Source organism: Ambystoma mexicanum, chromosome 2q, assembly GCF_040938575.1.
Source record: "Ambystoma mexicanum isolate Mex_15411 chromosome 2q, UKY_AmexF1_1, whole genome shotgun sequence".
NCBI lineage: Eukaryota > Metazoa > Chordata > Amphibia > Caudata > Ambystomatidae > Ambystoma > Ambystoma mexicanum.
The window spans coordinates 1,478,265,791-1,478,409,969 of record NC_090924.1 but is presented as its reverse complement, the minus strand read 5'-3'; the positions used below and the strand labels follow the sequence as shown (position 1 = coordinate 1,478,409,969).

General features: G+C 48.4%; 1 protein-coding gene across 3 annotated transcripts; it reads right to left on the bottom strand.

Moving 5' to 3' along the window:
* Positions 1-52,383: 52,383 nt before the first annotated feature.
* On the bottom strand, positions 52,384-136,827 carry LOC138570293 (zinc finger protein 850-like). 3 transcript variants are annotated; one of them, XM_069649063.1, is made up of 4 exons: positions 136,576-136,827; positions 130,364-130,460; positions 80,437-80,544; positions 52,384-56,757 (listed from the first exon to the last, which is right to left on the bottom strand). In XM_069649063.1, exon 4 carries the CDS (start codon positions 56,267-56,269, stop codon positions 54,041-54,043), a length of 2,229 nt encoding a protein of 742 aa, XP_069505164.1. In that variant the 5' UTR covers positions 56,270-56,757; positions 80,437-80,544; positions 130,364-130,460; positions 136,576-136,827; the 3' UTR covers positions 52,384-54,040. The 3 variants fall into 3 exon arrangements, with proteins under 3 accessions (XP_069505164.1, XP_069505165.1, XP_069505166.1); XM_069649064.1 differs by having other exon boundaries at positions 80,437-80,541; XM_069649065.1 differs by lacking the exon at positions 80,437-80,544.
* Between the last annotated feature and the right edge of the window lie 7,352 nt (positions 136,828-144,179).

Genomic DNA, 144,179 nt, shown 5'->3' with positions numbered 1-144,179 from the left:
CATCCCAGAGTGGGCTTGCACACTGACCTCATGCATGTGCTCATCCCAGAGTGGGCATGCACACTGACCCTCATGCATGTGCTCATCCCAGAGTGGGAATGCCCACTGACCCTCATGCATGTGCCCATCCCATAGTGTGCATGCACACTGACCCTCATGCATGTGCTCATCCCAGAGTGCGCATGCACACTGACCCTCATGCAGGTGCTCATCCCAGAGTGGGCATGCACACTGACCCTCATGCACGCATACCTGCTCATCCCAGAGTGGGCGTGCACACTGACCTCATGCATGTGCTAATCCCAGAGTGGGCATGCACACTGACCCTCATGCATGTGCTCATCCCAGAGTGCGCATGCACACTGACCCTCATGCAGGTGCTCATCCCAGAGTGGGCATGCACACTGACCCTCATGCATGCATAACTGCTCATCCCAGAGTGGGCGTGCACACTGACCTCATGCATGTGCTAATCCCAGAGTGGGCATGCACACTGACCCTCATGCACCTGCTCATCCCAGAGTGGGTATGCACACTGACCTCATGCACCTGCTCATCCCAGAGTGGGCATGCTCACTGTCCCACATGCATGCGTACCTGCTCATCCCAGAGTGGGCTTGCACACTGACCTCATGCATGTGCTAATCCCCGAGTGGGCATGCACACTGACCCTCATGCATGTGCTCATCCCAGAGTGCGCATGCACACTGACCCTCATGCACCTGCTCATCCCAGAGTGGGCATGCACACTGACCCTCATGCACCTGCTCATCCCAGAGTGGGCGTGCACACTGACCTCATGCACGCGCACCTGCTCATCCCAGAGTGGGCATGCACAATGACCCTCATGCACGCACACGTGCTCATTCCCAGAGTGGGCCTGCACACTGACCCTCATGCACGTGCACCTGCTCATCCCAGAGTGGGCGTGCACACTGACCCTCATGCATGTACACCTGCTCATCCTAGAGTGGGTGTGCTCACTGATCCTCATGCACGCACACCTGCTCCTCCCAAATTGGCATGCACACTGACCCTCATGAACATGCACCTGCTCATCCCAGAGTGGGCGTGCACACTGACACTCATGCATGTGCACCTGCTCATCCCAGAGTGGGTGTGCACACTGACCCTCATGCACATGCACCTGCTCATCCCAGAGTGGGCGTGCACACTGACCCTCATGCACCTGCTCATCCCAGAGTGGGTGTGTACATTGATCCTCATGCACGTGCACCTGCTCATCCCAGAGTGGGCCTGCACACTGACCCTCATGCGCACCTGCTCATCCCAGAGTGGGCATGCACAATGACCCTCATGCACGCGCACATGCTCATCCCAGAATGGGCCTGCACACTGACCCTCATGCACGTGCACCTGCTCATCACAGAGTGGGCGTGCACACTGACCCTCATTCATGTGCTCATCCCAGAATGGGCATGCACACTGACCCTCATGCACCTGCTCATCCCAGAGTGGGCGTGCACACTGACCTCATGCATGTGCTAATCCCAGAGTGGGCATGCACACTGACCCTCATGCATGTGCTCATCCCAGAGTGCGCATGCACACTGACCCTCTTGCACCTACTCATCCCAGAGTGGGTATGCACACTGACCCTCATGCACCTGCTCATCCCAGAGTGGGCGTGCACACTGATCCTCATGCACGCACACCTGCTCATCCCCGAGTGGGCGTGCACAATGACCCTCATGCACGCGCACATGCTCATCCCAGAGTGGGCCTGCACACTGACCCTCATGCACGCGCACCTGCTCATCCCAGAGTGGGCATGCACACTGACCCTCATTTACACACACGTGCTCATTCCCAGAGTGGGCGTGCACACTGACCCTCATGAACATGCACCTGCTCATCCCAGAGTGGGCGTGCACACTGACACTCATGCATGTGCACCTGCTCATCCCAGAGTGGGTGTGCACACTAACACTCATGCATCTGCTCATCCCAGAGTGGGTGTGCACAATGACCCTCGCACCTGCTCATCCCAGAGTGGGCATTCACACTGACCCTCATGCACGTGCTCATCCTAGAGTGGGTGTGCACACTGACCCTCAGGCATGCTCACTTGCTCATCTCAGAGTGGGTGTGCACACTGATCATCATGCACGCGCACCTGCTCATCCCAGAGTGGGCCTGCACACTGACCCTCATGCGCACCTGCTCATCCCAGAGTGGGCATGCACAATGACCCTCATGCACGCGCACATGCTCATCCCAGATTGGGCCTGCACACTGACCCTCATGCACGTGCACCTGCTCATCCCAGAGTGAGGGTGCACACTGACCCTCATTCATGTGCTCATCCCAGAATGGGCATGCACACTGACCCTCATGCACCTGCTCATCCCAGAGTGGGCGTGCACACTGACCTCATGCATGTGCTAATCCCAGAGTGGGCATGCACACTGACCCTCATGCATGTGCTCATCCCAGAGTGCGCATGCACACTGACCCTCATGCACCTACTCATCCCAGAGTGGGTATGCACACTGACCCACATGCACCTGCTCATCCCAGAGTGGGCGTGCACACTGATCCTCATGCACGCGCACCTGCTCATCCCCGAGTGGGCGTGCACAATGACCCTCATGCACGCGCACGTGCTCATCCCAGAGTGGGCCTGCACACTGACCCTCATGCACGCACACCTGCTCATCCCAGAGTGGGGATGCACACTGACCCTCATGAACATGCACCTGCTCATCCCAGAGTGGGCGTGCACACTGACACTCATGCATGTGCACCTGCTCATCCCAGAGAGGGTGTGCACACTAACACTCGTGCACATGCATCTGTTCATCCCAGAGTGGGTGTGCACAATGACCCTCATGAACATGCACCTGCTCATCCCAGAGTGGGCGTGCACACTGACACTCATGCATGTGCACCTGCTCATCCCAGAGTGGGTGTGCACACTAACACTCATGCACATGCATCTGCTCATCCCAGAGTGGGTGTGCACAATGACCCTCGCACCTGCTCATCCTAGAGTGGGTATGAACACTGACCCTCAGGCACGCTCACTTGCTCATCTCAGAGTGGGTGTGCACACTGATCCTCATGCACGCGCACCTGCTCATCCCAGAGTGGGAATGCACACTGACCCTCATGCATGTGCACCTGCTCATCCCAGAGTGGGCGTGCACACTGACCCTCATGCACATGCACCTGCTCATCCCAGAGTGGGCGTGCACACTGACCCTCATGCACCTGCTCATCCTAGAGTGGGTGTGCACACTGACCCTCATGCATGTGCTCATCCTAGAGTGGGTGTGTACACTGACCCTCAGGCACGCTCACCTGCTCATCCCAGAGTGGGTGTGTACATTGATCCTCATGCACGCGCACCTGCTCATCCCAGAGTGGGCATGCACAATGACCCTCATGCACGCGCACATGCTCATCCCAGAGTGGGCCTGCACACTGACCCTCATGCACGTGCACCTGCTCATCCCAGAGTGGGCGTGCACACTGACCCTCATGCATGTGCTCATCCCAGGATCGGCATGCACACTGACCCTCATGCACCTGCTCATCCCAGAGTGGGCGTGCACACTGACCTCATGCATGTGCTAATCCCAGAGTGGGCATGCACACTGACCCTCATGCATGTGCTCATCCCAGAGTGCGCATGCACACTGACCCTCATGCACCTACTCATCCCAGAGTGGGTATGCACACTGACCCTTATGCACCTGCTCATACCAGAGTGGGCGTGCACACTGATCCTCATGCACGCGCACCTGCTCATCCCCGAGTGGGCATGCACAATGACCCTCATGCACGTGCACATGCTCATCCCAGAGTGGGCCTGCACACTGACCCTCATGCACGTGCACCTGCTCATCCCAGAGTGGGCATGCACACTGATCCTCATGCATGTGCACTGCTCATCCTAGAGTAGGTGTGCACACTGATCCTCATGCACGCACATCTGCTCCTCCCAAATTGGCGTGCACACTGACCCTCATGAACGTGCACCTGCTCATCCCAGAGTGGGCGTGCACACTGACCCTCATGCATGTGCACCTGCTCATCCTAGAGTGGGTGTGCACACTGACACTCATGCATGTGCACCTGCTCTTCCTAGAGTGGGTGTGCACACTGACCCTCATGCATGTGCACCTGCTCATCCTACAGTGGGTGTGCACACTGACACTCATGCATGTGCGCCTGCTCATCCCAGAGTGGGCGTGCACACTGACCCTCATGCACGTGCACCTGCTCATCACAGAGTGGCCGTGCACGCTAACCCTCATGCACGCACACCTGCTCCTCCCAAATTGGCGTGCACACTGACCCTCATGCATGTGCACCTGCTCATCCTAGAGTGGGCGTGCACACTGACCCTCATGCACGTGCACCTGCTCATCCCAGAGTGGGTGTGCACACTGACCCTCATGCACGCACACCTGCTCCTCCCAAATTGGCGTGCACACTGATCCTCATGCATGTGCACCTGCTCATCCCAGAGTGGGTGTGTACAATGACCCTCATGCATGTGCTCATCCCAGAGTGGGTGTGCACACTGATCCTCATGCACGCGCACCTGCTCATCCCAGAGTGGGCCTGCACAATGACCTCCGTGAACGTGCACATGCTCATCCTGGAGTGGGCGTGCACACTGACCCTCATGCATGTGCACCTGCTCATCCCAGAGTGGGTGTGCACACTGACCCTCAGGCACGCTCACTTGCTCATCTCAGAGTGGGTGTGCACACTGACCCTCAGAGGCACGCTCACTTGCTCATCTCAGAGTGGGTGTGCACACTGATCCTCATGCACGCGCACCTGCTCATCCCAGAGTGGGCATACACACTGACCCTCATGCATGTGCACCTGCTCATCCCAGAGTGGGCGTGCACACTGACCCTCATGCACATGCACCTGCTCATCCCAGATTGGGTGTGCACACTGACCCTCATGAACCTGCACCTGCTCATCCTAGAGTGGGTGTGCACACTGTCCCTCATGCACGTGCTCATCCTAGAGTGGGTGTGCACACTGACCATCAGGCACGCTCACCTGCTCATCCCAGAGTGGGTGTGTACATTGATCCTCATGCACGCGCACCTGCTCATCCCAGAGTGGGCATGCACAATGACCCTCATGCACGCGCACATGCTCATCCCAGAGTTGGCCTGCACACTGACCCTCATGCACGTGCACCTGCTCATCCCAGAGTGGGCATGCACACTGACCCTCATGCATGTGCTCATCCCAGAATGGGCATGCACACTGACCCTCATGCACCTGCTCATCCCAGAGTGGGTGTGTACACTGACCCTCATGCACGTGCACCTGCTCATCACAGAGTGGGCGTGCACACTGACCCTCATTCATGTGCTCATCCCAGAATGGGCATGCACACTGACCCTCATGCACCTGCTCATCCCAGAGTGGGCGTGCACACTGACCTCATGCATGTGCTAATCCCAGAGTGGGCATGCACACTGACCCTCATGCATGTGCTCATCCCAGAGTGCGCATGCACACTGACCCTCTTGCACCTACTCATCCCAGAGTGGGTATGCACACTGACCCTCATGCACCTGCTCATCCCAGAGTGGGCGTGCACACTGATCCTCATGCACGCACACCTGCTCATCCCCGAGTGGGCGTGCACAATGACCCTCATGCACGCGCACATGCTCATCCCAGAGTGGGCCTGCACACTGACCCTCATGCACGCGCACCTGCTCTCATCCCAGAGTGGGCGTGCACACTGACACTCATGCATGTGCACCTGCTCATCCCAGAGTGGGTGTGCACACTAACACTCATGCACATGCATCTGCTCATCCCAGAGTGGGTGTGCACAATGACCCTCGCACCTGCTCATCCTAGAGTGGGTATGAACACTGACCCTCAGGCACGCTCACTTGCTCATCTCAGAGTGGGTGTGCACACTGATCCTCATGCACGCGCACCTGCTCATCCCAGAGTGGGAATGCACACTGACCCTCATGCATGTGCACCTGCTCATCCCAGAGTGGGCGTGCACACTGACCCTCATGCACATGCACCTGCTCATCCCAGAGTGGGCGTGCACACTGACCCTCATGCACCTGCTCATCCTAGAGTGGGTGTGCACACTGACCCTCATGCATGTGCTCATCCTAGAGTGGGTGTGTACACTGACCCTCAGGCACGCTCACCTGCTCATCCCAGAGTGGGTGTGTACATTGATCCTCATGCACGCGCACCTGCTCATCCCAGAGTGGGCATGCACAATGACCCTCATGCACGCGCACATGCTCATCCCAGAGTGGGCCTGCACACTGACCCTCATGCACGTGCACCTGCTCATCCCAGAGTGGGCGTGCACACTGACCCTCATGCATGTGCTCATCCCAGGATCGGCATGCACACTGACCCTCATGCACCTGCTCATCCCAGAGTGGGCGTGCACACTGACCTCATGCATGTGCTAATCCCAGAGTGGGCATGCACACTGACCCTCATGCATGTGCTCATCCCAGAGTGCGCATGCACACTGACCCTCATGCACCTACTCATCCCAGAGTGGGTATGCACACTGACCCTTATGCACCTGCTCATACCAGAGTGGGCGTGCACACTGATCCTCATGCACGCGCACCTGCTCATCCCCGAGTGGGCATGCACAATGACCCTCATGCACGTGCACATGCTCATCCCAGAGTGGGCCTGCACACTGACCCTCATGCACGTGCACCTGCTCATCCCAGAGTGGGCATGCACACTGATCCTCATGCATGTGCACTGCTCATCCTAGAGTAGGTGTGCACACTGATCCTCATGCACGCACATCTGCTCCTCCCAAATTGGCGTGCACACTGACCCTCATGAACGTGCACCTGCTCATCCCAGAGTGGGCGTGCACACTGACCCTCATGCATGTGCACCTGCTCATCCTAGAGTGGGTGTGCACACTGACACTCATGCATGTGCACCTGCTCTTCCTAGAGTGGGTGTGCACACTGACCCTCATGCATGTGCACCTGCTCATCCTACAGTGGGTGTGCACACTGACACTCATGCATGTGCGCCTGCTCATCCCAGAGTGGGCGTGCACACTGACCCTCATGCACGTGCACCTGCTCATCACAGAGTGGCCGTGCACGCTAACCCTCATGCACGCACACCTGCTCCTCCCAAATTGGCGTGCACACTGACCCTCATGCATGTGCACCTGCTCATCCTAGAGTGGGCGTGCACACTGACCCTCATGCACGTGCACCTGCTCATCCCAGAGTGGGTGTGCACACTGACCCTCATGCACGCACACCTGCTCCTCCCAAATTGGCGTGCACACTGATCCTCATGCATGTGCACCTGCTCATCCCAGAGTGGGTGTGTACAATGACCCTCATGCATGTGCTCATCCCAGAGTGGGTGTGCACACTGATCCTCATGCACGCGCACCTGCTCATCCCAGAGTGGGCCTGCACAATGACCTCCGTGAACGTGCACATGCTCATCCTGGAGTGGGCGTGCACACTGACCCTCATGCATGTGCACCTGCTCATCCCAGAGTGGGTGTGCACACTGACCCTCAGGCACGCTCACTTGCTCATCTCAGAGTGGGTGTGCACACTGACCCTCAGAGGCACGCTCACTTGCTCATCTCAGAGTGGGTGTGCACACTGATCCTCATGCACGCGCACCTGCTCATCCCAGAGTGGGCATACACACTGACCCTCATGCATGTGCACCTGCTCATCCCAGAGTGGGCGTGCACACTGACCCTCATGCACATGCACCTGCTCATCCCAGATTGGGTGTGCACACTGACCCTCATGAACCTGCACCTGCTCATCCTAGAGTGGGTGTGCACACTGTCCCTCATGCACGTGCTCATCCTAGAGTGGGTGTGCACACTGACCATCAGGCACGCTCACCTGCTCATCCCAGAGTGGGTGTGTACATTGATCCTCATGCACGCGCACCTGCTCATCCCAGAGTGGGCATGCACAATGACCCTCATGCACGCGCACATGCTCATCCCAGAGTTGGCCTGCACACTGACCCTCATGCACGTGCACCTGCTCATCCCAGAGTGGGCATGCACACTGACCCTCATGCATGTGCTCATCCCAGAATGGGCATGCACACTGACCCTCATGCACCTGCTCATCCCAGAATGGGCGTGCACACTGACCTCATGCATGTGCTAATCCCAGAGTGGGCATGCACACTGACCCTCCTGCATGTGCTCATCCCAGAGTGCGCATGCACACTGACCCTCATGCACCTACTCATCCCAGAGTGGGTATGCACACTGACCCTCATGCACCTGCTCATACCAGAGTGGGCGTGCACACTGATCCTCATGCACGCGCACCTGCTCATCCCCGAGTGGGCGTGCACAATGACCCTCATGCACGCGCACGTGCTCATCCCAGAGTGGGCCTGCACACTGACCCTCATGCACGCGCACCTGCTCATCCCAGAGTGGGCATGCACACTGACCCTCATGAACATGCACCTGCTCATCCCAGAGTGGGCGTGCACACTGACACTCATGCATGTGCACCTGCTCATCCCAGAGTGGGCTTGCACACTAACACTCATGCACATGCATCTGCTCATCCCAGAGTGGGTGTGCACAATGACCCTCATGAACATGCACCTGCTCATCCCAGAGTGGGCGTGCACACTGACACTCATGCATGTGCACCTGCTCATCCCAGAGTGGGTGTGCACACTAACACTCATGCACATGCATCTGCTCATCCCAGAGTGGGTGTGCACAATGACCCTCGCACCTGCTCATCCCAGAGTGGGTGTGCACACTGACCCTCATGCACCTGCACATCCCAGAGTGGGCGTGCACACTGACCTCATGCATGTGCTAATCCCAGAGTGGGCATGCACACTGACCCTCATGCATGTGCTCATCCCAGAGTGCGCATGCACACTGACCCTCATGCACCTACTCATCCCAGAGTGGGTATGCACACTGACCCTCATGCACCTGCTCATCCCAGAGTGGGCGTGCACACTGATCCTCATGCACGCGCACCTGCTCATCCCCGAGTGGGCGTGCACAATGACCCTCATGCACGCGCATGTGCTCATCCCAGAGTGGGCCTGCACACTGACCTGTAACACTCACCTGATTCCCGCAGAGGCGCCGGTCTTGACTGGGTGAATGCCGTATCTTCAAAGGTGATGTGTAACACACGGTTGGCTCTTTGGGCTGCACCTCTGTGCACTGTATGTCTGACTCGAAGAGTAAGATGTCTGCAGATAGAAAATATGGGATTAATGAACTGGGGTTATTGGGTGCCTCTCTCCTCTTCCCTTTCTCTTCTCCTGTAGAACCCCAAAGGTTAACACCCTCACCTTAGGTAAGTGAACGCCAAGCTCTCCATCTGCCTCGGGGCAGGGTGCCGTAACCAGTTTCTTCACTGGATAAGGGTGCAGGCCTCTTGACCTCAGAGGACTGCTGTCCGTCGTTAACTGCACGAACGGTAAGTTCTGGGCACTTCAAATGTCTTAAAAGTCTTTTGTAATGATATCTCTTGTTTTGCAGGGTTCCGGCGATGGCGGATGGCGGGCTGATGAGAGTTGAGGATCGAACCCGCTTGAGGAATAGAAGCGCCTGGAAGCACGTAAGTAAGCGCTTGTAGCCTGCTTCACGATGCGCACTAACTGTCCCTTTTATCTTGCAGGTACAAGTTCGGAGCATTAGAGAAGCTGAAGGGTGCTGGAATACCCATTGCATTCGGCGTGGGAAGGAGTAATGGCACGTGAGTAATAAAGTTGCCCAATGTCTTTAAATGCACCTTCTTTTGTCTTTCAGATGCGGGATGCAGCGCCAAAGGCCTCCGGAGCGTGCGAAGAGCTGGTAAGCTTTTGTCTTTCAGATGCCGGAATGCAGTGCGAAGACCTCCGGAGCATGCGAAGAGTAGGTAAGCCTTTGTCTTTCAGATGCCGGAATGCAGCGCAAGGCGTTGGTGACAGCCGATGGACCAGGTAAGAGATGCGCTGCCACTGAAGACCGTAGTGCTAACCTGTTCTTTCTTTGTCTTTACAGGTGCTGCTGAAGACTGGATTCCAGGATGGTAAGCCTTTGTTCCCTTAGGCCCAGGATCAGAAGCAGAAGACACGATGAGCGTTCTGCTGCAGAGAATGCAGAATAACGCAAAGCAAGATTCATCCATCGGGTGTGGTTTAAATAGCCTCCTGTAGTGCTTAGGTGTCTCCTTCCACAGCCACGCCTAGGTAAGAAAAGAGTTCCTGCTTTCCAGAAGAGTTCCAGTGTTCTGAACCTAGGGAGTGGCTCCTGCCCCAGCCAACAGGAAAAGTAGTCCCAAACAGAAGAGGATCAGGGGTTCAACTGGCAGGTAAGTAAGCAGCATGGTCTGCTGAAGGTAAGTCCACCCAAGCATTATGAGCCCGGCGCTTCCAGCGCTGGGACTGGGCATTTTTATGAGCCTGGTGCCATTGGCGCCAGGACAGGGTCCAAAAGGTCCCAATTGGGACTGGCTGGCACTCGGAACCGGGGTTATGGGTCTGCTTCCAAGGGAGTCGGGCAAGTCCTGATCTTTTGGAAGCAGAGATCATGACAGCACCCCCCCTCAAGGCCCCTCCCAAACCGGGCTTCTCCGGGGGTTTGGGCTTGTTAGGAAATGTTCGATGAAATCTTTTGATTAGACGAGGCGCGTGGACATATTCTGCAGGTTCCCAGGATCTTTCTTGGGGACCGTAGCCTTTCCAGTCAATCAGGTAAAATAGTTTAGATTTGGAGATCTTGGAATCCAGGATGCTTTTGACTTCAAACTCGAGTTCTCCATCAACTAGAATAGGTTTTGGAGATGTAGTTAGTCGGGTTTGAGGTTGCGCGGGTTTTAATAGAGAGATGTGGAAGACCGGATGTATCTTCATGTGAGGGGACAAGTCCAACTTGACCGCTACTGGATTTACTATGGTAGTGATGGAATAGGGACCAAGGTATCTTGGGTTGAATGTGCGTGGTCCTTTTATCCTTTTAGAGGTAGATATTTGGTGGATAACCAGACTTGATCTCCTACTTGATATTGGGGGGCTTCCTTCCGATGTTGGTCTGCTCCTTTCTTGTATTGTTCTTTAGCCCTTTGAAGGTGAGAAACGGCTTCCTTAAAGGCTTGGGTGATTGTAGAATGCAGATGGTCTACTGCTGGTGTTCCAAGATCTTGGAGTGGGTCCAACTCCGAGGTTCGAGGGTGACTACCGTATAAAAGAAAAAACGGGGTCTTCCCAGTTCCTGAGTGGACAGAGTTATTGTAGGCATATTCGGCTATCCAAAGGATATCTTTCCAAGTTTTTTCAGTTTGTTGTAGCATGCAGCGCAAATACTGTTCCAGAGTTTGATTGGTCCTCTCGGTTTGTCCGTCGGTTTGAGGGTGGTGGCTGGTCGAAAGTCTCACATCAATTTGAGCCGACCGACAGCAACTTCGCCAAAAATGAGAAATAAGTTGACTACCTCGATCCGAAATTAGAACTGAAGGAAAACCGTGCAGTCGGACGATGTTTTCGAGAAATTCTCGGGCCAGAGTTGCTGCTGTTGGTAAGCCTTTGAGTGGAATGAAATGCGCCATCTTGGAGAATAGGTCCACGATTACTAGGATCGTATTGTATCCAGAGCATGGAGGTAGATCGGTGATGAAGTCCATAGAAAGCGTATGCCAAGGGCGAGGCGGGATGTCAATAGGGCGTAAGAGGCCGGCTGGTTTTTCCTTTTGACTCTTGTTTTGGACGCATACTCCACAGGACATTATAAACTCTCTGATATCTTTTTTCCAAGACGGCCACCAGAAGTAGCGCTTGATCTTTTCCGAGGTCTTGGTCATACCGGGATGTCCTTCCATTAAAGAATCGTGATAACAAGAGATTACCTTTTTCTGTAAATCTGTGCTGGGCAGGTATAACCATTCTTGGAAATATAATAGGTTGTCCTTCACCGTAAAGTCCTTTCCCTGCAGATGCCAATTCTGTATGTCTGCTGGAGTTACCAGTAGCCTGGCTTTATCCTTAACTTCCTCTATGGATTGTGTGGCGATTACACCTAGAATTCTTTGTTCGGGAATGATAGGTACAGGTTTAGGATTGATCAAATGTTCTTCCACTCCCATCCGAGAAAGGGCATCAGCTTTACCGTTTTTTGTACCAGGTCGATAGGTAATTATGAAGTCAAACTCGGCAAAGAATAGTGCCCAGCGGAGTTGCCTAGAGGATTGAGCTTTTGCGGTTTTCAAATATTGCAGGTTTCGGTGATCTGTAATCACAGTAACGGTGTGTCGGGCCCCCAGAAGATAATGCCGCCAATCCTCAAAGGCGGACTTGATAGCTAGAAGTTCCTTATCAGTAATAGTGTAATTGATTTCAGGAGGCGAGAATCCACCGTAGTAATGACGTCCTTTACAGCCTTTGGACAAAGAGTCAGATTCATCCTCAAAACCATTTCATGATCCACATAATTGCCGATGGCACCGCTGTCGACGTAAGCTTCAATCGCATGTAATCGATCCGGATGTTCAGGGCTAATGAGGACCATAGGTATCACGAAATGCGAGGTGACGGAACTGGTTTTAACGCTTGGCAAGAGGACCTCTATTCTTGTCGGGCAAGGTCGTTTCCCTGCTCAGAGTTTGTGACCCTGGTAACTGCAGCTCCTACTGCCTTCTTGGCTGGTTTCACCGGACAGTCTCGAAGAAAGTGCCCCGAGTTTCCGCAATAGAGGCATAATTGCAGCTGTTTTCTCCTTTCCCGCTCCTTTTGTGTTTGTGGTCCTTTCAGGCCCCCTATTTGCATGGGTTCCCCGGAGTCTACTCCTTTGGTAGGAGTTGGTGGTTTGGAAAATACTCGAGCATCAAACTTGGAACGATCGGCCTTTCTGTTCTGCAGTCTGTGGTCAATTTGAACGACTAAGTCAATATAGTCCGAACAGTCTTGCGGGGGATTCACTATTTGGGCTAACACATCTTTGAGCTCTCCACGTAGACCTCTATAAAACAGCGTAATCCTTTTGTCCTCAGGCCATCGAGTTTCCACTATCAGTCTGTTGAAAGACGCAATATAAGCCAAAAGGTCTTGATTACCCTGTCGCAATGAAAGGAGCTCATTGCCCAAGGCCTGCCCCTGTGAATGTCTTGCAAACAGTTTTTCCATACTGAGCTGAAAAACTTGAAAATCATGGAGAACCGGATCATCTTGATTAACTAGAGGCATCAACCAGTCTGCCGCATTGCCACTAAGGTACGAAAGCACGAAAGCTACCTTAGCTTGATCAGTTGGAAAGGCTGCTGGCCGGCATAAGAAGTGCAACCGGCACTGATTAATAAATACTGCAAACCTCTTTGGGTCACCAGAAAATCGTTCGGGCGGAGCCAGAGGTACATTCCCAGGTAGGTTGATCTGCACTGGGTTCGTAGAGGATGTTGAAGGAAGATTTGCCCCTGATGCGGGTAACGGAGTTTGTCCGGCGTGTGACTGTAGCAATTGTCTCGCGAGATCGTCTGTTCGCTCCTTGGAAATAATCAGTTCCCTTCTTAGAGCATTCGTTTCCTGACGGGCTGCATACACTTCTGCTCTTAGTTCCCCAAGTAACTGGGCTATCTGGTCGGTATCCGAGGTTTCCATAGCGCCTGGGTGGGAGTTTTGCGATAGGCTTTGCGTTCTGTAATGCTCACCTGATTCCCGCAGAGGCGCCGGTCTTGACTGGGTGAATGCCGTATCTTCAAAGGTGATGTGTAACACACGGTTTGCTCTTTGGGCTGGACCTCTGTGCACTGTATGTCTGACTCGAAGAGTAAGATGTCTGCAGATAGAAAATATGGGATTAATGAACTGGGGTTATTGGGTGCCTCTCTCCTCTTCCCTTTCTCTTCTCCTGTAGAACCCCAAAGGTTAACACCCTCACCTTAGGTAAGTGAACGCCGAGCTCTCCATCTGCCTCGGGGCAGGGTGCCGTAACCAGTTTCTTCACTGGATAAGGGTGCAGGCCTCTTGACCTCAGAGGACTGCTGTCCGTCGTTAACTGCACGAACGGTAAGTTCTGGGCACTTCAAATGTCTTAAAAGTCTTTTGTAATGATATCTCTTGTTTTGCAGGGTTCCGGCGATGGCGGATGGCGGGCTGATGAGAGTTGAGGATCAAACCCGCGTGAGGAATAGAAGCGCCTGGAAGCACGTAAGTAAGCGCTTGTAGCCTACTTCACGATGCGCACTAACTGTCCCTTTTATCTTGCAGGTACAAGTTCGGAGCTTTAGAGAAGCTGAAGGGTGCTGGAATACCCACTGGATTCGGCGTGGGAAGGAGTAATGGCACGTGAGTAATAAAGTTGCCCAATGTCTTTAAACGCACCTTCTTTTGTCTTTCAGATGCGGGATGCAGCGCCGAAGGCCTCTGGAGCGTGCGAAGAGCTGGTAAGCTTTTGTCTTTCAGATGCCGGAATGCAGTGCGAAGACCTCCGGAGCATGCGAAGAGTAGGTAAGCCTTTGTCTTTCAGATGCCGGAATGCAGCGCGAGGCGTTGGTGACAGCCGATGGACCAGGTAAGAGATGCGCTGCCACTGAAGACCGTAGTGCTAACCTGTTCTTTCTTTGTCTTTACAGGTGCTGCTGAAGACTGGATTCCAGGATGGTAAGCCTTTTTTTCCCTTAGGCCCAGGATCAGAAGCAGAAGACACGATGAGCGTTCTGCTGCAGAGAATGCAGAATAACGCAAAGCAAGATTCATCCATCGGGTGTGGTTTAAATAGCCTCCTGTAGTGCTTAGGTGTCTCCTTCCACAGCCACGCCTAGGTAAGAAAAGAGTTCCTGCTTTCCAGAAGAGTTCCAGTGTTCTGAACCTAGGGAGTGGCTCCTGCCCCACCCAACAGGAAAAGTAGTCCCAAACAGAAGAGGATCAGGGGTTCAACTGGCAGGTAAGTAAGCAGCATGGTCTGCTGCAGGTAAGTCCACCCAAGCATTATGAGCCCGGCGCTTCCAGCGCTGGGACTGGGCATCTTTATGAGCCTGGTTCCACTGGCGCCAGGACAGGGTCCAAAAGGTCCCAATTGGGACTGGCTGGCACTCGGAACCGGGGTTATGGGTCTGCTTCCAAGGGAGTCGGGCAAGTCCTGATCTTTTGGAAGCAGAGATCATGACAGCCCCTCATGCACGTGCACCTGCTCATCCCAGAGTGGGCATGCACACCGACCCTCATGCATGTGCACCTGCTCATCCTAGAGTGGGTGTGCACACTGATCCTCATGCACACACATCTGCTCCTCCCAAATTGGCGTGCACACTGACCCTCATGAACGTGCACCTGCTCATCCCAGAGTGGGCGTGCACACTGACCCTCATGCATGTGCACCTGCTCATCCTAGAGTGGGTGTGCATACTGACACTCATGCATGTGCACCTGCTCTTCCTAGAGTGGGTGTGCACACTGACCCTCATGCATGTGCACCTGCTCATCCTAGAGTGGGTGTGCACACTGACACTCATGCATGTGCACCTGCTCATCCTAGAGTGGGTGTGCACAATGACCCTCATGCATATGCACCTGCTCATCCCAGAGTGGGCGTGCACACTGACCCTCATGCACGTGCACCTGCTCATCACAGAGTGGGCGTGCACGCTAACCCTCATGCACGCACACCTGCTCCTCCCAAATTGGCGTGCACACTGACCCTCATGAATGTGCACCTGCTCATCCTAGAGTGGGCGTGCACACTGACCCTCATGCACGTGCACCTGCTCATCCCAGAGTGGGTGTGCACACTGACCCTCATGCACGCACACCTGCTCCTCCCAAATTGGCGTGCACACTGATCCTCATGCATGTGCACCTGCTCATCCCAGAGTGGGTGTGTACAATGACCCTCATGCATGTGCTCATCCCAGAGTGGGTGTGCACACTGATCCTCATGCACGCGCACCTGCTTATCCCAGAGTGGGCGTGCACAATGACCCTCGTGCACGTGCACATGCTCATCCTGGAGTGGGCGTGCACACTGACCCTCATGCACGTGCACCTGCTCATCCCAGAGTGGGCGTGCACACTGACACTCATGCACGTGCACCTGCTCATCCCAGAGTGGGCGTGCACAATGACCCTCATGCACGCGCACGTGCTCATCCCAGAGTGGGCGTGCACACTGACCCTCATGCACATGCACCTGCTCATCCCAGAGTGGGCGTGCACACTGACCCTCATGCACATGCACCTGCTCATCCCAGAGTGGGCGTGCACACTGACCCTCATGCATGTGCACCTGCTCATCCCAGAGTGGGCGTGCACACTGACCCTCATGCACGGCCACCTGCTCATCCCAGAGTGGGCGTGCACACTGACCCTCATGCACGTGCACCTGCTCATCCCAGAGTGGGCGTGCACACTGATCCTCATGCATGTGCACCTGCTCATCCCAGAGTGGGTGTGTACACTGGCCCTCATGCACCTGTTCATCCCAGAGTGGGCGTGCACACCGACCCTCATGCACGTGCACCTGCTCATCCCAGAGTGGGCGTGCACCCTGACCCTCATGCACGTGCACCTGCTCATCCCAGAGTGGGTGTGCACACTGACCCTCATGCACGCACACCTGCTCCTCCCAAATTGGCGTGCACACTGACCCTCATGCATGTGCACCTGCTCATCCTAGAATGGGCTTGCACACTGACCCTCATGCATGTGCACCTGCTCATCCTAGAGTGGGTGTGCACACTGACACTCATGCACGTGCACCTGCTCATCCCAGAGTGGGTGTGCACACTAACACTCATGCACGTGCACCTGCTCATAGCAGAGTGGGCGTGCACACTGACCCTCATGCACGCACACCTGCTCCTCCCAAATTGGCGTGCACACTGACCCTCATGCATGTGCACCTGCTCATCCTAGAGTGGGCGTGCACACTGACCCTCATGCATGTGCACCTGCTCATCCTAGAGTGGGTGTGCACACTGACACTCATGCACGTGCACCTGCTCATCCCAGAGTGGGTGTGTACAATGACCCTAATGCATGTGCACCTGCTCATCCTAGAGTGGGTGTGCACACTGACACTCATGCACGTGCACCTGCTCATCCCAGAGTGGGTGTGTACAATGACCCTCATGCATGTGCTCATCCCAGAGTGGGTGTGCACACTGATCCTCATGCACGCGCACCTGCTCATCCCAGAGTGGGTGTGCACAATGACCCTCATGCACGCACACCTGCTCCTCCCAAATTGGCATGCACTCTGACCCTCATGCCTGTGCACCTGCTCATCCCAGAGTGGGTGTGTACAATGACCCTCATGCATGTGCTCATCCCAGAGTGGGTGTGCACACTTATCCTTATGCACGCCCACCTGCTCATCCCAGAGTGGGCGTGCACACTGACCCTCATGCACGTGCACCTGCTCATCCCAGAGTTGGCGTGCACACTGACCCTCATGCACGTGCACCTGCTCATCTCAGAGTGGGCGTGCACACTGACCCTCATGCACCTGCACCTGCTCATCCCAGAGTGGGCGTACACAATGACCCTCATGTACGCGCACGTGCTTATCCCAGAGTGGGCGTGCACAATGATCCTCATGCACGCGCACATGCTCATCCCAGAGTGGGCGTGCACACTGACCCTCATGCACCTGCTCATCCCAGAGTGGGCGTGCACACTGACCCTCATGCATGTGCACCTGCTCATCCCAGAGTGGGCGTGCACACGGACCCTCATGCATGTGCACCTGCTCATCCCAGAGTGGGCGTGCACACTGACCCTCATGCACGTGCACCTGCTCATCCCAGAGTGGGCGTGCACACTGACCCTCATGCACGCACACCTGCTCCTCCAAAATTGGCGTGCACACTGATCCTCATGCATGTGCACCTGCTCATCCCAGAGTGCGTGTGTACACTGGCCCTCATGCACCTGCTCATCCCAGAGTGGGCGTGTACACTGACCCTCATGCACGTGCACCTGCTCATCCCAGAGTGGGCGTGCACACTGACCCTCAATCACGCACATACAAAAACCATATAGAGACGTAGAGCCAAATTAACGACGTGATGACCAGGCTCCTCACACAGCAATGAAGGACAATCATACAACAAGAGATCACCTCACGTCATTGGTTACCCCTTCGGGTGTCCCCTTGGCCAAAATAACCTCGTACTTGTAACTAAAAGGGACTAAATCAACACATCATTTATATATCACAATTTTATTAAATCAACATCACATATCTTTATAACACTTTATAAAACATCTTTTCTAAAAATACAATAATTCCTAAAAAAACCTACTACAAACATATCTCATAAAAGCCATACCCATACGTAAAACAACCTGTGTTGTGCTTACTTCTGTGACATCCTACCTATACAAAGCTAAGTGCTGTATAATACTTTGAAGGAGAACACTCTACCTCTAGACACACAATGGTCGGTAGCTATCCGGTTCCTTATTATTAAAGGAGACCACTCATAACATCTACCATTGATTCTATACAGTTCTACCCCAACCAATGCTACCCGGGGGTGAAAACTCACTCAATTTATACTTTTTATATTGTATCATCACAAAATCACAATACCATAATTGCCCAACATGTTTCGTTCAACACTACTGTTCACCACAATGTTAAAGAACTTCTTCAGGGGGACCATCTGTACCCTTCAACCTTCTCACTTCTTTACTATAGCTTACTCTACAGTATCTGATTCTTGACCGTGTTGTGCTTCCACTGAGTCACTCGACACCGGTATAATTAAGGGGAGAGTCCAAACAATTATGCCAGACTACTCAATTTCTGATATCTATGCGGAACCGTTCTCCTTTGTAACTGTTTCTTATGGCCACGAGACCGGCTTCGTCATTTCCGCAGTCGGGATCACACTTCCTGGTTCAAACTTCGGCATAGACACAATAACGCTCCGTTTTTGTCATACTGCGTTGCATTCCTCAGTAGCTTGTAGCAATCCTCTCGTTGTCCTGCTACAACGTAGCTTCAATCACGCACACCTGCTCCTCCAAAATTGGCATGCACACTGACCCTCATGCATGTGCACCTGCTCATCCTAGAGTGGGCATGCACACTGACCCTCATGCATGTGCACCTGCTCATCCTAGAGCGGGTGTGCACACTGACACTCATGCACGTGCACCTGCTCATCCCAGAGTGGGTGTGTACAATGACCCTCATGCATGTGCTCATCCCAGAGTGGGTGTGTAAATGACCCTCATGCATGTGCACCTGCTCATCCTAGAGTGGGTGTGCACACTGACCCTCATGCATGTGCACCTGCTCATCCTAGAGTGGGCATGAACACTGACCCTCATCCATGTGCACCTGCTCATCCTAGAGTGGGCATAAACACTGACCCTCATGCACGTGCACCTGCTCATCCTAGAGTGGGCGTGCACACTGACCCTCATGCACGTGCACCTGCTCATCCCAGAGTGGCCGTGCACACTGACCCTCATGCATGTGCACCTGCTCATCCTAGAGTGGGCATGCACACTGACCCTCATGCATGTGCTCATCCCAGAGTGGGTGTGCACACTGACCCTCATGCACGTGCTCATCCTAGAGTGGGCATTCACACTGACCATCATGCATGTGCTCATACCAGAGTGGGCATGCACACTTACCCTCATACATGTGCTCATCCCAGAGTGTGCATGCACACTGACCCTCATGCACCTGCTCATCCCAGAATGGGCATGCACACTGACCCTCATGCACGTGCACCTGCTCTCCCAGAGTTGGCATGCACATTGACTCTCATGCATGTGCTCATCCCAGAGTGGGCATGCACACTGACCCTCATGCATGTGCTCATCCCAGAGTGGGCATGCACACTGACCCTCATGCATGTGCTCATCCCAGAGTGCGCATGCACACTGACCCTCATGCACCTGCTCATCCCAGAGTGGGCATGCACACTGACCCTCATGCATGCGTACCTGCTCATCCCAGAGTGGGCATGCACACTGACCTCATGCATGTGCTAATCCCAGAGTGGGCATGCACACTGACCCTCATGCATGTGCTCATCCCAGAGTGCGCATGCACTCTGACCCTCATGCACCTGCTCATCCCAGAGTGGGTATGCACACTGACCTCATGCACCTGCTCATCCCAGAGTGGGCGTGCACACTGACATCATGCATGTGCTAATCCCAGAGTGGGCATGCACACTGACCCTCATGCATGTGCTCATCCCAGAGTGCGCATGCACACTGACCCTCATGCACCTGCTCATCCCAGAGTGGGTGTGCACACTGACCTCATGCACGCGCACCTGCTCATCCCAGAGTGGGCATGCACAATGACCCTCATGCACGCACACATGCCCATCCCAGAGTTGGCCTGCACACTGACCCTCATGCACGTGCACCTGCTCATCCCAGAGTGGGCGTGCACACTGACCTCATCCACGTGCACCTGCTCATCCCAGAGTGGGCATGCACAATGACCCTCATGCACGCACACATGCTCATCCCAGAGTGGGCCTGCACACTGACCCTCATGTACGTGCACCTGCTCATCCCAGAGTGGGCGTGCACACTGACCCTCATGCATGTGCACCTGCTCATCCTAGAGTGGGTGTGCACACTGATCCTCATGCATGCACACCTGCTCCTCCCAAATTGGCATGCACACTGACCCTCATGAACGTGCACCTGCTCATCCCAGAGTGGGCGTGCACACTGACACTCATGCATGTGCACCTGCTCATCCCAGAGTGGGTGTGCACACTGACCCTCATGCACATGCACCTGCTCATCCCAGAGTGGGCATGCACACTGACCCTCATGCACGTGCACCTGCTCATCCCAGAGTGGGCGTGCACAATGACCCTCATGCACGCGCACATGCTCATCAAAGAGTGGGCCTGCACACTGACCCTCATGCACGTGCACCTGCTCTTCCCAGAGTGGGCGTGCACACTGACCCTCATGCATGTGCTCATCCCAGAATGGGCATGCACACTGACCCTCATGCACCTGCTCATCCCAGAGTGGGCGTGCACACTGACCTCATGCATGTGCTAATCCCAGAGTGGGCATGCACACTGACCCTCATGCATGTGCTCATCCCAGAGTGCACATGCACACTGACCCTCATGCACCTACTCATCCCAGAGTGGGTATGCACACTGACCCTCATGCACCTGCTCATCCCAGAGTGGGCGTGCACACTGACCCTCATGCATGTGCACCTGCTCTTCCTAGAGTGGGTGTGCACACTGACCCTCATGCACGCACATCTGCTCCTCCCGAATTGGCGTGCACACTGACCCTCATGAACGTGCACCTGCTCATCCCAGAGTGGGCGTGCACACTGACCCTCATGCATGTGCACCTGCTCATCCTAGAGTGGGTGTGCACACTGACCCTCATGCAGGTGCACGTGCTCATCCCAGAGTGGGCCTGCACACTGACCCTCATGCATGTGCACCTGCTCTTCCTAGAGTGGGTGTGCACACTGACCCTCATGCACGCACATCTGCTCCTCCCGAATTGGCGTGCACACTGACCCTCATGAACGTGCACCTGCTCATCCCAGAGTGGGCGTGCACACTGACCCTCATGCATGTGCACCTGCTCATCCTAGAGTGGGTGTGCACACTGACCCTCATGCAGGTGCACCTGCTCATCCTAGAGTGGGTGTGCACACTGACACTCATGCATGTGCACCTGCTCTTCCTAGAGTGGGTGTGCACACTGACACTCATGCATGTGCACCTGCTCTTCCTAGAGTGGGTGTGCACACTGCCACTCATGCATGTGCACCTGCTCATCCCAGAGTGGGCGTGCACACTGACCCTCATTCATGTGCTCATCCCAGAATGGGCATGCACACTGACCCTCATGCACCTGCTCATCCCAGAGTGGGCATGCACACTGACCTCATGCATGTGCTCATTCCAGAGTGCGCATGCACACTGACCCTCATGCAGGTGCTCATCCCAGAGTGGGCATGCACACTGACCCTCATGCACCTGCTCATCCCAGAGTGGGCATGCACACTGACCTCATGCATGTGCTCATCCCAGAGTGCGCATGCACACTGACCTCATGCATGTGCTAATCCCAGAGTGGGCATGCACACTGACCCTCATGCACCTGCTCATCCCAGAGTGGGTGTGTACATTGATCCTCATGCACGCGCACCTGCTCATCCCAGAGTGGGCATGCAAAATGACCCTCATGCACACGCACATGCTCATCCCAGAGTGGGCCTGCACACTGACCCTCATGCACGTGCACCTGCTCATCCCAGGGTGGGCGTGCACACTGACCCTCATTCATGTGCTCATCCCAGAATGGACATGCACACTGACCCTCATGCACCTGCTCATCCCAGAATGGGCGTGCACACTGACCTCATGCATGTGCTAATCCCAGAGTGGGCGTGCACACTGACCCTCATGCACGTGCACCTGCTCATCCTAGAGTGGGTGTGCACACTGATCCTCATGCATGCACACCTGCTCCTCCCAAATTGGCATGCACACTGACCCTCATGAACGTGCACCTGCTCATCCCAGAGTGGGCGTGCACACTGACACTCATGCATGTGCACCTGCTCATCCCAGAGTAGGTGTGCACACTGACCCTCATGCACATGCACCTGCTCATCCCAGAGTGGGCATGCACACTGACCCTCATGCACGTGCACCTGCTCATCCCAGAGTGGGCGTGCACAATGACCCTCATGCACGCGCACATGCTCATCCCAGAGTGGGCCTGCACACTGACCCTCATGCACGTGCACCTGCTCATCCCAGAGTGGGCGTGCACACTGACCCTCATGCATGTGCTCATCCCAGAATGGGCATGCACACTGACCCTCATGCGCCTGCTCATCCCAGAGTGGGCGTGCACACTGACCTCATTCATGTGCTAATCCCAGAGTGGGCATGCACACTGACCCTCATGCATGTGCTCATCCCAGAGTGCACATGCACACTGACCCTCATGCACCTACTCATCCCAGAGTGGGTATGCACACTGACCCTCATGCACCTGCTCATCCCAGAGTGGGCATGCACACTGATCCTCATGCATGCGCACCTGCTCATCCCAGAGTGGGCGTGCGCAATGACCCTCATGCACGCGCACGTGCTCATCCCAGAGTGGGCCTGCACACTGACCCTCATGCATGTGCACCTGCTCTTCCTAGAGTGGGTGTGCACACTGACCCTCATGCACGCACATCTGCTCCTCCCAAATTGGTGTGCACACTGACCCTCATGAACGTGCACCTGCTCATCCCAGAGTGGGCGTGCACACTGACCCTCATGCATGTGCACCTGCTCATCCTAGAGTGGGTGTGCACACTGACCCTCATGCAGGTGCACCTGCTCATCCTAGAGTGGGTGTGCACACTGACACTCATGCATGTGCACCTGCTCTTCCTAGAGTGGGTGTGCACACTGACCCTCATGCATCTGCACCTGCTCATCCTAGAGTGGGTGTGCACACTGACACTCATGCATGTGCACCTGCTCATCCTAGAGTGGGCGTGCACACTGCCCCTCATGCACCTGCTCATCCCAGAGTGGGTGTGTACATTGACCCTCATGCACGCGCACATGCTCATCCCAGAGTGGGCCTGCACACTGACCCTCATGCACGTGCACCTGCTCATCCCAGAGTGGGCGTGCACACTGACCCTCATTCATGTGCTCATCCCAGAATGGGCATGCACACTGACCCTCATGCACCTGCTCATCCCAGAGTGGGCATGCACACTGACCTCATGCATGTGCTCATTCCAGAGTGCGCCTGCACACTGACCTCATGCATGTGCTAATCCCAGAGTGGTCATGCACACTGACCCTCATGCACCTGCTCATCCTAGAGTGGGTGTGTACAATGATCCTCATGCACGCGCACCTGCTCATTCCAGAGTGGGCATGCACAATGACCCTCATGCACGCGTACATGCTCATCCCAGAGTGGGCCTGCACACTGACCCTCATGCACGTGCACCTGCTCATCCCAGAGTGGGCGTGCACACCGACCCTCATTCATGTGCTCATCCCAGAATGGGCATGCACACTGACCCTCATGCACCTGCTCATCCCAGAATGGGCGTGCACACTGACCTCATGCATGTGCTAATCCCAGAGTGGGCGTGCACACTGACCCTCATGCACGTGCACCTGCTCTCCCAGAGTTGGAATGCACACTGACCATGCATGTGCTCATCCCAGAGTGGGCATGCACACTGACCCTCATGCACCTGCTCATCCCAGAATGGGCGTGCACACTGACCTCATGCATGTGCTAATCCCAGAGTGGGCGTGCACACTGACCCTCATGCACGTGCACCTGCTCTCCCAGAGTTGGAATGCACACTGACCATGCATGTGCTCATCCCAGAGTGGGCATGCACACTGACCCTCATGCATGTGCTCATCCCAGAGTGGGCATGCCCACTGACCCTCATGCATGTGCTCATCCCAGAGTGTGCATGCACACTGACCCTCATGCATGTGCTCATCCCAGAGTGTGCATGCATACTGACCCTCATGCAGGTGCTCATCCCAGAGTGGGTATGCACACTGACCCTCATGCACCTGCTCATCCCAGAGTGGGCATGCACACTGACCTCATGCATGTGCTCATCCCAGAGTGCGCATGCACACTGACCTCATGCATGTGCTAATCCCAGAGTGGGCATGCACACTGACCCTCATGCACCTGCTCATCCCAGAGTGGGTGTGTACATTGATCCTCATGCACGCGCACCTGCTCATCCCAGAGTGGGCATGCACAATGACCCTCATGCACGCGCACATGCTCATCCCAGAGTGGGCCTGCACACTGACCCTCATGCATGTGCACCTGCTCATCCCAGAGTGGGCGTGCACATTGACCCTCATTCATGTGCTCATCCCAGAATGGACATGCACACTGACCCTCATGCACCTGCTCATCCCAGAATGGGCGTGCACACTGACCTCATGCATGTGCTAATCCCAGAGTGGGCGTGCACACTGACCCTCATGCATGTGCTCATCCCAGAGTGGGCATGCCCAATGACCCTCATGCATTTGCTCATCCCAGAGTGTGCATGCACACTGACCCTCATGCATGTGCTCATCCCAGAGTGGGCGTGCACACTGACCTCATGCATGTGCTAATCCCAGAGTGGGCATGCACACTGACCCTCATGCATGTGCTCATCCCAGAGTGCGCATGCACTCTGACCCTCATGCACCTGCTCATCCCAGAGTGGGTATGCACACTGACCTCATGCACCTGCTCATCCCAGAGTGGGCATGCACACTGACCCTCATGCATGCGTACCTGCTCATCCCAGAGTGGGCTTGCACACTGACCTCATGCATGTGCTCATCCCAGAGTGCGCATGAACACTGACCCTCATGCACGTGCACCTGCTCTCCCAGAGTTGGCATGCACACTGACCATGCATGTGCTCATCCCAGAGTGGGCATGCACACTGACCCTCATGCATGTGCTCATCCCAGAGTGGGCATGCCCACTGACCCTCATGCATGTGCCCATCCCATAGTGTGCATGCACACCGACCCTCATGCATGTGCTCATCCCAGAGTGCGCATGCACACTGACCCTCATGCAGGTGCTCATCCCAGAGTGGGCATGCACACTGACCCTCATGCACGCATACCTGCTCATCCCAGAGTGGGCGTGCACACTGACCTCATGCATGTGCTAATCCCAGAGTGGGCATGCAGACTGACCCTCATGCATGTGCTCATCCCAGAGTGCGCATGCACTCTGACCCTCATGCACCTGCTCATCCCAGAGTGGGTATGCACACTGACCTCATGCACCTGCTCATCCCAGAGTGGGCATGCTCACTGACCCTCATGCATGCGTACCTGCTCATCCCAGAGTGGGCTTGCACACTGACCTCATGCATGTGCTAATCCCCGAGTGGGCATGCACACTGACCCTCATGCATGTGCTCATCCCAGAGTGCGCATGCACACTGACCCTCATGCACCTGCTCATCCCAGAGTGGGCATGCACACTGACCCTCATGCACCTGCTCATCCCAGAGTGGGCGTGCACACTGACCTCATGCACGCGCACCTGCTCATCCCAGAGTGGGCATGCACAATGACCCTCATGCACGCACACGTGCTCATTCCCAGAGTGGGCCTGCACACTGACCCTCATGCACGTGCACCTGCTCATCCCAGAGTGGGCGTGCACACTGACCCTCATGCATGTACACCTGCTCATCCTAGAGTGGGTGTGCTCACTGATCCTCATGCACGCACACCTGCTCCTCCCAAATTGGCATGCACACTGACCCTCATGAACATGCACCTGCTCATCCCAGAGTGGGCGTGCACACTGACACTCATGCATGTGCACCTGCTCATCCCAGAGTGGGTGTGCACACTGACCCTCATGCACATGCACCTGCTCATCCCAGAGTGGGCGGGCACACTGACCCTCATGCACCTGCTCATCCCAGAGTGGGTGTGTACATTGATCCTCATGCACGTGCACCTGCTCATCCCAGAGTGGGCCTGCACACTGACCCTCATGCGCACCTGCTCATCCCAGAGTGGGCGTGCACACTGACCCTCATTCATGTGCTCATCCCAGAATGGGCATGCACACTGATCCTCATGCACCTGCTCATCCCAGAGTGGGCGTGCACACTGACCTCATGCATGTGCTAATCCCAGAGTGGGCATGCACACTGACCCTCATGCATGTGCTCATCCCAGAGTGCGCATGCACACTGACCCTCATGCACCTACTCATCCCAGAGTGGGTATGCACACTGACCCTCATGCACCTGCTCATCCCAGAGTGGGCGTGCACACTGATCCTCATGCACGCGCACCTGCTCATCCCCGAGTGGGCGTGCACAATGACCCTCATGCACGCGTACATGCTCATCCCAGAGTGGGCCTGCACACTGACCCTCATGCACGCGCACCTGCTCATCCCAGAGTGGGCATGCACACTGACCCTCATTTACACACACGTGCTCATTCCCATAGTGGGCGTGCACACTGACCCTCATGAACATGCACCTGCTCATCCCAGAGTGGGCGTGCACACTGACACTCATGCATGTGCACCTGCTCATCCCAGAGTGGGTGTGCACACTAACACTCATGCACATGCATCTGCTCATCCCAGAGTGGGTGTGCACAATGACCCTCGCACCTGCTCATCCCAGAGTGGGCGTGCACACTGACCCTCATGCACGTGCTCATCCTAGAGTGGGTGTGCACACTGACCCTCAGGCATGCTCACTTGCTCATCTCAGAGTGGGTGTGCACACTGATCATCATGCACGCGCACCTGCTCATCCCAGAGTGGGAATGCACACTGACCCTCATGCATGTGCACCTGCTCATCCCAGAGTGGGCGTGCACACTGACCCTCATGCACATGCACCTGCTCATCCCAGAGTGGGCGTGCACACTGACACTCATGCATGTGCACCTGCTCATCCCAGAGTGGGTGTGCACACTAACACTCATGCACATGCATCTGCTCATCCCAGAGTGGGTGTGCACAATGACCCTCATGAACATGCACCTGCTCATCCCAGAGTGGGCGTGCACACTGACACTCATGCATGTGCACCTGCTCATCCCAGAGTGGGTGTGCACACTAACACTCATGCACATGCATCTGCTCATCCCAGAGTGGGTGTGCACAATGACCCTCGCACCTGCTCATCCTAGAGTGGGTGTGCACACTGACCCTCAGGCACGCTCACTTGCTCATCTCAGAGTGGGTGTGCACACTGATCCTCATGCATGCGCACCTGCTCATCCCGGAGTGGGAATGCACACTGACCCTCATGCATGTGCACCTGCTCATCCCAGAGTGGGCGTGCACACTGACCCTCATGCACATGCACCTGCTCATCCCAGAGTGGGCGTGCACACTGACCCTCATGCACCTGCTCATCCTAGAGTGGGTGTGCACACTGACCCTCATGCATGTGCTCATCCTAGAGTGGGTGTGTACACTGACCCTCAGGCACGCTCACCTGCTCATCCCAGAGTGGGTGTGTACATTGATCCTCATGCACGCGCACCTGCTCATCCCAGAGTGGGCATGCACAATGACCCTCATGCACGCGCACATGCTCATCCCAGAGTGGGCCTGCACACTGACCCTCATGCACGTGCACCTGCTCATCCCAGAGTGGGCGTGCACACTGACCCTCATGCATGTGCTCATCCCAGGATGGGCATGCACACTGACCCTCATGCACCTGCTCATCCCAGAGTGGGCGTGCACACTGACCTCATGCATGTGCTAATCCCAGAGTGGGCATGTACACTGACCCTCATGCATGTGCTCATCCCAGAGTGCGCATGCACACTGACCCTCATGCACCTACTCATCCCAGAGTGGGTATGCACACTGACCCTCATGCACCTGCTCATACCAGAGTGGGCGTGCACACTGATCCTCATGCACGCGCACCTGCTCATCCCCGAGTGGGCATGCACAATGACCCTCATGCACGTGCACATGCTCATCCCAGAGTGGGCCTGCACACTGACCCTCATGCACGTGCACCTGCTCATCCCAGAGTGGGCATGCACACTGATCCTCATGCATGTGCACTGCTCATCCTAGAGTAGGTGTGCACACTGATCCTCATGCACGCACATCTGCTCCTCCCAAATTGGCGTGCACACTGACCCTCATGAACGTGCACCTGCTCATCCCAGAGTGGGCGTGCACACTGACCCTCATGCATGTGCACCTGCTCATCCTAGAGTGGGTGTGCACACTGACACTCATGCATGTGCACCTGCTCTTCCTAGAGTGGGTGTGCACACTGACCCTCATGCATGTGCACCCGCTCATCCTACAGTGGGTGTGCACACTGACACTCATGCATGTGCGCCTGCTCATCCCAGAGTGGGCGTGCACACTGACCCTCATGCACGTGCACCTGCTCATCACAGAGTGGCCGTGCACGCTAACCCTCATGCACGCACACCTGCTCCTCCCAAATTGGCGTGCACACTGACCCTCATGCATGTGCACCTGCTCATCCTAGAGTGGCCGTGCACACTGACCCTCATGCACGTGCACCTGCTCATCCCAGAGTGGGTGTGCACACTGACCCTCATGCACGCACACCTGCTCCTCCCAAATTGGCGTGCACACTGATCCTCATGCATGTGCACCTGCTCATCCCAGAGTGGGTGTGTACAATGACCCTCATGCATGTGCTCATCCCAGAGTGGGTGTGCACACTGATCCTCATGCACGCGCACCTGCTCATCCCAGAGTGGGCCTGCACAATGACCCCCGTGCACGTGCACATGCTCATCCTGGAGTGGGCGTGCACACTGACCCTCATGCACGTGCACCTGCTCATCCCAGAGTGGGTGTGCACACTGACCCTTAGGCACGCTCACTTGCTCATCTCAGAGTGGGTGTGCACACTGACCCTCAGGCACGCTCACTTGCTCATCTCAGAGTGGGTGTGCACACTGATCCTCATGCACGCGCACCTGCTCATCCCAGAGTGGGCATACACACTGACCCTCATGCATGTGCACCTGCTCATCCCAGAGTGGGCGTGCACACTGACCCTCATGCACATGCACCTGCTCATCCCAGATTGGGTGTGCACACTGACCCTCATGCACCTGCACCTGCTCATCCTAGAGTGGGTGTGCACACTGTCCCTCATGCATGTGCTCATCCTAGAGTGGGTGTGCACACTGACCATCAGGCACGCTCACCTGCTCATCCCAGAGTGGGTGTGTACATTGATCCTCATGCACGCGCACCTGCTCATCCCAGAGTGGGCATGCACAATGACCCTCATGCACGCGCACATGCTCATCCCAGAGTTGGCCTGCACACTGACCCTCATGCACGTGCACCTGCTCATCCCAGAGTGGGCATGCACACTGACCCTCATGCATGTGCTCATCCCAGAATGGGCATGCACACTGACCCTCATGCACCTGCTCATTCCAGAATGGGCGTGCACACTGACCTCATGCATGTGCTAATCCCAGAGTGGGCATGCACACTGACCCTCCTGCATGTGCTCATCCCAGAGTGCGCATGCACACTGACCCTCATGCACCTACTCATCCCAGAGTGGGTATGCACACTGACCCTCATGCACGCGCACCTGCTCATCCCCGAGTGGGCGTGCACAATGACCCTCATGCACGCGCACGTGCTCATCCCAGAGTGGGCCTGCACACTGACCTGTAACGCTCACCTGATTCCCGCAGAGGCGCCGGTCTTGACTGGGTGAATGCCGTATCTTCAAAGGTGATGTGTAACACATGGTTGGCTCTTTGGGCTGCACCTCTGTGCACTGTATGTCTGACTCAAAGAGTAAGATGTCTGCAGATAGAAAATATGGGATTAATGAACTGGGGTTATTGGGTGCCTCTCTCCTCTTCCCTTTCTCTTCTCCTGTAGAACCCAAAGGTTAACACCCTCACCTTAGGTAAGTGACGCCGAGCTCTCCATCTGCCTCGGGGCAGGGTGCCATAACCAGTTTCTTCACTGGATAAGGGTGCAGGCCTCTTGACCTCAGAGGACTGCTGTCCGTCGTTAACTGCACGAACGGTAAGTTCTGGGCACTTCAAATGTCTTAAAAGTCTTTTGTAATGATATCTCTTGTTTTGCAGGGTTTCGGCGATGGCGGATGGCGGGCTGATGAGAGTTGAGGATCGAACCCGCGTGAGGAATAGAAGCGCCTGGAAGCACGTAAGTAAGCGCTTGTAGCCTGCTTCACGATGCGCACTAACTGTCCCTTTTATCTTGCAGGTACAAGTTCGGAGCATTAGAGAAGCTGAAGGGTGCTGGAATACCCACTGGATTCGGCGTGGGAAGGAGTAATGGCACGTGAGTAATAAAGTTGCCCAATGTCTTTAAATGCACCTTCTTTTGTCTTTCAGATGCGGGATGCAGCGCCGAAGGCCTCCGGAACGTGCCAAGAGCTGGTAAGCTTTTGTCTTTCAGATGCCGGAATGCAGTGCGAAGACCTCCGGAGCATGCGAAGAGTAGGTAAGCCTTTGTCTTTCAGATGCCGGAATGCAACGCGAGGCGTTGGTGACAGCCGATGGACCAGGTAAGAGATGCGCTGCCACTGAAGACCGTAGTGCTAACCTGTTCTTTCTTTGTCTTTACAGGTGCTGCTGAAGACTGGATTCCAGGATGGTAAGCCTTTGTTCCCTTAGGCCCAGGATCAGAAGCAGAAGACACGATGAGCGTTCTGCTGCAGAGAATGCAGAGTAACGCAAAGCAAGATTCATCCATCGGGTGTGGTTTAAATAGCCTCCTGTAGTGCTTAGGTGTCTCCTTCCACAGCCACGCCTAGGTAAGAAAAGAGTTCCTGCTTTCCAGAAGAGTTCCAGTGTTCTGAACCTAGGGAGTGGCTCCTGCCCCACCCAACAGGAAAAGTAGTCCCAAACAGAAGAGGATCAGGGGTTTAACTGGCAGGTAAGTAAGCAGCATGGTCTGCTGCAGGTAAGTCCACCCAAGCATTATGAGCCCGGCGCTTCCAGCGCTGGGACTGGGCATCTTTATGAGCCTGGTGCCACTGGCGCCAGGACAGGGTCCAAAAGGTCCCAATTGGGACTGGCTGGCACTCGGAACCGGGGTTATGGGTCTGCTTCCAAGGGAGTCGGGAAAGTCCTGATCTTTTGGAAGCAGAGATCATGACAGCACCCCCCTCAAGGCCCCTCCCAAACCGGGCTTCTCCGGGGGTTTGGGCTTGTTAGGAAATGTTCGATGAAATCTTTTGATTAGACGAGGCGCGTGGACATATTCTGCAGGTTCCCAGGATCTTTCTTGGGGACCGTAGCCTTTCCAGTCAATCAGGTAAAATAGTTTAGATTTGGAGATCTTGGAATCCAGGATGCTTTTGACTTCAAACTCGAGTTCTCCATCAACTAGAATAGGTTTTGGAGATGTAGTTAGTCAGGTTTGAGGTTGCGCGGGTTTTAATAGAGAGACGTGGAAGACCGGATGTATCTTCATGTGAGGGGGCAAGTCCAACTTGACCGCTACTGGATTTACTATGGTAGTGATGGAATAGGGACCAAGGTATCTTGGGTTGAATGTGCGTGGTCCTTTTAGAGGTAGATATTTGGTGGATAACCAGACTTGATCTCCTACTTGATATTGGGGGGCTTCCTTCCGATGTTGGTCTGCTCCTTTCTTGTATTGTTCTTTAGCCCTATGAAGGTGAGAAACGGCTTCCTTAAAGGATTGGGTGATTGTAGAATGCAGGTGGTCTACTGCTGGTGTTCCAAGATCTTGGAGTGGGTCCAACTCCGAGGTTCGAGGGTGACTACCGTATAAAAGAAAAAACGGGGTCTTCCCAGTTCCCGAGTGGACAGAGTTATTGTAGGCATATTCGGCTATCCAAAGGATATCTTTCCAAGTTTTTTCAGTTTGTTGTAGCATGCAGCGCAAATACTGTTCCAGAGTTTGATTGGTCCTCTCGGTTTGTCCGTCGGTTTGAGGGTGGTGGCTGGTCGAAAGTCTCACATCAATTTGAGCCGACCGACAGCAACTTCGCCAAAAATGAGAAATAAATTGACTACCTCGATCCGAAATTAGAACTGAAGGAAAACCGTGCAGTCGGACGATGTTTTCGAGAAATTCTCGGGCCAGAGTTGCTGCTGTTGGTAAGCCTTTGAGTGGAATGAAATGCGCCATCTTGGAGAATAGGTCCACGATTACTAGGATCGTATTGTATCCGGAGCATGGAGGTAGATCGGTGATGAAGTCCATAGAAAGCGTATGCCAAGGGTGAGGCGGGATGTCAATAGGGCGTAAGAGGCCGGCTGGTTTTTCCTTTTGACTCTTGTTTTGGGCGCATACTCCACAGGACATTATAAAGTCTCTGATATCTTTTTTCCAAGACGGCCACCAGAAGTAGCGCTTGATCTTTTCCGAGGTCTTGGTCATACCGGGATGTCCTTCCATTAAAGAATCGTGATAACAAGAGATTACCTTTTTCTGTAAATCTGTGCTGGGCAGGTATAACCGTTCTTGGAAATATAATAGGTTGTCCTTCACCGTAAAGTCCTTTCCCTGCAGATGCCAATTCTGTGTGTCTGCTGGAGTTACCAGTAGCCTGGCTTTATCCTTAACTTCCTCTATAGATTGTGTGGCGATTACACCTAGAATTCTTTGTTCGGGAATGATAGGTGCAGGTTTAGGATTGATCAAATGTTCTTCCACTCCCATCCGAGAAAGGGCATCAGCTTTACCGTTTTTTGTACCAGGTCGATAGGTAATTATGAAGTCAAACTCGGCAAAGAATAGTGCCCAACGGAGTTGCCTAGAGGATTGAGCTTTTGCGGTTTTCAAATATTGCAGGTTTCGGTGATCTGTAATCACAGTAACGGTGTGTCGGGCCCCCAGAAGATAATGCCGCCAATCCTTAAAGGCGGACTTGATAGCTAGAAGTTCCTTATCAGTAATAGTGTAATTGATTTCAGGAGGCGAGAATTTGCGGGACCAAAATGCCACGGGATGCAACTGATTGGTTACTTGGTGCTTTTGTGATAGAACTGCCCCCATGGCAAGGCTCGAAGCATCAGTTTCAACGATGTAGGGGAGTTCTGGGCGAGGATGTTTTAAGATCGGTGCAGAGATAAATCTAGTCTTCAAATTCTGGAAAGCTTGTTCCGCCTCGGTAGACCATTCAAAACGTTTGTTTTTCTTTAACAAGGCGGTGATGGGCTGGACTATTCGAGAGAATTCGGGGATATACCTGCGGTAAAAGTTAGCGAAGCCTAACATGCTTTGAACACCTTTTACGGAGGATGGCGATGGCCATTTGAGAATTGCATCGACCTTCTTTGAATCCATACGCACTCCGCTAGGTGATAATATGAATCCCAAGAATTCAACTTCAGTCACGCTGAAAACACATTTTTCCGCCTTAGCGAAAAGTTTGTGTTGACGCAATCTCTCGAGGACCATTTTCACGTGTTTCCGATGTTCAGTTTCCGATGAAGAATAAACGAGGATGTCGTCAATGTAAACAAAAACACACACATCTATGAGCTCTCTGAGGACATCGTTCATAAAATATTGAAAGGCGGCCGGGGCATTGCAAAGTCCGAAGGGCATCACCTGATATTCAAATAGCCCATACTTGGTGCGGAAGGCCGTCTTCCATTCATCGCCCTCTTTTACTCGTACCAAGTGGTAGGCTCCTCTAAGATCCAGCTTTGTATATATGCATGCTTTTCTGACTTGGTCCAGGAGTTCAGGGATCAAAGGTAACGGATATCTATTCTTAACGGTGATCTGGTTCAGGGCGCGATAATCTATACAAGTTCTAAGGTCCCCTTCTTTTTTTGGAACGAAGAACAAAGCTGAGGAAGCAGGGGACTTGGAAGGACGAATAAACCCATTCGCTAGGTATTGATCCAGGTATTGTCGGAGGTGAAGATTCTCAGGCTCGGTGAGGGCATAAATTCTACTACAAGGAGGAGTAGATCCAGGTATCAGGTCTATCTGGCAGTCATAAGACCTATGAGGAGGTAGAGAGTTAGCCTGATCCTTCCGGAAAACATCTTGGAATTCTAGGTATTCAGGAGGTAACTGAGGAGCCTCCGAGGAAACCAGTGCAACACCAGGTCGAGGGTGACAAGTAGAGACACATTCTGGAAACTGAACCGTTCTTGCTCGCCAATCGATCTGAGGATTGTGCTTCTCTAACCAAGGAATTCCTAGAATAATCTGGAACTGAGGGGCCTTGATCACATCAAACACGATCTTCTCATGGTGTCCATCTTGACTTACTAGCGTCACTTCTTGGGTGGTATGCGTTACTGGTCTGGAGGCTATCTCTGTACCATCCACTGTAGTAATGACGTCCTTTACAGCCTTTGGACAAAGAGTCAGATTCATCCTCAAAACCATTTCATGATCCACATAATTGCCGATGGCACCGCTGTCGACGTAAGCTTCATGTAATCGATCCGGATGTTCAGGGCTAATGAGGACCATAGGTATCACGAAATGCGAGGTCACGGAACTGGTTTTAACGCTCGGCAAGAGGACCTCTATTCTTGTTGGGCAAGGTCGTTTCCCTGCTCAGAGTTTGTGACCCTGGTAACTGCAGCTCCTACTGCCTTCTTGGCTGGTTTCACCGGACAGTCTCGAAGAAAGTGCCCCGAGTTTCTGCAATAGAGGCATAATTGCAGCTGTTTTCTCCTTTCCCGCTCCTTTTGTGTTAGTGGTCCTTTCAGGCCCCCTATTTGCATGGGTTCCCCGGAGTCTACTCCTTTGGTAGGAGTTGGTGGTTTGGAAAATACTCGAGCATCAAACTTGGAACGATCGGCCTTTCTGTTCTGCAGTCTGTGGTCAATTTGAACGACTAAGTCAATATACTCCGAACAGTCTTGCGGGGGATTCACTACTTGGGCTAACACATCTTTGAGCTCTCCACGTAGACCTCTATAAAACAGCGTAATCCTTTTGTCCTCAGGCCATCGAGTTTCACTATCAGTCTGTTGAAAGACGCAATATAAGCCAAAAGGTCTTGATTACCCTGTCGCAATGAAAGGAGCTCATTGTCCAAGGCCTGCCCCTGTGAATGTCTTGCAAACAGTTTTTCCATACTGAGCTGAAAAGCTTGAAAATCATGGAGAACCGGATCATCTTGATTAACTAGAGGGATCGACCAGTCTGCCGCATTGCCACTAAGGTACGAAAGCACGAAAGCTACCTTAGCTTGATCAGTTGGAAAGGCTGCTGGCCGGCATAAGAAGTGCAACCGGCACTGATTAATAAATACTGCAAACCTCTTTGGGTCACCAGAAAATCGTTCGGGCGGAGCCAGAGGTACATTCCCAGGTAGGTTGATCTGCACTGGGTTCGTAGAGGATGTTGAAGGAAGATTTGCCCGTGATGCGGGTAACAGAGTTTGTCCGGCTTGTGACTGTAGCAATTGTCTAGCGAGATCGTCTGTTCGCTCCTTGGAAATAATCAGTTCCCTTCTTAGAGCATTAGTTTCCTGACGGGCTGCATGCACTTCTGCTCTTAGTTCCCCAAGTAACTGGGCTAGCTGGTCGGTATCCGAGGTTTCCATAGCGCCTGGGTGGGAGTTTTGCGATATGCTTTGCGTTCTGTAATGCTCACCTGATTCCCGCAGAGGCGCCGGTCTTGACTGGGTGAATGTCGTATCTTCAAAGGTGATGTGTAACACACGGTTGGCTCTTTGGGCTGGACCTCTGTGCACTGTATGTCTGACTCGAAGAGTAAGATGTCTGCAGATAGAAAATATGGGATTAATGAACTGGGGTTATTGGGTGCCTCTCTCCTCTTCCCTTTCTCTTCTCCTGTAGAACCCCAAAGGTTAACACCCTCACCTTAGGTAAGTGAACGCCGAGCTCTCCATCTGCCTCGGGGCAGGGTGCCGTAACCAGTTTCTTCACTGGATAAGGGTGCAGGCCTCTTGACCTCAGAGGACTGCTGTCCGTCGTTAACTGCACGAACGGTAAGTTCTGGGCACTTCAAATGTCTTAAAAGTCTTTTGTAATGATATCTCTTGTTTTGCAGGGTTCCGGCGATGGCGGATGGCAGTCTGATGAGAGTTGAGGATCGAACCCGCGTGAGGAATAGAAGCGCCTGGAAGCACGTAAGTAAGCGCTTGTAGCCTGCTTCACGATGCGCACTAACTGTCCCTTTTATCTTGCAGGTACAAGTTCGGAGCTTTAGAGAAGCTGAAGGGTGCTGGAATACCCACTGGATTCGGCGTGGAAGGAGTAATGGCACGTGAGTAATAAAGTTGCCCAATGTCTTTAAACGCACCTTCTTTTGTCTTTCAGATGCGGGATGCAGCGCCGAAGGCCTCTGGAGCGTGCAAAGAGCTGGTAAGCTTTTGTCTTTCAGATGCCGGAATGCAGTGCGAAGACCTCCGGAGCATGCGAAGAGTATGTAAGCCTTTGTCTTTCAGATGCCGGAATGCAGCGCGAGGCGTTGGTGACAGCCGATGGACCAGGTAAGAGATGCGCTGCCACTGAAGACCGTAGTGCTAACCTGTTCTTTCTTTGTCTTTACAGGTGCTGCTGAAGACTGGATTCCCGGATGGTAAACTGTTGTTCCCTTAGGCCCAGGATCAGAAGCAGAAGACACGATGAGCGTTCTGCTGCAGAGAATGCAGAATAACGCAAAGCAAGATTCATCCATCGGTGTGGTTTAAATAGCCTCCTGTAGTGCTTAGGTATCTCCTTCCACAGCAACGCCTAGGTAAGAAAAGAGTTCCTGCTTTCCAGAAGAGTTCCAGTGTTCTGAACCTAGGGAGTGGCCCCTGCCCCACCCAACAGGAAAAGTAGTCCCAAACAGAAGAGGATCAGGGGTTCAACTGGCAGGTAAGTAAGCAGCATGGTCTGCTGCAGGTAAGTCCACCCAAGCATTATGAGCCCGGCGCTTCCAGCGCTGGGACTGGGCATCTTTATGAGCCTGGTGCCACTGGCGCCAGGACAGGGTCCAAAAGGTCCCAATTGGGACTGGCTGGCACTCAGAACCGGGGTTATGGGTCTGCTTCCAAGGGAGTCGGGCAAGTCCTGATCTTTTGGAAGCAGAGATCATGACAGCCCCTCATGCACGTGCACCTGCTCATCCCAGAGTGGGCATGCACACTGACACTCATGCATGTGCACCTGCTCATCCTAGAGTGGGTGTGCACACTGATCCTCATGCACACACATCTGCTCCTCCCAAATTGGCGTGCACACTGACCCTCATGAACGTGCACCTGCTCATCCCAGAGTGGGCGTGCACACTGACCCTCATGCATGTGCACCTGCTCATCCTAGAGTGGGTGTGCACACTGACACTCATGCATGTGCACCTGCTCTTCCTAGAGTGGGTGTGCACACTGACCCTCATGCATGTGCACCTGCTCATCCTAGAGTGGGTGTGCACACTGACACTCATGCATGTGCACCTGCTCATCCTAGAGTGGGTGTGCACAATGACCCTCATGCATATGCACCTGCTCACCCCAGAGTGGGTGTGCACACTGACCCTCATGCACGTGCACCTGCTCATCACAGAGTGGGCGTGCACGCTAACCCTCATGCACGCACACCTGCTCATCCCAGAGTGGGCGTGCACAATGACCCTTGTGCACGTGCACATGCTCATCCCAGAGTGGGCGTGCACAATGACCCTCATGCACGCGCACGTGCTCATCCCAGAGTGGGTGTGCACACTGACCCTCAGGCACATGCACCTGCTCATCCCAGAGTGGGCGTGCACACTGACCCTCATGCACATGCACCTGCTCATCCCAGAGTGGGCGTGCACACTGACCCTCATGCATGTGCACCTGCTCATCCCAGAGTGGGCGTGCACACTGACCCTCATGCACGTGCACCTGCTCATCCCAGAGTGGGCGTGCACACTGACCCTCATGCACGTGCACCTGCTCATCCCAGAGTGGGCATGCACACTGATCCTCATGCATGTGCACCTGCTCATCCCAGAGTGGGTGTGTACACTGGCCCTCATGCACCTGTTCATCCCAGAGTGGGCGTGCACACCGACCCTCATGCACGTGCACCTGCTCATCCCAGAGTGGGCGTGCACCCTGACCCTCATGCACGTGCACCTGCTCATCCCAGAGTGGGCGTGCACACTGACCCTCATGCACGCACACCTGCTCCTCCCAAATTGGCGTGCACACTGACCCTCATGCATGTGCACCTGCTCATCCTAGAATGGGCTTGCACACTGACCCTCATGCATGTGCACCTGCTCATCCTAGAGTGGGTGTGCACACTGACACTCATGCACGTTCACCTGCTCATCCCAGAGTGGGTGTGCACACTGACCCTCATGCATGTGCACCTGCTCATCCTAGAGTGGGCGTGCACACTGACCCTCATGCATGTGCACCTGCACATCCTAGAGTGGGTGTGCACACTGACACTCATGCACGTGCACCTGCTCATCCCAGAGTGGGTGTGTACAATGACCCTAATGCATGTGCACCTGCTCATCCTAGAGTGGGTGTGCACACTGACACTCATGCACGTGCACCTGCTCATCCCAGAGTGGGTGTGTACAATGACCCTCATGCATGTGCTCATCCCAGAGTGGGTGTGCACACTGATCCTCATGCACGCGCAACTGCTCATCCCAGAGTGGGCGTGCACACTGACCCTCATGCACGCACACCTGCTCCTCCCAAATTGGCATGCACTCTGACCCTCATGCCTGTGCACCTGCTCATCCCAGAGTGGGTGTGTACAATGACCCTCATGCATGTGCTCATCCCAGAGTGGGTGTGCACGCTTATCCTTATGCACGCGCACCTGCTCATCCCAGAGTGGGCGTGCACACTGACCCTCATGCACGTGCACCTGCTCATCCCAGAGTTGGCGTGCACACTGACCCTCATGCACGTGCACCTGCTCATCCCAGAGTGGGCATGCACACTGACCCTCATGCACCTGCACCTGCTCATCCCAGAGTGGGCGTACACAATGACCCTCATGTACGCGCACGTGCTTATCCCAGAGTGGGCGTGCACAATGATCCTCATGCACGCGCACATGCTCATCCCAGAGTGGGCGTGCACACTGACCCTCATGCACCTGCTCATCCCAGAGTGGGCGTGCACACTGACCCTCATGCATGTGCACCTGCTCATCCCAGAGTGGGCGTGCACACTGACCCTCATACATGTGCACCTGCTCATCCCAGAGTGGGCGTGCACACTGACCCTCATGCACGTGCACCTGCTCATCCCAGAGTGGGCGTGCACACTGACCCTCATGCACGCACACCTGCTCCTCCAAAATTGGCATGCACACTGATCCTCATGCATGTGCACCTGCTCATCCCAGAGTGCGTGTGTACACTGGTCCTCATGCACCTGCTCATCCCAGAGTGGGTGTGTACACTGACCCTCATGCACGTGCACCTGCTCATCCCAGAGTGGGCGTGCACACTGACCCTCAATCACGCACACCTGCTCCTCCAAAATTGGCATGCACACTGACCCTCATGCATGTGCACCTGCTCATCCTAGAGTGGGCATGCACACTGACCCTCATGCATGTGCACCTGCTCATCCTAGAGCGGGTGTGCACACTGACACTCATGCACGTGCACCTGCTCATCCCAGAGTGGGTGTGTACAATGACCCTCATGCATGTGCACCTGCTCATCCTAGAGTGGGTGTGCACACTGACACTCATGCACGTGCACCTGCTCATCCCAGAGTGGGTGTGTACAATGACCCTCATGCATGTGCTCATCCCAGAGTGGGTGTGTAAATGACCCTCATGCATGTGCACCTGCTCCTCCTAGAGTGGGTGTGCACACTGACCCTCATCCATGTGCACCTGCTCATCCTAGAGTGGGCGTGAACACTGACCCTCATGCATGTGCACCTGCTCATCCTAGAGTGGGCGTGCACACTGACCCTCATGCACGTGCACCTGCTCATCCCAGAGTGGGCGTGCACACTGACCCTCATGCACGTGCACCTGCTCATCCCAGAGTGGGCGTGCACACTGACCCTCATGCACATGCTCATCCCAGAGTGGGCATGCACACTGATCCTCATGCATGTGCACCTGCTCATCCCAGAGTGGGTGTGTACACTGGCCCTCATGCACCTGTTCATCCCAGAGTGGGCGTGCACACCGACCCTCATGCACGTGCACCTGCTCATCCCAGAGTGGGCGTGCACCCTGACCCTCATGGACGTGCACCTGCTCATCCCAGAGTGGGCGTGCACACTGACCCTCATGCACGCACACCTGCTCCTCCCAAATTGGCGTGCACACTGACCCTCATGCATGTGCACCTGCTCATCCTAGAATGGGCTTGCACACTGACCCTCATGCATGTGCACCTGCTCATCCTAGAGTGGGTGTGCACACTGACACTCATGCATGTGCACCTGCTCATCCAAGAGTGGGTGTGCACACTAACACTCATGCACGTGCACCTGCTCATCCCAGAGTGGGCGTGCACACTGACCCTCATGCACGCACACCTGCTCCTCCCAAATTGGCGTGCACACTGACCCTCATGCATGTGCACCTGCTCATCCTAGAGTGGGCGTGCACACTGACCCTCATGCATGTGCACCTGCTCATCCCAGAGTGGGTGTGTACAATGACCCTAATGCATGTGCACCTGCTCATCCTAGAGTGGGTGTGCACACTGACACTCATGCACGTGCACCTGCTCATCCCAGAGTGGGTGTGTACAATGACCCTCATGCATGTGCTCATCCCAGAGTGGGTGTGCACACTGATCCTCATGCACGCGCACCTGCTCATCCCAGAGTGGGCGTGCACACTGACCCTCATGCACGCACACCTGCTCCTCCCAAATTGGCATGCACTCTGACCCTCATGCCTGTGCACCTGCTCATCCCAGAGTGGGTGTGTACAATGACCCTCATTCATGTGCTCATCCCAGAGTGGGTGTGCACGCTTATCCTTATGCACGCGCACCTGCTCATCCCAGAGTGGGCGTGCACACTGACCCTCATGCACGTGCACCTGCTCATCCCAGAGTTGGCGTGCACACTGACCCTCATGCACGTGCAACTGCTCATCCCAGAGTGAGCATGCACACTTTCCCTCATGCACCTGCACCTGCTCATCCCAGAGTGGGCGTACACAATGACCCTCATGTACGCGCACGTGCTTATCCAAGAGTGGGCGTGCACAATGATCCTCATGCACGCGCACATGCTCATCCCAGAGTGGGCGTGCACACTGACCCTCATGCACCTGCTCATCCTAGAGTGGGCGTGCACACTGACCCTCATGCACGTGCACCTGCTCATCCCAGAGTGGGCGTGCACACTGACCCTCATGCACGTGCACCTGCTCATCCCAGAGTGGGCGTGCACACTGAACCTCATGCACGTGCACCTGCTCATCCCAGAGTGGGCGTGCACACTGATCCTCATGCACGTGCACCTGCTCATCCCAGAGTGGCCGTGCACACTGACCCTCATGCACGTGCACCTGCTCATCCCAGAGTGGCCGTGCACACTGACCCTCATGCACGTGCACCTGCTCATCCCAGAGTGGCCGTGCACACTGACCCTCATGCACCTGCTCATCCCAGAGTGGGCGTGCACACTGACCCTCATGCACGCACACCTGCTCCTCCCAAATTGGCATGCACTCTGACCCTCATGCCTGTGCACCTGCTCATCCCAGAGTGGGTGTGTACAATGACCCTCATTCATGTGCTCATCCCAGAGTGGGTGTGCACGCTTATCCTTATGCACGCGCACCTGCTCATCCCAGAGTGGGCGTGCACACTGACCCTCATGCACGTGCACCTGCTCATCCCAGAGTTGGCGTGCACACTGACCCTCATGCACGTGCACCTGCTCATCCCAGAGTGGGCATGCACACTTTCCCTCATGCACCTGCACCTGCTCATCCCAGAGTGGGCGTACACAATGACCCTCATGTACGCGCACGTGCTTATCCCAGAGTGGGCGTGCACAATGATCCTCATGCACGCGCACATGCTCATCCCAGAGTGGGCGTGCACACTGACCCTCATGCACCTGCTCATCCTAGAGTGGGCGTGCACACTGACCCTCATGCACGTGCACCTGCTCATCCCAGAGTGGGCGTGCACACTGACCCTCATGCACGTGCACCTGCTCATCCCAGAGTGGGCGTGCACACTGAACCTCATGCACGTGCACCTGCTCATCCCAGAGTGGGCGTGCACACTGATCCTCATGCACGTGCACCTGCTCATCCCAGAGTGGGCGTGCACACTGACCCTCATGCACGTGCACCTGCTCATCCCAGAATGGGCGTGCACACTGACCCTCATGCACGTGCACCTGCTCATCCCAGAGTGGGCGTGCACACTGACCCTCATGCACGTGCACCTGTTCATCCCAGAGTGGGCGTGCACACTGACCCTCATGCACGTGCACCTGCTCATCCCAGAGTGGGCGTGCACACTGACCCTCATGCACGTGCACCTGCTCATCCCAGAGTGGGCGTGCACACTGACCCTCATGCACGTGCACCTGCTCATCCCAGAGTGGGCGTGCACACTGACACTCATGCATGTGCACCTGCTCATCCCAGAGTGGGCGTGCACACTGAACCTCATGCACCTGCTCCTCCCAGAGTGGGCGTGCACACTGATCCTCATGCACGTGCACCTGCTCATCCCAAAGTGGGCGTGCACACTGACCCTCATGCACGTGCACCTGCTCATCCCAGAGTGGGCGTGCACACTGACCCTCATGCACGTGCACCTGCTCATCCCAGAGTGGGCGTGCACACTGACCCTCATGCACGTGCACCTGCTCATCCCAGAGTGGGCGTGCACACTGACCCTCATGCACGTGCACCTGCTCATCCCAGAGTGGGCGTGCACACTGATCCTCATGCACGTGCACCTGCTCATCCCAGAGTGGGTGTGTACACTGGCCCTCATGCACCTTTTCATCCCAGAGTGGGCGTGCACACCGACCCTCATGCATGTGCACCTGCTCATCCTAGAGTGGGCATGCACACTGACCCTCATGCATGTGCACCTGCTCATCCTAGAGCGGGTGTGCACACTGACACTCATGCACGTGCACCTGCTCATCCCAGAGTGGGTGTGTACAATGACCCTCATGCATGTGCACCTGCTCATCCTAGAGTGGGTGTGCACACTGACACTCATGCACGTGCACCTGCTCATCCCAGAGTGGGTGTGTACAATGACCCTCATGCATGTGCTCATCCCAGAGTGGGTGTGTAAATGACCCTCATGCATGTGCACCTGCTCATCCTAGAGTGGGTGTGCACACTGACCCTCATGCATGTGCACCTGCTCATCCTAGAGTGGGCATGCACGTGCACACTGACCCTCATGCACGTGCACCTTCTCATCCCAGAGTGGGCGTGCACACGGAACCTCATGCACGTGCACCTGCTCATCCCAGAGTGGGCGTGCACACTGATCCTCATGCACGTGCACCTGCTCATCCCAGAGTGGGCGTGCACACTGACCCTCATGCACGTGCACCTGCTCATCCCAGAGTGGGCGTGCACACTGACCCTCATGCACGTGCACCTGCTCATCCCAGAGTGGGCGTGCACACTGACCCTCATGCACGTGCACCTGCTCATCCCAGAGTGGGCGTGCACACTGACCCTCATGCACGTGCACCTGCTCATCCCAGAGTGGGCGTGCACACTGACCCTCATGCACGTGCACCTGCTCATCCCAGAGTGGGCGTGCACACTGACCCTCATGCACGTGCACCTGCTCATCCCAGAGTGGGCGTGCACACTGACCCTCATGCACGTGCACCTGCTCATCCCAGAGTGGGCGTGCACACTGACCCTCATGCACGTGCACCTGCTCATCCCAGAGTGGGCGTGCACAATGACCGTCATGCACGTGCACCTGCTCATCCCAGAGTGGGCGTGCACAATGACCCTCATGCACGCGCACCTGCTCATCCCAGAGTGGGCGTGCACACTGAAACTCATGCACGCGCACCTGCTCATCCCAGAGTGGGCATGCACACTGACCCTCATGCACGCGCACCTGCTCATCCCAGAGTGGGCATGCACAATGACCCTCATGCACGCGCACCTGCTCATCCCAGAGTAGGCATGCACAATGACCCTCATGCACGCGCACCTGCTCATCCCAGAGTGGGCATGTACACTGACCCTCATGCGCACCTGCTCATCCCAGAGTGGGCATGCACACTGACCCTCATGCACCTGCTCTTCCCAGAGTTGCTGTGTACACTGACCATATGCTATTGTTTCTTAAATGATGAAGTAACCCACTGGTGCAAAGTTTTAAATGACAGTTTGGTAAAAATAAAAAAATGAAGCTCAGGCAAACTTCATATACAGACGTAGTGCTGGAAATACAGACTGGCAGACACAGCTGAAACAAGACTCATGAGTGGACAGACTCTGCAGAACAGTCTGCCTTGGGAGCATAGAGACTCAGGGATAGTTTCCCTTGCACTGTCCTGCATAGAAAGGCATCTGGGACCCTTACTTAACCGGATGCTGAGAGCATAAGGCCCAGAGGCGGGTGACAATACGCAATCTCGTTTTGGGAGGGTGAGAGGTTAATGGACAGATAAGGCGCTTGGCAGGTCAGAGAACACTTTCCCTGATAGGGGGCACCCGCCAAAAATCATGTGAGTTCAGAGGTGTGATAAGGAACAACAGCGGCTCTGCATAATCCTCAGACAACCATCAGAATTCTGAGCAAGAACAGCAATGGAGAAACAGCACATGAAGATACTCTGGAAGACAACATGAGCATTCCAGAGAGCATGTAAAATGCTATGTACTCTCTGTATGTACTTCGGCAAGATTTGTCATCCTAAAGCGTACCTTGTATTGCATTTTACCCTTTCTTAGAAGGTAAGGCCTATTTGCCAGGACGAAGGTTAAATAGTGCAGCCATTCTACTACTTGCAAGGACGATGGGATGAAGGGTAAATAGTGCAGAAATTCTACTACTTGCAAGGACGATGAGACGGAGGGCAAATAGTGCAGACATTCTACTACTTGCAATGACTTGAGACAGAGGGTAAATAATGCAGACATTCTACTACTTGCAAGGATGATGGGACGAAGGCTAAATAGTGCACAATTTCTACTACTTGCAAGGACGATGAGACGGAAGGTAAATAGTGCAGACATTCTACTACTTGCAAGGATGATGAGTAATGGGTGAATAGTGCAGACATTCTACTACTTGCAAGGACGATGAGACAGAGGGTAAATAGTGCAGACATTCTACTACTTGCAAGGATGATGAGTGATGGGTAAATAGTGCAGACATTCTACTACTTGCAAGGACGATGAGACGGAAGGTAAATAGTGCAAACATTCTACTACTTGCAAGGACTATGAGTGATGGGTAAATAGTGCAGACATTCTACTACTTGCAAGGACGATGAGACAAAGGGTAAATAGTGCAGCCATTCTACTACTTGCAAGGATGGTGAGTAATGGGTAAATAGTGCAGACATTCTACTACTTGCAAGGATGATGAGACGAAGGGTAAATAGTGCAGACATTCTACTACTTGCAAGGACGATGGGATGAAGGGTAAATAGTGCAGAAATTCTACTACTTGCAAGGACGATGAGACGGAGGGCAAATAGTGCAGACATTCTACTACTTGCAATGACTTGAGACAGAGGGTAAATAATGCAGACATTCTACTACTTGCAAGGATGATGGGACGAAGGCTAAATAGTGCACAATTTCTACTACTTGCAAGGACGATGAGACGGAAGGTAAATAGTGCAGACATTCTACTACTTGCAAGGATGATGAGTAATGGGTGAATAGTGCAGACATTCTACTACTTGCAAGGACGATGAGACAGAGGGTAAATAGTGCAGACATTCTACTACTTGCAAGGATGATGAGTGATGGGTAAATAGTGCAGACATTCTACTACTTGCAAGGACGATGAGACGGAAGGTAAATAGTGCAAACATTCTACTACTTGCAAGGACTATGAGTGATGGGTAAATAGTGCAGACATTCTACTACTTGCAAGGACGATGAGACAAAGGGTAAATAGTGCAGCCATTCTACTACTTGCAAGGATGGTGAGTAATGGGTAAATAGTGCAGACATTCTACTACTTGCAAGGATGATGAGACGAAGGGTAAATAGTGCAGACATTCTACTACTTACAAGGACGATGGGACGAAGGGTAAATAGTGCAGAATTTCTACTATTTGCAAGGACGATGGGACGTATGGTAAATAGCGCCAAATTTCTACTACTTGCAAGGACGATGGGATGAAGGGTAAATAGTGCAGAATTTCTACTATTTGCAAGTACGATGGGATGAAGGGTAAATAGTGCCGAATTTCTACTACTTGCAAGTACGATGGGATGCAGGGTAAATAGTGCAGAAATTCTACTACTTTCAAGGACGATAGGATGAAGGGTAAATAGTGCAGAATTTCTACTATTTGCAAGTACGATGGGATGAAGGGTAAATAGTGCAGAATTTCTACTACTTGCAAGGACGATGGGATGCAGGGTAAATAGTGCATACATTCTACTATTTGCCAGGATAAAGGCTAAATAATGCAAATGTTCTACTCTTTATCAGGGTACAATCAAAGCAGCTCAAAGATTGTGTTAGAGGGGAGCTTCTCAGCAGTGCCCATTGTCCTGTTAAATAATGTAGTTTTGCTAAAATGTACAAGGACCAAGGGAAAGCAGTGAACATTCTCTGTTATTGTCCAGGACACCATGGAAACAGCCCTGAGATGGTCTTAGAAGAGACAACATCAGGAGTACCCCTAGTCCTGATACATATTATAGCTTCTTTTTGCAATTTTCCAGGATGAAGGGTCAATAGTGCAAATCTCTAGTGTCTAGTGAGGCATTATACAAGTAGTCAAATGAGAGTTTAAAGTGGTTTGATGGTGATTGACAGTTTCATAATCTAGGTGAAATGTATTCCAGAAACACAGTCCACCACCCTGTTAGAAACAGTACGACATCTCGTACTGTCGTAGCCCAGCACGGCAGAACCTACTTGGAAACCTCACTGGCAGGCGGCGTACATACTTGAGGAGGATGTTTGGTGGAACAGGATGATAAGTGGCGAGAAGATACCCCTGGTTATAGCAAGGGCCACAATCATAGGGCTCAATGGGAATGGGGAGGTCGGATGCACCGTTGTTTACCAGACCGGCAAACCAGTAATGAGGCCGATAGACAGGTGGTTCTGAAATTGTCTCATTCACATCAGCTGGCCATCAGAGTGTTGTGAAAATGCAGAACCAGGCTGTGCTGACATCCTACTGGCCTGGCATCTATGCAGATGTAAAGAATGTTGTGTTAACTTGCACCCTGTTCCAAAAGACTGCAACTACCCAGTCCCGTCTGTACCCCTTCAGCCCCTACCTATTATTGAAGTCCCTTTTTCACATATCACCGTGGGTAGCATGGGTCCACTTGAGCCACCAAAACTAAGAAACAAGTACATCCTTGTTATTGTCGATTATGCAACCAGATATTCAGAGGCCTTTTCATTATGTAACAACACAAGTCAACAAATACTGAAGCATCTCCTCCCCTTCCTATCATGAGCAAGGTTCCCGAAAGGAGATCTTAATGGATCAAGGGACTACATTATGTCAGAGGTTAAGGAAATTCTCCAGATTGGGACCTTAAAAAACGCTGTTTATGATATGATATGATAGGTTATTTATAACGCGCCTAATACCCAGAGGTTTCTAAGCGCAGACCCGGGGATCGAACCTGTGTGGTTCCATGTCGTCTTACTGCCAAGGCGAGCACGTTGCCGCTGAGCTATCCTCCCGAGAAAGGAGGATATCATCCACAGATGGACAGGCTAGTCAAACGTTTTTCCAGAAATTAAAGAGATTCCTTGACAAGCTAGTTGAAGCCATTGGCTGAAACTGGGATACAATGATCCCATGGGCTCTCTTTCCAGTGCGAACATCTCCTCAAACCTCTATAGGATATTCTCCGTTGAACTCCTTTACAGTCGAGAACCTAGAGATGTGCTTGATATACTCAGAGAGACCTGGGAAGAAAGGGAGGAGGCGATACTACCCATGTCCCAGATCTCCCAGCATCTCAAACATCATATGGCTACTGTAAGAGAAATAGCGGAGCAACAGCAGGCTGGAGCTCAGGAAAATCAAAAGGCATATGATCAAAAAGACTGCTACTTGCTCCTTTTCTATTGGCCTGCTGGCTCTAGTGTTGTTGCCCAACTTTGATAATAGAATGCTCTCAAAGTGGTATGTTCCACACAAAATCCTCGAGCAGAAGGGTCAGTGCAACTATTTGGTATTCCAGCATGATTGCAAGCAAAAGACCCAGATTTAGCATGTTAATCTTTAAAAGGAATGGAGGGTAGAACCCTTTGAAAACTCTACTGTAACCATGGCCACCCTACTTACGGATATAGATTCCAACAATCATCTGGCACAATATGAACCATATGAGCTAAACCTCTCTCAACAGCAAGATCTTAAATATCTATTGGCTCAATTTCCAGATGTCTTTAGCGACCAACCTAGGAGAGTACAACATTGCGTACTCACCATCTCAACGCCCCAGGGGAAGGTAGTAAACCTTAAGCCGTATAGAATTTTTAAAGCAAACATCATTCAGCTTCCGAGAGCCTCTGGTCTTCGTTAATAGTCTTGGTAGTAAAACCTGATCAATTATGGAGGTTGTGCATCGATTTTTGGAAACCGAATTCTATTTCTCAGTTTGACAGATACCTGATGCCCAAACAAATGATTTTATTGAAAAACTGGGCAGTGCAAAATGTATCTCCACGAATGATTTCACCAAAGGCTATTGATAGGTCCCTCTCAACCATTCAGACAAAGAATAAAACTACATTTTCCACTCCCCATGGATTATTTCATTTTATTGTATTGCCTTTTGGATTGCACAGAGCCCCAGCAACCTTTCAATACCTGATGGATCCAGTGTTGCAGCCCTTTTTCCCATTTCTGCGGCACATATATCGTAAATCACAGTGGAAGTTAAGAAGAACACTTGTTCCTTTTATATGAAATCATCATGGCATTGAGTGAAGCCAGGATGATCTCCTGAACATCCATGAAGACCTGCTCCCTAACCTTGATGATAATCACCCCCCTGTCCTCAGCTTAGTGGATCTCTCTTCTGCTTCCGACACGGTCAACCATGCCATCCTGCTCAACTGGCTCTGTGATAACCTGGGTATCATGGATTAGGCCCTGGCCTGGCTAACCTCTTTCTTCTCGGACCGATCTTCCCAGGTCCAACCTGGGTCCTTCCTCTTCTCTATCTCACCCTCTACTTGTGGTGTTCCGCAGGGGTCTAACCTTTCTCCCTGGCTGTTCAGCCAATACCTGGCACCTCTCGCCCACCGCATTGCTGCTATCTGCTCCAAGTTTCAGTGCTATGAGGATGGCACTCAGCTCGCTTTCAGGCTCCCCTCTGCTGACTCTTCTCCCTCTCTCATCCTGGATTGTCTCTCCGCAATCCAGGAGTGGTGCGCCACCAATGATCTCTGTCTCACTGCCAGTAAGACAGAGATCCACGTCATTGAACACCTGCACCTTCCTTTCCTGTCACTCTCTGGCTAGCCACTCTTGGCCCTTTTCCTGCTCCCACCTGTGAGTCTAAGAACTTTGGGGTCATCTTCGACACCACACTCTCCTTCTCTCCTCACATCTCTAAGAAGTCAAACTACCAGCTTCACCTCATCAGAGGTATTCATCCCTTCCTTACCTTTCCCCAAAAGCTCACTGTCTCCAGAGCTCTGGTTCTCTCTAGGCTGAACTACTGCAACAGCCTCTTTTTACATCTGCCTGCCTCTACTCTCCATCCTCTACAACTCATCCAGAACAGGACTGCAAGACTTGTCCTTGGCCTCGTATAGAGCATTGCTAACCCCAAACTCGGGTCCAGGTCCCGCGAAAGGGGAATAACCGGGCCATTCTGTCCTCGGCGGGCCTGGTAATTTCCCTTTCGTGGGACCTGGAGCCGGTACGTCCCCATTCCCATTTGAGCCCCCATAGGGATCCATGGGAATGGGGAGGATGGTAGCAGTGGTACCTTTCATAACGGTACTGTTGCTACCATGAAGGTTCTGCTTGCGGGTGCCTCTCTGCATGCCTGCGGTACAGTGATAACGGCGCCATTATCACGGTACCGCCACTATCGTAATGAGGCCCAATGTCTGTTTGGTACTGAGACGACTAAGCTACAAAGAGTAAGAAAAAATGAACAGCTGCCTAACACTGAGACAAAGAACCCCAATGGAGTTAGGCAGAGCCTGACCCAAATACAAAGACAGGACTATTCCTGGAACCTGAGAAAGCCTCAGTATGGCATCATAAAAAGGGAAGGACCTAAGCAAACACGGAGAGAGATCTGGGAGTTCTAACGGATTGTGCAGAGACCGAGGTGCCAGCCTCTTGAGTGTCAAGCAGGACAGAGAAAAGGGTGTTTGAGAAACACCCAGAAGCAGAGTCTACTGCGAGGCTCTGCCATAGACGAGAACCCCAGGAAGGAGTCACACCTAGAAAGGAGCAACCAAGAAACAGAGAGAGAGAAGTCTCTCCGTCCCAGTATCATCAACGTGCTTGTAACCCGAGCGGTACCGATGAGTCAGAGAAGTGGCCCGTACCTGACGTTCGGTAACCCGGAAGAGAAGATAGAGAGAACCTGTTCCAAACGGATACCACAGTGCTGGAAGTAAAGAGCCAAAAGCCATCTTGTCAAGACGAAGCAAAGGAGTAGAGAAAGATACAAACCTGGTGATGCAAGGCTGAATACAGGAAGTTAACCGGAACAGCGTGAGACCCGGGGAGAGGGGTGGCCGTGTCAAATGGCTATACTCTAGTTGGAGAGATTATAAGAGTGACGTTAACTACGAGACCCCTCCTAGTCGTCCCAGTAGCATCAGAATTGGTAAGAAGAGTGAAACTAAGGAATCCCTCCTACTCATTCCAGTAGTATTGAGAAACATAAGGATTATCACAGTAGTAGTGAAGAGGACAAGACATGTGGAGATAAACCCGGGGTATACTATATCAATCCCCAGGGGAAGTAAAGAGGTCTGGTGACAAAACAATTAGCCTCCCAGAGAGCTATAATATCTGAGGAGAGAAAAAGTCTGGCCATTGATCAGACACAGATGAAGATAGGGTCAATACCCCTGAGGAAAGAACTGAAACAAAACCAAGAAGATCAGCATACAGGACGTGGGGAAGTCCCATAAAAGAACTGAATAAAATGGTGAAGAAGATAGTTGAATGCTAAGAGTCTAAAAGACTGCGTGACAAAAAAAGCCTTAAAGTAAATTAAGAAGCAGACACTCAAAGGGAAATGTGATAAAAAGTGGGAAATGATGCACATTACCCAAAGAGTCAACAAGACCCTTTAGTGAACAGAAATGCCATTTTGAGAACACTAAAGTTAAATTTACAAATTATAAATTGAAAAAAGCTTAGACATGGAGTTTTAAACGTAGAACAAATATAACATGCTTCTGTGGCATACGGTTCAGCTTTTGTGTTTGCATGCATGACAAAGGATTCCACCAGTCCAGGTGGAGGAATTAACACTGGTCCTTATTTCAAGAAACTAGGATCACAGTGGTATTCTAGGCAGAAAATGTGCATGTCACCCAACCGCGTCCCTCCCTTCTAACCACCCCTACACCCACATAACAAAAATGTTCTGTGTTATGGTTTTGAACACGAAAACTGGTGTCTCTGTAGGCCTGGTGAAACACTTGTGTATAGGCGCATTTTAAATGCCATACCATATCATATCATACACGCAATCATCTCACTTTTACTAAATTCAAGTGTCTGACACATGTTCCTTGTAGTGGAATTGTATACTACTTCTCAAGTTTAATAAAAACAAAACATTTTACATTGTGCACTCACACGGAAGAAGTCTTCTCATGTCTGACTGCCGTGTTTGTCTTGAACAGTACAGTGCATGTACACAGATATCATCCATTTCTTTTGCTCTTAATGATGGCCCTAGGCATATACTTTTGGTAAGTTACACTTAGCATTTATGTCATTTACAAGAAGGAAAATATGACAAATTCAAATATCAAGTTTAACTGCCATGGGTTTTCCCCCCAGTGCCAAGACCTTTTTTGTTGATTTTGGTATTTCACCATTCAAGGCCTTCTAACATTTTCTCCTTCATTAACGCCCTAAGTGCCAAGGACGGGCTATCTCGTCCTTGGCACCAGGGAGGTAATCCCAAGGACGAGATACCTTGTCCTTGGCACTTACGGGGTTAAGACAAGATCATAACATGAAATAATGTTATGAAAGATCACGCATTGTAACATTATATGTCATTCATGAACGACAGTCAGTGGCGCATCACAGCTCTCAGGTGCTGTCACTCAAGCCACATTTGTAGTGCATTTACACTGATTCTCAACTCTTGACATTGCCTTGTTAAGCCTTTACATTTCCTCTGGATATAATGAATATTTCTAGACCATTCACTGTTCCTACGAAAATCACAAATAATATTGTTTCAAATACATTTACATATTATATAAAAAACAGTAACATTGGACATCTTTAGTATGCCGAGAGTCATATTGTTCTAAAATAGTGTTTAACGGTGGACATTGCAACCTCCCTTCTGTATTGCGTACAGCCTCTAAAAGCCAGTAACATATCTGCTAATCTCGTATGCTCCCAGTAAAGCGAGGCAATAGTAAAGGACACACTTAAGGATTCAGAGCAGAGAGGTGGGAGGAGTAAAGAGGAGACTGCTACTGCAAAAGAGCAAGTGCATCCAATTTGAGTTGGAAGGCGTTTCGACGAGGATTCATTTTCTTGCATATTCTCAGGTTAGTCTTAATTCTGCAGGAATGCTGGCAATGGTAGGTTTATGGATTGTTCAGAGCATATTTCCTCCTATTAAAAACTTTGCATTTATAGATTTGTGGAGGCAAAACAAGCCTTTAGACCACCATGCGAAAGTGGTATTCTCCTATGAATAATAAGGAGCGCCCTTCTCAATAAGACTTTCTCAACATTCTGATCAAGTGTCTCGCTTCTAGGTGTTCCCCCCTGGCCAAAAAAGCTAATTAATTCCTAGAGCACACGGGCACCTTAGGTTGGCTCATCTTCTTACAATAATAACCCATCCGCTCACAATACTTACCCAGGAATCTTTGCAAGTTATAGAAAGGCTTTATCTTTGGGCCTTTTCCATATTTCTGGTGGCTAAGATATTGCCTTGTGTCTTTAGGCAAAGTGACCTGCAGGACTGGAATCTTCCCACAGATGGACCGATCTCTGTTCTAATCATCCAGAAGGAATACATTTAAAACAGATGACTGTCCACCAAGTCTATTCAGCAGCTATTTCTTTAAGTACTTCAGTGTGCCAATAAAAACAAGCAAGGGCTGGAAAGTGTGGTCTTCACGGTTTTGATCCACAACTGTGCACATCTCTATTTTATTTGTAATAAGAGTGCCCTCCTCACTGAAACCATTTCCATATTCAATGCAGATGAGGTTTCTCACATGTATGGGTTCTCTGGTGATTAATAGGATTGCACTTGTGACTGAAGCTTTTCCCACATTCAATGCATTGATGGCGTTTCTCACCTGTATGTGTTCGCTGGTGGCGAATAAGACCTCCCTTCAAAATAAAGCTTTTTCCACATTCTGAACAATGATGAGATTTCTCACCTGAATGCGTTGACTGATGATACATAAGGCCTGTCTTATGAATGAATCTTTCCCCACATTCTGTGCACTGGTAAGGTTTCTCACCTGTATGTATTCGCTGGTGGTCTATAAGAGTGCTCTTCACACTGAAACGTTTCCCGCACTCTGGGCACCAATAAGGTTTCTCACCTGTATGTGTTCTCTGGTGGCGAATAAGATTTACCTTCTGACTAAAGGCTTTCCCACATTCAGTGCATTGATGATAACTCTTCTTCTCAGGGCATTTTTCATCAGTGTGTGTTCTATAGTGGCCAGTAAGAGAACACTTCTCACTAAATCTTTTCCCACACTGAAGGCACTCATGAGGTTTCTCACCTGTATGTGTTCTCAGATGGCGAACAAGCCCTCCCTTTTTACTGAAACATTTCCCACATTCAGTGCATTCATGAGATCTTGCACCTGTATGTGTACTATGGTCGTCAATAGGAATATTCTCCTCACTGAAGCTTCCCTCAACTTCATTGCACAGATCAGCATTATCACCAGTATGTCTTTTCTGGTGGTGAATAAGACTACGCTTAAAACTGAAGCTTTTCTCACATTCAGTGCATTCATGTGGTTTTTCACTGGTATGTGTTCTATAGTGGTCAAAAAGAGTGTTCTTCACCCTAAAGCAATTCCCACACTCAGTGCACTTATGAGGTTTCTCCCCTGTATGTCTTCTCAGGTGGTTTATAAGATTTCCCTTCTGAGAAAAACCTTTTCCACATTCAGTACACACATGAGGTTTCTCTCCTGTATGTATTCTCAGGTGGTGGATAAGATTTCCCTTCTGAACAAACCGTTTTCCACATACCGTACACTGATAAGGTTTCTCACCTGTATGAGTTCTATAGTGGTAAGTAAGTGATTTCTCATCACTGAAAGCTTTCCCACATTCAATGCACTGATGAGGTTTCTCACCTGTATGTATTCTCTGGTGGCGAATAAGATTTCCTTTATGAGTGAACCCTTTTCCACATTCAGTGCACTCATATGATTTTTCACCTGTATGAGTTCTCTGATGAGAAATAAGTTGGGCCTTGTAACTGAAACATTTTCCACATGCAGTGCAGTGATGAGGTTCCTCACCTGTGTGTGTCCTCCTATGGGACCTAAGATCTCCTTTACGAATGAAGCCTTTCCCACATTCAGTGCACTGATGAGGTTTCTCACCTGTATGTCTTCTCTGGTGGTTAATAAGAGTTCGCTTAATGGAGAAGCTTTTCCCGCATTCAGTGCACTGATGAGGTTTCTCACCTGTATGTATTCTCTGGTGATCGATAAGCGTTTTCTTTTCTCTAAAGTGGTTTCCACATTCAGTGCACTGGTAAGGCTTCTCACCTGTATGTGTTCTCTGGTGGGACATAAGGTGTGCCTTCTGAGTGAACCATTTTCCACATACAGTGCAATGATAAGGTTTCTCACCTGTATGTGTTCTCTGGTGACTAATAAGCTGCGCTTCAAGCATAAAGCATTTCTCACACTCAGTGCACTCATGAGGTTTCTCACCAGTGTGTGTTTGTTGGTGAAAAATAAGGTGCCCCCTAACACTAAAGGTTTTCTCACATTCAGTGCACTGATAAGGTTTCTCACCTGTATGAGTTCTCTGGTGGAGAATAAGCTGTGCTTTATGAATAAAGCATTTCTCACACTCCGTGCACTCATGAGGCTTCTCACCAGTGTGTGTTTTTTGGTGAGAAATAAGGTTTTCCTTAACACTGAAGCGTTTCTCACATTTAGTGCACTGATAAGGTCTCTCCTCTGTATGTGTTCTCTGGTGCTTAATAAGACTTCCCTTCTCACTGAAGCTTTTCATGCATACAGTGTACTGATGAAGCTTCTCGCCTCTGTGTGTTCTGTGGTGTCCAATAAGAGTTTTCTTATCACTGAAGCTTTTCCCACATTCCGTGCATTGATGAGGTTTAACACGCGTGTGTGTTATCTGGTGGTGTATAAGACTTCCAGCCTCACTGAAGCTTTTTGCACAGTCAGTGCATGGATATGGTTTCTTGCCCATTTGTAGTCAAAATTGCTTTAAAAAGTCCTATATAACTAAACTGCTCTTACATTTATCATCACTTCAAGAATAATGGGCAAAACAAGGGACTCTTTCCAACCCACGTTGTATGATTAGTCTCCTCAACTACATACTTATTCAAACTCTACTTTGAGGGATGTTGAAAGTTGAGAAATGTTTCGGGCAAAGCTGTGCTCAGATCTGTGTGCTGGCAAAAACTCCTTAAGAATTCTGCATACAAGAGCACAAAAAACAAAATCTGCTCTTCTCTAGTTACTAGGATGCCAGATGTTACTATGTAGGTATTGCATGGCTGAAAACCCCTCATGATCAATAGACTTTTCCAATCTCAGGTTCTGATTACTCTGAATGAACACTGGCTTTTTGAGTTGAATATTTGTAAAATCTGTAGAAATCACAGTCTGTGAATGTTTGCACTGTAGTCGTCCATCATAGAACCCGTTGTTGCTTTCCTCTGGCTCAATCACCTAATGAATCAAACAGAGATGACCATTATTAGGTAATGCTTGTAAACTACCACAGACAGTAAATAACAGGCAGACTGGCTCTCTGTAGCAATAGTTAGGATGCTAAACTCCCATCTACAAGTGCATAGGCATCTAACGTGGCAGTCGCATAGTTGTGATCCAATGGGAAAATAATGTATAAAGTGACCAAACAAGTAAGTCCTTTTTTCATAAAGGATAACTATTGTACACCAATCAGTTTGCTCCAATCCCATATGAATCTTACCATCAGTTTCAGGTTCAGAGAACCCGAGCAATGAAGATGCCCACCGGTCATCTTCTCTCTTTACTTTACTTTATAAATGTATACTGTGCCCCTACGGACCGAGGGGCTTATGACCGCAAGACAAAGAAACATAACCTAGGGGAATCCGCGAGATGGAAGTAGGACGTAGCCACAAGACCTAAAGGCTCTAAACCATCTGAAGAGCAGAGTCTTCGATTTCATCTTGAAGATTTCAGTGATTGTAACTCCGCTGAGATCTGGTGGGATGGCATTCCAGGCTTTACATAATAAGAAGGCACACTTATTAACTTGTGAGGGCGCTCATCTAGGCTCCTTCAGCTGATGTGTCTCATTATATCTCAAACTTCTGGCATTCGCTTTAAGCAACAATGACTCACTCAGGCATTTACGCAAAATTACCAGGAGATGGAACTCAATCCTAGCCTCAATTGGCAACCAGTGTAATTCTCTTCTTGCTTTAGTTACATGGGGCCTCATTACAAGTGTGGCGGTCCCGAAATAAGGGTGCCGGTAGCAACGTACCAGCACCCTTTCCGCATTGCCACACTACAAGTCTGCCTGCAGGGGCCATTGCGCCCGGCATGTCTGATCTGCTTGGCGCAACGCTCCCGGTAGGCAGACTTGTCATGGAAGCAATGGCATACCAGGTGGCAGAAACATTGTCACAAGTTCGGCAGCAACCCCCGGTAGCACAGGCAGGTTACCACCAAACTCATAATGAGGCCCCATATAGTATCTCTGTCCAAGTCCAGCAAATCACTCTCACAGCACTGTTTTGTATTACCTGGAGTCTGGCACACTCAGCCTTCTTGATACCAACTAATAGGCTACGTCAGAAGTCAATCCTATATCCTATAATAGCTCTTGCTTTTGTTTCACAGTTTAACTTCGAGATGTAGGGGAGGATTTGGGCCAACAGCTTGATATAGTATGCTGAAATAGAGACAAAGCTGTTCGCTTGGGCATTCATATTTAAATGTTGATGCAAGTCAATTTCTAATGTCCCTGTTTAAAACCAGATTAAAACCAAATTAAAATCAGATTGCCTTTTGTGCAAGACATTGTCGTTCGTGCTGCCGTGTGGAGCAGGAGGTCCCAATCACAGCGTGCGCAGGAGCGACGCACTACTTGCCATGGACAGCTTCCAATTTGCGAGGTAAACCTGTGAGCTCAGCATACCCTGCAGCTGTCCCTCTTACCTCACCCTCATCTTGCTAAATCGCCAGCAGCTCCATATATATTTTCCCAGAGCTGCGATTGCTGAAGTGCTCCCTGCTAACATCAGCAACCTGCTCAATGTGTTTCATCAAGCCGCAAGGGCTCGTAAAAATATATTCTAAGATGGCCGTCGCCTTATCACACAAGGCTGCTACTTCCTCATAAGCAACAGCCTCCTTTTGCTGATTGGTTTCTCTGAGTTTGCTTAAACAAATCACAGCAAACCGACAGGCGGAGCCGACCCGCGCAGAAGACACTGCAAAAGGCTCCTGTGCTGGGCCTGTTGTGGCCATCCGGAGCCGTTGGGCTAGGAACTCTGGTTCTCAAAAATGATATCTAATGGGGTAAGAGTCACCATCTGATCAGTCCCCTATGCAAAACTACCTAGCTTTCTCTGGTTACTCCATAGTATTAGCACATTATCTGCTACTCATCTCAGCATATCTCCTCCTATTGGCACCCCACAGCATATTGTGATCTTAATGGGATTTTTCACGCTGCCCGCCATTTCGCCAACTCCAATGTGCTGGCCTACGAGACTCTGCTAATGCATCTGAACACTCTCACGCGTTGCTATGTCTCCTTCATTTTACCATTTGGCATGATTATCACTACCTATTGTTTTTGTATTACCTTATGTGCCTACCCCCATGCTCTGCACTGTGTACTCACCGAACTCGAATAGTGCACAGCTCCAACCTGTGCCTCAACTTGTAATTTTTAATTGTTTTGTATTTTTGCCTCTAATCTGTGTTTTATAAAAAACTGTACGGCCAAACTCCTACGCCAAACTGTGCAATTCACACTATTCCTGCTATCTCCTCTGCCCCAATCCCCACTGACCTCGCCACCATCCCCACTATTTACTTCATAATCCTCCACACCATGAAGCTGACAGCTTCTCCTTGTCAGCACGCTTCCTTTCTTACTATCATTCTCACACTTCTCGCCCTACACTCAATCCCCAACACAATCCACCAACCTACGACCGCCACATATCCCACCTACACGCCTACTCTCTCTTCATCTACCATTATAGTGCTCCCTGCGATTCACCTCTTCAACATGTCTGGATCCCCTTACACTAAAAGGAACTCAATGCTCACACCAACACACCATCCCAACTGCACGCTCAGATTCTCCAGACTCAGAACTCGCACCCTGCCGATGCACACTATCACCCTCCCCACACCTACCACACTCAGAAATTCCAGACTAGGAAATCACACCACTATCAAACCCCTCTGCCATATCACCATCCTAACCGCATCCAAAGCAGGACATGCATGGCCACATGACAGCCGGCCTTCTCTCACCAAACCCCCCATCTGTCCTTCAAAAGCAAGCCAAGACAAAAGCATACAACCATCAGATCTCAAATGCGCATTGCTCAATGTTCGCTCCCTTCCCACTCACGCGCTGGAAATTAATGACCTCCTAATTAGTCAAGACCTAGACATTCTAGGTATCACTGAAACTCAGGCGCCTCCATCACTCTAGCCCTGCCATCAGGGTACACCATCCTTAGTCAGGACTTCCAAAATTGGAGGCGGGGTTGCACTTATCTACAAAGAAGCCCTATCCATTAGGCCCATCCCTCACCTTTGGGAGGGTAGCGTAGATATCCTATCAGTAAAACTATCGCTATCACCCAATAATACAATCAATATCCACCTCCTATATCGGCCACCAGGACTCACTGCAGACTTCCAGGGACACATCATCCATTTACTTAATGATAACCTTAAAAAAAACACTAAATATCTACTCCTAGGTGATCTAAACCTAGGATTCAATGACCCCATTGACAAAGTCGCAACCACACTTGCCAAAGACCTCTCAGATCTAGGCTTCACCCAATAAATTCTAAGTCCCACCCACTCTAAAGGTCGCATTCTTGACTGGGTTATTGACCACAACTGTAACTCATCCATCACATCCAATCTCGCCTACCCATAGACTGACCACAACGGCATTCAATTCTCTATCCCCACAGCCTCATGCACCAAAATCACCACGCCCGCACCCACCACACAAGCTAGAAGTTCTAATAAGCTCATCGCAGATAACCTCCAACCCTATCTTAACATCCCATGCCTATCACCGCCCTTCTCACAAGACCCCATTATCCTAGCTGATATCTTTAGGGACACCCTCACCAACGCAGTAAACTCCATAGCACCACCAGAATGTAAGAAGGAAAAAAGGTCTTTTCACTCAAACTCTTGTTTTACGGAAGAGCTTCAGACTCTGCGGTCAAACAAACGGCAGATGCTAAAAATCTGGCAATGTAACCCCAGTGACTCTCCCAAAGATAAATTCAAATCAGCTGCTCTGCAGTATAAAGAGGCTATCTTCAATGCTAAGTCCAACACATTCAATCTTCGAATATCTAATGCTAACTCACAAACTAAAGAACTTTGCACCATATTTAAGGAACTCATTGCACTCCCTACCAGCACTGATGAAAACATCAAGGATGAAGCTTGGTGCGCAAACATTAAAGCCACAATGCTGAACAAAATAGACCTCCTCCAAAATAAAATCCAGGCTCATTACAAAGCTTTATTAAGCCAGAATAGGATACCGCAGAATATGCCCAGTCATAAAGTAAACCATCTCCCTAATCTGAAGTCATAGACCTTCTCAAACACCTTAAACCTTCCCTTTGTACATTTGCGCCCTTAAGAGCATAAAAGACTGTGCCAATGACCTTGCCCCTCTTCTCACAGCTTTTATCAACTCTTCATTCAAAACAGGCATAGCCCCTGACAGTGTCAAAGAGGCCTGGGTACGCCCCCTCCTGAAAAAAACTTTCACTAGATCCTACTCAACCCAACAACTACTGGCCCATAACCACAGTCCCGTTTCTATTAAAAATACTGGACAAAGCGGCTCATAGCTTGATCCAACTACACTTGGAGACTAATTCAATCTTGGGAAAAAGACAATCCGGGTTCCGCAAAGGGAATGACACAGGAACAGCCTTATTAGACTTAAAAAACCAAATCACTCAAATTCTGGATAAAGGCAAGCATGCCCTCCTCCCCCTCCTCCTCCTAGACCTCTCAGCTGCCTTCGACTTGGTAAACCACAAAACACTCACCACTGTCGGATATATCTGTTATATCCTCTTCCACTTGTGAAGAGTCTGTTTCCCTGTCCTCCCCTTCCTCCTCACCTCTGATTTTCCGATGTAATGCAAGCTTCGGGTTATCCTGAGCTCGAGTCTTTCCCTTTTCTTTTTCAGATAAGGACGACCGTGAAAGGACGCCACAGTGACACCCAATGGGTGAACTGTGGCTACCCTCCTCAGCCGTTGAACTGTGGGGAAAAAGCCAGCGGCATAAAAAACCCCAGAAAGATATACTTCTGCTGAAGAGATGAGTGGATCAGGAAATTCCAGGGATGGTAAACTTGGGCGAAAACAAGCAGTAGAATGACTGAGTACCACGGGTTAAGTGTTCCGGTAGCAACTATACAATCCAGGAAGAGGCAGGCAATCCGTTGGGCAGGCAGGAGTCGGTACACTAGAAGTACAAGAATACGCCAATAGGGAAGAGGCTAGGCAGTCCGTAGAACAGAAGGAGGTTGATACACAGAATGGCAAGGCTGGAGGAAAAGGGGAAAGGGGCGGAGAGGAAAGGAATGAAAGAAAGCAAGCCTGAGGGAAAATAACACAAGACGGGAGGAAGGGACCGGTGGAAGATGGGAGCGGAAAAGTAGAAGGAGGAAGGACGAGGATACGGAGGCGAGAGGAAAAGCTGGAGATTCAGAAAGGGAGGACAGGGAGACGGGAGACGGTAAGGAGACAAAACACTGAGGAGCGAAGTGTAAGGAGTACGGCAGCGCAGTCGATCAGCGGTACTGTTCGTTGCAACGCATCTGACACCGGAAGTGAGTGGCTAAAGAACCGGCGCCGGAATGCGTAGAAAAAAAAGACTAGACCCGTACTTTGCGCTTCGTCGTACGTGAAGGAACCAGCAATGGAGGACGCAGCTTCCATTTAGCCCAAAGCCGCCAGGTTCCCTGAGGTGTGACAACCACTCACCTCACGCATGCAGCACAATTCTCCAAACAAGCAACTTCCTGGATCTCCTCCTTCCTAGAAGGCAGAGCAATGAAAGTATTCACTAACATAGCAAATGCAGCACCCACTACCATTCACTGCAGAGTCCCACAAGGATCATGCACTGTGCCTACGCTATACAATCTCTTCACAAAGCCCCTTTTTGATAAACTTGATGCTCGTGGGATTGCATATACCAACTATGCAGATGATACTCAAGTACTCCAACCTCTAACCGGCTCATATGACCTAGACGCAGCAGCACTATGACAAATCTACACCACTAGCCAAGCTTGGATGGCTGAGAATGGCCTCTGCCTCAATGGAGACAAGAGAGAGATTCTCATCCTCAGTCAAAGTCTACTCTAACCAAGCTAGACCGCCTCTATTCCAACTTCAACATTGACAACTCCATCATTCCTGTTCTATCTTCCGTAAAAACAATAGGGGTTCAAATTGACGCCACGCTATCCATGGATAAGCAAGTCAATGCCATTGCCTCGGCCTCTGCCCTAAGCACCAAACTCATCAATGCCATAAAACCCTTCCTAACCAAGTCCAATCGGCTCTCAATAGCAAGAACCACTATAGGTGCTAAATTAGATTACTGCAACGCTCTCTTAGCAGGCACCTCTATAAAGAACCATAAACTCTAAGTCACACAAAACAATGCGTTAAGAGCAGCACTAAGCATTCCAAGAAGAGATGACATCTCACAAGCCAGGTAGGCAGCTCACTGGCTTCCAGATAAGGACTGCATCACCTTTAAAATCCTGACTACTGCTCACAAATGCATCAACTCTACAGCACCCTACTACCTATCAGGAACACTATCTAGAACCACCACAGCCCGACCCATTAGAACACGCTATACCAATCAACTCTGCATCCCACATATCAACAGAACCAAAGGAGGAGGGCTAGGCTTCCCGTACATAGCACCTAAGCTATGGAACTCGCTCCCTACTTCCCTCAGAGCTGAAACCTCACTCCTTGGCTCCTGGAGAAATCTGAAAACCTCTCTCTTCAACTAACACTCCCCCTTCACCTATTCCTACTAACCTCTTACCCCCGCATTTCCTACACCACCTAATTCATTGTATTTTGCAACATTTGTAAAATTGTATTTCTGCTTTCTACTGTAACTAACCTCTGTTTACTATCTGTAACTAGCACCACGATGCCCACGGGCTGTTGCGCGCTTAACAAATATGAATAAATAAATAGTGAATATTAAAACATTAAACACTCTGAAGATATCCCACACGGTCTAACATGTTTAGTAAAAACTGCGTATTTGTAATAGGCCTATACTTGGTTGGTTCAAAAGGGCAAAGACCTGCCTTTTTCAGCAATGGGGGATCCATGCACTTTTTCGCTCATCGGGTACATGATCTTCTGAAAAAGAAGCATTAACAAATGTGGTCAAGGTTCCAATCAACATCGGGGTACACGCTTAATATTATCAGCTGGACATGCGTCCCCTTTGCAATTTGCGGGCTTCAATTTACCACTAATGCCCAACAAATCTGTCTCTGTAACTCAGCGAAAGTTACATTGAGACTCTGAAATTCTTTGCGTAGTGCTCTTATCCGCTGGCTCTGCGCAGTCCACCACTTTCTTCTTGACCTCAATATTTTGTTTAATCCTATCAAGCTTCCTCATCATGGCCTCTTGAATGGATGAGCACCACTCTGCATTTTTTATGGGTCCAGCCTGAACGTCTGGACATGGATCTTCCAGTTCTTTGGACTCAGGCTGAGCCTCTCGAATTCTAAGATCAAACATACTTTTCTTTGCCTCAATTATTGCAAGTTTGAACACTTTAGAGGCTTTATTATAATCCTACTGGTCCTTGTTAACTCTAGATGATTTTCTACAAATAAAAGCATTTATTTTTTGCAGCTTTTCGCTTTTGCAGGTCTTGTGTGAACCACAAGTTCAAATTTCCAATTGGTACCAATCTAGTTCTAAGTGGCGCTAAGGAGTCACCTGCCATCTGTGTAGTCAACTGGGCAATTTTGACTATTTCATCAGCATCGACCATACATCATAGTTGCCGGTGGTCATTTACACCCCCCACCTTGACAGCTAGAGGTAGTAAGAGGTATTAAGCACTCGTCCAAAGCTGCCGGTGATCATTTACACTCTCCACCTCGGCAGCTAGAGGTAGTAAGCACTCCTCCATGGCTGCCGGTGATCATTTACACTCTCCACCTCGGCAGCTAGAGGAATTAAGCACTCCTCCATGGCTGCCGGTGATCATTTACACTCTCCACCTCGGCCGCTAGAGGTAGTAACCACTCCTCCATAGCTGCCGGTGATCAGCTACACCCTCCACCTCGGCAGCTAGAGGTAGTAACCATTCTTCCATAGCTGCCAGTGATCATTTACACTCTCCACCTCGGCAGCTAGGTGGTAGTAAGCACTCCTCCATAGCTGCCAGTGATCATTTACACTCTCCACCTCGGCAGCTAGAGGTAGTAACCACTCCTCCATAGCTGGCGGTGATCATCTAAACTCTCCATCTCGGCAGCTAGAGGTAGTAACCATTCTTCCATAGCTGCCAGTGATCATTTACACTCTCCACCTCGGCAGCTACGTGGTAGTAAGCACTCCTCCATAGCTGCCAGTGATCATTTACACTCTCCACCTCGGCAGCTAGAGGTAGTAAGCACTCCTCCATAGCTGCCGGTGATCATTTACACTCTCCACCTCGGCAGCTAGAGGTATTAACCACTCCTCCATGGCTGCCGGTGATCATCTACACCCTCCACCTCGGCAGCTAGAGGTAGTACCCACTCCTCCATAGCTGCCGGGGATATTTTACACTCTCCATCTCGGCAGCTAGAGGTATTAACCACTCCTCCATTGCTGCCGGTGATAATTTAAACTCTCCACCTCGGCAGCTAGAGGTAGTAGCCACTCCTCCATAGCTGCCAGTGATCATCTACACCCTCCACCTCGGCAGCTAGAGGTAGTAAGCACTCCTCCATGGCTGCCGGTGATCATCTACACCCTCCACCTCGGCAGCTAGAGGTAGTAAGCACTCCTCCATAGCTGCCGGTGATCATTTACACTCTCCACCTCCGCAGCTAGAGGTAGTACCCACTCCTCCATAGCTGCCGGTGATATTTTACACTCTCCACCTCGGCAGCTAGAGGTATTAACCACTCCTCCATAGCTGCCAGTGATCATTTTCTCAAATTTCTAGAGGTTTCTAAACATTTTTCCATTACTTTGGAACTTATCTGCTGAGTGCTAGTAACATTCATTTGAATACAAAAGTGATCGGACCATGGACATGGGCACACTGTGACATCACTAGTATTAACGTTGTGGGAGGCTACCCAATCCAAATTATTTTCCCCTTCTTGTAAGTAGGTACTTTCACCAATTGCCCGAAACCCAAACTACTCATAGAGATCTCAAGGATGTTTGCATACGTATACTTTTTAGAGCACAGCCATAAATTCATATCTGCCATTACCATGACCGTAGACTTCGGTTTTAGCAGTGGTAGCAATACGTTACTTAATTGATGTGCACAGTCATGTATAATCAATGGAGGTCTATATATCAATATCATATTTATAGTATTTTCTGGATTTGTCATTATTTTAATGTGGAGCAACTCACTTCCCTGTATACAAGGAGTCTTCACTTCCCACACTTCTAGGTTTATTTTGTAAATGATAGCCACTCCTCCCCTTTTCCTTCCAATCTGTCATATCGAGCCAGCCTCCTGCTATTTGATCTCCCTCTCGGGCAGACCACATCCCGTACATCACCAGGACCCACTCATCTGATGTTGTGGCAATGTGTCACGCCTCACCATCCACACATAGCTGCTATGGAAATGGATGAAGGGCATTGCAGGAATCCCCACCCTCCATTTCCATGGCAGACATGTTAGGTGAGGATGCTTTTGGGTGAAACCAATGGGTCACACGCTCATATGGCTCACTAATTCACTCAAATGTATTGCTATTTGTGCCCGCGGGTTAGCCTCAACTGCCTAATAAAATAGGCACCCTTTCTGGGGGCTTCACTGGGTGCTACCTGTGACGGGATACAGTGTTAAGGCCCTCGCATCACTCATCCCCAATACTTGGGCACCAGCCATTACCACATGGTGAAGCCCAAGAAAGGTTGCTTATTGCTATTGGCACCTTGAGGCTAACCCGCAGGTGCAGACAGCAATACATTTGTATGAATCAATGTGTTGCGGTGAGCGTGCAACCTGCTGTGTGCATTCAGGGATGTGCTTCATAATATTGCATAAGATAAACACATTGGCTCTCATTAAACGTTTGCCGGTATGGTATTAACGTTGCCGGTAAAACCATACGCCACAGGTTTCCAGACCGGTAAACTACAAGTTCTGCTTGTGGGTGGTGTTACGGCTGCATGGTCTGAACTGGGGGGCATAACGCCATCCGACCGCACACAGACGTGGTAACACTGGCACTATTACCGCATGGTGTCGGTGTTTCCACTTCCTCATTCCTGTGCAGTCCTATGGGACTCCACAGGAATGAGGAATTACAGAATGCCGGCTCCAGAATTACTGGATCACCGGGGCTGTAATGCCCCGGTAATTCCAGCAAGTCTGGAGCCAGTAATTCATTCCAGGTCCGGCGGCAACCTGCCGGTTTTTCCGGCATTGTTACCGCCGGACTTGGAATGAACCCCATTGTCCCGAATAGGGAAGTATCCATTCAGAATTTTGTTTTGGTCTTTAAACCTGTTGTTGAAATTATGTGTTTGCGCTTTCCTCCAAAATAAAGTGATATGCACCCTTTCTAGGGGCTTCACTGGGTGATAACGTTGACAGGGCTAAGCGTTAAGGTCCTCGCTTCACGCGTCCCTCTTACTTGGGCCCCTGGCCCAGTCCCACCCAGTGATGCCCAAGAAAGGGTGCGTACTGCTGCACTCTGGAGGAAAGCGCACACACATCATTTAAAAAACAGGCTTGACAAACAAAACAAAATACTGAATGGATACTTCTCTAATCAGGACAGTGGGCCTCATTAGGAGTTTGGAGGTAGCCATGCCGTTTTTAGCAGCATGGCTACCCCCAAACCAGGTACCGGGTCTCAAAAATAGGGAATTACTGGGCCATGCTGACTTTAGCGGGTCTGGTAATTCCCATTCTCGGGACCCGGACTCGGTACATCCCCATTCCCATTTGAGCCCCCACAGGGCTCAATGGGAATGGGGAGGATGCTAACAACGGGTCTGCTAGCGGGTCCCGCTCTGCACATCTGGTCTGACCAGGCGTGAAGAGGGGGACCCGCTGCCGACCTCGTAATGTGGCGGCCCGGAATGAACGGTGCCGGTTCCTTACCGGCACCGTTCATTCCACGGCCGCCAGCCTCATAATGAGGCCCAGTGTGTTTATGTTCTGCAATATTAAGAAGGAAATCACTGAATGAACACATGAGAAGTTGGCATTTACATTACCATGAACCTCTAAGCATGTCAGGATAATTTTGAGCCCTTCCAGATATCAGCAAGACCTAACCGTCTGAAGGCTCTCATCACCCCTTCTGAGTTGCAGGCTTCTAGAATCTTTCCAGTGTCTTGGGCTTTTGTCCACCTCTTCGCTCCTCCTATAGGGCATATCTTTTACCAATCTCTTATGCAAACACCACCTAATTTCAGGCTGTGTATCAAAGGTTTTCTCCCCACTTGGTGAGTCCCCCAGCACATTTTGCTGGACTTTTGGTTTTATTTCTGACTCTTATGAGTGAGTTGAAACCTTTTTCCTCAATCCCTCATTCTTTTTCTGTGACTCTGGAAACCCCTTTTTGGTTACATTTGATGGAGTCTGCTTTCCTCCATCTTGTTCAATGGCGTCTGTATTTTACTATTGCAGCACACAGCACCCTGTGCACAGTGTTGCTGGAAGCCCCATGAGCTTCCCTCTCGTTGATTTTATTTTATTCTCCTGTGATACGTGATGTTATTTGGATGGGGGATACCTTGTAACCGATGTTTTTATTTTGGGAGATCAGCATTCCCCACCACCTTATGTGGAGGGCTGAAGGGACACATGGTATCCCTTTTGTAACTTTTACTTAGTGACAAGTCTATCCGAATGGCTGGTGGCAGTGCATATTTTTCTACCTAGGTGTTAAAACCTTCTTGGAGGCTGCTGTCGCCGCTGTGGTAAGGGACACATTGGTCACCACTGATCCAAAATAGTACCTGTCTTTTTTCACCAACGTGAGCCTTCTTCTACCAGTCTGGGTGGGAGAGGCCCTGCTAGGTCTTTTGTCTTTGGCGGCCTTCCTCACGAAGTGTCAAAAAGGGCAGGAGGTGGGGGAGGACATTGAAAGTATTTGCCCTGCAGTGTGACTGCTCAGATCCAGTTCAAACTGGGAGGCTAGCTGCCCTTTTGGAAATGCCATCCCCCTTTGCTCAAATGAATAGAAGCCTGGTGTGGGAGGATCCAACAGGTTTTCTGAAAAGGTGACGGTCCTGGAGCAGAAGCCAGAGTTGCCCACTGGAAATCACGAATCTGAAGAAGAAGAAGGACGTCCACAGCCACCTCGAGTGACCGCCAGAGCCTGCTGAGTTATCGCTGCTGTCCCGACCTCCTCTTCTGTGCGACAGGGAAGATCCGGACCAGACGACTTCTTCCTGTGGACTGGTGGGCCTAACCGGTCTTGAGAAAAACTTAAATGTGAAACATCCTATAAAGAACTGCAACCTTTCCTGGCTGCAAACTCCAAATATTCTGGGACTTGAGCCATTTGGCAGTGCATCGTCTCCAGATGTGCGGATTTAGCCAAAACCTTGTGGGCATCCTCGTAGGCCCACAGTGACACTTTCCCGCTCCTAAACGTCCCTGCAAATGAGTCAGAGACTGAGAAACAGAGAGAAGTCTGTTCGGTGCCAATCGTTGCTGACCTGACGCCTGTGTTGAGTCCAAAAAGCCATAACAGTGAGGATCGTCTGCTAGGCGTCCCAACCAAAGAGTGTGACCTGCTGCTCCTGAAAAAAGTTCTTCCTTCAGCCACCAAGGGCAAGATCCCAAACTGTAGCCTGCTGCCGCCTCACCTTGGGGACCCGCCAGTGACACAGTGTCTTGTACACAAAAGGTACTGTCCTGCTCCTAGGTGCTCACCTGGGTGCTTGTTTTGTTGATCTGCACTACTCTTAAACTTCTTGGGACATTTTGGGGTGGACAACTTAACAGTGTTCTCCCAGGCCTAATGATATCGGTCCTTTGGGTAACGTTCAGGGGTTTCACATAAAGTCCCTGAAACATTATTATACCATTGACCTACCTGCAACGTTGGTTTGCTGAACATTTAGAACTTTTAGAACTGGACCGCTTCTGTCTTTCTTTCTTCTGCCCTCCACACACCCTGGTCCCCCAGTGCCTCATGTGACTTTGAGACTCTGATCCCCAGATAGAGTTGGACTTCCTATGAATAAGGCTGTCTACAAAGTTTCTTACCAGTAACTGTGTTGACAGTACAATTGAATGTTGATTATAATGATTTCATAACATATGCTACTCTGACTACTTACCTGTGTTCCATCTACGGTCTACTATTGATACTGGTTAATGAATGCAAAAGTCCAACTGTGCATATCACTGAAAATGTTTTACTTAACTGAAGTGTTATATTATGTGTAGTGTTTGTCTAAGTGTATATTATATATAACGATATTTATATATAAGTACAGAGTGTAAGTGTTTCCTTAACTTAAGGGGTGCCCTGAGGTCTTTGCACTTACCTACAGACCTTCTCCCTCCTAGACCAAGCTTGACTGCTCAAACATTGCTGCCAAACCATTTGGGTAGTTCAGGCCAAATGTAAGAGTTGGTACCTTGTACCCGCCAACCTGGAAGACTTCTAAAGAACTACCACAGGTGGACATTTGTAAAACTCCCTAACAAAAACACACACACAAATACACACACACACACACACACACACACACGCACGCATGCACACATGCATGAAAGCATGCATGCACGCACAGACACACATGCACGCACGCATGCCTGCAGACATGCACGCACACACACGCACACACAGATACATTAAAGTTTTCTGTACAGTTTTGATTTATATTTGTGTTCCACAGGAGCAAACTGGACTTGAGTTCTAGAATTGTGCAATCATTAGGTGTACTATGGTCCACAAAACAAAGCAGTAGGTACATCATTAGATGGGTATAATTGCATGGCAATGCCATTTTATGAAATATCAGCCAAACAGTAACATCACTGGGGATAAAAACGGTTGCAGGCTGCCATATTACTACTAATGTATATTCCAGGCTGTGAGAAAGGTGCATGTATGGGTGACTAACTCCACACACGCGCAAACACAGGATGATTTCACAAAAGCATAGCTAGCATATACACATAGTTTTCATCTGGACACCATCCAAACTCTGTCTGCAAAAATAGATTTATTTTCCTGAAGCATAAGCAGAAGTTGGCCAGGGTTTGACATTGCCAGGAGCTGGGAACTTTTTAGCTCCTGATCATGGCCAAGGGGAACCTGGTTAGCTTGAAACAAACAACTGCCAGTAGCTAATGGCGACTCCTGTGGCATGGGAGGATACAAACCTACCTATGTGATATTAACTGTGTATGTTGGGAATGTACATCGAGGAGAATAAATAACTCAGCGGAGGGACATTTAGAGCAGATTGGATAATATAAAAAGGCCAAAAAGTATGAGTTTGCATCTTGCGCAAAGTTAGATTTTCTGTGCGCCATGTACTAGCTCCTGGTGCCGCAGAAGGAGCCCCTGCCTAACTGATTATGCCGGATACCCAAGGGCTGCTTTTTCCTCCAGGTGAGCACATCCCCATCTCGATCCCTATTGGATGTTATATCATGATCATGATGGTTTACATACGTGTCCCAATGTGTAAACATGCCATTACCTCGAATGACGCATGAGCTGAACAGGCATTCCTCTATACACTTTCCCATAAAACATGCCACTACCTCGAATGACGCATGAGCTGAACAGGCATTCCTCTATACACTTTCCCATAAAACATGCCACTACCTCGAATGACTCATGAGCTGAACAGGCATTCATCTATACACTTTCCCATAAAACATGCCATTACCTCGAATGACTCATGAGCTGAACAGGCATTCCTCTATACACTTTCCCATAAAACATGCCACTACCTCGAATGACGCATGAGCTGAACAGGCATTCCTCTATACACTTTCCCATAAAACATGCCACTACCTCGAATGACTCATGAGCTGAACAGGCATTCCTCTATACACTTTCCCATAAAACATGCCATTACCTCGAATGACTCATGAGCTGAACAGGCATTCCTCTATACACTTTTCCATAAAACATGCCATTACCTCGAATGACGCATGAGCTGAACAGGCATTCCTCTATACACTTTCCCATAAAACATGCCACTACCTCGAATGACGCATGAGCTGAACAGGCATTCCTCTATACACTTTCCCATAAAACATGCCACTACCTCGAATGACGCATGAGCTGAACAGGCATTCCTCTATACACTTTCCCATAAAACATGCCATTACCTCGAATGACTCATGAGCTGAACAGGCATTCCTCTATACACTTTCCCATAAAACATGCCATTACCTCGAATGACGCATGAGCTGAACAGGCATTCCTCTATACACTTTCCCATAAAACATGCCATTACCTCGAATGACGCATGAGCTGAACAGGCATTCCTCTAGACACTTTCCCATAAAACATGCCATTACCTCGAATGACGCATGAGCTGAACAGGCTTTCCTCTATACACTTTCCCATAAAACATGCCATTACCTCAAATGACGCATGAGCTGAACAGGCATTCCTCTATACACTTTCCCATAAAACATGCCATTACCCTGAATGACGCATGAGCTGAACAGGCTTTCCTCTATACACTTTCCCATAAAACATGCCATTACCTCGAATGACGCATGAGCTGAACAGGCTTTCCTCTATACACTTTCCCATAAAACATGCCATTACCTCGAATGACGCATGAGCTGAACAGGCATTCCTCTATACACTTTCCCATAAAACATGCCATTACCTCGAATGACGCATGAGCTGAACAGGCATTCCTCTATACACTTTCCCATAAAACATGCCATTACCTCGAATGACGCATGAGCTGAACAGGCATTCCTCTATACACTTTCCCATAAAACATGCCATTACCTCGAATGACGCATGAGCTGAACAGGCATTCCTCTATACACTTTCCCATAAAACATGCCATTACCTCGAATGACGCATGAGCTGAACAGGCATTCCTCTATACACTTTCCCATAAAACATGCCATTACCTCGAATGACGCATGAGCTGAACAGGCATTCCTCTATACACTTTCCCATAAAACATGCCATTACCTCGAATGACGCATGAGCTGAACAGGCATTCCTCTATACACTTTCCCATAAAACATCCCATTACCTCGAATGACGCATGAGCTGAACAGGCTTTCCTCTATACACTTTCCCATAAAACATGCCATTACCTCGAATGACGCATGAGCTGAACAGGCATTCCTCTATACACTTTCCCATAAAACATGCCACTACCTCGAATGACGCATGAGCTGAACAGGCATTCCTCTATACACTTTCCCATAAAACATGCCATTACCTCGAATGACGCATGAGCTGAACAGGCATTCCTCTATACACTTTCCCATAAAACATGCCATTACCCTGAATGACGCATGAGCTGATTAGGCATTCCTCTATACACTTTCCCATAAAACATGCCACTACCTCGAATGACGCATGAGCTGAACAGGCATTCCTCTATACACTTTCCCATAAAACATGCCATTACCCTGAATGACGCATGAGCTGAACAGGCATTCCTCTATACACTTTCCCATAAAACATGCCATTACCTCGAATGACGCATGAGCTGAACAGGCATTCCTCTATACACTTTCCCATAAAACATGCCACTACCTCGAATGACGCATGAGCTGAACAGGCATTCCTCTATACACTTTCCCATAAAACATGCCATTACCTCGAATGACGCATGAGCTGAACAGGCATTCCTCTATACACTTTCCCATAAAACATGCCATTACCTCGAATGACGCATGAGCTGAACAGGCTTTCCTCTATACACTTTCCCATAAAACATGCCATTACCTCGAATGACGCATGAGCTGAACAGGCATTCCTCTATACACTTTCCCATAAAACATGCCATTACCTCGAATGATGCATGAGCTGAACAGGCATTCCTCTATACACTTTCCCATAAAACATGCCATTACCTCGAATGACGCATGAGCTGAACAGGCTTTCCTCTATACACTTTCCCATAAAACATGCCATTACCCTGAATGACGCATGAGCTGAACAGGCTTTCCTCTATACACTTTCCCATAAAACATGCCACTACCTCGAATGACGCATGAGCTGAACAGGCTTTCCTCTATACACTTTCCCATAAAACATGCCATTACCCTGAATGACGCATGAGCTGAACAGGCTTTCCTCTATACACTTTCCCATAAAACATGTCATTACCTCGACTGACGCATGAGCTGAACAGGCATTCCTCTATACACTTTCCCATAAAACATGCCATTACCTCGAATGACGCATGAGCTGAACAGGCTTTCCTCTATACACTTTCCCATAAAACATGCCATTACCTCGAATGACGCATGAGCTGAACAGGCTTTCCTCTATACACTTTCCCATAAAACATGCCATTACCTCGAATGACGCATGAGCTGAACAGGCATTCCTCTATACACTTTCCCATAAAACATGCCATTACCTCGAATGACGCATGAGCTGAACAGGCTTTCCTCTATACACTTTCCCATAAAACATGCCATTACCTCGAATGACGCATGAGCTGAACAGGCTTTCCTCTATACACTTTCCCATAAAACATGCCATTACCCTGAATGACGCATGAGCTGAACAGGCATTCCTCTATACACTTTCCCATAAAACATGCCATTACCTCGAATGACGCATGAGCTGAACAGGCATTCCTCTATACACTTTCCCATAAAACATGCCATTACCTCGAATGACGCATGAGCTGAACAGGCTTTCCTCTATACACTTTCCCATAAAACATGCCATTACCTCGAATGACGCATGAGCTGAACAGGCTTTCCTCTATACACTTTCCCATAAAACATGCCATTACCTCGAATGACGCATGAGCTGAACAGGCATTCCTCTATACACTTTCCCATAAAACATGCCATTACCTCGAATGACGCATGAGCTGAACAGGCATTCCTCTATACACTTTCCCATAAAACATGCCATTACCTCGAATGACGCATGAGCTGAACAGGCATTCCTCTATACACTTTCCCATAAAACATGCCATTACCTCGAATGACGCATGAGCTGAACAGGCATTCCTCTATACACTTTCCCGTAAAACATGCCATTACCTCGAATGACGCATGAGCTGAACAGGCATTCCTCCATACACTTTCCCATAAAACATCCCATTACCTCGAATGACGCATGAGCTGAACAGGCTTTCCTCTATACACTTTCCCATAAAACATGCCATTACCTCGAATGACGCATGAGCTGAACAGGCATTCCTCTATACACTTTCCCATAAAACATGCCATTACCTCGAATGACGCATGAGCTGAACAGGCTTTCCTCTATACACTTTCCCATAAAACATGCCATTACCTCGAATGACGCATGAGCTGAACAGGCATTCCTCTATACACTTTCCCATAAAACATGCCACTACCTCGAATGACGCATGAGCTGAACAGGCATTCCTCTATACACTTTCCCATAAAACATGCCATTACCTCGAATGACGCATGAGCTGAACAGGCATTCCTCTATACACTTTCCCATAAAACATGCCATTACCCTGAATGACGCATGAGCTGAACAGGCATTCCTCTATACACTTTCCCATAAAACATGCCACTACCTCGAATGACGCATGAGCTGAACAGGCATTCCTCTATACACTTTCCCATAAAACATGCCATTACCCTGAATGACGCATGAGCTGAACAGGCATTCCTCTATACACTTTCCCATAAAACATGCCATTACCTCGAATGACGCATGAGCTGAACAGGCATTCCTCTATACACTTTCCCATAAAACATGCCACTACCTCGAATGACGCATGAGCTGAACAGGCATTCCTCTATACACTTTCCCATAAAACATGCCATTACCTCGAATGACGCATGAGCTGAACAGGCATTCCTCTATACACTTTCCCATAAAACAAGCCATTACCTCGAATGACGCATGAGCTGAACAGGCTTTCCTCTATACACTTTCCCATAAAACATGCCATTACCTCGAATGACGCATGAGCTGAACAGGCATTCCTCTATACACTTTCCCATAAAACATGCCATTACCTCGAATGACGCATGAGCTGAACAGGCATTCCTCTATACACTTTCCCATAAAACATGCCATTACCTCGAATGACGCATGAGCTGAACAGGCATTCCTCTATACACTTTCCCGTAAAACATGCCATTACCTCGAATGACGCATGAGCTGAACAGGCATTCCTCTATACACTTTCCCATAAAACATCCCATTACCTCGAATGACGCATGAGCTGAACAGGCTTTCCTCTATACACTTTCCCATAAAACATGCCATTACCTCGAATGACGCATGAGCTGAACAGGCATTCCTCTATACACTTTCCCATAAAACATGCCATTACCTCGAATGACGCATGAGCTGAACAGGCTTTCCTCTATACACTTTCCCATAAAACATGCCATTACCTCGAATGACGCATGAGCTGAACAGGCATTCCTCTATACACTTTCCCATAAAACATGCCACTACCTCGAATGACGCATGAGCTGAACAGGCATTCCTCTATACACTTTCCCATAAAACATGCCATTACCTCGAATGACGCATGAGCTGAACAGGCATTCCTCTATACACTTTCCCATAAAACATGCCATTACCCTGAATGACGCATGAGCTGAACAGGCATTCCTCTATACACTTTCCCATAAAACATGCCACTACCTCGAATGACGCATGAGCTGAACAGGCATTCCTCTATACACTTTCCCATAAAACATGCCATTACCCTGAATGACGCATGAGCTGAACAGGCATTCCTCTATACACTTTCCCATAAAACATGCCATTACCTCGAATGACGCATGAGCTGAACAGGCATTCCTCTATACACTTTCCCATAAAACATGCCACTACCTCGAATGACGCATGAGCTGAACAGGCATTCCTCTATACACTTTCCCATAAAACATGCCATTACCTCGAATGACGCATGAGCTGAACAGGCATTCCTCTATACACTTTCCCATAAAACAAGCCATTACCTCGAATGACGCATGAGCTGAACAGGCTTTCCTCTATACACTTTCCCATAAAACATGCCATTACCTCGAATGACGCATGAGCTGAACAGGCATTCCTCTATACACTTTCCCATAAAACATGCCATTACCTCGAATGACGCATGAGCTGAACAGGCATTCCTCTATACACTTTCCCATAAAACATGCCATTACCTCGAATGACGCATGAGCTGAACAGGCTTTCCTCTATACACTTTCCCATAAAACATGCCATTACCCTGAATGACGCATGAGCTGAACAGGCTTTCCTCTATACACTTTCCCATAAAACATGCCACTACCTCGAATGACGCATGAGCTGAACAGGCTTTCCTCTATACACTTTCCCATAAAACATGCCATTACCCTGAATGACGCATGAGCTGAACAGGCTTTCCTCTATACACTTTCCCATAAAACATGCCATTACCTCGAATGATGCATGAGCTGAACAGGCATTCCTCTATACACTTTCCCATAAAACATGCCATTACCTCGAATGACGCATGAGCTGAACAGGCTTTCCTCTATACACTTTCCCATAAAACATGCCATTACCTCGAATGACGCATGAGCTGAACAGGCTTTCCTCTATACACTTTCCCATAAAACATGCCATTACCTCGAATGACGCATGAGCTGAACAGGCATTCCTCTATACACTTTCCCATAAAACATGCCATTACCTCGAATGACGCATGAGCTGAACAGGCTTTCCTCTATACACTTTCCCATAAAACATGCCATTACCTCGAATGACGCATGAGCTGAACAGGCTTTCCTCTATACACTTTCCCATAAAACATGCCATTACCCTGAATGACGCATGAGCTGAACAGGCATTCCTCTATACACTTTCCCATAAAACATGCCATTACCTCGAATGACGCATGAGCTGAACAGGCATTCCTCTATACACTTTCCCATAAAACATGCCATTACCTCGAATGACGCATGAGCTGAACAGGCTTTCCTCTATACACTTTCCCATAAAACATGCCATTACCTCGAATGACGCATGAGCTGAACAGGCTTTCCTCTATACACTTTCCCATAAAACATGCCATTACCTCGAATGACGCATGAGCTGAACAGGCTTTCCTCTATACACTTTCCCATAAAACATGCCATTACCTCGAATGACGCATGAGCTGAACAGGCATTCCTCTATACACTTTCCCATAAAACATGCCATTACCTCGAATGACGCATGAGCTGAACAGGCATTCCTCTATACACTTTCCCATAAAACACGCCATTACCTCGAATGACGCATGAGCTGAACAGGCATTCCTCTATACACTTTCCCATAAAACATGCCATTACCTCGAATGACGCATGAGCTGAACAGGCTTTCCTCTATACACTTTCCCTTAAAACATGCCATTACCTCGAATGACGCATGAGCTGAACAGGCATTCCTCTATACACTTTCCCATAAAACATGCCATTACCTCGAATGACGCATGAGCTGAACAGGCATTCCTCTATACACTTTCCCATAAAACATGCCATTACCCTGAATGACGCATGAGCTGAACAGGCATTCCTCTATACACTTTCCCATAAAACATGCCATTACCTCGAATGACGCATGAGCTGAACAGGCATTCCTCTATACACTTTCCCATAAAACATGCCATTACCCTGAATGACGCACGAGCTGAACAGGCATTCCTCTATACACTTTCCCATAAAACATGCCACTACCCTGAATGACGCATGAGCTGAACAGGCATTCCTCTATACACTTTCCCATAAAACATGCCATTACCCTGAATGACGCATGAGCTGAACAGGCATTCCTCTATACACTTTCCCATAAAACATGCCATTACCCTGAATGACGCATGAGCTGAACAGGCATTCCTCTATACACTTTCCCATAAAACATGCCACTACCTCGAATGACGCATGAGCTGAACAGGCATTCCTCTATACACTTTCCCATAAAACATGCCACTACCTCGAATGACGCATGAGCTGAACAGGCATTCCTCTATACACTTTCCCATAAAACATGCCATTACCCTGAATGACGCATGAGCTGAACAGGCATTCCTCTATACACTTTCCCATAAAACATGCCACTACCTCGAATGACGCATGAGCTGAACAGGCATTCCTCTATACACTTTCCCATAAAACATGCCATTACCCTGAATGACGCATGAGCTGAACAGGCATTCCTCTATACACTTTCCCATAAAACATGCCATTACCCTGAATGACGCATGAGCTGAACAGGCATTCCTCTATACACTTTCCCATAAAACATGCCACTACCTCGAATGACGCATGAGCTGAACAGGCATTCCTCTATACACTTTCCCATAAAACATGCCATTACCCTGAATGACGCATGAGCTGAACAGGCATTCCTCTATACACTTTCCCATAAAACATGCCATTACCCTGAATGACGCATGAGCTGAACAGGCATTCCTCTATACACTTTCCCATAAAACATGCCACTACCTCGAATGACGCATGAGCTGAACAGGCATTCCTCTATACACTTTTGCATAATTTTCATTTTGCAAGCCTGCCTAAACAAATACTTATGCACTCGGGGTTATTCCTAAACTCAGGTAGTTTCAAATTGGACATGTCTTCACATGTCTGACCCAATGCAAAGCTCTTCCACCCTCTTGATTTAATGTGTCTACCAGGGCTCCCTTACAGTTAATCAGCTGGGAGTCAAACCTAGTGGAAGACTAGTTTCAGAGCTGCTTCAGCGTCCACACTAGTAATACCCAACTCTCTCCATACTGGCAACGTTGGTGTGTTTGTGGGAAGGGCCATTATATATTTTAAAGAAATGTTTCACTCACACCGATTTGGGAATGGACAATGACAGCACACCTCTCTTCCATAGAGAGCTGCCCATCCTGCTTGCACTGTAACTGCTCTATAACCATAGTGTATTGCCAATGTACAGCCAACAGAACTTAGACACAACTTAAAGAGGAGCATCAACTTGTAAAGCCTTAATGTTGATAGGAATATCTTTGAAATAATCGTGGTCTCACCCCTTTCAGCTCTGGGAAGCAACACAGGCCCACTTTTCTTATGAGTACAGACTTCTGCTTGAACAGGTACAATCTAGAACCTTGGTCAAGAGCGCTGGTTCCTTCTTGAAATCCTGTCTGCAGATTACAGTTGCCTCTATTCCCGTCCATCTAGGCCTCCATACTAAGCAAGAGTACCCTGCCATATATGTTCCTTACTTCATCAAATAAGGAGATTGGATGATAACTGCCCGGGTTTTCTCTAGGACCCTACTTACACCAACACTATCTAAACTGCAGTCCAAGACACAGGCACCTGCCACAATGCGCTAATTCTGCTCAAAGGTAAGCCAAGGTCTGTGGCCCATACTGTCCTTGCAGTCACCTAGCCTTTGTGTAACCTGAATTATAAAGGCTAGTTGATACTCTGTGCCGTTCATTCATTCAGGGAAGGTTGGACGGACAAGGCATGGAAGCGTCAGCTGTTGCCAGAGACTGCACTAGTCCGCCTCAGGGAAGGACTATTCCTGCTGATCACAGTGCAGAAACCCTTAAACCAGGGACGTCATTTGGGGGCCCCCAGGGTTCGCAGATGCAACCTGGTTGGCCTCCCTTGCTACCCCTGCAGTCTCCCTCGCTACCCCTGTAAACACATGTATTTTAATTAAATGGAAGCTTCTGGGCACACCCAGTATGGGGGGAGGGCAGTCCTCACCCATTAGGTTGATGGCTGGAATTGCTCAGTAAGTTGACATGTGGCACGTATCACATTCTCCTCCTGCTTCCTTGCGGCTCATATACAGGAACCAGGGAGCTTTCGCTGCTTTTTAAAAAAAAAATTATTTAAAGTTGTGTTTAGTTTTAGAAAAACTTTTACAACATTGTCATTCTCAAATACAATACAAAATTAAAAGAAATCAGAGATAAATAAGAACAATCACTGTAAATTTTCAAATTAATTTCGAAAAATATCTTTTCGTTCCATTGTTAAAATGATATTCGTCAACCAACAATTTACCTAATTCAAATTTTTCTTTTCCAACTTAAAATCAAAGTTGGAAACATGAAATTTTATAAAAACAAATCATTTTATACAGCTTTTGTGCAATATTTCAACCTCCAGTGAATAGAATTTAATTTTGAATTGATAGGGCATTTTCAATTTTCCCCAAGAAGCGTACTAAAGATAGTATCAAAGACAAGCTCCCTCCATACATACATCTTTCCCAAAAGGAAGATTTAGAGATGTCACTATCATTCGGACCATAGATCCCCAAGTAATTAATTCTGTCATCTTCAAAATAGATACAATCAACCACCAGATGTTTCAGGATTTCAACCGTTCCACAGTCACAGAAGCGACAATTCAGATTATTTAGTGCATGATCGTTTTTTTTTCCAATGTTGGATTCTCTCAAGTGTATGACACTGATTCAGTTTGAACCACATGTATACTTGACGTATCGTTCTAGATGGACATTGGGAAAGATAAGATGGTCTCAGCTCTCTCTTCCTTGGTCTTTTCGCATATTCTAAATATGTCATATATTTATTATTGTAATCCAGAGTTGCAAACCAATCACGATCGTATAGATTGCGCTTGACTTTTGGCAATTGCAAGGTAAGGTCTAGAATAGAGCAATCAATATTGTCTAGAATGCTTTTCATTTCAGTATCAAATTGTTCCAAGGATTTAAGATTTCGGGTGGTAAGTATCCCATTTAGATCAAAAATAGAGAATTATGACAAGGTGCTTTGATATCTTCATATCTTGACAATTTCCGCCATGACCATCTCGCTGCTAAAGCTGACAAACACATTTCATGTCTAATGATTGAATTTGGGACCGATGTAGATAATCCCAAATTGTGTTTCCATAGATTGCCCTGTATTTGATTTAGGGTTGTTCCCATATCCAGGAGGCACATATCCAATCCATATAAAAAGATTGGTTCCAGTTTCAGCAAGTAAAAGTCAATAAGCAGTATTAGAGAGAATTCACAATATTTTCCGAGTATCACCTTCATCATGGATGCCAAAGGGCGGACCTTTACATTCAAGTGTGATTCCCAAATATTTGGGAATATTGATCACTTAAGGGGTAGCCAAGATAACTAAGTGATTTTGCACATTCTATTCAATTTCCATCCAGTTGCCAAGTATATGATTTAATTTTTTTTATAGTTGCGAAAGATGACAATTTGCGATTTAGAAGAGTTTGGCAACAGGTTATGTAATGCAGCGAATTTGGAAAATTGATTCAATTTCAATTGAAGCCCACTAGGGGTTCGATCAATCAATAAGATGTCATCTGCAAAACATAGCCATGATATTTTTAAGTCCCCAAGTTTCACAGGATACATGCCAGTCTCTTTCCATAGCTTATCCATATCGCAAAGATATGAATTAAACAATGTGGCAGCCAAATTGCAGCCCTGTTTAACCCCGGTTTCGGTTTCAATGGGAATTGTGAGAGCACCATCTCTGTTTATTCTAATTTGAAAGATTGTACGATTATGTAGCAAAGCAATCAATTGCACCATCCTTTTAGGAAAACCCAAATTTAACAATTTGGTCCATAGTGCTTCTCTTATGACTGTGTCGAATGCACTACTCAGATCCAGTGCTGCCATATACACTGCACCAGTATCAGGAATTTTAGATTGCGCAAGAATACGTGAAATAATAAGTGCATTTAAGGTGGAACCCATGTTCTTGCGAAGTCCAGTTTGAAATTTTGAGTAGATGTTCTTTGTCTCTATAAAAGTTTGTAGGTGCTGCAGTAGAATGATGGAAAATACTTTTTCAGAGGCATCTATAAGCGCTATAGGTCTAACGTTGGAAGGAAACTTTGGGTTCACTTTCTTGTATATTGGTATAATAATGGCGTTTTGCCATGACCTTGGGATTATATTGGTCGCCAGAATGTGGCAGAATTTGGTATGGAGAATGGCACCCCAAAAGTAAGGGTCATCTTTTAGGATGCAAGCAGGCAAGCCATCAGGCCCGGCCGCCTTTGATGGATTTAGTTTTTTGATTGCATCAATGATTTCATCGAAAGAGAAGAATATACATTCATTACATTCAAGGGATATTATTCCAGAGTCAAAGTGTTGGAATTGAGGAGGAAGACTGTACTTATTTTTAATGTATTCCTGCCATATAGATGCTGCAATCGGGGACCCTAAGTCGTGCGCAGTGACCCCATTTTTGTTGTTCAATATTGCCCAAATATTTCTAGTATTTTTTGTAATAATATGCTTCATCATTTTTTGATTTGCATGTAGATGTGAGTTCATTTTTATGGTTTTTAGCATGTGGCTATATTTCAATTTTATCAATTTCTTGGCATCGTAATAGTTGGAATAGTTTAGTGACAACCACCTTAGTGCTCTTAGCAAATGATTTTTTTCCCCGTTTCATTTTGGCAATTTCAAGAATATATCCACTAGAAGCATTTGACTTATACAATGCGGTTCTTTGCGTGAGATATTCTATATGTACTTTAATTATGTGAGTGTTCCATTCTTCTCTCATGTGAACCTTTATGGACCCATTTTGAGAGTGTAGCACGCTGATTACATCTCTGTCTACCAGGTAGGATAGTTCTCTACACATTTTCGAATGCCAACCCACCGAGGTCTGCGCACGATGAAGGGTCACCAATCCCAATGCTGCTTCTATGTTTAAGGTTGCCAATTCGCATCTAACGCTGATACTAATCGGATTATGATCACTTAGTGTATCTTCAATAATTAGCACATTGTTGACCATAGTGATTAGTGAGGTAGAAACAAAAACGTAGTCTAGTTACGAAGTTAGAGGCCCTCTCGACCAGGTCCCTCTACGAGGGCCAGCTTCGTAGTTTACCACTTGTATATTTCATTCCTTAAAGTAGGTTACCCAGCGCTTCCCCATGGTAATTGTAGAACTATTTGGAGAGATTTGTTGGTTTTTGTGAGCAGACATAGCTGATGAACATACAGCATTAAAATCGCCCCCAAAAATGATCATATAGTTTGGATTGCGAATCATTGCTTCTTCTAGTACGTCATCCATGGTATCAAATGCGGCATCTATGGAGGTGTTTCCGGGGTTAAAATAAACACATAGAACTAAGAACACACAAGTCGACAGACCACTTGAAAATAATTCAACAGCCAACCTTGGATTTATGATTCATACCATTGTTAGCAAGAATCGCAGTTCCCCCATAGGGACGACCGGTTAAACCCTTGACTGCTGGCAAACAAAAGGTTGAGAACCCATCAATATTGATCTCACCGATACACATAGTTTCCTGTATTAATGATATCGTCGGTGAGCCCATTTTTGCGTAACTTGAAGGCCATTACTCTAAATTCTTTTGCCACAAAAGTTCCAAGATAATATTTTACAACCCTCTTGAATAGAGTCGATAACAGCAAATGTCTATGGTTTGTTTTGTTTATTTGAGAATTCAAAGATGGAGGTCATTAGAGGGGCTAGCCATGTTATGTTGGAAGTTGCCCCCACCATTTCAGAAATTTTAGCTATAAGGTCAGCAGTTTGAGCAGGGACAGCCTGAGGGTTAGTTAATGATGCCCCAGTTGGTTCATCTAGTTTGGGAACTTCATTTAGGAACACATCTGCCTCCTCAATAGTCCTAAATAGACATAATGTTAGACCACGGGATGCAAAGTCTTCCCTATGTTCCCACAATAACCTGAGTATTATTACAGATTATGGTGCACAGGTCATTCTTAGGTTATTGTGATTAGCCAACCTTAGCCACTCAATATCGTTTGAGTGAAGGGTCCTCAGCTGAGGACTACCCTTAAAAATGTTAAACAGAAATGATCTGTTCAATCTCTGTTTACCATTGATAGACTCATCGCTAGACCAACCCAAAATATACCTCATGTCTCTATTGAAAGAGTATTCAGTTTCATCTTGTTCAGAACTGACACGGGATTGGGACATCCTGTCCTTGATGGCCTTAGTGCCTTCCACTCCATTTCCCTCTGCTTCGTACACCCCCGCACACTCATTATTTACAATACCAAGGTCAGGTTGCATGCCTTGAGTTTCTGTGTGAACTGGGGCTGCAGAATTAATCATGTTACTTTTGGATTAGATTTAACATTCTGGGGACAAATATTTTTTTGTTTAGGTACTGCACCCATGTTAGATATGGGGCTATCTTCCCTCACCAAGGTCTTTCCAGTGTTTTTTTTTTTCAGCAAGGGGGTAAAAGGTCGATAAGCGAACTTGTGTCAGCGGTCCTGCATTTGCATGTTCACCCTCCTCCTACCCATCTCGAGATCTCATATATTGTTAACCTTTTTTTGTTTTTGTTTCGTGCCGTGTCCCACTGGGTGCACCCATATTTAAGACAACTTGGAGTCGTCATTCAGTTGGGTCAGGTCAATCCTTGGCTCATTTGAAGATCCCATAGATGAGTCAAAAGCTAAACCAACATTTAATTCTTCATCATTTTTCTCGCAATTTATATTTTTTTTGTTGTTTTTCTTAGTAGCATTTTTATTATCAGACATTACTTGTGCACTACAATTATTTTCTTAAATTTTATTTTCCCTTTTTAGGGCCCTGACATGAGCACGCTTCATTTTTCGAGACAAGTAAATCGTCTGCTTTCCTTCTGGAACATTATCCTCACACCCACTATTCATTTCTTCATCCGTTTCACTCAATTTGGCCAAATGTGAGGCAATTTGAGAGTCACCTCTTATTTGTTCCGCTTCTGCTTCCTTGATAACATTCACGAGCGGAGATGGACTATTGGGTGGTACCTCCTCTGAAGTTGCCATAGAGCCGATTGCATCAGCATATTCGCTTAGTTTCCCACCGCCATATTTGAAGTCTAAATGCTGTCTTGTCAGAAAGCAAAACACATCGTCCAGTTTCAGGCAGTTTTCCTTAACTACAGCCATAATTTCAGTTGTTGCTGAAGGCTCTTTGGAAGACACACCTCCTGTAGGCCTTCCGCAACAGCTCTAGCATAAGTACGTGGATCATGAGTCATTAAAAGAGCAGGATCAGTTGTTTGAGTGTGTTGATTCCTACCCCTCTGTTCAGTGGAAGTTAGTGCTTTTAGTAAGCGTGCATCGACTAGAACCTGTCTCTCTGAATGTCCAGCTGCTTGGGTCAACAGAATGCCCTCAATTTTAGATATTTTATTAGATAGGGCCATCTTCCCTTCCTTAAGAGAGGTAATGTGCATGTGGGTTAGATCGTGGCCCTTATCTAATAGATTTAGTAAAGATCTAATCACGGGAAAGTTAGAAAAGTCTTCATCTTCTATTTGACCCTGAAGCCGGGGTTCAGCAATTTTATCTGATAAGAGCCAACCCTTTCCTCACGACACATGTCTTCATCAAAAGTTTTATTCATATGGGGGTCAGGATCAAAATTCACCCCTTTACCAGTGGTCCCATTGTTAGTTATGGGAGAGCTACATGAGGGTCTCAGTGATCTTTCGCAATGATGTTTATCAAGCCCTCCAAAAGAGTGAATAGAATTTCCCTCTTGTATGTTATGTAGACATATTCTTTCAACTTCAGAAGGTAAGAATACCCATTCGCTTACGAGTGCAGGAGCCATGAAGGAAACATCCAAGATGGTGTTTGGTAGTACAGACTGAGTGTCAATGGGATTTAAAGTTTGTGGTTAAGCTCAGGCTCATTTTGAAGTGTTTTGAAGTTAGGATTTATTTTATACATGACTTTACTCGCGTCAATGTCATCAGTGGAATCATTAGGCATGCAAAAAGGAAGTTGCTGATTTGTGGCATCATTGGGTTCAGTAGCCAGTGATTGCATGCTGTATGGAATATTCTTTATATCAGTAGTGCGATCATCGTACACCGATACCTGTAGTGCAATGGTGTTCAATTCTGAACCAGAGTCATGTAGTAAAACAGGATTTGTTGCGTTCAACCCTGTTTGTGTATTACCACCAGCAAGACTTTTGCCACTGCGCAGGCTGCCACCCATTTTTCAAAATCTTGTTTACTTATAATAAGTTGCTAGTTAATTGGTACAACAAAGTCGCCCAGATACTTACGTTTGTATAAATATATCTAGGTGCCTAGTTCAACAATACCCAATGCAACACATCTACAACAGCCTGAGAATTTTAGGCGTTCTAAAACAGAGAAAAAGGTAGAAAATGGGCAGATTAATAATTCAGCAAGACAAAACAAAGCAATTAGATGCAAAAAACTGTTACTTGTGTTTAGTATGATGTACCAAGCGCTCCTACCCAAACACATATAGCTTCACCTACACCCTGCCGACCCGCCGAACAGCCAAGCACACTTAGACACACTTCGGTGCGCGCTCGGTGCGCGTGCCTGTGTGTTTTGAATCAAGTTAGCTCCAATCGGTGCGGGCAGTGGGCGGGGCTTGCGGCGGGGTCATGGCCAGGGTCTGAAAAAGAAAAGAGGCATCAGAAACGCGTAGTGTAGTAAGGTGGAAGACGGGTAAAAGACAGTAGCTAGCCGTGCACGAAGTTATAGGCACGATAGTTCCCACTTGGGGGATTTCACTGTTGACAAAAGTACCTGGTGTCCAATAGGAAGCAAAATGGTCCAGTGAATGAATGAATATAAACTTCCTCTTGCCGACTGCTGTTAATCCGAGCAGGTCCAGCCAAACAGCCCAGCACACTTAGACACACTTCAGTGGGCACGCGGTGCGCTTGCCTGTGTGTTTTGAATCAAGTTAGCTCCAATCAGTGTGGGAAGTGGCTGGGGCTTGCGGCGGGGTTTTTGCCAGGGTCTGGTGTCCAATAGGAAGCAAAATGGTCCAGTGAATGAATCTAGCAGTGTGCCGCACGTCAGAGCGCGGTACGGCTTCAATATAAACTTCCTCTTGCCGAGTGCTGTTAATCCGAGCAGGTTTGAAGAGCAGGTCCAGCCAAACAGCACAGCATACTTAGACACACTTCGGTGTGTCTCCCGGCTTCCTGGTTCCTGTTTGTGAGCAGTACGGAGGAGCCGAGGGTGGCCTGGAGTGATGGACCAAAGCTGGAAAAACAGGTAAGAAGGCTTTTTTTATTTTTGTATGTGATGTTTATTTTGCATGGGTGAAGTGCATGTCAGATGTAAGTGCTCTGTGTCAGTGAGTGGTGGGTGAATGAGAAGAAATGTCCTAGTGTGTGTATTTGAATGTTCGGTGCGAATATGTGCCTGTGTGGAGAATGCAGTGAGAGTGGATGTAAGAGAAGGTGTACAATTATAATTGTTCTTTTATAATGCGCTTAATACCAGAGAATGGTTTCTAAGTGTGGCATCGGGATTCTAACTGTTGCGTGCATTGTCTTGATTTCCAAGACAAATGTGTTGCCCCTGAGCTTTCCCCCCTCCCGGTATGAGTAAGTGACTGGTGGGTGCATGTGTAGGTATGTGATAGTGTGTTTTTGAATGATCTGGGTGGAAACACAGGTGTTAGATGCATCTGAAAGTCGTGTGACATCACTTCTTGTGATATCACTCAGGGTGGGGTCAAATGACATCACTTCCTGTGATGTCATCCGAGGATGTGTGATGTCACTTCTGCTACCCCTGCATTTTGGTGAGATGACACCCCTACCTTAAACTACATCTATGACATCACCTGCCATGCCCCCTGACATCAACAGTAGGAGGGAGTAATACAGAAGCGTCCATGTGACACTACGTGTCCTAGTCTAGGGCTTTGATGTTCTACTTAAGGGCAGCATACTGGGCATTCGGCTTGAGGCGTTCTCTAAAGGGTGGTTCGCAAAGGGGCATTACAATAAATGTTCTCACTGCCTCTTTGAGCTGTGTTGAGTCAGGGTTGGTTCTGGCATTTGTTTTCCTTCAAAGAAAATCATCGCATTTGCAGGTAAGATAACTTGTAATCAAGCCATCAACATCAAGCTCTATGTAAACCTAATCAACACAAACATGTGTAGCCTGTTCCCAATCGAAAGAGCCACTATGGGACTTTTAAATGTCAGGTGAGAGAAAGGTTCCTCCGTGGGACAACGGAGGGCAGGGCTCAGGGCACACTTTTGGACAATGTAATTGTCAATAAGTTAATTCTAAAGAAAACAAAATAGTATCAATGATTCAACTCTCTATTTAAAGAGAGATTTGATTTTTACTCAATAGTGCAGTGCAAAGTTTCAACAATAACATTCAGTGCAAACAAATATTTTACATTTTAAAAAATTGTTGAAAATATGTGACAAATATTACAACATAACATGTCATTCACTGAAATTAAATCAAGGATAGATGGATGAAAAACAATAATGTATTGAATGTTCAGTGTTGCTCAGTGTCCAATGCAATTCAATACTTGAAAGCACAAGATATCTCAATGGGAGCCACACTTCAGTTCTTGGCGAGAGCAATTCCCTCTCATGGCAGTCTCCTATCGGTTTACTATGTGTTTCGGGCTCTTGTGCCCTTCATCAGGTAAAGATAGCTCGTAAGATAGTTCAGTTCAGTTCTGCAAGTAAGGCAGTTTCAGTGCTGTGGTTCGGTCGGAACCACGATTGTCTTGTGTCGAGAAGATGGTTGGCTTCTAAGAAGTGTTGGACTTTGGAATAGGCAATATGATCCGGTATTTTGAGCACAAAGGGTACAGTGGTGATGGGGCGGTAGTTGGTGGGTAGAGAAGGATCAATGGAGGATTTTCTTAGGAGTGGGGTGATCCAGGCAGATTTCATGCATTTTGGAACAATGCATGTCTTAAAGGAAGCATTTACAAAGTCAGGAATGATTTGAGATATCACAGGCGCACACAGTTTTACAATGTGCGGTGGACAATCGTCACCTTTGCAGTTTGAGGGTATGAGGGATAAGATAGACTTCAAGACATGCTCTTTAGAGACTTTGGAGAAGGAGAAGTGTGTAATATCAGAGTGATGGAGAATGGGCTGAGAGAGGGGGTAATGGCAAGGATGGGCACTTTGGAGCCAAGTTAGATTTTTTGGGCATTATTTTTGTTGCAAAGAAGGTCACTTTTGTTGGCGAGGGCATCCTGAATGGTAGTAAAGCAATCTTTGTCATCCCAAACAGAGTTGGACCTGGCAGGGTTCTCAAGTTCTCGTAGGATGGAGAACAGCTATTTTGAGTCATAGCTAGCATTAGCAACCCTGGTATTGTAGGAGTTAGTCTTGTGGGAGAAGACCCATTTGTATTGGTCTTGGCGGCTGTGGCAAAGTTGGTGTGGTTGGCTTGGGAGGGATTTTTCCAGTACAGGTGCTCAAGGGATCTCTTGGTTCGGCGAAGGGCACCAAGATCATCTATGGGGTATCCTCCTTGGCATCTGCCTGAAAAATGTATTTTTTCTACGTTAAAAGATGTTGCCTACATGTAGTTTCATCAGATGGCAAGGAGGATACCCATCGTGGAGCAGATGTTTCGTCACATGTGTTTACACTATTTAGGTAAAGATTGTATGCAGTACCCTTTGGATGCACTACAACAACCTTAGCCTCCTGGCAATAGGGACCCAACCTTTGGTATAAGTGTACTACACAGGTTGGTAGTGTGGCTGAGCAGCCAGGCTTATCTCAGGAAGGGTCAATGTGAGCAGTGGGGTGGTTACACAGAGGTACACAGGGACAATTATCCAAATAAACACTTACAAGGTTTATTGATTAAACAATTATTAATTTATTCATCAGTCATTTGAATAAGCCTTCTTCAGAGGGAGAAATAAACAACAACACACAAATACCTCCAAAATACACACTCTTAATTTCTAAATCAGATGATACCCATTGGGGTTGGCACACAGACACTTCCTACACCCTCAGGTGACTTAAATAGCTAGGACACTGTGGACATTAATATATTACTGTTGGTATTTAGAATAGTACTGAGATGAGTGTCAAAGAAACGGGTTATCAGAACAAACAAGAGATCACAAATATCCTTCAGTAGGCAAATACGTTTGTACCCCCAATGCAGAATAAGTTAACCCCTTCCTGGAAGGATAGGTGCAACACAATGTCAGAGGAGAGAAAAGTAATTCATTGAACTAGGCTAGGCCAATGTCAATTGTAGTACAAGTCTATGTGAGCTGAAGCACTTCTTGCAGGTAAGTAAGAAAAGTTTTGCACAATGTTTTAGAAGTCTTTGAAGAAAAAGAAGAATCAATGTAGGGCCACAAACTGTTAGACTTGTGAGTAGTAGAAGATGCAAGCAACTCTACAACAAGAGGTACATTCTCTTAGAATGTACAGTACCTTTCGTTAGAAGAAAAATGCAGCAGATGACTTCTGTTCCTGTGCAGTTCTGCAGATCCTGGTGTTACTGGGCCTCAGTCGTGGGGACAAGAGGGAGGACTTCTGGGGACTCCTGCACTACAATGGGATGGTCACTGACAGCAAACGGCAATCTTCAAACAAGTGGCACTTCAGTGTTTCAGCTCCTTGCGTCTACCGCAAATAGCAACAATGCGGTTTCTGGCTGTCGAGATGGACTTTCCTTGCATCTGGGGTCCATGACTCTGTTTAGGTGGCTCAGGCTCGGTCAGTCCTGCTTCCTGGGAGTCCAGAGGATCTTCCTGGAGCTCTTGGCCAGTTTAAAAGCAACACACACAAACTGGTGTTCCTCTCCCTGGCTCTTTGGTTCCAGCAGCGACTGCAGTGGAAATTCGAGAGGATGTCCAGGTGGCTTACTTTGGAGTTGATTGGTCCCACCAACTCAAGGGGAGAAGTAATCCTTGCAGGGCTTATCTAGTTATGATATGATATGATATGATATGGCATTTGTAACGCGCCTATACACAAGTGTTTCAAGGCGCGACGAGACAGGGAGGGGGGAACAAGGGGAAGACAGACAACGATCCTACTAGGCCAGGTGTCATTCAGATCGTGCAAGTGCAGGGGTAGGAGGAAGGGAAAAAGTGCAAGGGGAGGGGGCGGGGGGAAGTGCAGTACAAAGTAAGTAGAATAAAAAAAAATAAATAAATAGGGCCAGCTGGTGGCAAGTGCAAGGTAAGTGCACACAAGTGCTGGGAAGGGGGGCTGTAGGGATACAGAGACAGTCTCGCAGTGCAGGGGTTGCCAGGGAGGCAGTGCAAGTGGAGAGTGGCTGGGCCCAGGACCGAGGTCGGTGAGAGTGGCCCAGTTGCAGATTCAGTGCAGTTTCAGTGAAGAATTTAGCAGGGGAGAGGGAGAGAGAAAGCAGAAGCAAAGAGGAAGGTTTTGGGGTGCTTCTGGAACCGGAGATGGTTCTCCTCAAGTTTCAGGGAGGCAGGAAGGCTGTTCCAGAGGGAGGCCCCTGCCGCGGAGAGAGATCTACCCCCAGCTCGTTGCTTCGAGAAGCGGCTGACCCTGAGGGAGTTGGAGACGGATGAGCGAAGGGCTCGGGAAGGAAGATATTTAGGAAGAGAGAGTTGAAGGTATTTAGGCCCCAGGCCCCAGAAGGCCTTGTGGACAATGCAGAGGGTTTTGAACTTAATCCTCGCAGCCACTGGGAGCCAGTGCAGAGATTTCAGTCCTGGAGAGATACGGTCCCTGGGCTTGAGGCCAAGGACAAGTCTCGCAGTTCTGTTCTGGATGAGTTGCAGAGGGCGGAGAGTGGAGGCAGGCAGATTAAGATAGAGGCTGTTACAGTAGTCCAGCTTCGAGAGAACCAGGGCTCGGGAGACAGTGAGCTTCTGGGGGAAGGAGAGGAAGGGAAGAATACCTCTGAGGAGGTGCAGCTGGTAGTGTGACCTCTTAGAGACGTCAGATATATGAGGAGAGAAGGGGAGTGTGGAGTCGAAATTGAGGCAAATTCAGAACTTCAGCACAGCAGCAGGGCTTCACCAGACAAACCAATGGTCCAGGAGTTGCAGCAGGGTTTTATAGTGTTTCCATCGAAAAAAAAGTAATGAAATACCAAACCATCTAATCGACAGCATAGAATGCCAAAGCATCGACAGCCCATAGAGAAAAAAAAAGAAACAACAATTCCGTCAAAACTAACGCATCAACAATAAGCACATCATTATGTACCCAAAAAAATACATTTTTTATGTAGCCAACCTGCATGTTATGGGGGGGCACATTATGGGAGGGGGTTCCCCCCCAACCCTCCACCTTACCCACAAGCATCTCACATTCCCGACACCCTTGAAACAATGTAAACCTCACCACAGATAGTTAACTCAAGAAGAAAAACATGGGAGTAAAGGACCTTAGGTTGACGGGCAAAAGCAGACGACAGTTGGAAACAAAACGATAGTCTGTCAGGTGAGCCGAAAGTGAAGAGAAGCAACAAAGATATTACAGAAACTGTGAGGAAAGAAACACACAACAAAAAAAGGAATCTTCGTTAATTGTGACAGGGAGGGTAAAAACACGAACAAACTTGTGGAAAATACTAGAACGGTGTTAGAATAACATAGTTTGTTTCGAATTACAGAAATATAATGTCTGAAGAAGTAGAATTCGTAAAGTCACAGATGGGAAAAAACCAATTAGTATACAAAGGGTATACGTACAATCAAGGAAGGGAAAGAAAAGACAAAAATATTGGAAATGTAGCAAATATTATGTAAAAAAATGTGCAGGCAGAGCCATAACACATGGGGATAACGTGGTTACTAACAGAGAACATAATCACATGCCGGACACTACTACCATAATGATAAAAAGGTACTAATGGAAATCAAAAATAGAGCTGAAGACAACCCGGTGGAAACGAGTGGTTCTGTAATTAGTAGAATGTATGAGAAAATACTGATACATGTGGCGGCGCAAATGCCAGAACCAAAAATCATCCAAAGAAGATTAAACCGAATGAAACAAAAAAAAGAAAACCTGCCCCTCGCACCAACTTTATATGACGAAATAGAAATACCGGAAGGATTTAAAAAAACAGAGAAGGGAGAACAGCTTCATTTGAAAACATTGGATGTAAAGAAAGAAAAAATATTAATATAAGCTACGAATGAAAACATTACACATCTAAAAAATTCAAAAATGTGGCATGGAGACGCCACGTTCAAAATATGTCCTCGACCAATCGCTCAGTTTTACAGTATACATGCTATGGCACACCAGACACTAATACCGCGAGTATACATTTTGATGCCTGGTAAGACAGAGGAGATTTACAAAACAGTATTTTGAACAGTAAAAGAAGCCATCCAGCCAGGAAACCCAGAAATGATGATGATGGACTATGAAATGGCACAAATTAAGGCATTCAACGAAATTTACCCAACCACCACAGTACAATGCTGTTTTTTCTATTTGCGTCAGGCAATTACCAAAGCATATAAGCTGATCAGAGCAGGCAGGCCCTTCCTTTCCAATGACAGTTGCCTTATACTGACCAGAGCATTAATTTTATCAAGATTAGATTACTGCAACGCCCTCTACAGTAGTGCTAATAAAACCATCATTCAAAAACTCCAAATATTACAAAATAATGCCATCCGAGCTGCACTAGGCATCAACAAAAGAGTGCATATCTCTGCCATCAGACGTCATCATAAATGGTTATCGACTCACAATAAAATACAACTATAAATCGCCTCTTTGACACATAAAGCGCTACACAATGTGGCACCGAACTATCTCATTGACAGAATATCCAAAAGAACCTCCAGTAGACCGACCAGAACCCTTAATACTAATTGTCTGGTAGTACCCAGATTCAAATTGTCTAAGATTGGCGGCATCCGTTTCCCCGTGAAGGCCGCTAAACTGTGGAACTCCCTGCCACACCAGCTGAGAGCCGACCTCCCTTACTCCTTCTTCAGAAAGAACCTCATTAATCACCTCAACCTGACTGAGAATTAGTTCGCCCTGAAACTAGGGTACGTCAGCACGACCTACTGCGAGTTTGTAAATTGTGTATAGTTCCAACTACCTAGATGTAAATTATTCCGCCTCTAAGCGCAACTTAAGTCCTGTATATTGTATTATATTGTATTATTTCAGCTGTAATGTCGACAGTTCGTATTTTGCCTGTATATGTGCAACTTATGTAAGCTTTGCATATCCGTCTGCGCCCTGCTACTCTGGTGCACATTATAAATGCAATAAACAAACAAACAAATTTAGAGAAAAATTCAAAAGCTTGGCATACAAACTAGGTACATTCAAGACACGGATTGTCAGCACAACGTAAAACACCTTTTTGCACTTGACTTTGTGAAACCGGGAAATGTGGAAGAGTACAAAGCAAAGGGGCAGTATTTTGCAGAATTGTTGGATTACATAGAAAGCAATTGGATAGGGCAACTCACAAGAAGTGGGACAAGAAGACGTCCCAGGTACACCAAAAATATGTGGAACTGTTACCAAGCAGTAATAGAACAACGTGCACAAACAAACAATTTGATGGAAGGTTGGCACAACAAAATCAACAAAAGCTTTAACAAATCAAATCCCAACCTGTGGCACTTCTTAAAACAATTAAAAATCGAACAGTCAAGCCAAGAAGTGAAACTTGCACAAACGTTGTCATTGGAACATAGACAATGCAGAAAAATAAAATACTGGGAATATGCCTTGTTGGACCCCAAAATGCAGTTGGACAGAATCCGAGATGGTGGGAATCTTGCCATACTACTCCTCGATCTCTCCAAAGCTTTCGACTTGGTTGACGACAATATGCTCTGCCAACACCTGGGTTGTCACTTCCTCTACGCCACTGACGCCGTTGCCTGGGTGAAGTCCTTCCTTTGAAATCGCATGTCAAGAATTTGCATTGGAAACTCAGCAGCTGACCCCATCACAGCACCTCTGTGTGTCCCCAAGGGCTCTTGCCTGTCCCCCTACCCTCTACAACACCTATACTAAGCCACTCTTCGACATCCTGGACTCTCTTGACAGCACGTACAATAACTTAGCTGATGATACTCCAATTCCCATCCCCATCACTGCGAACCACGCTGAGGACACCATCATCATCAAGATGGCCCCTCACAATCTCTGTCTCAACGATGATAAGACTGATATTCTCATTGTGGGGTTCCCTTTTCGCCTCAGCAAGCTCTCCTCATCCATCTCTGCTATTTCCATTGACGGTACCACTATCCCAGTCCTCAAACCAGTTAAAACCATGGGTGTCTACTTGGATGCTGAACTCAACATGTCTAAACACATCAATGCCTTGGCCTCCTTCACTACACATACTTCTAAGCTAACTTCCCTTAGCAGACAATTCCTATCCCCTCCCAACTGACTCACGCTCGCAAGCGCTCTCATAGTAAGAAAACCTGACTATTGTAATATCCACTTCTTCTGCAAACTCATCTAAGCTGCAACTCCTCCAGAACAAAGCCCTTCGAGCAGCGTTGGGCCTGCGCCGTTCCAACCTTATCATGGCATCCAGGCGCGATGGCCACTGGATACCAGTCAAAGTGCGTGTCACCTGTCAAGAGTTCAAACCATGCATGTGCTCTCTGCTCCTCTCACAGTACAGTGCTTGCCATCCTAGGATTAAAAAAGGCCAGAGCTGTAGGGGTCAGCATTGCTGTCCCTGCCTCCACACTTTGGAATGTGCTACCTTCGTGCATCAGAGATGAGACATCCTACACTATCTTTAGGAGATTGGTAAAACCCTGTCTCTTCAATATATAAGAATAATGTCTTTTTTTAAAACATTTTCATTGTTGTTCTGATCAGTAAAAACCTGATCTTTCAACAAATGTTTACAAAATTTAAAATATCACATCAGTAAAAGAAAATATTATAAAAAACATATTACTCTTTTGCATTTACATGAGCATTCAAGGAAAACTTTAGAATCATTATTTCACAATTAAACAAACACTGTTATCATCATTCTGCTTTATATTCAGGGAATTTAAATATTTCATAACTGCATATCTCAATCGTTTAGAATGTCCGCTATGCAATACTAGCCATAGTTGGTCAGGCATGATAACAGTGGTTTCATTAAACAAATGTTTAAAGTAAAATATTTGCACTGGTAACAATTCAACACACTCCACTACCAGATGTTTCAATGTTTCCACCTCTTGGTTACAATAACGACATACCTGGTCAGATATCTTCTTCCATCTCTACAATATCTCTCGTGTGGGCCATATATTTAACCTGAATTGTAGGAAATCTGTACGATGTCTTGGATTAGTGGATTGAAGGGACAAGTTGCCCATTAGTGTTATCCTGCATAATACATTTTCTGTACAGTTCACATACTTTCCATTTATATACTGCATAGAATGAAATTAGACCCATTTCATGTATGATAATCGGCATGGATTCTGAGTTTGGTAACATAAGGGATTATTTCCAATAAGCATTTTCATATTTAGACCAGTTAGCGTAGGATTGAATTATTTTAGATTCTGACCCTTATAAAATAGTGGGAATAAACTTTTGTTTATAGTATATAATAAAGGGGTCTATGGTGAACTTACAATATTTTGCTTGAGTAATTTGTGCTTGTGATAGAGCTGTCAGATGTTTCATTTGAAGATGATCTTCATATGTTTTATCAGACACATGATTATTCATAAATATCCCAAGATAAATATATGAGTTTACTACCTGGAGATCACTATTCTGCAGCTGCCAATGGCGTGTTTTTTGCCCCTTTTTCACGCCGAATTGCATGACTTGAGTTTTCATGGTATTAATACTAATGCAATTATTCCTAGCATAAATATCTAGAGTATTCAACATGGTGCATAATCCAGCTGGTGTTTTGGATAACAGCACCATGTCATCGGCATAGAGAAGCCAATTTATAGCTGTCCCATGTAGTTTTGGTGGGCCGATAATCAACCCCCTAAATCTAGACCCAATATCTAGAAGGAAGAAATTAACCAGGGCAGAGGCTAACAAACAACCCTGTTTGAACCCCTGAGAGGTCTCTATGGGTTCAGACAGCAGGCCATCACTACTCAGACGAATCTGGATTGAGGTATTCAGCTGTAATTCAAGGATCCATTTTAATATATACCCTGGACATGCCAGATCCATCAATTTCTTAAATAGTAGTTCCCTAGGAACAGGATCAAAAGCTGACCTAAAATCCATGAATGCCGCATATATGGGTTGTTTACACTGTTTCCCTTGGTGGATAATGGCATTCAAGCTGATTAGGTTGATGGCTGTACATAGGCCAGGTAGGAACCGTGTCTTAAAGGGATCTCTGTGACTCAATTCATTTAGCCATTTATTAAACTTGCCCAGAATCATACGGGCAAAGATTTTCCCCGGGCAGTCTAATAAAGCAATTGGTCTGTAGGAGGCAGGGTTTGCCCGGTCTCCTTTCTTAAATATAGGGAGGATGATCGATTTTTTCCAGTTCTGGGGAATGCGCCCTGTCACCATAATGTTCTTGAATATAAGGTGTAATATGTCAGTCCATAGGTCTATGTTTTGTTTTAATACAGCATTATGAAGCCCGTCTGGCCCAGCCGCTCTGGAGGTACTCAACTTCGATATGAAGAACTGTATATCATTCCGATCAAAGTTCACATTATGATCAGCAACAATGTTATCCCAATCTAGAAGAATATTCGAGAACGGTGTGGCATATATATTACCAAAGAATATTCTCCATTGTTGTTCACAAATTGAATTTATTTGCATTGTTGGTAAATTTTTGGTCAAGGTGTTATTTAGTAACGCCCATATACCCCCAGATGATTTCAGGATGATCTGTCTCACCAAAACCTCACCATCATGTTGATATTGCGAGGCGCGACGTCCTCTTAACCATCTTTTATATGAGCTTTTTAATTGTTTTATCTGCTCGAAGTTAGTTGCAAGCGTAGACCTGGACCCATTGTATATCGTCCTTATATGCCTCCTTAGGTCACTCTTTTTACGTTTGACCTCTAGGTCAAAGACATGAAGGTGGCTTTGATTACCTCACTTAGAGTTCGCCCTCTGTGTTGAAAATAGCTGCATGGCATGTACATAACATCCAGTATCACAGTCATTATCATCAGAATATAAGTCACACAGAACATTTTTGCACCAACATAGTTTTAACTTAGACCATTTTACACGATTGCCAGTGTTGTTGACCTGCAAATCAGACATACTAGTATTAAAGGCCTGTTTCTTTGTTATAGGCCATTCACATGTGAGACACACTTGACTATGGTCGCTCAAAATTGTTGGTTTAAACGAAAGTGCTGATATTTTACTCAGGAAGTGGTCATTCACATAGATGTAATCCAGAATTGCATGACTACCATCATTATGCCAAGTGGCCTTGGTGGGGGACATCTCCTTGTATTGAGCCATTCACCATAATAACATTTTGCTCAGTCATTATTGATGACCAACGATGTTCCTCCAACGTACATCCATAATTATTTGTAGCCAATAGATGTAAATTTAAGTCTCCCATTATGAAAGTGTTAGTAATGGTTTCATCTAGTAGCAGCTGATCAAGTATCATGGATAAATGCTCAAAAAACGCTTCTGTAGAGAGATGTTTTTCCCCAGTAAATATTAACAATGGCAGTAAAACTTTGACCATATTGAAAGTAGGGGGAGGGAGATCTAAGCCATATGACTTCCAAATCTTTATCCTTACGAAAGGCCATCAACAAGCCAGCCATTGGATGTCCCTTCAGCAGTTCAATTGCAGGGACCACATAGATATTGTATTGAATATCCATCATGAGTTGGTTCAACAGTTCCTTGCATTTTGTTCCCTTTAACAATGCTCTGCATGTTTGTTCCTTTACCTGCAACCAAGAGCCCACTGGGCACCCCCTGTAAATTGAATCTTCGCATTTTCTGTAACAGCGCCTCAATGCCTTATGGGCTGCAAGCACGCTTTATAAGTGCAAATAAATAAATAAATTGATCCCAAATAGGTATAGCATGAAGCCACGTCTCCTGGAACACTAGAATGTCATATTGGAGTAACTGTGACGCTCACCTGATTCCCACGGAGGCGCCGACCTGTTCTGAACTGCTATGACCTCTTCTAAGGTGATGCGCAGGACTCGGAAGACGGACTGGACCGGACCCCCAAACCTCGCCTGTCTAGCCCGTAGAAGAATCCTTCTGTAGGTGGAAAAAGGGGATTAACTGTCTGCTGGATAATGTGTCGGATTCCCCCGCTTCCACCTCTCACACTCCTCGAACCCCCTCCGCGATTCCCCGTAGAGTCTCACCTTAGAGTCTGAAAGGACGAGCTCTCCATCCTGCTTCCGATGCAGGGGCGCGTTGATTTCCAGTTACTTCACTGGATCTCGGGTTTGGTGAGTATTCAACTCCGCTTGACTTTTCTGATATGAGGCCGTAAGTATTCAGTTGCAAAAGTTCAAGCCTTAATTGTCCGTTGTCCTTTTCTCTATTTCAGATGCAGGATGAAGAATCTGCGTTGAGGAATGGATTCGCCGAAGGTAAACTCTGGTGAGTCTTTTTGATGGATGGTTCCCTTAGTGATCTTGCTTTCACCCACTAATGCGTGTGTCTTTTTCCCCCTAGGGGCCGGGGTACAGAAGTGCCAAAGAAGCGGCGCCGACCCGAGGTGAGGAAAGATTGTCCCAACAATAATCAGGTAAGTCTTAAGGTGGAAGAATCAGGCCTTCCTCGATCTGTTCCTTCGCTCACCTTTGTTTTGTCTCTTTTTCTCCTTAGGCGCTGAAGCGACGGATGGTGCCAATGGTCACTGAAGAGCCCGAGGGCGCCTCGTGAAGGTGAGTGGAACGCGGCGCTGCAGCGAGCGATGTGATGCGCTTCTAAAAATAATGTCTTTTCTCAGGATCGTCGGAGTGATGGTTCCGGACTCCGGATGGAGGTAGGTAAAGATCAATTATTCACCTTTCTCTGCTTTCCTTCCTTTTCAGGTTGCAGGCGGGCGTGGCTGGAGACAGGATGCAGGAGCAGACACGGTGAGCGTCCAGCTGCTAGATGCAGAACAACGCGAAGCGTGAGCTGCTGTCTGGGCGTGGTTTAAATAGCCCCCAAAGTAGTTCCAGGTAAGTATTCTTCCTCAGCCACGCCCGAGTGGTAAAATAGTCCCATAGGTAAAATAGCCCCTTTCAGACCTCAAGGAGGTCTGGATCCGGCAGCATGGTCTGCATCGGGTAATCCATCCAAGCACTCCCATAATGAGCCTGGCGCCTATGGTGCCAGGAGTGATGCCTTCTATGAGCCTGGCGCCAAAGGCGCCAGGACAATGTCCAAAGAGCCCCTATAAGGGGTTGCTGGGTCCCTCCCAAGATTGTTCCCTCCGGGGGTTTTGGTTTGTTTGGGAAGATCTGGTGGAATTTCTTAATTAATCGAGGTGCATGTACATGGTCACTGGGTTCCCACGAACTCTCCTGAAGCCCGTATCCCTTCCAGTCGATTAGATAGAAAAGTTTTGACCTTAACATCTTTGAATCTAAAATGTTCTTCACCTCGAATTCAGGTTCTCCATCTATTTGAATGGGTTCTGGAGGCTTGATTAGTCTGGTTCCAGGTTGCACTGTTTTCAAAAGTGACACATGAAAAACAGGGTGAATTCGCATGTTAACTGGTAAATCAAGTTTAACGGCCGCTGGATTGATTATGGCCGTAATGGAGTAAGGCCCCAGATATTTTGGATAAAAATTTCGAGGTCCCTTGAGCGATAAGTGCCTGGTAGCCAGCCATACTTGTTCCCCAATCTGGTACTGAGGTGCTTCACTCCGATGCAGGTCAGCATTCTTCTTGTATTTTCTCTTGGCTTGTTGTAAATGTGTAGTTGCTTCTTTGAAGGCTTGGGTAATTGTGGAATGCAGATGGTCCACTGCGGGCATTCCGAGGCCTTGAGGCGAGTCGAGGTCTGAGGTTCGAGGGTGATGCCCATATAAAGTATAAAAAGGACTTTGCCCAGTTCCAGAGTGTACCGAATTATTATATGCATATTCGGCTATCCAAAGAATGTCTTTCCAGTTACTTTCAGATTGCTGCAACATACACCGTAAATATTGCTCAAGGGTCTGATTCGTCCTCTCAGTTTGACCATCGGTCTGAGGGTGATGACTAGTCGATAATCTTACATCGATTTGTGCCAATTGACAACATCTACGCCAAAAGTGGGAAATGAATTGGCTTCCCCGGACTGAGATTAGTACAGACGGGAATCCATGTAAACGAACAATATTTCCAAGGAATTCTTAGGCTAGAACTGAAGCTGAAGGTAAACCTTTCAATGGAATGAAGTGGGCCATTTTGGAAAATAAATCCACAATAACAAGAATAGTGTTATAGCCTGAACAAGGAGGTAAGTCCGTAATAAAATCCAATGACAGGGTGTGCCAGGGTGCTGGCGGAATGTCTAAAGGTTGAAGGAGACCGGCTGGTCTTTTCTTTTGGCCTTTATTTTGGGCGCAAACACCACCGGACATCACAAATGATTTAACATCTTTTCGCCAAGAAGGCCACCAGAATTGTCTTTTCACCTTTTCTTCCGTCTTGGCAATACCGGGGTGCCCCTCTATTAGTGTATCATGATAACGAGAAATAACAAGCTCTTGTAATTCCTTGTGTGGCAGAAATAAGCGCCCTTGGAAATAAGGTAAATCATTATTTATAGTAAAGTCAGATCCCTTTTGTACCCAATCCTGTAAGTCTGTAGGGTCCAGGAGTTGTTTAACTCTAGCTTGAATGTCTTCAAGCGTTTGTAAAGAAGTCATGCCCAAAATTCTCTGCTCGGGAATTATCGGTACAGGTTCTGAGTTAGTATCAGTTTCTCCCATTCCTTTTCGGGATAGAGCGTCCGCTTTGCCATTCTTACAGCCAGGACGGTAGGTGATTACAAAATCGAATTCCGCAAAAAACAAAGCCCAACGGAGCTGTCGAGATGATTGAGCCTTGGCGGTCTTTAATTACTGTAAGTTCCGGTGGTCGGTGATCACTGTGATGGTATGTCTAGCGCCAAGTAGATAATGCCGCCAGGCTTTAAAGGCGGATTTGATGGCTAACAGTTCTTTGTCAGTGATTGCGTAGTTAACCTCGGGTGCCGAGAATTTTCTGGACCAAAATGCAACGGGATGCAGTTGGTTAGTTTCGGGATCTCTTTGAGACAGGACAGCTCCCATGGCTAGGCTGGATGCGTCAGTTTTGACGACATAAGGGAGATCTGGGCGCGGGTGCTTCAATACTGGTGCGGAGGTAAATTTAGCTTTTAGTTCCTGAAAGGCCTGCTCGGCTTCTTCAGACCATTCGAAATGTTTATTTTTCCTTAAGAGCGCATTGATGGGTTGAACCACACGAGAAAATTCGTGGATAAACCTGCGATAAAAATTGGCAAAGCCAAGCATGCTTTGAACACCTTTCACGGAGCTAGGCGATGGCCATTTGAGGTTAGCATCCACTTTTCGTGAGTCCATGCGGACTCCTTTAGGTGTCAGGATGAAACCAAGAAACTTGACTTCTGTGGCATGGAAAACACATTTTTCAAATTTAGCAAATAGTTTGTGTTGGCACAATTGCTCGATAACTGCCCTGACATGTTTTCTATGATCAGATTCCGAAGAGGAGTACACAAGAATGTCATCGATATATACGACAACACAAACGTCGATGAGTTCCCAAAAGACATCGTTCATGAAGTATTGGAAGGCAGCCGGTGCATTGCACAATCCGAAAGGCATCACCTGGTACTCGAATAGCCCATATTTGGTGCGGAAGGCAGTTTTCCATTCATCGCCTTCCCTTATTCACACCAGATGGTAGGCCCCCCGGAGATCTAACTTGGTGTATATGCAGGCATCCTTTACCTGGTCAAGGAGTTCAGGGATCAGAGGCAAAGGGTATCGGTTTTTAACAGTTATCTGGTTCAATGCACGGTAGTCAAAACAAGTTCTGAGGTTGCCTTCTTTTTTAGGCACGAAGAATAAAGCCGAGGATGCAGGAGACTTAGACGGGCGAATAAAACCATTGGCTAGGTACTGATCTAGATATTGTCGTAAATTAAGATTCTCAGGTTCGGTAAGGGCATAGATCTTGCTGCAAGGGGGTTGTGCACCGGGCAATAGATCGATCTGGCAATCGTACGACCTGTGAGGCGGTAGAGTGTTGGCCTGTTCCTTTTGGAAGACGTCTTGAAATTCTTGGTATTCTGGCGGTATTTGCAAAATGACAGGGGTAGCTAGGCCAATATTTGGATTTCTTGGATAACAGGTTTGTGCACAATCTGGAAAGGTTATCCTCTTTGCTCGCCAGTCAATTCGAGGATTATGTGTTTCCAACCAAGGGATTCCTAGAATTACTTGAAATTGCGGAGCCTTGATTACATCAAACACAATTGCCTGCCGATGTCCGTCTTGACCCAACAATGTCACTTCAGTAGTGGAGTGTGTTACCGGCCCAGAGGCGATTTCGGTTCCATCCACTGTGGTGATGACATCCTTACTGGTTTTAGGGCAAAGAGGGAGGTTGATCCTGGAAGCCAATTCACGATCCACATAGTTTCCTATAGCCCCACTATCGATGTATGCCTTAATGGCATGTAACTGCCCAGGCTGCTTCGGATTTACGAGGACCATTGGCATGATGAAATGCAAGGTCAAAGCTCGGCAAGCGGACCCCTACGCTTGTCGGGCGTGGTCGTTTCCCGACTCAGATTCCATCAGGTTCTTATCAACGACTCCTACCGCCTTCTTAGACGGTTTTATAGGGCAATCTCGTAAAAAGTGTCCAGAAGCCCCACAATAAAGGCATAATTGCATTTGCCGTCTTCGTTCACGCTCTTTTTGAGTTAAAGGTCCTTTAACCCCTCCAATTTGCATAGATTCAGTAACATCGGCACCCTTGGGGTTAACATGGGTTTCGACCAAAACCCGGGTCTCAAACTTGGACCGATCTGCCTTTCTGTTTTGAAGTCTGTGATCTAATTGGACCACCAAGTCTATATATTCAGAGCAGTCTTGGGGTGGATTTACGACCTGGGCCAGGACATCCTTAAGTTCTCCACGTAGACCTCGATGGAATAAAGTGATTCTTTTATCCTCCGGCCATCCAGTCTCCACAATTAACCTATTGAAGGTCACGATATAGGCTAAGAGGTCCAGGTTACCCTGTCGTAGGGATAGAAGCTCGTTGTCCAGGGCCTGTCCCTGAGAATGCCGCGCAAAAAGTCTTTCCATGCTTGTCTGGAAGGCTTGAAAGTTCCGAAGAATTGGGTCATCTTGAGTAACCAGTGGAACTGACCAATCCGCAGCACTGTCGCTGAGATATGATAGTACAAAAGCGACCTTGGTTTGGTCGTTAGGGAAGGCCCCAGGTCTGCAGAGGAAGTGCAATCGGCATTGATTCATGAATACGGCAAACCTTTTGGGGTCCCCGGCAAAACGTTCCGGTGGGGCCAGTGGCATATTTCCAGGTAGATTAATTTGCACGGGGTTATTTCACACCACTGGGGGGGAATTACCCCCAGAACCTGGTAAAGGAGTTTGACCGGCCTGACCTTGTAATAGCTGTCTGGCAAGATCATCAGTTTGTTCTTTAGAAACAATTAACTCTCTCCTGAGGGCATTCGTCTCCTGGCGAGCGGAATGAACTTCAGCCCGTAATTCCCCCAATAGCTGGGCCAGCTGGTCTGTCTCGGAATTCTCCATAGCGCCCGGGTGGGAAATTGTAGGTAGGCTTTGCGTTCTGTGACGCTCACCTGATTCCCACGGAGGCGCCGACCTGTTCTGGACTGCTATGACCTCTTCTAAGGTGATGCACAGTACTCGGAAGACGGACTGGACCGGACCCCCAAACCTCGCCTGTCTGGCCCGTAGAAGAAACCTTCTGTAGGTGGAAAAAGGGGATTAACTGTCTGCTGGATAATGTGTCGGATTCTCCCCTTCCCCTTCTCACACTCCTCGAACCCCCTCCGCGCTTCCCCGTAGAGTCTCACCTTAGAGTCTGAAAGGACGAGCTCTCCATCCTGCTTCCGATGCAGGGGCGCGTTGTTTTCCAGTTACTTCACTGGATCTCGGGTTTGGTGAGTATTCAACTCCGCTTGACTTTTCCGATATGAGGCCGTAAGTATTCAGTTGCAAAAGTTCAAGCCTTAATTGTCCGTTGTCCTTTTCTCTATTTCAGATGCAGGATGAAGAATCCGCGTTGAGGAATGGATTCGCCGAAGGTAAACTCTGGTGAGTCTTTTTGATGGATGGTTCCCTTAGTGATCTTGCTTTCACCCACTAATGCGTGTGTCTTTTTCCCCTTAGGGGCCGGGGTACGGAAGTGCCAAAGAAGCGGCGCCGACCCGAGGTGAGGAAAGATTGTCAGGTAAGTCTTAAGGTGGAAGAATCAGGCCTTCCTCAATCTGTTCCTTCGCTCACCTTTGTTTTGTCTCTTTTTCTCCTTAGGCGCTGAAAGGCGACGGATGGTGCCAATGGTCGCTGAAGAGCCCGAGGGCGCCTCGTGAAGGTGAGTGGAACGCGGCGCTGCAGCGAGCGATGCGATGCGCTTCTGATAATAATGTCTTTTCTCAGATTGTCGGAGTGATGGTTCCGGACTCCGGATGGAGGTAGGTAAAGATCAATTATTCTCCTTTCTCTCCTTTCCTTCCTTTTCAGGTGTTCCAGGTTGCAGGCGGGCGTGGCTGGAGCCAGGATGCAGGAGCAGACACGGTGAGTGTCCAGCTGCTAGATGCAGAACAACGCGAAGCGTGAGCTGCTGTCTGGGCGTGGTTTAAATAGCCCCCAAAGTAGTTCCAGGTAAGTATTCTTCCTCAGCCACGCCCGAGTTGTAAAATAGTCCCATAGGTAAAATAGCCCCTTTCAGACCTCAAGGAGGTCTGGATCCGGCAGCATGGTCTGCATCAGGTAAGTCCATCCAAGCACTCCCATAATGAGCCTGGCGCCTATGGTGCCAGGACTGATGCCTTCTATGAGCCTGGCGCCAAAGGCGCCAGGACAATGTCCAAAGAGCCCCCACAAGGGGTTGCTGGGTCCCTCCCTGGGGACATGATGTCTGCTTTCGGGGACGCTGGTCCTGAACTGGCTTCCCGGGAGTAGGCATCATGACAGTAACTCCTTGCTCTTGTTATTAATGAAATGTTTGTGTCCTCTCGTGTTCCAGGAGACTAGGCTGATAGATTCAAAGGTCTGGGATTGTTATGATCTCATATTACAGGCTTGATTTGTCCACACATTTTGTGTGCTTCTAACCACGGGCGGCATAGAAGCTGTACTACCACCATATATTCTGACTTTTGGGCGATCAGGAATTGTGTGTTTCATATCATAAGTAGTCCCATCTTGCGTCAGTATAAAACCCAAATTATAGAATGCAGTTTGTGCTAACCACAAGGTATTTAAAACAACCATTGACTGGATGAACAAACATGCTTCCGTTAGGTCTGTATTATTAACAAATTCCACTAAACTGATATCAGCTGATGTCAAGTCTTCGAGCGTGGTGATTTCTGCACAGATGTTCAAGAAGCTGGCTCAATTGAGATCATAAGTAGCAAAAGGATAACCACGACATTTAATGAGTAAGCGATGCTGGTTTTTGAATTGGGCTTCCCCAATATGTCTGGATACCATATGACCAAACTCATTCTGTTGAGTTTGATATCAACCCTAGGCCCCCATGGTCTGAGGGCTCTTTAGCCATCGTCGTTTGGAGCGTCCTTGGGCCTTTCAATAAATGCTCGATATTGGGTATGTCAATAAGGGGGACCTGGATGGGTTGATCAGAATTGTTTGGCATCGCCTGATTGGATCGCCTGATGGACTGAGCATCATTTTCCCTGGTGCATTTTTCAAATGAAGCCCGAATTTCATCACACAAGTCTTGTAACATGCCATCAATTTTACTTGATTCACTTCCATGTGCCACATTCGCTTTGGGAATGACTACATTTGGTTTTGTCACTTGAATATCCCTGATAGGTACTATAATGGACTGCGTGGGGGCATCATTTTCTTTGGTATATTTTTCAAATGAGGCCCGTATCTCATCACGCAAGTCTTGGATCATGCCAACAGTATTTCTTATTTAATTTCCATGTGAGGCTTTTGCTTTGGGCGAAATCACATTGGAACTTCTTGCCAGTGGCTTACTGGCAAAAGTTGAATTTTGTGATTTCTCTACAACCTTTAATTGTAAAGAGTTGATTGCATTTGGGACAGTTTCATTGCCACTTAGTGTGGTTTGAGAAGAAGATGCCGCGATTGCAAGTAAATCATCAAGTGGTTTATATTTAAGAGCTTCCTTCCCTCTTTGCTGATTTTCTAGATTGAGGTGCAATTTCCTTTTTTTCTTAGCAGCAATGAGCAGTCTCGCTGCTTTTTTAGCTTTAGTCACAGAGTTCCCATTAGAAGTTTTACTATGTTTGGTACAGTCTATCTCTTGTATCATGGTCTGTACGGGCACCAAAGACTGAACTTTTATGTTAGTAAATATAAGAGCAAGAGATAAACTTTGCACCTTTGGGATTACCTCAGTCAGTATAGCAATATCTGGTTCGAGACTTACTTCAGGGGTATCTACTTTTGCAAGTGTTCATTTTTTTTCTGCATCTTTTCGCATCTCGGCTACCACATTTGAATCCTGTAGAACACTTGTCTGGGTACATTGGCTTACAAAGTTGCACGTACATCTAGTAAGTGCTGAGCCTTGTACCTGCTGTTCTTTGCTAGATAGTGAGCATAACAAATGTATCTCTCTAGTCAGTGTTGTCATTTTATCATCCAATGATCCACATCTCTTTGCTAAAGATAGAAGAGCTGTGTTCATTGCAGTCAAGGTGTTATTTAGGGCTGGCGCCTCAGGAAAGGAAAACCTGTTATCTCTAAATGGCACCTGGCTATCACCTATAAAATAAGGGTGATTGCTATCAGGTTCATTGAATCTAGTTCGTCTGGGCATTGGGGCTACAAATGAGAGGTTTGAAATACTAGATGGTGAGATTTCAAACAAAATTGGAGATTTGTATAATTCCTGGTTCTCTTTCTCCACTGGAGGATTGTTTTCAGATGTTTGGTCACTTTCTTTGCAATCTGATGTTTGTTTGTATGATTTCTTGTCAAGTTGGATCAGGTCACCTGAGTTGGAACATACATACATCACCTCTGCTGTGTCTGATTCATGATGACTCGATCTATTCATAAAGGCTAGTGTTTCTTCATCAATATCGCCTACTGCTGATAGTTTTTAACAAGTGCTGTGCTTGAGCAGAACACATGGGGATCTTTGTGGGCGATTGGATAGGTTGGGCGGCAGGAGCTACGTCATCAGTAGTGGTTACTTGGGAGATACATGGATCAATCACCGTTTCACCTGCTAGAGCAATGGCTGTATCTGCCATTCCTCTCCCTGTGGATCAATCACCGTTTCACCTGAGGCAATGTTAGCAGCCGTATATATTGCAACCGGGACATTGGAAATAGCCGTTGGCAGCACTACATCACAGGACGTGCTGCCTGCCAATTGTACGTTTGCATCTCTTTGTAGGGAAGCATGCATCTTGTTTTCCAATGCCACGTATCTATTTTGCAAAACGTACGAATATTTACGTTTAAAGAACTTGCACGCTTTCTGTCTTTATTGTCTTTGAGCCTTTTAACAATCATGGCTTTCTTAGATTGTAAGGGCAGCAGGTTATAAATATCTGTCCCATTCTCTGGCATACCCGTTTTTAATGAGTTAATTTGTCTTGCCATGACCAGCACCAAAAAACGATACCACACTAGTACACAACAATATAATCGTTCACTCTCACCACGATACCAGCACTCCGGCTCCCGCTATCCAGCTAGACAGCCAAACACTTTAGACAAGCACTTCCGCCACGCGCGCGTGCTCACGCGCGTGCAAGAATGCTTTGTAGGAGAAAGGCGGGCTTGTGGCCGGGATGCCACGCTACGTGAAAACAAAAGACAGAAATGGATATTTAGCGCCTGTCCTTGGAATGAAACTGGCTTCAATGAAGTCCAAGTCCAGTTCTTGAGCCTACCACAGTCAGCCAATTGCAGATAATTCAGCGTGAAAATGCTGGAACGTGGCAGGAAAGGAGGCTCCGGGTCGCCAGAAGCAGGAGACAGGTCCCGAGCAGCGAGACAGCCGAACACTTTAGCCAAGCACTTACGCCAATAATGTCATTATTACCTGCTCCACCGCCCTTCACTCATGTAAGACTGAAGGAATCTCTGGCTTTTCCCACTCCTGAAAATCAAAATGTAGATTTTTCTGACCTTGTTAATTTAAGAATCATTTCTCCACCCACTTTTATAAGTGAAACCTTGTCCTTGTCCGTGCGCAGACCGGACCATGGACATGGCCACCCCTTACCCCATGTCGCTCTGTTAGCTTCCCTATGTTGTCCCTAGCACCTACAAGTATAACACTACTTGCCCTTGCAGAACCCCCCCCCCCTCTGATGATATATTAGCCAATGGTTTATATAAATGTTTCTTAGGTAACGCACATTCCCGGGTTGTACACTCAGCGTCTTGTTATGATCTGATCGCTGAGTTCAGTCCAGATTTTCTTTGTGTGACAGACAACCTGTTTTAAACAGTCCAGACTCTTCCAGACGTTCACCTTGACCATATATCTGCCCAACCCGGTGGTGGGGTTGCTGTAATTTATAATAAAGGCTCCTGGTTTTATGGTATTTATTTTTCTGCCATTTCTGTCTGTATTTATCCATATTTATTTTTGGGCCTTTTTTCTGTATTTATCCACATTTCTTTTTTGTCATATAAACAGATAATTCACAACCAGTTTTCTTTCTGCATTTATTCCAATAATAATGGCATTTATTTTTTGTATTTATTTATTTCTTTGCATTTGTGCAGGTATCTAGATTCTAGTTACAATAGGGAAGGAAACGAGGTATTGGGTACAAAGCAGTACAGTCAATACATAGAATGGAAGCTTAGCAGCAATGACAGGGAAGCTCTTGCCTCCTGCAGTGTTTCAGTTGAAGCTGGGCACTCTGAGGTAATGGCAGTTGATGGATCTGAGTCGGCCGTTGAGAGGGTGTACTCCTCCACGCGATGGGAGAGCTATGCCGGGGCAGTGTTAGTGAGGCACTGGTGTGCTATGGACGGACTCTTGAATTTGATTAGCTTGATAATCAGAAGCCAATGAGCATTTTTTCTGGCTTCTGAGAAATGGTCGTGTTTAGACAGACCTAAGGCAGCCCGGAGAGCGTTATTTTGAATGGTTTGTAGTTTACACAGTTTTTGCTCTGATTTGCCTTCAAAGATGGCGTTGCAGTAGTCAAGTTTGGCTCCGGTAATAGCTCTGGCTAAAGGAAGGCGGTTGGTTGTGGTGAGGAAGGGTTTGCTGGCGTTGAGTAGTTTGCTAGTGTAGGCAGCAGAGGATGCAATGGGGTTTACTTGGCACGATAGGTCAAGGGTAGCGTCTAAGTAGATGCCCTGGGTTTTAGCTGCAGGTGAAGTTTGGATCAGATTGCCGTCTATGTTGAAGGCTTTATAGACTGGGTCCAGATTGCAGAGTGCAGCATGTGAGCCTACGGTGAGGATCTCGGTTTTGTTGTCTTTTAGACAGAGGACGTGGGACGTTAACCAGTTTTAGTTGATATCACAGACTGAGTTGAGGGCTGGTACATCTTGCCAAGGACATCCAAATGGTCAAAAAGGAGCTTTGTATTTCCCCTGTAATCATGGAACATACCTATTGTAATATTGTAATTAACTGTGTAATTGTTTTTGTCCCACCTCTTGTTCCTATATAATTTTGTATCCAAGTGAATCCTCTGTAACAGAGCCACGATACCCCAAAGGCGCTGCATGCTTTATAAATTTAAATAAATAAAATAAAAATAAATATAGAGGACGGCCACCAGGGGGCGCAGAGATCAGCATGCTCTCTCTGTGAGCTCCGTAACCAGCACCCCGGAAGATGGAATGAGCCCCCGTCTTTTGGAACCCCCCCGCTGAACAAATACGGGATTTAGCCGTGTGAACGTCCCGCCCAACCCGAGGAAAAATCCCGATGTAAATCGGCCCTCCACGGCCTCAGAAAACGCAAGAGAAATTCGGGGCCTCCGAGGCACGTGGAAATCAAAACCAACTGTGTGTGTCTCGCCGTTAGAAGGCCCGGAAGGCGTGTGTTCAGCTCCCGGAGTGAAACACCCTCACACGAGGACGTGAGATCAGCCAACCGACCCGGTGAGCGTGAATAAGTGCTGCACGAACGAGTGAACTGCGGATCGCGAACATACCAGTTTGTGACGGAGTGACATTGGGGAAAACTGCCGAGAGGACCCTCACAGATCTGCGACTTCCCCAGTGAACCCAACGGCGGAGTTGTCTAGACCAAAAAAGGTGCACAAACCCCACCAGAGGCGGAATTCATAATCGGAACCGACAGGGGACAGCGCCTATCCCCCCTCGGAGCCGACTGCCCAGCACGACTCCCCGCCTTCCCACGGCACCACCCCAGGCCCACACAAGAACTTACGCCGCCCCATCCGCAAACTACCCGCAGCGCAACTCGAGGGAGTAGGCCGTCATCATCCACCTAGATCGAGTGAGGCGTGGATTATCACAGCGCATGCAGTTTCTACCCAGGCCCACCATCGGTGATCTGTATGAGTACTAAGCATAATTGTAACGCTCACCTGATTCTCGCAGAGGCGCCGGTCTTGACTGGGCGACTACCGTATCTTCAAAGGTGATGTGCAGCACCCGGTTGGCTCTTTGGGCTGGACCTCTGTGCCCTGTATGCCTGACGTGCAGAGTAAGATGTCTGCAGATAGAAAATACGGGGTTAATGAACTGGGGTTATTGGGGTGTCCCTATCTCTTCCCTCTTCTCCTCTCCTGTAGACCCCCACAGGTTAACGCTCTCACCTTAGGTAAGTGAATGCCGAGCTCTCCATCTGCCTCGGGGCAGGGTGCTGTAACCAGTTTCTTCACTGGATAGGTAGCGCAGGCCTCTTGACTTCAGAGGACTGCTGTCCGTCGTTTACTGCACGAACGGTAAGTTTCGAGTAACTCAAATGTCTTTAAAGTCTTTAATAATGATGTCTCTTGTTTTGCAGGGTTCCGGCGATGGCGGATGACGGGCTGAAGTGAGTTGAAGATGGAGCCCGTGTGATGAATAGAAGCGCCTGGAAGCACGTAAGTAAGCGCTTGTTGCCAGCTTCACGAAGCGCTCTAACTGTCTTTTTATTTTGCAGGTACAAGTTCGGAGCGGCTGCAGGGTGCCGGGATACCCACTGGGTTAGATGTGGAAAGGAGTAATGGCACGTGAGTATTAAAGTTCCCCAATGTCTTTAAATGCACCTTGTTTTGTCTTTCAGATGCGAGATGCAGCGCCGACGGCCTCCGGAGCGTGCGAAGAGTTGGTAAGCTTTTGTCTTTCAGATGCCGGAATGCAGTGTGAAGACCACCGGAGCGCACGAAGAGTAGGTAAGCCTTTGCCTTTCAGATGCCGGAATGCTAACCTGTTCTTTCTTGTCTTTATAGGTGTTGCTGAAGACTGGATTCAGGATGGTAAGCCTTTTTCCTTAGGCCCAGGACCGGATGCAGAAGACACGATGAGCGTTCTGCTGCAGAGGGTGCAGAATAACGCAAAGCAAGATTCATCCACCGGGTGTGGTTTAAATAGCCTCCTGTAGTGCTTAGGTGTCTCCTTCCACAGCCACGCCTAGGTAAGAAAAGAGTTCCTGCTTTCCAGAAGAGTTCCAGTGTTCTGAATCTAGGGAGTGGCTCCTGCCCCACCCAACAGGAAAAGTAGTTCCAAACAGAAGAGGATCAGAGACTCAACTGGCAGGCAAGTAAGCAGCATGGTCTGCTGCAGGTAAATCCACCCAAGCATTATGAGCCCGGCGCTTCCAGCGCTGGGACTGGGCATATTTATGAGCCTGGTGCCACTGGCGCCAGGACTGGGTCCAAAAGGTCCCAATTGGGACTGGTTGGCACTCGGAACCTGGGTTATGGATCTGCTTCCAAGGGAGTTGGGAAAACCCTGACCTTTTGGAAGCAGAGATCATGACAGTACCCCCCCTCAAGGCCCCTCCCAAACCGGGCTTCTCCGGGGGTTTTGGCTTGTCAGGAAATGTTCGGTGAAATCTTTTGATTAGGCGAGGAGCGTGGACATATTCAGCAGGTTCCCAGGATCTCTCTTGGGGGCCGTAGCCTTTCCAGTCAATTAGGTAGAATAGTTTAGATTTGGAGATCTTGGAGTCCAGAATGCTTTTGACTTCAAACTTGAGTTCCCCATCAACTAGGATAGGTTTTGGAGATTTGGTTAGTCGGGTTTGAGGTTGCACGGGTTTTAATAGAGAGACGTGGAAGACCGGATGCATCTTCATGTGCGGGGGCAAGTCCAACTTGACCGCTACTGGGTTTACTATGGTAGTGATGGAATAGGGACCAAGGTATCTTGGGTTGAATGTGCGTGGCCCTTTTAGAGGTAGATATTTGGTGGATAACCAGACTTGATCCCCTACTTGATATTGAGGGGCTTCCTTCCGATGTTGATCTGCTCCTTTCTTGTATTATTCTTTAGCCCTTTGAAGGTGAGAAACAGCTTCCTTAAAGGCTTGGGTGATTGTAGAATGCAGGTAGTCTACTGCTGGTGTTTCAAGATCTTGGAGGGGATCCAACTCCGAGGTACGAGGGTGACTGCCGTACAAAAGAAAAAACGGGGTTTTCCCAGTTCCCGAATGGACAGAGTTATTGTAGGCATATTCGGCTATCCAAAGGATGTCTTTCCAAGTGTTTTCAGTTTGTTGCAGCATGCAGCGTAAATACTGTTCCAGAGTTTGATTGGTCCTCTCGGTTTGTCCGTCAGTCTGAGGGTGGTGACTGGTCGATAGTCTCACATCAATTTGAGCCGACCGACAGCAACTTCGCCAAAAATGAGAAATAAATTGACTACCTCGATCCGAAATTAGAACCGAAGGAAAACCGTGCAGTCGGACGATGTTTTCGAGAAATTCTCGGGCCAGAGTTGCTGCTGTTGGCAAGCCTTTGAGCGGAATGAAATGCGCCATCTTGGAGAATAAGTCCACGATTACTAGAATCGTATTGTATCCGGAGCATGGAGGTAGATCGGTGATGGAGTCCATAGAAAGCGTATGCCAAGGGCGAGGTGGGATGTCAATAGGGCGTAAGAGGCCTGCTGGTTTTTCCTTTTGACTCTTGTTTTGGGCGCATACTCCACAGGACATTATAAAGTCTCTGATATCTTTTTTCCAAGACGGCCACCAGAAGTAGCGCTTGATCTTTTCTGAGGTCTTGGCCATACCGGGATGTCCTTCCATTAAAGAATCGTGATAACAAGAGATTACTTTTTTCTGTAAATCTGTGCTGGGTAGGTATAATCGTTCTTGGAAATACAATAAGTTGTCCTTTACTGCAAAGTCCTTTCCCTGCAGATGCCAATTCTGTATGTCTGCTGGAGTTACAAGTTGCCTGGCTTTATCCTTAACTTCCTCTATGGATTCTTTGGCGATTACACCCAGAATTCTTTGTTCGGGAATGATTGGTACAGGTTTAGGGTTGATCAAGTGTTCTTCCACTCCCATCCGAGAAAGGGCATCAGCTTTACCGTTTTTTGTACCAGGTCGATAGGTAATTATGAAGTCAAACTCGGCAAAGAATAATGCCCAACGGAGTTGTCTAGAGGATTGGGCTTTTGCGGTTTTCAAATATTGCAGGTTTCGGTGATCCGTAATCACAGTAACGGTGTGTCGGGCCCCCAGCAGATAATGCCGCCAAGCCTTAAAGGCAGACTTGATAGCCAGAAGTTCCTTGTCAGTAATCGTGTAATTGATTTCAGGAGGCGAGAATTTGCGGGACCAAAATGCCACGGGATGCAACTGATTGGTTACCGGGTCCTTTTGTGATAGAACTGCCCCCATGGCAAGGCTTGAAGCATCAATTTCCACAATGTAGGGGAGTTCGGGGCGAGGGTGTTTTAAGATTGGTGCAGAGATAAATTTAGTCTTCAAATCCTGGAAAGCTTGTTCCGCCTCGGTAGACCATTCAAAACGTTTGTTTTTCTTTAACAAGGCAGTGATGGGCTGGACTATTCGAGAGAATTCGGGGATAAACCTGCGGTAAAAGTTAGCAAAGCCTAACATGCTTTGCACACCTTTTACGGAGGATGGTGATGGCCATTTGAGAACTGCATCGACCTTCTTTGAATCCATACGCACTCCGCCAGGTGATAATATGAATCCCAAGAATTCAACTTCAGTCACGTTGAAAACACATTTTTCCAACTTAGCGAAAAGTTTGTGTTGACGCAATCTTTCGAGGACCATTTTCACGTGTTTCCGATGTTCAAATTCCGATGAAGAATAAACGAGGATGTTGTCAATGTAAACAACAACAAACACATCTATGAGCTCTCTGAGGACATCGTTCATAAAATATTGAAAGGCGGCCGGGGCATTACAAAGTCCGAAGGGCATGACCTGATATTCAAATAGCCCATACTTGGTGCGGAAGGCCGTCTTCCATTCATCGCCCTCTTTTACTCGTACCAAGTGGTAAGCTCCTCTAAGATCCAGCTTTGTATATATGCATGCTTTTCTGACTTGGTCCAGGAGTTCAGGGATCAAAGGTAACGGATATCTATTCTTAACGGTGATCTGGTTCAGGGAGCGATAATCTATACAAGTTCTAAGGTCTCCTTCCTTTTTTGGAACGAAGAACAAAGCTGAAGAAGCAGGGGACTTGGAAGGACGAATAAACCCATTTGCCAGGTATTGATCCAGGTATTGTCGAAGGTGAAGGTTCTCAGGCTCGGTGAGGGCATAAATTCTACTACAAGGAGGAGTAGATCCAGGTATCAGGTCGATCTGGCAGTCATAAGACCTATGAGGAGGTAGAGAGTTAGCCTGATCCTTCCGGAAAACATCTTGGTATTCTAGGTATTCGGGAGGTAACTGGGGAGTCTCTGAAGAAATTGCTGCCAGTGCAACACCAGGTGGAGGGTGACAAGTAGAGACACATTCTGGAAACTGGACCGTTCTTGCTCGCCAATCGATCAGAGGATTGTGTTTCTCTAACCAAGGTATTCCTAGAATAATCTGAAACTGAGGGGCCTTGATCACATCGAACACGATCTTCTCATGGTGTCCATCTTGACTTACTAGCGTCACTTCTTGAGTGGTATGCGTTACTGGCCCGGAGGCTATCTCCGTACCATCCACCGTAGTAATGACGTCCTTTACAGCCTTGGGACAAAGAGTTAGATTCATCCTCAAAACCATTTCATGATCCACATAATTGCCGATGGCACCGCTGTCGACGTAAGCTTCAATTGCATGTAATCGATCTGGATTATCAGGGCTAATGAGGACCATAGGTATCACGAAATGCGAGGTCACGGAACTGGTTTTCACGCTCGGCAAGAGGACCTCTATTCTTGTCGGGCGAGGTCGTTTCCCTGCTCAGAGTTTGTAACTTTGGTAACTGCAGCTCCTACTGCCTTCTAGGCAGGTTTCACCGGACAGTCTCGAAGAAAGTGCCCCGAGTTTCCGCAATAGAGGCATAATTGCAACTGTTTTCTCCTTTCCCGCTCCTTAGAGGACCTTTCAGACCCCCTATTTGCATGGGTTCCCAGGAGTCTACTCCTTTGGAAGGCGTTGGCGGTTTGGAAAATACTCGAGCATCAAACTTGGAACGATCAGCCTTCCTGTTCTGCAGTCTGTGATCTATTTGAACGACTAAGTCTATATAGTCCGAACAATCTTGTGGGGGATTCACTACTTGGGCTAACACATCTTTGAGCTCTCCGCGTAGACCTCTATAAAACAGCGTAATCCTTTTGTCCTCAGGCCAGTGAGTTTCCACTATCAGTCTGTTGAAAGACGCAATATAAGCCAAAAGGTCTTGATTACCTTGTCGCAACGAAAGAAGCTCATTGTCCAAGGCCTGCCCCTGTGAATGTCTTGCGAACAGTTTTTCCATACTGAGCTGAAAAGCTTGAAAATCATGGAGGACCGGATCATCTTGATTTACTAGAGGGATCGACCAGTCTGCCGCATTGCCACTAAGGTACGAAAGCACGAAAGCTACTTTAGCTTGATCAGTTGGAAAGGCTGCTGGCCGGCATAAGAAATGCAATTGGCACTGATTGATAAATACTGCAAACCTCTTTGGGTCACCAGAAAATCGTTCGGGCGGAGCCAGAGGTACATTCCCAGGTAGGTTGATCTGCACTGGATTCATAGAGGATGTAGAAGGAAGATTTCCCCCAGATGCGGGTAACGGGATCTGTCCGGCTTGTGACTGTAGCAATTGTCTAGCGAGATCATCTGTTCGCTCCTTGGAAATAACCAGTTCCCTTCTTAGAGCGTTCGTTTCCTGACGGGCTGCATGCACTTCTGCCCTTAATTCCCCAAGTAACTGGGCTAGCTGGTCGGTATCCGAGGTTTCCATAGCGCCTGGACGGGAGTTTTGTGGTAGGCTTTGCGTTCTGTAACGCTCACCTGATTCCCGTAGAGGCGCCGGTCTTGACTGGGCGTATACCGTATCTTCAAAGGTGATGTGTAACACACGGCTGGCTCTTTGGGCTGGACCTCTGTGCACTGTATGTCTGGCTTGAAGGGTAAGATGTCTGCAGATAGAAAATGTGGGATTAATGAACTGGGTTATTGAATGTCTCTCTCTTCTTCCCTTTCTCTTCTCCTGTAGACCCCAAAAGGTTAACGCTCTCACCTTAGGTAAGTGAACGCCATGCTCTCCATCTGCCTTGAGGCAGGGTGCTGTAACCAGTTTCTTCACTGGATAAGGGGAGCAGGCCTCTTGACTTCAGAGGACTGCTGTCCGTCGTTTACTGCACGAACGGTAAGTTTCGAGTAATTCTAATGTCTTTAAAGTCTTTAGTAATGATGTCTCTTGTTTTGCAGGGTTCCGGCGATGGCGGATGGCAGGCTGAAGTGAGTTGAAGATGGAGCCTGTGTGATGAATAGAAGCGCCTGGAAGCACGTAAGTAAGCGCTTGTTGCCTGCTTCACGATGCGCTCTAACTGTCTTTTTATTTTGCAGGTACAAGTTCGGGGCGGCTGCAGGGTGCTGGAATACCCACTGGGTTAGATGTGGAAAGGGGTAATGGTACGTGAGCATTAAAGTTCCCCAATGTCTTTAAACGCACCTTGTTTTGTTTTTCAGATGCGGGATGCAGCGCCGAAGGCCTCCGGAGCGTGCAAAGAGTTGGTAAGCTTTTGTCTTTCAGATGCCGGAATGCAGTGTGAAGACTTCCGGAGCGCACGAAGAGTAGGTAAGCCTTTGTCTTTCAGATGCTGGAATGCAGCGCGAGGCGTTGGTGACAGCCGATGGACCAGGTAAGTGAAGAGCTGTCACTGAAGACCGTAATGCTAACCTGTTCTTTCTTGTCTTTATAGGTGTTGCTGAAGACTGGATTCAGAATGGTAAGCCTTTTTCCTTAGGCCCAGGATCAGATGCAGAAGACACGATGAGCGTTCTGCTGCAGAGGATTCAGAATAACGCAAAGCAAGATTCATCCATCGGGTGTGGTTTAAATAGCCTCCTGTAGTGCTTAGGTATCTCCTTCCACAGCCACGCCTAGGTAAGAAAAGAGTTCCTGCTTTCCAGAAGAGTTCCAGTGTTCTGAATCTAGGGAGTGGCTCCTGCCCCACCCAACAGGAAAAGTAGTTCCAAACAGAAGAGGATCAGAGACTCAACTGGCAGGCAAGTAAGCAGCATGGTCTGTTGCAGGTAAGTCCACCCAAGCATTATGAGCCCGGCGCTTCCAGCGCTGGGACTGGGCATATTTATGAGCCTGGTGCCACTGGCGCCAGGACTGGGTCCAAAAGGTCCGAATTGGGACTGGTTGGCACTCGGAACCTGGGTTATGGATCTGCTTCCAAGGGAGTTGGGAAAACCCTGACCTTTTGGAAGCAGAGATCATGACATCACCCCCCTGTCCTCAGCTTACTGGATCTCTCTTCTGCTTCCGACACGGTCAACCATGCCATCCTGCTCAACTGGCTCTGTGATAACCTGGGTATCATGGATTAGGCCCTGGCCTGGCTAACCTCTTTCCTCTCGGACCGGTCTTCCCAGGTCCAACCTGGGTCCTTCCTCTTCTCTATCTCACCCTCTACCTGTGGTGTTCCGCAGGGGTCTAACCTTTCTCCCTGGCTGTTCAGCCAATACCTGGAACCTCTCGCCCACCGCATTGCTGCTATCTGCTCCAAGTTTCAGTGCTATGCGGATGGCACTCAGCTCGCTTTCAGGATCCCCTCTGCTGACTCTTGTCCCTCTCTCATCCCGGATTGTCTCGCCGCAATCCAGGAGTGGTGTGCCACCAATGATCTCTGTCTCACTTCCAGTAAGACAGAGATCCACGTCATTGCACACCTGCACCTTCCTTTCCTGTCACTCTCTGGCTGGCCACTCTTGGCCCTTTTCCTGCTCCCACCTGTGAGTCTAAGAACTTTGGAGTCATCTTCAACGCCACACTCTCCTTCTCTCCTCACATCTCTAAGAAGTCAAACTACCAGCTTCACCTCATCAGAGGTATTCTTCCCTTCCTTACCTTGCCCCAGAAGCTCACTGTCTCCAGAGCTCTGGTTCTCTCTAGGCTGAACTACTGCAACAGCCTCTTTTTACATCTGCCTGCCTCTACTCTCCATCCTCTACAACTCATCCAGAACAGGACTGCAAGACTTGTCCTTGGCCTCGTATAGAGCAAGCTAACCCCAAACTCGGGTCCGGGTCCCGCGAAAGGGGAATAACCGGGCCATTCTGAACTTGGCGGGCCTGGTAATTTCCCTTTCGTGGGACCTGGAGCCGGTACGTCCCCATTCCCATTTGAGCTCCCATAGGGATCCATGGGAATGGGGAGGATGGTAGCAGTGGTACCTTTCATAACGGTACCGTTGCTACCATGAAGGTTCTGCTTGCGGGTGCCTCTCTGCATGCCTGCGGTACAGTGATAACGGCGCTGGCATCACTACCGGTGCCATTATCACGGTACCGCCACTATCGTAATGAGGCCCAATGTCTGTTTGGTACTGAGACGACTAAGCTACAAAGAGTAGGAAAGAATGAACAGCTGCCTGACACTGAGACAAAGAACCCCAATGGAGTTAGGCAGAGCCTGACCCAAATACAAAGACAGGACTATTCCTGGAACCTGAGAAAGCCTCAGTATGGCATCATAAAAAGGGAAGGACCCAAGCAAACATGGAGAGAGATCCGGGAGTTCTAATGGATTGTGCAGAGACCGAGGTGCCAGCCTCTTGAGTGTCAAGCAGGACAGAGAAAAGGGTGTTTGAGAAACACCCAGAAGCAGAGTCTACTGCGAGGCTCTGCCATAGACGGGAACCCCAGGAAGGAGTCACACCTAGAAAGAAGCAAACAAGAAACAGAGAGAGAGAAGTCTCTCCGTCCCAGTATAATCAACGTGCTTGTAACCCGAGTGGTACCGATGAGTCAGAGAAGTGGCCCATACCTGACGTTCGGTAACCCGGAAGAGAAGATAGAGAGAACCTGTTCCAAACGGATACCACAGTGCTGGAAGTAAAGAGCCAAAAGCCATCTTGTCAAGACGAAGCAAAGGAGTAGAGAAAGATACAAACCTGGTGACGCAAGGCTGAATACAGGAAGGTAACCGGAACAGCGTGAGAACCGGGGAGAGGGGTGGCCGTGTCAAATGGCTATACTCTAGTTGGAGAGATTATAAGAAGAGTGACGTTAACTACGAGACCCCTCCTAGTCGTCCCAGTAGCATCAGAATTGGTAAGAAGAGTGAAACTAAGGGATCCCTCCTACTCATCCCAGTAGTATTGAGAAACATAAGGCTTATCACAGTAGTAGTGAAGAGGTCCAGAAATGTGGAGATAAACCCGTGGTATACTATATCAATCCCCAGGGGAAGTAAAGAGGTCAAGTGACAAAACAATTAGCCTCCCAGAGAGCTATAATATCTGAGGAGAGAAAAAAGTCTGGCCATTGATCAGACACAGATGAAGATAGGGTCAATACCCCTGAGGAAAGAACTGAAACAAAACCAAGAAGATCAGCATACAGGACGTGGGGAAGTCCCATAAAAGAACTGAATAAAATGGTGAAGAAGATAGTTGAATGCTAAGAGTCTAAAAGACTGCGTGACAAAAAGAGCCTTAAAGTAAATTAAGAAGCAAACACTCAAAAGGAAATGTGATAAAAAGTGGGAAATGATGCACATTTCCCAAAGAGTCAACAAGACCCTTTAGTGATCAGAAATGCCATTTTGAGAACACTAAAGTTAAATTTACAAATTATAAATTGAAAAAAGCTCAGACATGGAGTTTTAAACGTAGAACAAATATAACATGCTTCTGTGGCATACGGTTCAGCTTTTGTGTTTGCATGCATGACAAAGGATTCCACCAGTCCAGGTGGAGGAATTAACACTGGTCCTTATTTCAAGAAACAAGGATCACAGTGGTATTCTAGGCAGAAAATGTGCATGTCACCCAACCGCTTCCCTCCCTTCTAACCACCCCTACATCCACATAACAAAAATGTTCTGTGTTATGGTTTTGAACACGAAAACTGGTGTCTCTGTAGGCCTGGTGAAACACTTATGTATAGGCGCATTTTAAATGCCATACCATATCATATCATACATGCAATCATCTCACTTTTACTAAATTCAAGTGTCTGACACATGTTCCTTGTAGTGGAATTGTATACTACTTCTCAAGTTTAATAAAACAAAACATTTTACATTGTGCACTCACAGGGAAGAAGTCTTCTCATGTCTGATTGCCGTGTTTGTCTTGAACAGTACAGTGCATGTACACAGATATCATCCATTTCTTTTGCTCTTAAAGATGGCCCCAGGCATATACTTTTGGTAAGTTACACTTAGCATTTATGTCATTTACAATAAGGAAAATATGACAAATTCAAATATCAAGTTTAACTGCCTCTGTTTTTTCCACTATCATTATGGAGGATGGAATATCCTGGGGGGATGACAATTGATAAGGTGGACCAGTTGCTGGGTGAAGCCAAGTTTCAGATATGATGAGCAAGTCGCGGCCGTTGGTGGTTAGGAGGTCGTAGATTTCTGGGGCGTGAAATGGGACGGATCTGGTGTTGATCAAGGCATGTTTGAGAAGGCTGCTGGTGGTGTCCACTGGTATCGATTGAGCTAGGGATTTCAGGGGTCAGAGGAAATGGTTGGGGTGCAGGTGTGCATGCGGAGGAACTTGCTTCTGGTGGGAGAGGGGGAGGTAGCGATGTAGCTGAAGAGTCACTTACGGTGAGGTGAGAGTCAGGTTGGCTGGATTGATGGTCTGTCTTTGGGCTGAGTGCTTCTTTGGCTGGTGTCAGAAGGGGTTGAGTAGCGCAGATGGAGGTGGGCTGTGAGCGCTGTGTATTCAACGCTGTGCCATTTGCATGCACGGGCTTCGCCGCAGTAAGCTTCGGTGTCTAGTCTTTAAGCAAGTGGCGGTGGAACTTAGCATGCTTTGCATCGTACGTTGCAGATTTTAAACCCAACGGAAGGTAGGCCAGCATCTTGCACACCTGTGGCGCACAACACCATACCCTTCGCCTGTGTGGGCTTCGCCACAGTGGGCTTTGGTGTTGAATCTTTAAGCGAGTGGCGGTGGAACTTAGCATGCGTTGCATCGTAGGTAGAAGTTAGGCCCAACGGAAGGTTGGCCAATGTCTTGCGCAGCTGCAGCATACAACACTGCACCTTTTGCCTGCGTGGGCTTCGGAGCAGGGGGATTTGGTGTGAAGTCTTTAAGCGAGTGGCAGCAGAACTTAGCGTGCGTTGCTTCATATGTAGCAGAGGTTAGTCCCAACGGAAGGTCGGCCAGCGTCTTGCACACCTGTGGCGCACAACACCGTACCCTTCGCCTGCGTGGGCTTCGCCACAGTGGGCTTTGGTGTCGAATCTTTAAGCGAGTGGCAGTGGAACTTAGCATGCGTTGCATCGTAGGTAGAAGTTAGGCCCAACGGAAGGTTGGCCAATGTCTTGCGCAGCCGTAGCATGCAACACTGCACCTTTTGCCTGCGTGGGCTTCGGAGCAGGGGGATTTGGTGTGAAGTCTTTAAGCGAGTGGCAGCAGAACTTAGCGTGCGTTGCTTCATATGTAGCAGAGGTTAGTCCCAACGGAAGGTCGGCCAGCGTCTTGAGCACCTGCGGTGCCCTTTGTCCGTTTATGAAAGCACACATGCAGCCATATAGGAAAGAAATGCTCGCTCCATTTATTTTCATAAGAGCGGTTGCTCCTGTGCTGCCTTAAGATATATGTTATATATAATGCTATTTATATACAACTTTTACACTCTCCATGCTGCCAATCTGCCAATGCGATGTATGGGTGACATCATAGAGAACCAGGCAGGTTTTCCGTTCTTTTTCCATTTTTATAAATGAATACAGACAGAAAGCAGATTGATTTCCGTCTGTATTTATGTGTAACAATATGTAAGAACGGAAAACTGGGAGCCTTGTTTATTATTCCTAATTGACTGTTGCATCTGTTTCTCTTTCGCACGACATTGCGCTGGAGGCCCTGCTGATCCGTTGTACAATGTCGGCCATATTTCTACAGTGTACCGCCCTCCCAGGGCAGATGCACTAGTTTGTACTCAGATCTTGGAATTGGCGGTGAATCTAAATACAGCATTTCCCAACCTGCTAAGTGTAGGCGATTTCATTTTAAAATGTAATGACCCACTTCCCCTGTGCCGTTCGGTTTTTTGATAGCCGGCACTCACTCATTCGGCATCATACCGGATCTTGTTTTTCAGCTGAACTGCCTACTACTATTTTTCCTCCTTTTCAGATGATGCTGTCCGATCACCTTGTGGTGCGCTTCTTGAGTCATATCCAGACCACACAGCTGGTTTGGTTTGTTAAGGAGGCCTAGAAGCATAACTGGCACACGGTAGCCAAGGAGGACCTTATCGCCGTTATCCATGATAAGTGTAGGAGTCCCCCTCTTGTTGATCTCTCTTTTTTATTTCCTTAGCGGATCATCTTGCCCCATTAAAACTTCAGAAGGTCCATCGTCGCCATCCTGATCCTTGGTTCAATGAAGAGCTTAAATCTCTTTGTCTTAAACAACGACTAGTTGAGCGAAAATGTCGATCCACTTAGTCTCACAATGATAAGTTCAAGTTGTTCCCTTCGCTCTCATCCAATACCAACTTATTAAGAGAATTGAAGATATTCGGGAAAACATCTCGTCGTCTGGGCTAAGAACGAACAGTTCTGGAGTTGATGCTCAGCCGGCTGATTCCCTCACGTGTGCTTGTCCTTTCCTCTGCTCTCCTCAGATGATATTCTAGTAGTCACAAGGCGCCTCAAACCTGCTTCCCCTCTAGATGCCATTCCTTTGGGGGTTCTGAAGGAGAATATGCTGGAGATTGCGTCTTGGGCGCCTCTAGCGGTGAACTCCTCATGTATTTCGGTTCTATTCCTGCTGTAATTAAAGCAATACTGTATCATTCCCCTATTGAAGAAGTCTACCTTGGACCCGGCTGTTCCCGCTTATTTTCATCCCATTTCTCTTCTCCCCTTCTTTATGAAACTGCTAGAATTTTGGAAAACCCTAAATTCTTCGACCCCTTACAGTCAGGAATTCAGCCTGGCCATGGCACAGAGAGTGTTTTGGTCTCTGTGATGGTTGATCTCAACCGACTGGTTATTGATATTGATATTTTATTTCTATCGCGCTCGTACACAAGTGTTTCAGAGCATGACAAGGCAAGGGAGGGGAGCAGGGGAGAACAAAACAGCGATCTTACTAGGCCCAGTGACATTGAGAACGCGCCTTCTTTATACTACCCTACTCATCCTTCTGCTGCCCCATCCCTGTCCTTTTTACACCATCTACTTCATCTTGCATTACCCCATCCTGCTCCTCTCTGCCCTTCTTTATACTACCATACTCATCCTGTTTGCAGTGGTTAGTTGGGATACAGTGCACCCCAAACTCTAGGGCGGGGGATGGCTTGATAGGATATGATATTTTATTTCTATCGCGCTCGTACACAAAGTGTTTCAGAGCATGACAAGGCAAGGGAGGGGAGCAGGGGAGAACAAAACAGCGATCTTACTAGGCCCAGTGACATTGAGAACGCGCACCTGCATGGGAGAGGGGGAGGGGAAAAGTACATGGAAGGGGGGAGAAGTGGAAAGTGCGAAGCAGAGGAGAAATAAATAAATAACAATAAATAAATAATAAAGGTAACACACAGTGTAGTGCAGCCAGCAATTTGCAAGTGCTAGATTTAAGGCAGCAGACAGGGTAGGTCTCATAAGTGCAGGAAGAAAAGGGGGGCTGTATGGGTACAGATACAGACCCCAGTGCAAGTTGACTTAGGGGGTGGGAGGGCAGGGGTGCATTGATTTTTTTGGATCTTTCGGTGGCCTTTGATACGGTTGACCACCCCCTGCTACTTAGGCACGTATCCTTAGCTGGACTTTCCAGCAGGTCCGGACATAATTTGCCTCTTTTTTGGCTGATAGGGGCCAAACTCTTGCTCTGTCCTCTTTTTTATTTGCAATCTAATACTCTTTCATGTGGGGTCCCCCAGGGCTGTGCCTTGTCACCTTCTCTCTTATTTATTTATTCATTGTATTTGTATGGCGCAGAGAAAAGAGCCTGTAGGCATAGGGAAACCTGGAAATAACACAAAGGGGATATTGGGGCAGGGGGCAGAAGATTGTTATGACCGGGATGGTTTACTTAATCAAAGCTGTTTTTAGTCCACGTTTGAAGGCAGAGAGGGAGGTGCATGCTCTCAGGTCAGGGCGTGAAGCATTCCACATTATAGGCACTCCATAGGACAAAGACCCTTGGGCAACGATGGATAGTTTAGACCGGGGTGTATCCGAAAGACAGGCATAATGGGATCTCAGTACCCTGCATCTGGAAGCCAGGTCATACAGTTTGGCAGATACTTGCAGCTAACTCCATATAGGAACTTATGTGTCATGTACTGAACTCTAAAAGACATTCTGCTGCTAATCGAAAGCCAGTGAAGGGCCTTACGAGCTGCAGACACATGGTCTGATCTGTGGAGACACTCAACGATGCAAACATTGTTGTTCTGGACAACCTGCAATCGCATTACTTCGCCCTAAACCACGCCCATCAGGACGCTGAAGCAGTAGTCAAGTTTAGCTCCTATTATGGAACGCGCAATGCTGGCACAGTTGGTAGAATTTAAAAATGGTCTACGCTGGGCAAGTAGTTTGAGAAGGTAAGAGGTGCTTGAGACAAGGCTGCTTATTTGTGCTTTCATGTTACATTTTTAATCGAGAGTGACTCCTAGTGTTTTGATTTTAGTTTGAGTGGGAATGATGCAGCCTGCAATATTTAAGCTTTGCTAGTCTGGGCCTAGCTTCCGGAGCTATGCCGAGCTGCCCATGATCATAAGATCAGTCTTGGAATCATTAGGTTTGAAATTGGCCGTAGGTAGCATTGATGGAGAGTAGATCAGTGTGGAAATTCCCAGTAATGGGGATCAGGCATTGTGTATCGTCAGCGTAATTTGTGTACACGATGCCTTCTCTATCTTAATGTTCAAACAGAGGTAACATAAATATGTTGAACAGTGTGGGAGATGCACACGATCCCTGTGGTATCCCACAGGTTACTGAGAACTCTTCAGCCATGGCGTCTTTGAAAAAGACTTTGGCCTTGCGACCCGAAAGGAAAGATTTTATCCAAGCGGTTGCTGGCAGAGAAAAGGAAGCTGCGTGCTGTAACCGCCTGCAAGTGTAGCGGGATCATCAAGATCGAATGAAGCAGATAGATCTAGGGACATAAGCAGTGCTGTATGGCCTGAATCAAGCGATTCGAAGATGTTATTGGGTGGAGTCTGTGCTATGTGCACGCCTGAAACCTGATTGTTTTCTCCCAGGAGCTGGTATTTTGATAGGAATTCCTCTATTTCTATTTGGGTCACTTTATCAAGGCTTTTCAGGCATGTTTATAATTGGCCGGTAGTTACCTGCCACATTAGGGTCCAGTGAGGGATTTTTATCAGTGGCGAGACCCATGCCTTTTTGATACAAGATGGAACACAGTTTTCTGTGGAGGACGCACCTACACATTTGGGGGATGGGCGTGATCAACCTGGGAGTGCACGCTTTCACAGTGAGAGCCGGGCAAAGATCGCCTTTGCAATTTGTGGGTTTAAGTTTCTCAATGATTTCTATCATTGGGTATTCATTCACCAACTGAAATTCAAATTTCGTAGATAGACATGTGGTCCCCACCAGGGCTGATCCCTCATCCAGTCGCACGGCTTCCGTTTCTACTCCTATGACGATACGCAAATTATCGTCTGGGTTGATCTTGTTCAGCCGGACACGCCATCTCAGCTCAGTGGTTGCTTGGTGGCAGAGGGCTGTTGGATGAGTAAGAACTGGCTTAAGCTGAATGGAGACAAGACGGAGGCACTGGTGGTTGCCCCTCCTCAGGTGCTCGCCCGTCTTCTGCTTTCTGGACTCCTCCTGCTGGCCTCCTGGCTTAGGCCCTCGCCCTACACCAGTGTCTGTGGTGAAAGACCTTGGCTTCAACATGTCCACCTCCTTGTCCACCAAGGCGCAGGTCAGCTCAGTCTGCCAAACTGGCTACTTTCCATCCAAGGTCTTCCCTTTCTCCTTTCTCATCTTCGAGCCCCCGTGGGTGCTTCTCTTATTTTGAGTCGCATCGACTACTGCAATTCCCTTTTCCTTGGGCGGCTGCTATATCTTTTCCATCGACTGCAGCTTCTCCAAATTCTGGCAGCACGGATCGCTACTGGCACCCCGCATGGCTCTCATATTTCTCCGGTACCTCGCTCCTTGCACTGGCTGACTGTTCCTAAACGTATTGCATAGTTGCTTGGGCAGTCCATGATTTGGGCACAGAATATCTTCAAGGTATGGTTTTAACTTATCGCCCTGGACGTACTTTACGTTCTCAAGATGTCCGTTTGCTCCACGTTCCTCGGTTTTGGCTAACCAGGGTGGGTAGCAAATCTTTCTCCATCGTTGCAGCCAAACTTTGGAATCTCTCCTCCGCTCCCGCTTTGGGCCACTGAAGAGCGTTTGCACTGAAAAGAGTCTTCAAACTTTCTGCGATGGAGAAGGTTATCATCTCATTATGTATACATAGCACCTGAACACCTCGAAAAGCACTATAACCCGACAAAAAGATACACAAGCCCTTTTACCTCCTGACTTCTAGAATGAGTGGGGCTGGGCCATAACATTGTCTCGGGCACCAGTTGCACATGGCCATTCATTTCTTTTGACACACTGTTTGAACAGTAACCACGGGGGAGTTTTTTGATAACGTTTGATGCAATTGTTCATCTTACAGAATATCTATTCAGCAACACTGGTCAAAACTACTAGTCGCAGAGTGAAGGAACTCATCAAACTGAATCAATTGGCCCCAAAAAGTGGCCCGCTGTGACCCACGCCAGCATTTTGTGTTTTTGTTTCCGTGATGGGCCTATTGCCCTATAGGCCAGTCCGAGCGTGCACCTGTATGATTAATTCAACGTGCACCGAGAAGGCTCAGCAAAACGTGTAGCCTATGGAGTAAATACAGGGGAGTGAGAAAAACTCCAGGGAAAGACCCCACCGGAAGGAATGACGTGCGAGAGCGGGGGCCATGCACCACTGCCCCCTAGACGCTCGCAATATCGTCATTGCAGACACCGCAAATACAGGAGCAATGACGTCACTGTAAGGGTTACCATGGACACCGAATACACCATCACTATGCAAACGGAAGCGCCAGACATGTTCAAAGAGAATTTATACATGAAAAAGTAAAAAACAAAACAATAGTTGTGGCACCCACTGCTGTTTGCATTTATAGGCACAAGGGTGCAATGAGGAGTGCCCAAAGTTTTAAAGGAGGATACAATAATGGGGCATATATGGGGTTGGATGGGCATGGGTAAAGAGAGAGGTGGTAGGGTGGGTGGGGGTAGAGAGAGGGGAGGTAAGATGGGTGAGGGCAGAAGGTGAGGTGTGGTGAGTGTGAGTAGGGAGAGAGCGGGTAGAGGTAGGGAGTAATGGGGTAGGGTGAGGTAGAGAGAAGGGGGTAGAATGGGTGGGGGTAGAGTGTGTGGGTCTAGAGAGAGTGGTGTAAGGTGGGTGGGCTAGAGAGAGTGGGGGTAGGGTGGGTGGGGGTAGATAGAGGCGCGGTAGGATGGCTGAGGGCAGAGGGGGAGGTGTTGTGAATCAGAGTAGAGAGAGAGCAGGTAGGGGTAGAGAGTGAGGGGTTAGTGTGGGGTAAAGAGAATGGGGAGGGGATGGGGTAAACAGAGTGGGGGTAGGGTGGGAGTAGAGAGATGTTGTAATGTGGGGTAAAGAGAATGGGGAGGGGATGGGCTAAACAGAGTGGGGGTAGGGTGGGAGTAGATAGAGACGGGTAATGTGGGGTAAAGAGAATGGGGTATGGTGGATACTGTATAAGGGACTGTGGTGTGAAGGGTGGAGAAGTGAAGACACAATGGTCGGGAGGCTCAGAAGGAAGCACAGGTACTCAGGTTTTATGGCAATTAAAAGGAGTTTGGTATCCCCAAAGATCCCAGAGCAGAGTAGATCATTACAAGATGGAACTCTGCTGGATATCCAATACTCGTAAACCATTGCATTATTTGATATTACAGCCCCTTCTTGGCTGCTTGTAATTCCATGGCTAAAGCAAGAAAGAAGGGAGAATAAGTCCCCCCCCCCTATCAACGCTACAGAGTAATAATATGGAAGGCAGGGCGCCAACGAGCTAAACCATTCATCCATGGTAACTCACCGTTGGAGAGTAGTTTCCTACACCTTCGTCTGGCTTCCAGCAGTTGTGGGTCACCTGAGAACATCATCTGACCCATATCCAGAGTAATTGCTCCTCCCTGCGGAAAGCGAGGAAAGACGGCTTTAGATGGGGTCACAGGACAGCGTGGGCCTGATTTACAAAAAACCTTTTAACATTTGGGAAAAGTGCAAAAGGGAAGAGGAGGGTGGGCACCACTTAAGTGCTACTTCCGAAAGAGAATCTTTAGTTATAGAATATTCTAAGCAATACATATGGACCCAATTCATAAAATCCAGCGCAGAAGCATTTTGCTGTGTACATTGGTAAATGGGGACTTTTTAATGTGACATCTCCATGTATTACCTTGCCTGTCTCCGCCATTGATACCCTTCATGCTGTATGTGTTACCCTGCCCCCTTTGGATAGCAGAGACCCACTCAAGATGGAAGGGTCCATGTGGTGGCTTTGTCACATTGCGGCACTTGTGCTATTGTGCTATTGTGATTGGTCACTGTCTGACATTGTCACTGTTGGGTCCTGTGTTGATGATATGTTATGCTAGTAAATGGATGTTCCTGTGTACGGTTTCATTTTGATGTTTCAGAGGGAATTGTTTCGGACATATTTCCATTTGTCAAAGTGCTCTTTGTGACAGTTGTGTCATGTGTTGTGCACTTACTTTAGACTTTTTACATTGCATGCCATGCTGTGGTGTGTCGGCCGGGTGCCATGGGTTTTGGGAGGGTTTATGTGACATACCAGTATTTGGATGTGCTGTTTTTCATGGGGTTAGTGGCATACTGTATCTTGAATGTGTGCCTTTTGGTCACACAGGATTGTGTTGGTTTAAGTAGCTAGGGATGCACACAATATAGCACTTCCCAGGACACATTCTCAGGGTGGTAAGATTATGACAGTTGATTGTCCCTTTGTAATCATTGATTGTCACCTGGAATGTGCCAGGTCTGTGTGCACTCCGCAGGGGTTGGATTTTAGGTGATAAAATGCGCCACAAGCTGGGTATGGGCAGCCTCGCCACGTGCCCTTCCCCTCCCACTCACAGCCGCCGTGCATGTGGTTGGGGATGTGGTGGCACCACCATGTACACCGGTATGCCACACCATCGTGCAACGTGGTACAGGACTCATACTGCCACAATGATCCTGCACACTACTGGTGGTGCATATAGTAGCTGTCCACCGGCGTAGTCAAGGGAGCGGAAGCATGACCGGAGCACTCAGAATGTGCGCTCCACTATGGCCCTTGTTGCAATATGGGCTGCGTTGTATCTTACCTGGGGGGTGTGTGGTGGGGTTCCGTATTGGCATCATCATGTAGGAGCTCAGAGGGTAGGCACTGTCCCCTGGGGAGGTGATGATGGTTGTCATTAGTTGTGTTCGTCTATTTGTCTGTGTGTGACATGCGTGCATGTGCACCAGCATTTATACTCACCAATGAGCCATGTGTTGCCATGCCTCCCAGCTTCCAGGTCCCGGTGTAGGGCTGCCATTATGAATATAAAACTGTCATGGGTGGACCCTGGATAGTTTGCATAGACAGAGGTGATGAGTCCCTTTGCATTGCATACCACCTGCACCTTGATGGAATGCCAGTGCTTGCGGTTTCGGTATATGTGCTCAGTGGCCCTAGGTGGGCGTAGAGCCACATGGGTGCAGTCAATGGCACCAAGCACTTTGGGGAAGTGTGCCACCCTGTAAAAGTTCTGGCCCACGGCCTGCCTTTCTGTGGGTGTTCTGGGCATGTATATGTGCCTGCGGACTGAGGGGCGCGCAGTGATGATTGCCAACACCTGGTGTAGGCACCATGACTGCGTGGCCTGTGAGACCCCCCCGACTATGGCAGTTGACCCAGTGGACAGAAAATGCAGGACATTGAGCACCTTTTCGAAGGGGCTCAGTGCTTGGGAGCACAGGGTGGGTGATGTAAGGTCATCATCCCACTCAGTGACCAGGTCAAGGATGATATGAGGTGGAAACCTATACCTGCCATAGACTTGGTCATCAGGCATCCTAAAAAGGCTGGTCCTGGGTAAAAAAAGTGGGGCCTGGCTATCCTCCTCCTCCTCCTGCGGTGTCCCACGATAACTGCTGCGAGAATGGTACATTCATCGTAGCTGTATACGCGTGTTTGTGCGCACTTTTATACATTGGTTTTGGTGCACTTATGCCAGCTTTCACGTGGTGTATGTGTTTCCGGGATTGCGTGTCTTTTGCCGCATGCCGGTGAGCCCTGTTCGATTCATGAATACGTGTTGTTAGTGCGCGTGTGGGCGCAAGGATTTTACTGCCGTGCTTCCCCCGTAACGCCCATATTTTCGCGTGTTTTTCCCCATTCCACGTGTTACGTTCCCTTTTTAGGTGTGTGCGCCTTCGCTGGCTGTATTGCACAAGGCATTCGTGGTGTCGCAGTGACGTGTTGGTCCCGCGCAGATTCAACGCAGGTCTCAGGTAAGCCACGCGCAATGTGTTACATGAATACGTAAACGGACGCTTGTGCGTGAAAACGCGCGCAAGTTTTTAGTGTACATTTATTCCATGGAACACAACAATAGTGTTCACGAAGCGCCATGGTAAACACATCCTTCGGCACCGGGATATCAACCTTGCACGAAAAAGGTTCAGTGACCTATGAGCCTACAGAGCACTCTCTTGTATCCCCTACCTTTGGGGTAGTAACAACTTTCATATACAAGTTCAATTTGTTTCAAAAACCTTTCCAATATTGAATCACATTTCCACTGATTTTGATTTTATGACTCAGTAATTTATTTGTTACAAAAAGGCGGTACAATTTGCCAAATGGCTCTCATAGCCAATGCATTTCGGATTCATATCCCTCAGGGCTAAACACTATCATATTTATCAAACACATAATTCCATAACCATTCCAAATGAAAATTGTCCATACAAACAAACACATAAGCAAAACAATATTTGTAAACAAAATAAAATTAACCACATGATATTCCATGGTCAGAAAGTTTACCTTAATACATCAAGCGTTCATTGCATGACTGCAAAAAGAAGCATAGAACGCATGACGTCACGCCGCCCACAAAGGCAGCATTTCAGTGCAGGTAAGGTGGCAGCCATACACGTGGTATAGCACTGGAGCTCTCTGATACTCCCACATTTAAATACAGGTAAGAATGCTGTATCTTTTAGGGGGATTGAAACACAATATGAAATGGCATATTTCCGATTCTTTCTCCTTCTCTAAGTGGAGCTTGACAATTTAATCTTGTAGAGGTTTTTCAGAAGACTTGGTTTTTTACTTATCTATCGTGTAAACCATGTTAAAACTAGGTAAGCAGACTTGAAATGTCAATTGGTGTTTCTTTCGATGCTTCTTTTTTCAGTAGTAGACAGTCATATAGTGGTGTTTTGCTGTCAAATACTGAACGAAACAAGATGGCTGCCTCCATGGAAGAGCTCAGAGCTCAATGAGTTCCGAGATGGGGAAGAATGGATGGGATTCGCCATAGTGATTAGCACGGCTAGGGACAGGAAATGGGAGAAGAACCATAACCTGACAACACCAAATACACTGAGGGCCACATTACGAGTCATTACGGTTTAGTGCCAGACTCGGAATAAGTACAACCCACCCCCCTTGGCGCTTTCAGGTAAGGCAAAACCCCTATGAAGTGATGTAGTGTATAAGGGGGGAGAAATCCGCACTGTGACGCCTAATGTAAAAGTAATGTAGCGCCAACATTGGAAGGGCTTATTTCGACCAGACAGAACCATCCTATCCGAGTTGAGATCATTGAGACCAAGAGCCTGCCCTCGCGACCTGTATCCTTTTATGGATCTTAGCAGCGTAATCTGATACAGTGTTCCAATCATAACAAGAACACTCTTAGAAATCATTCCCTCTGCGCTCAATATAATGGAGAGCAATGTTGGAAATCATTCCCTCTGCACTTAATATAATGGAGAGCAATCTTGGACATCATTCCCTCTGTGCTCAATATAATGGAGAGCAATGTTGGAAATCGTTCCCGTGCGCTCAATATAATGGAGAGCAATGTTGGAAATCATTCCCTCTGCGCTCAATATAATGGAGAGCAATGTTGGAAATCATTCCCTGTGCACTCAATATAATGGAGAGCAATGTTGGAAATCATTCCCTCTAAGCCCAATATAATGGAGAGCAATGTTGGAAATGATTCCCTCTGCGCTCAATATAATGGAGAGCAATGTTGGAAATCATTCCCTCTGCGCTCAATATAATGGACAGCAATGTTGGAAATCATTCCCTGTGCGCTCAATATAATGGAGAGCAATGTTGGAAATCATTCCCTCTAAGCCCAATATAATGGAGAGCAATGTTGGAAATCATTCCCTCTGCGCTCAATATAATGGAGAGCAATGTTGGAAATCATTCCCTCTGCGCTCAATATAATGGACAGCAATGTTGGAAATCATTCCCTCTGCGTTCAATATAATGGAGAACAATGTTGGACATCATTCCCTCTGCGCTCAACATAATGGAGAGCAATCTTGGAAATTATTCCCTTTACACTCAATATAATGGACAGCAATCTTGGAAATCATTCCCTGTGCGCTCAATATAATGGAGAACACTCTTGGAAATCATTCCCACTCTGCTCAATATAATGAAGAGCAATCTTGGAAATCATTCCCTGTGCGCTCAATATAATGGAGAACACTCTTGGAAATCATTCCCACTGTGCTCAATATAATGGAGAACACTCTTGGACATCATTCCCTCTGCGCTCAATATAATGGAGAGCTATGTTATTCCCTCTGCGCTCAATATAATGGAGAGCAATGTTGGAAATCATTCCCTTTGCACTCAATATAATGGAGAGCAATGTTGGACATCATTCCCTATGCGCTCTATATAATGGAGAGCAATGTTGGAAATCATTCCCTCTGCGCTCAATATAATGGAGAGCAATGTTGGAAATCATTCCCTCTGTGCTCAATATAATGGAGAGAAAGGTTGGAAATCATTCCCTGTGCGCTCAATATAATGGAGAGCAATGTTGGAAATCATTCCCTCTGCACTCAATATAATGGAGAGCAATGTTGGAAATCATTCCCTGTGCGCTCAATATAATGGAGAGCAATGTTGGAAATCATTCCCTCTGCGCTCAATGTAATGGAGAGCAATGTTGGAAATCATTCCCTCTGCGCTCAATATAATGGAGAGCAATGTTGGAAATCATTCCCTGTGCGCTCAATATAATGGAGAGCAATGTTGGAAATCATTCCCTCTGCGCTCAATATAATGGAGAGAAATGGTGGACATCAGCCTGTACACCCAGAACACCACACAGGAATCTGGGATATCCCAGCGTGTGCACACATGATGGCACATAGCAATCTTCCTTGGGGGCCGCGGCCTGTGCACATGTATGTGACACTCCATGTAGCTGGTGGAAGAGTGATACTGGACCTTCCTCTGCCCTTGGAGCGCTTGACTCTTCTTGGGTACTTTGGCTCTAGGTACGAGGTTTGCATCTGAAGTCCCTGTGCGGTCTTCAGTTATTGGGTCATTCTGCAGATACACGTATGCAACACACACACACACACACACACACACACACACACACACACACACACACACAACACACTGCCCAGAACTTCACTTACTACTCAGGGCGAGGCAGTTTCTTAACAACAGGTGTCGACATTTGCAGGGCTGGAAATGGAAACAAGGTACTGGAGGAACCCTCGCCTTCTTGGAGGCGTGGGGTATGGCCCCAAATCAGGTCACACAATACAGTATCTCTTCCTATGACCCAATCCTGGGGATTTGCATAAAAGCATTATGGGAGCATAAGAAAGCATAGTATTTTAAATTTGAAAACATGTCTTAATTGGACTCTGCTGTTTTCATTGGTCAGCATATTCACTCTCATAAAAAGATGGGTGTACATTGCAGGACGCATATAGCAGTGTGTACAGCTGAAGCTCAGTGGGTGCGGCTTTGGCAGTTTCTGTCATTCTCCTGCCGGTGACAGCCCTGGCGGGAGCGCCGCCCTGTCTCGTCCTGGCCCATTTCCTACCCAGCGAAAAAAACATTCTAATCGATGAAATACTGTGCGGTTCTGGAGAGATTTGGTGATGGTCACACAGGTCCGGGAAGGATGTAGGCACCCCTCCTCTCATAGCCCTCAGCCCTGGAGACGTAATATCAGGAAATATAAAAACACTCACCAGCAAGACCCCCGCCAGATAATACAGAGAAGGAGAAGAGGGGGGGCTTTAATCTGCACTCTTAGAAGAACAGCACACGCGGCGGAGGAGTTCTCTTGAATCCCGCAGTGCATGCTGGGAGTCCGCGGGGTATGAGACTGACCCTCTCTGGACACGCTCAGTGCAGAGACGCTACATCCCGGGCAGACTTCGAGGCACTTATCAGTGGGGCGTGCTCAGTCACAGCTTCCGTGATTAGTGTGTGAAGGAGTGATGGCATCTATGCTCACGCTCCCTGGTACCCCGCGGTCTAAAGCCCCCACAGCCCCCGCGCTGCACCGACCCTGGACCCGGCTCAGAGGCAGCCCTCCCAGGGAGGGGGCAGGATACTCCTGGGGAGGGAGGAGTCACGGGTAACTAGAGAGTAACAGCACCCCAGCAGGGCGAGGGGTGCAGCTTCATGCAGGAGGGGTAGCGCCGAGGCGGGGGGTCTCCAGGCTCTAGGAGGCGAACTGGCCAAAGAATCGCAGTCACTTTTTTTTTTTTTTTTAAATAACAGAAGTGCCATCGTTTATTGCGCTGAAGAGCTGTACAGTAAGAATATGCTTCAGCCCTTGAAATGATAGACAGTAGATTGATTTACACATGTGTTTTAACGCTTAACATGCAGAACACATTTGCCCAGGATCACACGGTTTTTAAGTGGTGAAACCAGCATTTGAGATGAGTCTGTAACTTCGGCACTTGCCCCATATCCTCCCAGCTCTAGTTGGCACTTGCCCCATATCCTCCCGCCGCCAGCTGGCACAGTTGCACTGAGGCACCATCATTTAAAAAAAATACAATGTTAGTGTGTGTTCTCATATAACTTTTCACACAATACAAAACAGAATCGTATATGCAAAATGAGAACTCTGTCCAATACAGTTCGACTAAAATAAAACATTTTACCAACCAATAAATACAAAAAAAGACACACCTCTTTACCAAGGAAACAATTTACAATATAGTCCGTTAAACAAGGAACAGACCCCACACTAACAGAGCGGGGAGGGGGTGTGGGGTTGAGCAGCACTTTATATTATCCTACCACTGGAGGAAACCCCTTTATAGAGAACCTGGCAACAGCACTGCTGAGGTCCTGCCAAGGCTGAACCCCGAAACACATCGCAAGCAAAAGGTCTCCCTTCGTATAACCTGTATTTGCCCCCCGTTGTTATGTGTGCGCCCGTGCCTCGGGCCGCACCTCACTCACGCTTGCATACACGCAGGCACACAAGAAGACACGGGACGCACTGTGTGCCCTTCCGCGTCCCGGTGGCAACTGCTCGTACGGGCGTGATTTATTGTAACACGCATGTGCGCAGCCCATTCATGACTGGCACGTCACATCCCTTTTTTTCTTTAACGAAAAACACAACATAACATTATGCTACAACAAAAGTGCAAACTGCGAACACAAAACAACTAACCCAACCAGTTAGAAGTCTGCTGTGACCTCGGCTCAGTCTCCCGAGTCCTTGAGGTGAGCAGGCGGTCTGCGGTCTCTTCGCACTGGTTACCTCGAGGTACTTGGCATAGTTCCGCTGGGACTGTCTCCAGATGGGATGGCAACCCTCGGGGCATCCTCGGCTGGACCCTCTGGGATCGCTTCTGAGTAGGGGCTCTCCCCCGGATCAAGAGTCTCCGATGAAGTATCCACTTTTTTAAAAAAAGATCTGTTGCGGGTGACAGTGCCACGTTCACAGGCCGCCGTCACCATGGTCCCTTTCACGTGCGTCACTGTCCACGGGTGAGACTCATATGGCAAAGACAGTTTGCCCTCTGGGTGACGGTTCCGGACTAACACTGAATCACCTACACACACCTCTTTGTCTTGTAGAACTCTTCTCTCACTCTCTCTCTGATTGCGTACGGCGCGCTCCTCTCTTACTTTCTCGTTGTCGATGACCCCTGGTCCTTGGCCCTCCATTTCCGGTATCATTCCACGGGGACAGCGTCCAAACAGTGCTTCAGCGGGAGCAACCCCTGTTGACTGGTGGGGGGTGGTCCGGTACTCTCTTAGGAATTCCACGAGCTTCTTCGGGAGGTCCTCAGCCCCATTAGCAGATATCCTTAGCACTTTGTTCAATGTACACATTAGCCTTTCGGCTTCCCCATTAGCGCGAGGCCACAGAGGTGATACTCTGCGCTGATGGATGCCCCTTTCCTTGAGGTATTGGGCGAACTGACTGCCGGTAAATGGAGGTCCATTGTCGGAGCATAGTATTTCCGGGAACCCTTGTGTCGCAAACATTTTGTCTAGGGCTCTAGTGGTATACTCCGTTGTTGTGGATTCCACCACCTCCACCTCAGGATACCTTGATCATTGGTCTACCGCCACTAATAAATACATGCCCGACCTGTCGATCCAAAATCCATATGGACAGTTCCCCAGGGCTTTTCGCTCCTTTCCATGGAGCTGATCGGTGGAGCCTTGTCCCCTGGAGTTGCTGCTTGACATGGCAAACACCTTCTCACAAAACGCTCGACCATCCCTTCCAGATCAGGGAACCATACCTTGGGTCGGAGCCTCGCTTTGGTCTTAACAACCCCTTGATGTCCAATGTGCGCTAACTCCAGGACACGATTCCTTAGTGCCTGTGGGATCACGATTTGCCTGCCTCTCAGCAGTAATCCGTCATCAGAAATGGACAGCTCATCCCTTACCCTCCAGAGTGCCTGAAGGTCCTTTTGGGCATCTGCCTGCCGCCTGGAGTTATTCCGCAGTACCTCTCTCCAGTCGCCACTTCTCACTGCCGCCTTGATGATGTGGAACACCTCATCCTTGGACGATTCAGTCGCTATGGCGAGTCTCGACGGTGCCACCGGTAACGCACCCTCCACCATGTGACAGAGTAGCCCTTGACAGTCAGACACCTCCTCGTTCTTTTCCACACTCCCAGTGCTGGGGTGTCGTGATAGATAGTCCACCGGGTTATTGGTCCCCGGTCTGTACACGAGTCGAACCCCGTATTCCATCAGAGCCTTGGATGACCTGATTTCTGATCATCGACTCATCGTTGTCCCATCGACAAGTTGTGGCCATTTTTTCGCAGGCGAGCGCAGAACTGGTCAAGTGATTCCTCTTCCCGCTGTTTTTCACCACAAAGCAGAAATCTCTCGTAGTCTACGTTGGACAACGGAATGAAATGATTCTCTAAGGCAGTCTTGACAGCGTCATAGATGACTACCTGCAGGTTAAGGGACTCATAAATGCACAGAACGTCCATGCCTGCAGAGTACAGGAGAGTGGCCCTCTTTGCGTCGTCGTCGGTTTCCCCAGTTGCAGTAAAGTACATGTCCAATTTATTTATCCACAACAACCATCTTGGGCCCAATTTCGAGGGGAGACCCGACGTGTCAAATTCTTACATGGGTAACAAAGCCCCCTGTTGTCTCCTTACTACCACTCTCGCTGTTTCTGCTTCACCGTCACTTTCCGCCATGTTCACAGGTCGCACAGGCACCTCCTGGTGGTTCAGAGGCCGCAAACCTGTCTTGGATGGACAGTAGAAGTACCTTGGGTCACTGCGCAACCGTGGAACCTTCCAGTTGTTGAGGGCCTTCCCCTATGCTTGTGTTTCCTTCCAGTCACCCCTTGTGTGGTGGCCACTGGTTCAGGTGCAGTCCTCTTGGATGATGAAGACTGCCGAAGTTCCAAAAATTGTTTTAGTGTAGCTTCTTTCCAGTATGAGCAGCGCACAAGCACCTTTTCAGGCCGCTACTGCCTCATACCATGTGTGAAAACACATCCGCTCTGCTCGTGCCGGGTTCGTGATATGCAACAGTGTAACATTACGAAGATTGACACGCAGCGTTGTGTCAATAAACGCTCCGCTTGCATCCCATCCTCGTCGCAGATGTTATGGGTGCGCCCGTGCCTCGGGCCGCACCTCACTCACGCTTGCATACACGCAGGCACACAAGAAGACACAGGACGTGCTGTGTGCCCTTCCGTGTCCCGGCGGCAACTGCTCACATGGGCGTGATTTATTGTAACACGCATGCGCGCAGCCCAACCGAGGCTCGCGCATGCGTTATTCGTGACTGGCAGTCACACCCGTGTTTACTAGAATACAGGCCATATATCCTATATGCAGAGCAGGGCACACAGTTAAGACATGCCTAATACTTGGGCAAGACACATCCTACATGTATGACGTGGCAGCGGAGCGCCCAGCCACGCCCCCCTGTTACCCAACACTTCAATCTTATTAAATCCCATCTCCCACGTGAGTTATGTTCTTTTAAGGATTAACCCAATCCCACTTTCCAGCACACCTGGTAAATGATGGCATCTCTCTGCCACCACCTTGTCCCCACACAGGACTCCACCCAATGAGCAGAAAGAAGGGCTCATTTCATCTTTTATAATCTTGCACCACTGGACCCTTGTGATTCGCTAATGCAGAGGCCATAACCCACAATAAGGTGCCTTCTACAGAACGCATGACGTTGATGAAAGCATTTCTTTTTTTTAAATGTATTTCAATATTTAGCTCATGAAAAACCTTTTCTGCTTGTGAAACCAAACCCTATAAAACACGACTTTCAAAGAATAAAAACACAAACTACATGTCAATAAAACAGTACTGTGGCCAACAGTAAGGATGGATTTCCTCCGCTTGGCAAAAGCAACCACCATTCCTCTGCAGATCAAGTGCTTAACGAGCCCAGAGAGGATTTATAATAAATTGATCTCAATGGTGTCCAAGCTGTGCAAAAAAGCAGTATGTGTTTTAGAGTTCCAACCGCCCCTGTGCTTTACAATAATCACATTCATGCAGACCGCTGCTTTGCTACTCTGTGCCTTTAAGACAGCTATATCTAGCCTGGCATAAGTCATCAGCGTGAGACGGTAGAACCATCCGACCGGCTAAATCACTCTGAACTTCAATACTATCGACCACGGCCTCCATGGCCCGCCTCTTCCAATCCTACAGGATCTGCATAGGACAGAAGACAGCTCAACCTGTTTCTATATATCTACACTTACACCGGCTGAACCAATCTGTTTGCCACCACCATGCCCAGAGGTGTGGAATTATCGAACTCCTCAGTTCGGGAATCATGCAACGAGTGATCTTGACTCGTCCTTGACGCACTCTACTGATGGGGGTTATGCAAGCCCGCAAGCTCATTCCCATCCCATCCAGCCGCCCTGTCGCAGATTTTCCCCCTCAGGACACTCCAATGATTTGCTATGCAAAATCTCTAACCAGTGACTTCCCCCCACTGTTTGGCGGACAAAATTCTCCATTCTACACAGAGTTAGCAGGTGAAACAACCATATCTAATCAGGCATCGCCTGACTTCTCCCAGCAGTCAGAGCCTACTGAACAGACTGGGCAGATCTCATCAGGTCGCGCCTTGAAACACTTGTGTATAGGCGCGTTATAAATGCCATATCATATCATATCATTAAATGAGCCGCCGAGCACTCCCGTAAAGACACCCGCGTTTCTTCACCCTACGACCATGCAACGAGAAGATTGGGCTAAAGGGCAGGATGCCTTTCCAGATGATCTGTCAGGACCAAGGCCAGCCCCTGCAGTAAACTTAAGAGTGGGGTTCAGCCCATCAAGAGCAGTGGAGTGTCCGGCTTTCTCTGCAAGCAGATCCCAGTGGGACAAAGACGATCTCTGCAGAGAAGATTCATTCTTAAGCAACTCTGCATATCAGATGGCCCGTATTGGGGAACCGTGGACAAGGCCTCTGGTCAGGTAGGGGGTGGTAATAAACAAACAAAAAACACCCAGAAAAGCAACCCAAGATCATGTTGCCTAGCGATCAATTGTAACCATAGCAATGGCTCCTTTCATGAAGCTATACAAGGCGATGAGCGATACCCTGACAGACCAGACTAAGCTACTGGCCGTGCTGCACCCAAACACGATTTTTATTGAAGGATTTGTTGCAGAAAGTTACCAGCAAAGACTCCCCAGCAAGGAAGTTAAGGAGGGGGTTGTCATCAGAAATCTGGGCGAGTTAACTATGGTTCAAGTCGCAATTGTTATAGTATTGCCACCTGATGTGCAGACTTAGAAATTAATGCCAGGGGAGGGGGCTCTCCTTGACCCCGGAGAGATATCCCTGGGAAACTCAGTCATTCTCTCAGAAACGCAGGTTAGAGTGGGGGCGACTTCCACCACTGGGATTGAGTGGGTGGTTTCCCTCACCTTGAAACCTGTGAACTCCCCTGTCAACGCCTTTCCGCTCTTTGCCAACCCAAAGAGCGGAGCAACTTCGTCAAGCAAGCTGGTAAAGCGGGGGTCCAACCGACCAACGGTAAAACCAAAATCCCTTCAGAAGCCGCAAGAAAAGTCTACTTTACTACAACTGGATTTGGCTGCTTCTAAAAAGGAAAACTAATTTGCACGTAAAGGCAAGAGTCCACCTGCAAACGGAGCAGATGTAACTGGTCTGCAAGAAGAAAGGTTGGTAGGGCACTGTCCTATCATACATGATGTGGCCTATCTTTTCTCGGGAGGATAGCTGAGGGGCAATGCGGTCACCTTGGTAGCAAGAGAACACGGAGCAACACAGGTTCGATCCCTGGGTCCGGGCTTAGAAACATATGGGTATTAAGCGCATTATAAATAACCTATGATATCATATCATATCTTTAATATCTATCAACCTCCTTCAGTAAGTCTGCAAAACGGGTGTGTAATCGACCAACATCAAGATCTGAACCCCTCAAGATGCTGCATGACAAGACCACTCTACTACAATCAGAACGCGTCTCCTCAAAAAAGGAAGATGAAACTTCATCTAGAGGCAAGGTACAGCCACTAGCTGTTGTTGAAAGTATCAGACCCCAAGGAGATTTGCAGACTGGGGAACAACCGGTTGAAGAGGAGGTGATCTCCCTTTCCAACTCATCAACCTATTCAAAAGATGATGAGATGGAAGATCTGATCGATGACAGTCCACCTGCCCCCTTGCTAAATTCGGGAGGGGTGGGGTGGCAGGGATACCAAGCAGGGCTGCGAGCTGAAAGAAGAGATCTTGCAATACAAAATTATACTAATGACATTGTTACTAAGAAGACGGACACATCTGGCCACCGGCGAATAGAGACCAGGGCAGGCTCGGAGTCGGAGGCTGCGTTCAAATAAAAATCGAACTGGCTAAGGAGTCCGCAGCATCAGAATGGTCCGTCCCTAGGAGAACTGAGGTCACCAAACTTCTCAAATCGACCGACCGTAAGAAAAATGAAGAGAGATAAATATCAAGATCAAGGGCAGTCGAAGGATCCCTAAAAGCCCGGTTCGAAGTAGCCAGAGACCTGATCCGTTGCGTAGGGCTCGAGAGAGTACTGCACCTAGGCCATGACTGAATCTTGAATAGATACAACATCATGAAATCATGCCATTGTGTTCCCCTTCTCCAGCAAATCGTATCGGATGACCTTTCAATAATTGAATCTCTAACGAGGATCGCACTGATCTGGTCCTGGTTCATCTCCATTCGTCTGCAGTAAAATAATCTACTACTGGGGGCCGCCCCCAGCCTTTTAATTCTAGGCTTTGACAATTCGAGGCGGTGCTACCCATGCTGATGAGACCTTTAAATGGGAC

Coding starts and splice junctions, on each gene's coding strand:
- LOC138570293 (XM_069649063.1), bottom strand. CDS start 56,269: ATGGGCAAGAAACCATATCCATGCACTGACTGTGCAAAAAGCTTCAGT.